This window comes from Hemibagrus wyckioides, linkage group LG04 (assembly GCF_019097595.1).
Source record: "Hemibagrus wyckioides isolate EC202008001 linkage group LG04, SWU_Hwy_1.0, whole genome shotgun sequence".
Taxonomy (NCBI): domain Eukaryota; kingdom Metazoa; phylum Chordata; class Actinopteri; order Siluriformes; family Bagridae; genus Hemibagrus; species Hemibagrus wyckioides.
Genome location: NC_080713.1, coordinates 26113861 through 26238698, shown reverse-complemented (window position 1 = coordinate 26238698; position 124838 = coordinate 26113861). Strand labels below are relative to the sequence as shown.

Here is a 124838-nt window from a genome sequence, read left to right as displayed (position 1 = left end):
TCTCTGTCTGTCTCTCTCCCTGTGTCTGTCTCTCGTGACTCTGTGACCGCTCACAAAGTCCTTCCTGATTTCTGAGTTTATAATCATCGTCTCTGAGAAATAATAGAAAGCCAAGGAGGATGTTTGAGAGTTCTCAGCTGTTTTTTTTTTTAAAATATAAAAGTACAGCAAAAATGGTTAATGGTTTGCACACACACACACACACACACACGCACACTTTGAGGTCTCTGCTCTATTTTTGGCTTTGGTCCGTTTGCAGCAGTCCGCAATTAGAACACTTCCTGTTTCTGTACGTCTGTCAGGAACACACACACAAACTGCTGTTTTTTTTTCCTTCATGTTGTTCCACTCATCCCACAGCTGAGCTTTCTGGAGTTTACCATATTGACCCAAGTGACCCTTGATCTTGATATTTTTGTTGTTGTGTTGCGTGGTCTCCTTGGTTACAGGGTGAGATGTAGGTGGAGCATAGGTTATTAAAGTGCCATATCTACCCCCATCACACTGAACTCACTCGACAATGTGGGTGATGGAAAATCTGCGTCAGCTTCCACGGCCATTCTGACTTTCACTTCCTGTTTGTGGCAGGAAGCCAGAGAGGGACCACTCAACCATGTTCTCATGATGCAGTAGGGTCTGACCACATCTCAGCTTTATTATCTGCTTTTCTGCAATCTCATAATATTGTAGTTCCGGGGCGGACCTCGCTGCGTACGGCCGGGCGATGGGACTAGCGGCTTCGGCATTAATAACGGTATTTAATTGTGATGCAAAATGACATATGACAAGTTACGTCAAATCTAAACGCTGGTTTTTAACGATTACAAAATGACAAAGAAGTTCGTGCTTTTAATTCGCGAAATTCACATTTTTCGCGTTTTTAGTGTTTAATATTTGCGTGATTTTTTTTTATTTGTTCAATAATGTTTTTTTAAAAAACTATATATTATTTTTTAAATTTCAGTAATCATTAAATTATAAAGTATTTTTAATGTATTTTTAATTCTATATTATTGTACGGTTTATGAGCAATATCATCCATTCAGGTGGTGAATACGGAATGATTCGGTTCCTCTGACGCATACGAGACCACCTTTCTGTACCTTTTTCACCGATAATTGTTGTTTTAACTATTAATGATCTATTTATGATTGTTGCTTAGATACGCTTCTGCTACTGCGTATTAAATGGACGCTTCGGATCCGCCGATCATCACGGCTCCACTCATAACCTCCTGCTCACATTTAACTATCAGAGCTCAACACTGGAAGGACAACCAGTAATCCCAGTACACTTCCACGTGTAATAGTCATTTGTAACGGACGTAACGTAGTAAATGACCGCTCATTATAAATACCGTCCAGTCTGTACGGGATATCTGGCAAACTCGAAGCCCTTAAATGAAAGCTGTGGAGAAAGAAATTGTAGTTTTGAGTCTGATTGCTTCTGTTTCTAACTGACCGCTGGACGTCTTGGATGTCTGTATGTAGATACAGTTGTAGATATGTAGATATAGATATATGTAGGTGGTGGTGTGGGTTTTTTTTGTTGCGCATTTTTATTAAGGCTTTGTGACTTTAAAAAAAAAAAATAAAAGTTCAGAAATATAACCCAAAAAATGTTGCATTTTAGAGAGAAAAAATGACACTAATTATCCAAATAATTTTTAGATTCACTTATAACAATTAATCAATTATTAATAATATTATTAATTTATATTAATAATATTTTTTTATATATGCCAAAAATCAGAAATCTAATTTTGAGATTTTGTATTATTTTGTTAATTTTGTAATTATTATTATTATTATTTTTTTTTTTTTCTTTTTTCTTTTTAAAAGACTAAAATGTAATATGATGGTTTAGAAAAGAAAATTATTAGGACGTATTTTGTCACAGTAAAAATATTATATTGTCTTATACATTTTGCTCAAAATGTCTCCTAGGTAAAGAAAACGTGTTTATAAAGCTGTAATATTGTAATGCACACTCCTCATGCTATCAGTGTGTCCTGCTGTTCCAGCTCAGAAATGCTAACTCCATGGAAGACACACACACACTCACAAACACACACACACACACACACTCGAGGCTTAGTAAGTGTTTGGTGAGGGTGAAGGTTGCTGCAGTGAAGCGTAACTCCGCTCGATTGTGGCGACGGCGAGAGCGGACACGTGCCGTTTATTAACTTCTCTTTCAGCTCACACCATAAACCAGCATGAAGTGAAACTCTCCTCAGCTTTACAGAAGGTGTAGACAATGCCCATGTTCCCCATCATTGAGGTTTAATATCTGTGTGTGTTTTGTTTCCTCAGCTCTGATGCTACCTGTTACCCTGTGACACCTGCTTGTGGAGACTGCGACCCCCACCCCCCGACACACACAATGTCTGGGCTACAGGTACACACACACACACACACACACACACACACTCAGCAAGTCCTGATCAGTGACGCATGAGTCCTTCACACATCCTTCAGTAGTGAAAGAGGAATGTGTGCCACGGCTCATCCGGTTCATCTGCTGCATCTCACAGTTTGCTGAAGCGGTTCATCACACTTTCCGGAAACGAGATATTTTTGGTTTCCATTATTTGAAATTCGGTTGTTCATTTCCCCCCCCCCCCCTTTCTTTTTCTTCTTTTTTTTTTTGTGTGTGTTTGACTTTTCTGTTTGGTCATGCGTGTATCTAGTTCCTTTTACCCCTAGACTCGATTAGTTCTTGATTTACCAGAAATTACTCCTGCTCTTTTTAAAGCCGTTTCAGTGAACCAGAGCAACAAACCTCTTCCATACACATATATGAAACTTCTCATATTTATAACCTGCTTATGTAAACAGTTATAACATGCACAAGCATTATGCTTACTTATTTATAACATACTTATAATACAAAATGTTTCCAATGTTTATAAAAATTAAAATATTTGTGTATTTATTGTAACAAATACAGTATAATAGTGATTTATAACACACTTATTAACATATTATTCATTCATAATGGCTTAATTTATTTGTATAACATGCACATACAATATATTGCGTATTTATTGCATACTTATACAACAGATTTTGTTTATAACATGTAGCACCGATTTATAACATACAGATACATCATAAATATGTATAACACATATTACTTATTCATAACACACACGTCTTACATAATTCATGCAAATACAACATATTACATGCTTATAGCATACACATATATATATTACAATATATACATCACGTATATATATTACTAAATGCACATACAACATGTATCCAACAAATTTTACACCGACCAGGCATAACATTATGACCGCCTGCCTAATATTGTGTTGGTCCCCCTTTTGCTACCAAAACAGCCCTGACCCGTCCTGCACTGTGTATTCTGACACCTTTCTATCAGAACCAGCATTAACTTCTTCAGCAATCTGAGCAACAGTAGCTCGTCTGTTGGATCGGATCACACGGGCCAGCCTTCACTCCCTCAGTGAGCCTTGGCCGCCCATGACCCTGTCGCCGGTTCACCACTGTTCCTTCCTTTTGATAGATACTGACCACTGCAGACTGGGAACACCCCACAAGAGCTGCAGTTTTGGAGATACTCTGATCCATCACAATTCGGCCCTTCGTCAAACTCGCTCAAATCCTTACGCTTGTCCATTTTTCCTGCTTCTGACAGATTGGTGTATATCATATTATTTATTTCTAACCTACATATATTTAACATATTAGAATTTTAGAAGTAGTCTGAGTCACGCCGCTGCAGCTACTCCCATGCAGAGACAGTGACTGAATAGCAAAGCTCTGTAATATTTACTGAGATAAACAAGAAGTATTTATACAGAAGAAAGATGTGTGTATGTATGTGTATATATATATATATATATATATATATATATATATAATGCATATGTATATATATGTATATATATATATAATGCATATGTATATATATGTATATGTATGTATGTATGTATGTAGGTATATATATATATATATATGCATTCATACATATATATACATATATATACATATGCATTATATATATATATATATATATATATATATACATATATATATATATATATATGTGTGTGTGTGTTTATATATCTATATATATATATATATATATATTTATATATATATATATATATATTTGTGTGTGTTAGAAATATAGCATTATATACGAATGTAGGTATGCAGAAAATAAATATGTAATAACTATGTAATATGTTTCTACAATAGATTAGTTATTACATGTTTATATTCTGCATTATATTTCATAACATTCATATACAATGCTACATTTCTTACACACACATGCAGCAAACTGAATTCATCATGCATCTTACATATTTGTTACAGCAATGCGTGTTTAATATAACATCACATACATGCAAATCTGAGAAACGAGTGCCTCGTGTGTAAATCTGTCTCTATCTTCCTCTCTTGTGCAGACGCCATGGCCGCCAGGCACTGAGTGTGTGGCTAAGTATAACTTCCAGGGCACCACACAGCAGGATCTGCCCTTCTCTAAAGGAGACGTCCTGAGCATCATCGGCGTCACGAAGGTAGGAATCGGCACAGGGAAGATCCTCAGTCGACGAAGAGGGAATTACAGAGATTATTCAAAATGTGCATCTAGATGTAGATTGTCCTTCAGTCACAAATCCCTTAGCTGTAGCTGTAGCTGTAGCTGTAGCGATTATTGTCCATTATCTCACTGTAAGTTTTGTAGCGCTATTGCTAGTGCTGTTGTTCCAGCTTTCTGTGCATGTTTGATGTTTTTTCTGCATGGGAGCATCATCAGAAGTGCAACTTTATTGTTTAATGGGTCAGTCTTACATCTTTTAAAAGCATTGTTCTGTGGATTTTGCCTTGTTTGGTTTGCTGTATTGTTTTAGTACACATGATTTTTATCTTTATTAGAATGTTAATTTTGGAAAATGGATGTTCGTTAATATTTTTTCTTACTTGGGGTGGAGTTGAACACTTTTTCAGCCAGTTAGCAGTAGTATGCGATGGAAATTTGAATAAAATAAGTTATATTTTTTGTGCTAACTGTTTGTTTTCTACAGGACCCTAACTGGTACATGGCAAAGAACACTGTGGGGAAGGAGGGGACGATCCCAGCCAACTACGTGCAGAAACGAGAAGGAGTGAAATCAGGAGGGAAACTGAGCCTGATGCCGTAAGCTCTCTCTCTCTCTCTTTCACTCTTTCTCTCGCTCAATACTGATAGTGTCTCTCATAATAGGATCATCAGTACAGGAAATGATCTGCTAATGCCAAACTGTGATTCTGCAGTCCAGATGATTCGTTGCTCGTGACTTTCATCAGTCCCAGCTTTTCACAGCGCTCTCATCCGTCTATGTTTTTCTAATTCAGCAAGGTCATCTAATCAGGGAACTCTGGTCCACATCATTAATGATCTCATGAGTAGACAACATGCACAGATCTATTTTATTCCCATTCTTCCCTGGATGCCTCTCTCTCTCTTTCTCTCTCTCGCTGTTACTCTGTCTCTCTCTCTCTCTCTCTCTCTCTCTCTCTCTCTCTGGGTGTCTTTGGGTGTCTTTGAAAAAAATATATGCAAACGCTCCATTCCCTTTAGGCAGAGGAGGAGAGTGAAGGTCAGGCATCACAGCTGTCCAATCTCTTGTCCCATGTTGTCCACAATGCCCTCATGAAGGAAAGATCCCTGTCACTATGCATGGGTTCCGTCATATTGCTCTTCATATGATGGAGATATTTTTATTTAATTTCCAAAATTTTTTTTTAGCAATGTCGGTGGATCTACGAGCATATACACTGATCAGCTGTAGCATTCAAAGCAGTGAGAGGTGAAGTGAATAACACTGATGATCTCCTCATCATGGCACCTGTTAGTGCGTGGGATATATTAGGCAGCAAGTCAACATTTTGTCCTCTACGTTCATGTGTTAGAAGCAGGAAAAATGGACAAACGTAAGGATTTGAGCAAGTTTGTGATGGCTAGATGACTGGATCATAGCATCTCCAAACTGCAGCTCTTGTGGGGTGTTCCCGGTCTGCAGTGGTCAGTATCTATCAAAAATTGGTCCAAGAAAGGAACAGTGATGAACCGGTGACAGGGTCATGGGTGGCCAAAGCTCATTGATGTACATGCGTAGCGAAGGCTGGCCCGTGTGATCCGATCAGATCCAACAGACGAGCTACTGTTGATCAGATTGCTGAAGAAGTTAATGCTGGTTCTGATAGAAAGGTGTCAGAATACACAGTGCATCACAGTTTGGGGCTAGCCGCAGACGAGTCAGCGGGCCCATGCTGACCCCTGTGCACCACTCAGAGCACCAACAATGAGCAACAAAAGCATCAGAACTAGACCATGGAGCAGTAGAAGAAGGTGGCCTGGTCTGATGAATCTGTGGGCTGTGCTGGACAAACAAGTCCGATCCGTGGAGGCCCCACCTCACCGCTTACAGGACTTAAAAGATCTGCTGCTAACATCTTGGTGTCAGAACGCCTTCATGGATCTAGTGGAGTCAGGGGTGTTTTGCCAGCAGAAGGGGGACTAGCACAATATCAGGCAGGTGGTCATAATGTTATGCCTGATCTGTGTACAACACGTAGGATCATTAGGGATTTTAGTGTTTTTGTTTTATATATTTTATATGGATCTTGCAATATGTTTTCCTCCATTTAGCTTATAATACAGTATAGTGATTCCATGTGTGTGTATGAAGGTGTCATGTAGATACGACTCTAGTAGCATGTTGGCGAACAAATCAATCCAAAATATGATGTGAATATAATTGTGTGTGTGTGTGCATGCACACTTCAGTTGTGCATGTTTGTGGATCTATTTGTGTGTGTGTGTGTGTGTTGTGTATCTGCGATGCCACTGGCTCAGAGATGAGCGTGCCTTTTAAAGAATGCAGCCTCACTGATCTAATCAGCTCGAGCCTGCAGTAAGCAGCTTCTCTCTGAGCATCCAGCGTCTGAGCAGCTCCCCGAGGACAAACACACACACACACATGCAGAGTGAATCTCAAACCTTAATTACCTTACACTAAACAACAGCATAGCTGAAAGCCCATCATTCTGAACATCTAATCCGATGCTGCTGATCCTGTTTGTCTGCATGTGAAGCCTCACATTGCTTCATCTGTCACATCGACATCTTTCCCAGCATTCCTTCCCATGGCTTCCAACTTCTCGCTGTTTATCCGAGCTGCTGAGACAGACAAAGCTTCTGTGTTTTCCGAGACGTTTTCACCCCGAGGCTTTCGAGCCTCTTCAGTATTTACATTCTGTCACTGGCGAGGGACGAGTGACGTTGGCGAACTTTCGGACTGAAAATGTTCGGACTGTCGTGCTGTTTGTTTTGACGCGTCGATTCAGTTTCTGAGTGTAAGCGCAGACGAGCATATATTTTTTTATATGAACAGGACAGAAATGCGTGTGCACCATGGCAAAAATGTGTCCTTTAAAAAAAATTCACCCTTTTGTATGTATTTTTTGCTATAGTTTATGTCCGTCCGTTTTACGGAGACCTGGCAACCCTGCTGAGTGAAGACATTCACAGTGCGGATACAGTGACAGATTGATGGGTCATTTCTGAGGATTGCAGCGAGAGATTAAAGCAGTATTGTCGATCCAGTAGCACAGTGTCATGTTCGATACACGGACACGTTTGTAGACGTGTAAATCTTGCCATTGCAGTGACGATGTTGTGATGGTATGACCTCCATCTGACCGTTAAAACACAGCAGGTTGCCATTTCAGCGACGTGTTTTGCTAGCATGGCAGCGAGCTGTGTTGTAGTGATTTTCTGGATCTAACATGTCGTCGTCATGGCAACGCTCTCGACCCGATTAACCCAGTAACTAAACGTATCGTTTTTGACACTCGGCTTCACCCCCTCTGCAGTGTGAGAGCGCTCCCAGCTCCGAGATCAGCTGTGCTCCATTTAAAGCTTGATTAGAGGAGTGTGTGGAGGAGAGAGTGGTGGAGAATGTGGTGTTGGTCGTTGTGGTGACGTCGCTTTCACTCCACTACACAGTTAATTACAGATTACAGTGCAGTCAGATTCTTTTATTAAACTCTCTCTCTCGCCCTCCATGTATCTGTCTTTATTACTCTTCCCATGCCTCTCAGCCTGTCTCTGTCTATTTCTATCCTCTCTCTCTCTCTCTCTCTCTCTCTCCATTTCTGTCTCTCTCCCTTTCTCATATCTGTACATCTCTCTCTCTCTCTCGCTCTCGCTCTCACTCTCTGTCTCCTTCATTTCTCTCTCCCTTTCTCATATCTCTCTCTCTCTCTCTCTCTGTGACTCACATATACATATATATATATATATATATATATTCTGAGTCACAGAATATATACTCTCTCAGTCTCTCTTCATGTATCACTTATGTCTGTCTTTATAACACTTCCTGTGTCTCGCTGCCTGTCTCTGAATTTCTGTCTGTTTCTATTCATCCTCTCTCTCTCTCTCTTTCATTCTTTCACATTGTTCTGTCATTCTCTCAGTCTTTCAACATGCATCTCTGTTTTTCTGTCTGTCCTTATTCATCTTCCTATTTTCCCTGTTCATCTTCTCTCTCTATTTATCTATCTATCTGTGTGTGTGTGTGTGTGTGTGTGTGTGTGTGTGTGTGTGTGTGTATATATATATATATATATATATATATATATATATATATATATATATATATATATATATAATATTTTGCTAGATACTACCTGTCTCTTTTTCTCGGTCTGCTTTTTATATTATTTCCTCTTTTCTTGTCTTCTTTCCATCTCTCTCTCTCTCTCTCTCTCTCTCTCATTAGAATCAGAGCAGTATATAAATGGAGAACACAAATATGTCATGTAAGACTCCAGGGAATCAGGAACAGGAGCTCTAATCTAGGCTTCGCTGCAAACAATATTTTCACTGATGTTCCTGTTAGTGGGGGTGTGGGTGTGTGTGTGTGTGTGTGTTTGCATGTATTAGATTAAGGAATGATTACAGTACACAGTATTACAGTACCCGCTGTTGTTGTGTGGCATCAGCTTTCAGACAAACCTGAAACCCGACTGCTAAAGCTGACAGTCTGCTTCATCTCCACTGACTTTCACAATCAGGACTCTCATTCTTTCTCTTTCTTTATCCAAACTTTTCAACATTTCTATTTATTCTGGACACTTCTAAAACTTCAAGTAGTCTTTGGGCAGTTATGCTGTATTTTAGTTGTCACTTGGCTTTTTACCTGAAAATCGTCTGTCTGTCTGTGTGTCTCTCTCTCTCTCTCTCTCTCTTTTACTTCATTCTCTCATTATTTTCTCATTCTCTCAGTATTTCACCATGTTTCTCCATCTATTTTTTTGCCTGTCTTTATTCCTCTTCCTATTTTCTGTCTCTCTGTCTATTTCTGTTCATCTTCTCTCTCTCTCTCTCTCTCTCTCTCTCTCTCTCTCTCTTATATATATATATATATATATATATATATATATATATATATATAAATATATCACTACTTGTCTATCTTTTTCTCTGTCTACTTTTTATACTATTTCTCCTTTTCTTGTCTGCTTTCCATTTCTTTCTCTCTCTCTCTCTCTCTCTCTCTCTCTCTCTCTCTCTCTCTCTCTCTCTCCCAGTTTAAACACCAGCAGTTTGATCAGCTTGCTTGCAGTGGGGAACAGAGCTGTAGCTCCCCCTCATGATATTTTCACACAGCTCATTGCTTTTATTGTCATCATTAATCATGAACTAATCTCGTTTCACGTCAGCTGAACATTTAGCATGGCAACATGAACGCGTCATTACGTCTCACAGTATCACAACCTGTCAAATATCGGAAGTTAGAATATTCAAATTGATGAAATTACAAGCAGAGGATCCTTCTATTAAACTTCTAGCAGTGTCTTCATTCTGTGATGACTGTATTCACATGTAAAAGGAAGAGGGATTCGGCTGAATCCGTGCTCTGATCAATTCTCTCTCACTCCGTCTCCTCCTTCGCCCCACAGGTGGTTCCACGGGAAGATTACGAGAGACCAGGCCGAGCGGTTGCTCTACCCCCCAGAGACGGGGTTGTTTCTTGTGCGTGAAAGCACCAACTACCCCGGCGATTACACGCTGTGTGTGAGCTGCGAGGGGAAGGTGGAGCACTACCGCATCATCTACCACAATGGCAAGCTCTCCATCGACGAGGAGGAGTACTTCGACAACCTCATGCAGCTGGTGGAGGTGAGGAACCTGCAAACACACATTTCAGTGCTAGCAACGTTTTGAGTAATGAGTGTGAACCCGGGTCGAGTTTGTGGATTTATCTAGATCAAGACTTTGAGATGCTATGTATGTGGAATGTCCGCTGAGATCTTCAAAATTTAGCGTAGTCTAGTGACCCGTGTAAACCGGTTTCTCTAAAATATGCTGTTGAGATAGCTTAGCCAGCTGACCTGCATTACCGGTACAGATTTTAAACAAATGTCTGGCTAACTCTATCAGTGAGCATAAATTGATGTTAAAATCATCAGAAATCCAGGTCAGGTTAGCGCTATGCTAGCCGGCTTATGATGGCAGGGAACCCTTTTTAGCTAGCTGACTAAAATTTGCCATTAAATAACATGAAAATTCATAACATTCATGAATAGAACATAAAAATCCTTTCAGAAATCCTGTGTATGCCAGCTGGCTAACATTAGCAGTATTTAATGTAAATAAAGAGGGTAAGACTTTAGAAATCCTGTCAGAAAGTCTGTGTATGCTAACTGGCTAACGTTAGCGGTATATAATTTAAATAAAGAGGTTATGAATTAAAATGCTGTCAGAAAGTCTGTGTATGCTAGCTGGCTAACATTTAGCAGTATTTAATGTAAATAAAGAGGGTAAGACTTTAGAAATCCTGTCAGAAAAACTGTGTATGCTAACTGGCTAACATTAGCAGTATTTAACTTAAATAAATGAGAGTATGACTTAAAAGAAATCCCTTCAGAAATCCTGTGTATGCTAGGTGGCTAACATTAGCGGTATGTAATGTAAATAAAGAGAGTTTGAATTAAAAGTCCTCTCAGAAATCTTGTGTATGCTAACTGGCTAACATTAGCAGTATTTAACTTAAATGAATGAGAGTATGACTTAGAAATGCTCTCAGAAATCCTGTGTATGCTAGCCGGCTAACATTAGCAGTATTTATTGTAAATAAAGAGGTTATGACTTTATAATTCCTCACAGAAATGCTGTCAGTTTAGCTCATGTCTGCTAGCTGGATAGCATTAACAGTTCAGTCATGTTAGCGGTAGCGCAGTCCTCTCAAAAATCCTGGCAAGTTAGCATACCTCATATAGCTGGCTATCATTAGCAGGTTATTTAGACAGCTGACTAATGTTGTTAGGAAATATTATACACATTTTGTGAAATAAATATTTCGTGTCAGGTTAGCTGGCTGATCTTAACAGCTGTTATAAATGTTTATAAGTAGTGTTTGGATGAAAAATTCCTGTTAGTTAGCACGTGTTAGATAGCTTTTCAGTTTGGAGGACATTTTAACAAATCCTGTCAGGTTAGCATATCTTAGCTAGCTAGTGTACAGTATACTCTTTTGAATTAGTTATTCTTAAATAGCAATTAATGTATTATACAGATGGGGTGTGTGTGTGTGGGGGGGGGGGGGTAACAGGACAAACGGTTTACAAACGGTTTATTAAGCCGTATTTTGTACACTTAAGCCAGTTCCTTTATTAGTTACTCTTAGCTTTCTCAGAGAGTCACCCGGTCTAGTCATCTCCAGTGTGTGTGTGTGTGTGTGTGTGTGTGTGTGTGTGTGTTTTACTTGCCCTTTATGTATTTCAGCTTGCTCCAGGATTCCACACATTCCTCTTTTGTTTTTTTGTCGTTCCTCTCCCCCACCCTCTTCGATGCCTGTTGCATCAGGCTGCATATGACTCTCTCTCACGCTCTCTAATCACCATCATAGTCCAGCCTAAGCAGCTGTGTGTGTGTGTGTGTGTGTGTGTGTGTGTGGGTTCATTGACAGTTTTGTGTACTCTCACTGCACACAGTTCTTGTCCTGATTGCCTGAGGTAGTGTAGCTGGAATGTAGTTGGCATGTGGAAGCCTGCAGCTCTGTCCCACTGAGCGCTGTTCCTCTGCTGACATCTGCTGGAGGAGTCATGAATAAACATCTTCAACAGGAAATGTCCTGCACTTCTTCTTCCAGGAACCGTCTCAGGCTTCAAGTGGGATTAGGTGTAAAAGTGAAACCTGAAAACCCTGTCTGTGTCTCTCTCTCTTTCTCTCTCTCTCTCTCTCTCTCTCTCTCTCTCTCTCTCTCTCTCTCTCTATCTATCTATCTATCTCTTGCTCTCTCTCACAGTCTTGCTCTCTCTGTGCCCCCCCTTTCTTTCTCTCTCTCTCTCCCTGTCTCTTTCTCTCTCCCTCTCTCTCTCTGCAGCCTAGTTTGTTAGGGAAATAAGTCTGTTTATACAAAATAACCTTACTGTTCCTCTACTGTGTGTGTGTGTGTGTGTGTGTGTGTGTGTGTTCTTGCTTGTGTATGTTTGTATGTTCAGCATTACACCAAAGACCCGGATGGTTTGTGTACTCGGTTGATCAAGCCAAAGCTTATGGAGGGAACAGTAGCAGCACAGGATGAGTTCTCCAGGAGTGAGTGTACACACACACACACACACACACACACACACTCACTCACTCACTCTACAACAGCAGTCACTGTTGTGTTTTGTTGAGGTTTCTGAATCCAAAAACCTGTAGTGTCATGGGACGAAGGATGAGGTCACTGTGTCGCCATGACTACAGCTTGAGTTATTTGTATAGCCATTATTAAAATGAGACATTTTTTTAAAACATTATATTATCTATACAGTGGTACCTCAGTGTTCGACCTTAATGCGTTCCAAAAGTCTGGTCGAATACCGGTTTGGTCGAAAAGAGAATTATTTTTCCCCATAGGAAATCATGTAAAACGAATGAATCTGTTTCAGCTCGATAGTTTGATCTCATAATTTTCCTCTTGGCAACACTGATGCCTGATTTTCCCTTTTTCGGAAACATGGCTACTGAAATTATACCACAAAAGATAGCGTGGAGTTATAACACAAGCACTCACAGATGATGATTTCAGAACAGATGACCCACGTAAACTGCTTCATCTCTATTGTCTACGCATTTCTATTCTAAAAATTCTGCGATTCTCCATAAACTCTACACAAATTCGTGTTCGCCTCAGTCCCCTTTAAATTCCATGTGAAAATGGCGGCAGACTTCGGCTCCTCCCCGTCTTTCAGCGCATTCTTCAATCCGCAGACCGGATATGCAAGACAGTGGAAAGTTTACCATCCTACCCTGTTAGTCAAACGTTTATTTTATTTTATTTTATTTATCTTTTATTTTTTACTATTATACCCTTATTGGGGGCTGAGCCCCCCTTAATGAAAATTCGATATTGGTTGCAATCCTGTATGAAACAGGACCCGGCAATCCTGACGGTCGAGTCGTACACCGGAAATATTTTCGTACACTGAGGTCAAATTGACTCGAGAATTCGAATGGAATACCGAAGATTCGAACACGGGGGTGGTCGAGGACCGTGGTACCACTGTATTGTTATCTTTTGGTCGCTTTGGTGACATCCTGCCTCGTAACCTCACATCTCCAGTGTCCCCGGTTTGATCCCAAGCTCCATGACGGTTCGGTTTTTGTTGATCCAACACAACTTTTATTAGACTTTCCCCGAAGTCATTAGAGAGGTCAGAGGTCAGGTTTAGGGTCCGAGTTTCAATATGTCTCTGTGTTCTCGACAGGTGGCTGGGCTCTCAAAAGAAAGGACCTGATTCTCAAACAGACCATCGGCAAAGGAGAGTTTGGAGGTGTGTCTTCTCTTCTCTTCTCATCTTATCTCTTCAGTGTGTGTACAAACTGTGTGTTTACATCGTAGCTGTGTGTGTGTGTGTTTTCTCCTCAGACGTAATGGTGGGAGACTACAGAGGGACCAAGGTGGCAGTGAAGTGTATCAAACACGATGCCACAGCGCAGGCCTTCATCGCCGAGGCTTCGGTCATGACGTGAGTCTCGTCTTGTCCAGCTCATGATGATCTCTCTCCTCTCATAAAACTGATTCTCCACTGCATTTCTGTTACATGATACAAATCACAAGACCAGACATTTGTCTTCTAAGGAAACATAATACAGAAACAGAAAGAAAAATAAACTCAATGTTTAACATTTTACCATATTAAAGATTTTGTACACATTTTTCACATCAACTCAACATTATTTATTTATTTATTTATTTATTTATTTATTTATTTCTCCAAGAAATCATGCAGTGGTTTTGTTGCATCACTGTCTAAAATAAGTGTGTGTGTGTGTGTGTGTAGGCAGCTGAGGCATCCTAACCTAGTACAGTTGCTTGGAGTGATCGTGGAGGAGAGGGGCAGCCTCTTCATCGTCACCGAGTACATGGCCAAGGTGAGCACTGAACACCATCTGCGTCACACACATACACACACACACACAGTCTCTGAGCTGATTTTACCCGAGGATTAATGATCATCAGTGTTTGTGGTTTAACTGGACCTTTCAGACTTCAGGAGGAAGTAGGAGGTAGACGTGTCATGGCAGATGTGTTATAGTGGACACTGGACATTTTAGGTTCAGTTTTGAAAAACATATTGTGACTGTAATGACTGTGATGATGATGATGACTGAGATGTTAATAATCTCTCTCTCTCTCACTCTCTTTCCGCTTTCTCTCCGCTTACTCTCTCCTACTTCTCTTTTCCTCTTTCTGTCTATCCTTCTCTCTCTCTTTTGCTGTCATTCTGTTACTCTCCTACTTTCTCTTTTCCTCTTTCTATCCCTCTCTTTCGCTATCACTGTTACTCTCTCCTGCTTTCTCTTTTCCTCTTTCTATCCCTCTCTTTCACTATCACTGTTACTCTCTCCTGCTTTCTCTTTTCCTCTTTCTTTTTTATCCCTCTCTCTTTCGCTATCACTTTGTTACTCTCTCCTACTTTCTCTCTCTCTCTGTCTGTGTAACAGGGCAGTTTAGTGGACTACCTGCGCTCGCGAGGGCGCACTGTGCTGGGGGTTGAGTGCCTACTCAAATTCTCACTGTAAGTTTTGCTGCATGCATGACAGACTTTTGCAGTTATTAAAACTTCCAAAGCAACCATCTGTTCTCTCTCTCTCTCCCTCCCTCCCTCCCTCTCTCTCTCCCTCTCTCTTTCCCTCAGTGATGTGTGTGAGGCGATGGAGTACCTCGAGGCCAATAACTTTGTGCACAGGGACCTGGCGGCGCGGAACGTTCTAGTATCCGAAGACAACATTGCTAAAGTGAGCGACTTCGGTCTGACCAAGGAAGCATCGTCCACTCAGGACACGGCCAAGCTGCCTGTCAAATGGACGTCACCCGAGGCACTTCGAGAGAAGGTTATATCCAAAACACATCAACACAATAAAAAACAATAAATTAGAAAAGACCAGCGATACACTACAAATAAGTCAGAGACCATCAGCTACTGTAGACATCATTAATTCCAGTATTATAAAGTTTAATAAGATGCTCATGAATCTCTCCACATTTCTGCACTGAGATGGTTTGAGAGATTCAGTAAAAGAGGGAGCTGGTAATGGGAACTCATCAGAAGCACTCGTTCTAGTGATTAGATGTGTTATTTCCAGGAGATGTGATTGGCCTTCATTTTCTACAGATCAGAGAGGCTTTTAAAAAGAGCCCAGAGACTCAGACGTCAACAGAAACCTCTAATCAGTTCAGTCTGATCTTCATTACTGTTCTCTCTGCTTTCTTTTCACAGAGGTTTTCCACCAAGTCTGACGTGTGGAGTTACGGTGTCCTGCTCTGGGAGATTTACTCCTTCGGCCGTGTGCCTTACCCCAGAATTGTAAGAGACTTTATCGTGTTGTTTTTTTTTTTGCCTGACTGACACTGATTCAGTTTTGGAGACGATTTCTTCTGAAATGTGTTGCATTTAAATGGCCACTAGAGGGCAGTGAACACTTTATAAACACAGAGGTTCCTTGAACATGTCAGAGTACGGGACACGGTATACTGCCAAAAGTTTTGGAACACCCGTCAGGGGTTTAAGCATGAGACCTGACCTGTTTTAGCCCACGGTTCTGACATGATCATGAAGTAGAGATGTCACTGTAGAGATTTTAATGCATGAGCCAGAGTTATCAGTTTGAGAGTTACTGCTGAACCAGCAAACAAATGAGCATCTGTTCCTTCAACTGGACAGAATAGTCACAAAATGTGGTTGCTGATTGGTCAGAGAGAGAACATTAATGTTTAATGTAAGATAAAAGTCTTCTTGTGTAACTTGATGAACAGAGCATGGTGTGTGTGTGTTTAGCCTCTGAAGGAGGTGGTGCCGCGGGTGGAGAAGGGCTATAAGATGGACGCTCCGGACGGCTGCCCCGCTGTGGTGTACGACCTCATGAAGCAGTGCTGGACCCTGGACCCGGTGATGCGGCCTTCCTTCCGCATGCTGCGTGACAAGCTGCAGCACATCAGAGCCAAAGGACTCTACCTGTGAAGAGGAGGGGGGGCCACACCCACGCTTTTTTACCCAGGAGGAGGTGGGGAGGCGGGTAGAGACGCAGCGGGCGTCTGCCTCATCAAGCAGCGTCTCAGGCTCCGGCTTGTCCTTTCATTCGTCTTTGGGACTTTTATTATTTTTTTGGACTGTTAATCTGGACACACTCGTGCTGTGTTTCTGTGGGGAGTGGAAGCTTATTAGACACGTGTGTGTGTGTGTGTGTGTGTGTGTGTGTGTGTGTGTGTGCGTGTGTGAAAGCACCTAGTGTCCTAATGGTGCCCTGCCGTCTTTTTTTATTATTATTATTATACCATGTTGATATCCTTTTGCCTAAAAGTATTTGCCCCACTTCTGCCCTCTATATTTTTCTCTCTCTCTCTCTCTCGCTCTCTCTCTCTCTCTTTCTCTCTCCCTCTCTCTCTCTCTCTCTCTCTCTTTCTTTCTGTGACATTAACAGGTGGAAGGCTGGCCTTTTCTCCATTGTTTTGTCAGATGCATTTGTCGCTCTCTCTTTGTTTCTCTCTCTCTCTCTTGCTCTCTATCTCTCTCGCTCTCTATCTCTCTGTTTCTCTGTCTATTGGTCTCTCTTTTTCTTTCTCTTTCTCTCTCTCTCTCTAACGCACTCTGACTCTCATTCTCCAGATCTTCCATCTCTCTCTCTCTCTCCCCCTCCCTCCCTCCTGTGGCACGGGTTCTAGCTGCATGCGTCTCCTCCTTGGTGTATGTGTGTTCACATGTGAGTGTGTGAGGCGTTCGCTCTGTGCCTGAGTGCCTCCAGATGGCAGGACTGATGCCTCTCACGTCCCCCTCCTCTGCCACACGGACTTGTTTTTGTTTTTATTCCCCTTTTTTTTTTTTATCAGACTTTTTTTTTTTTAAGCGATCGTCTTTTTTTTGTTGATTTGTCTGTTGTGTTTATTTCCTGTCTCCCTACGTCAATCAACATCTGACCTGGGACAAGTGCAAAGAGCTGGAACGATGCACAAATTCACAAACGCATAATTATGTACACACACACACACACACACACACACACGCACATTTACACATGCATTTCCCAGTAGAGCTCAAACTGCGCCGGCCAAAACAGGACACACAAAACAGTTTACCCATAAACCCTCGGGACGCGGGGGTGGGTGGATCCGAAAATGGTAGAACTCTTCGTGCGTGAGCTTGTTTTATATTAAAATGTATTTAAAGGACTTTAAAGAAGAAAACCTGAAAAAAGGCAAAGACGACTCAACTGACGGAGAAGTGCGGAGGAGGGTGGGTGAGCAAGCGAGTGAGTGAAAGAGAGAGAGAGGCCTGGGGTTAATCTGTCAGTGCTTTCAATGTTCATTGTTTGATTATGCTGCCATGATTATGAATAAATCATTCCATCAGACCTGTGTGTGTGTGTGTGTGTGTGTGTGTGTGTGTGTGTGTTGTGGCCAAAGGGGAGGAGATAAACTCGGACCTTATGACACTCTAAGCCTTGGTTAATGACACTCTGGTGTGCGCTGCTATTTACGTGTGTTTTGCAAGTATTGATCAAAAATGATGTTTAGGCTATGGAGCGAAATGACCCTTCATTAAGCCCCGCCCCCTTCAGCGGGTTATTAATGTTGCAATACCAATGTATTCGGCAAACTGTCAAGCCCAGAACAACAAGACTTGATGTATTGCTATGTATGGAAGAATACCATCGAAGATTCTAGCACCAGACAAGCAATTACACACAGGCTACAATAACAGGATTTAAAAAAAAAAAAAATCAAACATTTCAGCTGAAATCTGTCAGAAAGTCTGGAGCTTCTTCTGTCAGCAAGCAGCAGTGTAGAGGAGAATGATTCTAGTGTTTTTAAAACAATCCATCTTCAACTGCTGTTGTCATACCAGTGTATGTTAAAGAGAAACACATGAAATTTTTAATCATTTCTGGATCTGGACATTGTTAGAGGTGACCTCACCACGGAGTGGGGCGTGGCTTATAAATAAATGAAGAGTGTGCGTGTGTGTGTGTGAGAGAGAGAGAGAGAGAGAGAGAGAGATAAAGAAGGAGGTAGGGGGAAACAGCAGGCCTTTGGCAAGCTGGTAAGTTTCCTGTCATCACAAAATAAAACATACATCAAATGGATATAAAAACACTAGTGGTGTGTGTGTGTGTGTGTGCACGCACTGAGATGGTTGCCATATGTGATGAATGATGTAGTGAATGAAAGATAAGTTTAAAGCAGCCCATCATTTCATCCAGTTTAGATCTTATATGATGTGACAGTATTTTGAAAAGAGTTTTTCTGTTATAAGGAGGTGGAGGACCCACCTCCTTCACAGTGATTGACCGGTATATAGGCCAGGCTGTGGAGTAGACTATCACAGAGGCCACGCCTCCTTCAGTAAGAATGTAACTGAGACAACGTCTCCTTCAGTGTGGTTGAAACAAAGAGGCCACGCCTCCTTCAGAGTGACTGTAAGACACAGAGCCCACGCCTTCTTCAGTGTGACTGTAACACAGAGGCCACGCCTCCTTCAGTGTGACTGTAACAAAGAGGCCACGCCTCCTTCAGAGTGACTGTAAGACACAGAGCCCACGCCTTCTTCAGTGTGACTGTAACACAGAGGCTACGCCTCCTTCAGTGTGACTGTAACAAAGAGGCCACGCCTCCTTCAGAGTGACTGTAAGACACAGAGACCACGCCTTCTTCAGTGTGACTGTAACACAGAGGCCACGCCTCCTTCAGTGTGACTGTAATACAGAGGCCAGGCCCCTTCAGTGTGATTGTAAGATACAGAGGCCACGCCTTCTTCAGTGTGACTGTAACACAGAGGCCACGCCTCCTTCAGTGTGACTGTAATACAGAGGCCACGCCTTCTTCAGTGTGACTGTAACACAGCATCCACACCTTCTTCAGTGTGATTGTAAGACACAGAGGCCACACCCTCTTCAGAGTGAATTTTAACGGCTTCTTCAGTGTGACTGTAACATCAAGCCCACACCTCCTTCAGTGTGACTGTAACACATAAGCCACGCCTTCTTCAGCAACATGCAGAAGCCACACCTTCTTCAGAGTGTCTAACGCAGAGGCCACACCTCGTTAAGTGTGACTGTAAGACACAGAAGCCACACCTCCTTCAGTTGACTGTAAGATACAGAGGCCACACCTCTTCCAGTTTGACTGTAAGACAAAGACCACCCCTTCTTCAGAGTAAATGTAAGATGCCACGAAGCCACGTCTCCGTAAGTGTGTCTGTAACACTGAGGCCACGCCTCCTTCAGTTTGACTGTAAGACACAGAGGCCACGCCTCCTTCAGTTTGTCTGTAAGACAGAGGTCACAGCTTCTTTAGTGTGACTGTAACACAGAGGCCACGCCTCCTTCAGTTTGTCTGTAAGACAGAGGTCACAACTTCTTCAGTGTGACTGTAAGATACAGAGGCCACATCTCCTTCAGTGTGACTGTAACACAGAGGCCACATCTCCTTCAGTGTGACTGTAAGATACAGAGGCCACATCTCCTTCAGTGTGACTGTAAGATACAGAGGCCACATCTCCTTCAGTGTGACTGTAAGATACAGAGGCCACATCTCCTTCAGTGTGACTGTAACACAGAGGCCACAACTTCTTCAGTGTGACTGTAAGATACAGAGGCCACATCTCCTTCAGTGTGACTGTAACACAGAGGCCACAACTTCTTCAGTGTGACTGTAAGATACAGAGGCCACATCTCCTTCAGTGTGACTGTAAGATACAGAGGCCACATCTCCTTCAGTGTGACTGTAAGATACAGAGGCCACATCTCCTTCAGTGTGACTGTAAGATACAGAGGCCACATCTCCTTCAGTGTGACTGTAACACAGAGGCCACAACTTCTTCAGTGTGACTGTAAGATACAGAGGCCACATCTCCTTCAGTGTGACTGTAAGATACAGAGGCCACAACTTCTTCAGTGTGACTGTAAGATACAGAGGCCACATCTCCTTCAGTGTGACTGTAAGATACAGAGGCCACATCTCCTTCAGTGTGACTGTAACACAGAGGCCACAACTTCTTCAGTGTGACTGTAAGATACAGAGGCCACATCTCCTTCAGTGTGACTGTAAGATACAGAGGCCACATCTCCTTCAGTGTGACTGTAAGATACAGAGGCCACATCTCCTTCAGTGTGACTGTAAGATACAGAGGCCACATCTCCTTCAGTGTGACTGTAAGATACAGAGGCCACAACTTCTTCAGTGTGACTGTAAGATACAGAGGCCACATCTCCTTCAGTGTGACTGTAAGATACAGAGGCCACATCTCCTTCAGTGTGACTGTAACACAGAGGCCACAACTTCTTCAGTGTGACTGTAAGATACAGAGGCCACATCTCCTTCAGTGTGACTGTAAGATACAGAGGCCACATCTCCTTCAGTGTGACTGTAAGATACAGAGGCCACATCTCCTTCAGTGTGACTGTAAGATACAGAGGCCACAACTTCTTCAGTGTGACTGTAAGATACAGAGGCCACATCTCCTTCAGTGTGACTGTAAGATACAGAGGCCACATCTCCTTCAGTGTGACTGTAACACAGAGGCCACAACTTCTTCAGTGTGACTGTAAGATACAGAGGCCACATCTCCTTCAGTGTGACTGTAAGATACAGAGGCCACAACTTCTTCAGTGTGACTGTAAGATACAGAGGCCACATCTCCTTCAGTGTGACTGTAACACAGAGGCCACATCTCCTTCAGTGTGACTGTAAGATACAGAGGCCACATCTCCTTCAGTGTGACTGTAAGATACAGAGGCCACATCTCCTTCAGTTTGACTGTAAGATACAGAGGCCACAACTTCTTCAGTGTGACTGTAAGATACAGAGGCCACAACTTCTTCAGTGTGACTGTAAGATACAGAGGCCACAACTTCTTCAGTGTGACTGTAAGATACAGAGGCCACATCTCCTTCAGTGTGACTGTAACACAGAGGCCACATCTCCTTCAGTGTGACTGTAAGATACAGAGGCCACATCTCCTTCAGTGTGACTGTAAGATACAGAGGCCACATCTCCTTCAGTGTGACTGTAACACAGAGGCCACATCTCCTTCAGTGTGACTGTAACACAGAGGCCACATCTCCTTCAGTGTGACTGTAACACAGAGGCCACATCTCCTTCAGTGTGACTGTAACACAGAGGCCACAACTTCTTCAGTGTGACTGTAAGATACAGAGGCCACATCTCCTTCAGTGTGACTGTAAGATACAGAGGCCACATCTCCTTCAGTGTGACTGTAAGATACAGAGGCCACATCTCCTTCAGTGTGACTGTAACACAGAGGCCACAACTTCTTCAGTGTGACTGTAAGATACAGAGGCCACATCTCCTTCAGTGTGACTATAATGCAGAGGCCACGCCTCCTTTAGTATGACTGTAATGCAGAGTCCACGCCTCCTTTAGTATGACTGCAAGACACAGTGGCCACGCCTCCTTCAGTGTGACTGTAAGATGCAGTGGCCACACCTCCACTCCTTCACTAAGAATGACGTTTTGTGAATATTGAGTGTCTGTGCCCTGATTTAGATTTTCCCCAGGAAAAATAAGTAATCCTACTAATTAAAAATTCTGACACTGATTAATAATAAAGGTTAATTATTATCTTGTCATTGTTGTATGAATTTAATATATGATAGCCAAATTCTTTAAGACTTCCAGCTTGTTATTATCTGTGACCCAAATTCAGGGCGACCCAAACTGGGCCAGTGCGCTGTCTATCAAAAGATCTTTCACAATATTGATGTATACTCTAGTTCTGCAGGATCCATGCCTCTCTGTTCTGACGTGAAGTACTTTCATGGGAATAAGTTTATTGGGGATTCGGTTTCCTCGCTACACCCACACAGCGCTTTAACGCAGACGCACTCTCGCGCCGGGACGCTTTGCGGCTGACAGGTGCAGAAACGTCGTGTTTTGTCTGGCGAGGAGTTATTTCTGGGAGTTCACTCCGAACAAGTGCTCACACTTGATTTTCTCGTGTGAGGTGTGATGAAAGTGTGATACGGTGACAAACAGCCGCTGGGACTCCGGATCAGCTGAGCCGGGATTCTCAGAAACGACCTGCAAAAGTGTCAGGAATAGAAATGGACTGAATTTACTCCGCGGTTTACTAACGTCTAGGAAGTTGTTGTTTATGTGTCGGTCCACTACATCATGTCCGACGTGACAGAACTGGAGCGGTTTTGATCCAACTGCCTTTCGGATGAACCCCTAGATATTTCCAGCCTCGTTTTAAATAAAGTTTCCCCTCATCCCCAGTGTAGTACATCAACCGTGACATGTGAGTGACTTGATGTCTGAAGTTTGCTTCTTTGGAAAATTTGAAGCTTGTAGATTCATCTCTCAGACACTGTGTGTAACTTCTATTTATAAAACAAATAACTGAATAACGTTTTCTCAATTATGTAAACAAATATACATAATTAAATTCAGCTGAACGCGCCGGTCTGTTTGGTGTTGATAAGTTTCCTAAAACATCATCTCTGAAAGTAGTATCCACTATACTGTATATGGTGTTTAGATTCATGACTATCTATGAGCTCCACATAAACAGATGTTAAACCTACATAGCAGACGGGTTTGGGCCAGAACTGGCATTAAGCCGGCACTGCTGGCATGGCAAGTGGTATGTCAACCAGATGCAGACCAGGTCTGGCAGTGATGGCACTGTTTATATGATGGCATGCCAGATGTGGCCCGGGTATGGTTTGGTTTATGTGGCCCAGGTCTGTCCATGCCAAATGTGGCCCGGTTATGGTTTGGTTCGGTATGCGGGCAGAGTGTAAGTGCGTTGTGTGGGCCAGATCTGGGCCAGCAGTATGGCCCAGTGCTGTCCCTGTTCTGGGCCAACAGTGTGGCCCAGTGCTGGCCTTGTGCTGGCCCGTGTGGCCCACGCATTCAGCCGAAACCCTTGTCGATTCATGTTCTTCAAACATGAGTACAGCTCTCATAGAAAGTCATTACATACAGTATGTGTCTTCACTGGTATGAGTTTAAAAGAATCCTGTGCTTGCATTTTCACCCATTTGAGTAGTTTTCAGCAAAAAAAAAGCCACTTTTCGGCCACAACAATCACCTCAAGAGAGAGAAAAATAAAAAATCTTTTGAGGGAAGGATGTTTAGAGCTGCTATAATGTAATTAATAAAACAGAATGTTCCACACCATTAAATGTAACTTTAACAGCTAAATTCTGAGGATCAGGGTTGATCAGAGGATTGAGCTTTAAGCCCCAGCACCGTCAAGTTCCACTGTTGGGCAATTGAGCAAGACCCTTAACCCTCTCTGCTCCAGGGGTGCTGTATCATATCTGCCCCTGCGCTCTGACCCCAACTTACTCAGCTGGATACATGAAGAAAAGAATTCCACTGCGCAATAATAAAGGCGTCTTGCCCTCAGTTCTTCTTCTTCTTCTTCTGTAGTATAAAGAAGAATAAAACACTTCAGGAAGCACTGCTGTGGGAAAATAATCAACTACATGGTGGTTTTTGCAGCTCGGCTCCATGTTGCGCTTCATCACATCACCCAGTCGTGTTTTATTCCTTCCGTATTATCATCCAAATGAATTCTAACACAACGTCTTGCCTCAGAACTGGCAGTCACACCTCCTACCCGAGTCTGACGCTGGTCCACTGACACCACACTGCGTGCTGAAGAAGGACGCGATGGAGCGGCGACTGTTTTTAGCTCTGCGCCGTTCTTTTGTCTAAAGCTTTAGATAGCGTTGTGTGATCTTCAGCTTTATCTGGTGTCAGATTATTCGAGACACTGGACAAGTTGACGAAGGATGCTGTTAGCATGACGGCTTTAGTGCAGAGCTAAAGAAGCAGAATTTGGATAATGGACCATGTGAGTGCATTAACACTAAGGGGAGGAGTGTGTAAATGAATCAACGTGTAGTGTTTTCTCCCCCGTGACTCGGAGCTGATGATTGAATCAGACATGTTAGATCAGCGCGTGACACGTCTAACCTCTGATTTGGCGTGACCCAAGAGTCGTGTGAATATTTAGACCAGAATAAGGTTTAAGCGTTGTGTATGTTTGTTATACAAATCACCGTGTCTGCTTTTTTTCCTCCCACATGTTGTGTGATCTTTTAGCTGCCCGGGCTTTGCAGAGGATTGACACTAAACGCGTGACTCATGGTTCATAAGATGAGCTCCACTCGGCACAACAGGAGAGTATTTGACTCAAAGGATCCGCCCCCTTGATCCTTTAAGCTTATTTGTCGTAATTAGTGCTTTTCTTTTAAACTTTTTTTTCCTCCCCCTCTCTGGAATTTGGCTTTCAGCAGTCTGTCCTCGGTTGTGTTTGGCTCGTGCTCACGAGGACGAGGACGGTGATGAATGTGGAGCGCCACTAACAAAGACACGATTACGTAAGAGAGGCGGCTCAGCCGAGAGGCTTGTACCCTGGTCGGAGTTAGTCATCGAGGCATGGCGAGACATCGGCTTGAGGCTGAAAAAACCCTCCTCACGTCCTCACGAAGGTGACCATCGGATCAGTCCACATATCCTTGTGTCCACACTTGGGTTCTTTGACCTAGATGAGTTGCTTGGCTTTTTTTTTCTGCCTCGGTCTCGCTGTCTGGTTCATGCGCTCAGATCCAGACTGCAATGTCTTGTGGCAACCCTGATGTCCATTCCGATGTTCCTGAGCTGTGTCCTCTGCTGCCCTGCTTAGCATGGACTCACGCTTCACTGGACAAAACATGAGACGTCCTTCCAAATGACACACTGCGCATACTGCTCATGTCGAAACCTCATGTCCTGTTTGAAGGTCCAGTCCTGTCCATTCCGGTGCCAGGGCCTGGTTCGAGAAATCAATTCTGATTGAGTTTAAACATCCTTGTTAGTGGAACAACAACTAATCACCAAACACCATGAGAGATATTACTCCATGATCTCAGTGATAATGAGACAGAAGGTACGAGAGAAGCCAGAAGTCTTTAGATATTTTAGGAGTTGCATTAGAGTTGCTGGACGACCTGAAAAACAGCAATTACCCAGCACCACAATCATCGCTGATCCTCCTTCAAAGCTCCATTCAAAACATTTAGAAATATCAGAAGACAAAAACAAAAATAAAATCCTCTGGCAGAGTATCAAACATTTTTGGAGAGAGATGTTTTGTATCTACTGTGTGAGCTGTATGATGGCACATAACAAGGTTGATGCTTATGACTGCATATTGTTTTTTCTTTCTCTCTCTGTCTTTCTCTACACTTGTTACTCCTGAGATACCAGTCTTCCTGACCCCTTCTCCAGTCTTCCTGACCCCTTCTCCAGTCTTCCTGACCCCTTCTCATCACTTGGAGGTGCTCATTGATGCTCAGGATGATCTCACATGGACAGCCTGGAGGTGCATGGGATAGATAGATAGATAGATAGATAGATAGATAGATAGATAGATAGATAGATAGATAGATAGATAGATAGATAGATAGATAGATAGATAGATAGGGAAATTTACACTTGGAGACCACAGAGATGGATTTGGACTGCAGTGGCCTTGGTCAGTTTTGTTCTCAGGTCTCCATCATTGAATATTTAATGGCTTTGGCAGGGAAGGAAATAAAACTATGATAAATTAGGCTGATGCTCATACTTATAAGATGCTGAAAACCTCCTGGTTACACAGTTCTTTGCACACTGAAGTAAATGCTTTTCATCCCTTCAGTTGATGGACCTGTAAGTCTTCCCGACTTCACTTTGACCCCCAAATAGATAACTTGTGACCCAGATCGTTTAAAAAACTTCCAGATATCAGCAAGTGCAGCTGAGCCCAAGCTGGTCAGCAACTTTCTTCCACTTCTTCACCGAACCCGCAGGATTTCTTCCAGACGTCATAGTTATTTTAGTGACTCAGCTATCACAGGAGACCGGCTGAAGGATTGAGTCCGAGCCAGACCCACTCTCTCAAGGCGTAATCTTCCACAGCTGTGAAGATTAAAGCAACAGCTGCTCGTCTCCGGGAAGCCGAGGCAGTGGAGTAAAGCAGACCTAACACTTTGATTGGCTGGACGTCGAGATGGAAGCGCCCTGTCGCTTAATCCCGGCTTCTGAAAGCTGCCGTGAAGGTTTTAAGAGGAATGAACAGCTTGGAAGCAGACAGCAGTTCTTCTGCCTGATGGGGTTTTATTTTTAGCACCGTCTCATTATGAGCGTCAAAAGAGCTGGTATCGATTTTAACACCATGTGTGGGGCTAAAAAAAAACCCCTTCAGGTTTCTCTTCATAAGTGGGTTTACATTAATCTGTCTTATGAAACTGTCTAATCCTGACAGCCACCTAAATCTTCATTAACTTGAGCAGAAGCTTCTAATCAGCTTTGAGCTGCTTAAACATCTAGCGCATGTGCGTGTGTGTGTGTGTGTGTGTGTCAGACATGAGTCAAGACACTCATTTCACTACACACTGGTATGTTTGTGTTTATCAGGATGCCAAAAAAGAAACTGCTCTCAAACGATCACACGCAGGGTTCGAACGCTTCGGAGGAATTCCTCCTGTGTCGCAGGAGGAGCTGAAATCATACCGCAGTGCTGCTGAGTTCTTCATCCTGATTGGTCAGAAGCTTTTCTATAACGTCAGCTCTGACAGTAGTTCCAGCTACAAAAACAGGGCAATTTTAAGGTGCTCATTCTAAACAAGATTAAAGTCGGAGTCTCCTGACAAGCTAACTTACTTCTTCTTCTATAAGGAAAAAGAGAGCTTGGTCTGGTTTCCAGCTGCTATAATGTAAGAGGTAACATGAACTTGTTTGTATTGCAGATGTTCCACACCACTATGGAAGGATAGAAATCATGTCTTAAATAATAAATGGTCATTTTCTGTCATATAAAAGCAATAAACCAGATAAGAATCTTTTCATATATACGGTTAACATACAGTATGCAGACTTTATGAACAAAACCTGCACTTGAACATGCACTAAATATCAGCATTGTATCTTATTACCTAATAAGAATAAGAAATCCTTAGACTTGTATTATTTTAGACCCTAACAGCTACCTTTCTGGCTGCTTAAAGAAAGCGACGAGTCCCAAAGAACCCTTAAGTGACCCTTTTCTGAGGCGTGTAAGCTAAAATGGAACACTGCAAAGCGAAATCTTTGTCATTCAATCCATAAAATCCAGGAAGTGCTGAGGAACTGACAGCGTCATTGTGAAGTGTTGCTGCCTCAGGTGGACTCGGCATGTTGCTCACATACACACACACACACACACACATCCCACCCTTCTCATCTCCTCAGCAGACAGACGTGCCTCTTCCCTCCCACTCCACACACACACACACACACACACAGAGCTCACACTTCAATAAGAGGCCCTAAAAATAAGCCAGCGTTTCAGCTGATGCCTTCACAATTACCACGTGCGCTCGCAGGCGGCTGAATTTGCATTTCCGACATGGGCGTCAGCCCTGAGCGTCACCGCATAGGAGAACAGGAAACAGTCACGTAATCAGAGTCCTTATTGTTTTATTATATGTTAACGGTTTCCTGATGCAATATAACAGAGTGTGAGAGTGGGGAAGAAAATAAGGAGTGCAGCTGAGAATTCCACTCAGCGGGTGTGTGTATGTGTGTGTGTGTGTGTGTGAGAGAGAGAGAGAGAGAGATAGAGAAGAGATTCGGGTGTGATTATTTTAACTCTCTTTTTGGCTGTGTTTGTGTGTTTAACCACCCAGTGATTTTGGCCAGGATGAGGCCAGTTATTTGGTCTAATCGTGTAGTTTTGTGTCTATTTTCTGCTTGAGTGCTGGGCCAGTTTTCCCCGCTGGCCTCGAGTCTCATTACGGGTTGAGTGGGTGATGTGGCAGTAATTACGCCTGGGGTTGTATTTTCTCTCTTCACTATGCCCTTGAGCTCTCTCTCTCTCTCTCTCTCTCTTTCATCTTCCTCCATGTCCTTCCATCTCTCTTGCACACCCTCTTCCTCTGAATAGCAATCGTGTTAGATCCACTCTGCATTAAGCTAGACATTAGCAGACGCCCCTCATGTTTTCTTCACTCGAGTGTTATTGTTTTACGTAACGCTGTTACGGACTGTCCTTGCTCGTGTGAAGTGCTTCGCTAATTTCCCTCTTATCTTCACATAAAGGGGCTCTCCAAAGCTTAATTCAAAAACCTTTCTACTGTGTTGTGTGCTTGCGTAATGTACTGAGTGCTACCCTGCCCCCCTGCCCCCCCTGCCCCCTGCCCGGTGTGATGGGTAGAGGAACTCTCTCCATGCCTGCTCTGATTTCACATCCATATGTGTTTACGGAGCACTTGACCTTGCAGACAACAGCTCGTCATCCGTCTAGGCGATATATATATATATATATATATATATACACATGTACCACCTCCGAGTCCTTCAGCTGACAGGCTATTCCTCCGTATTGACGTCACTGATAGTCATATATGTCACACGCAGGCCTTATAGATACGCTGATGTCAAGTAAAAAAACATCTTTCATCCTACGTCCTTCATGCACACAGGAGATCTAGATGTACCTGGATGGAGGATTTAAACTGATTTTCCTTACCTAGAGCAATCGTTTGGAAAGGATGAAGCGTGATACACATCTGAGGTCATTAGATGTTTCTTCACAAACTGCTTCTCCAGGCTAAAGATATTCAGAGGAGATGTTTACTAACCTCTTTTCTATATATCAGCTCACAGACTCTGATTTAAAGATGTTATGCACTGGTTCCATCACAATTTCTTTTCATTTATTATTTCATCCATCCATCCATCCATCCATCCATCCATCCATCCACCTATCCAATCATCCATCCATCTATCCAACCATCCACCCATCCATCTATCCAAACTATCCACCCATCAATCTATCCATTCATCCATCCATCTATCCAACCATCCACCCATCCATTTATCCATCTATCCATCCAACCATCCACCCATCCATCCATCTCACCAACCATCCATCCATCCATCCAACCATCCCCCCATCCTTCCATCCATCCATCTATCCAAACTATCCACCCATCCATCTATCCATCTATCCATCTATCTATCCATCCATCCATCCATCCATCCATCCAAAAGAACCGCTTTATAATCCCAGCAATCATCTCAGACCTACCTCTCCCCCTGAACAGAATTTCTTATTATTTCTAGATGACGGTGTAAAAGAAAGATTTTAAAGCACTACATTTCATACACACATAACTTTAGAAGAGGGAAAAAAAAAATCCTCAAAATCCCAAATCTCGAGGGAGTCAGAATAATCCTGTTATGTAACATAAGCAAAGGTTAAAAGTGAACATGCTGCTTCTTAGCAGAGTTTTTGTGCTATATATGTTCAGGAAAGAAGCGCTAGGAGAAGAATCACTGGCTGTGAATTTGTTCATTTGTTTTAAGTAATTAAGTAAAAAATATCAAAATAAATAGCAAGGGTATTGGACATGTACATTATTATGAATAGAAATAGAACTCTAGCATATATCCATACAAACTGGTTTATTTTATTGTTTCTATTATGTTATTATTTCTATTTATTGTTTATCTTTTACACTAATTTCTTGGTTTTCCTGGATGTCACTCTTATTACTTGCATTGCTACAGGGCTATATATAATGATACATATCATCTCTCACCTTATCTCATATCATATCATATCATATCATATCATATCATATCATATCATCTCGTCTCTCATCTCATCTATCATTTCATAACATCTCATCTTTCATCTCATCTATCATTTCATAACATCTCATCTTTCATCTTATATTATCTCATCTCATAACATCTCATCTCTCATATGATCTTATATAATTTCATCTCTTATCTCCTCTCATCTTATATCTTCTCATCTCTCATCTTATCTCATCTCTCCTCTCATTTTGTATCATCTCATTTCTCCTCTCATCTTATATCATCTCATCTTTCCTCTCATCTTATATCATCTCTCCTCTCATCTTATATCATCTCATCTTATATCATCTCTCCTCTCCTCTCATCTTATATCATCTCATCTTATATCATCTCATCTCTCATCTCATCTCTCATATCATCTGTCATCTTATATCTCATCTCATAACATCTCATCTCTCATCTTATATCATCTGTCATCTTATATCTAATCTCATCTCATCTGTCATCTCATCTCTCATCTCATCTTATATCATCACATTTCTCAGTGTGACGGTGGGTCTGGATTTTATCACGCACTGGGAGAACACTGGTTTCGAGACGGAAACACACTCCAGTCCACTCCATGGCACATTCACCCTCACGGGGTCATTTAGCATGGCCAACTGCTATGTTTTTGAAAGGCAGAAGGATACCAAAGAACCTTGAGGAAGCTTCATACAGAGAGATATCCAAGTTCACCAAATTCAGGATCCAACTACAGTCACATTCATTAGAGATTCTTGCACTAACCTTGGACAAATAGTTTCCTTTATCCTGTCTTTCTTAATTCATGAGCAGCTTCAGGTTATTTAATTCAGTGGCTAGACCTTGAACTGACTGAATAGTAATAGTGTCTTCCTCTTCCTGTGCACAAAAGCCAATCAGATTGCAGCTTTCAAGATCCTGAAGCTTGTGGCCAGAAAAGTTTACAAAAGATATCAGACACTCTGAGGCTAAGACAAGTTCACCAAGAACTTCTTCTGCATCTTGGATCTTCTCAGAATCTCAGAGTTAACATATCTCTCTTGGCACAGTGATGGTGTTACTGACTGTCCAGTCTGAAGACATCCAGTTTCATTGCTGACCATCTGATACTACAAAGACTTTTCAATGTATTGCAGAAAAGCACACACTAGAAGATATCTGGAGGATCAGAAAGACAGGTTTGCTGTCTCTCATCACACATGTTATGGAAATTCACATTTGATTTTGAAAATCCGTTGGAATAAATATGCCCTTGTACACGCCTACATTCTGAAGAAGTCCTCCTTCCCCTGTCCAGGATTTTCTGTGACATTGCCCGGACGTGTGTTGCTCAGCCTGTGGTGCCATCGTTCCATCAGATGGCCAATTCTCTGTCCACAGATGGAGGCGGTCAGAGGTGTGTGAACCAGAGGAAGGAGGGAGGCAAGTCGTGTCCATGTCACGAGTCCGTCCATTAACAGCAAGTCGCTGTGTGTTTGTGTGTGTGTTTATTCCATACCTCTTTAAATAACCTAATCAAAACTCACCCTGGGGTGGCGGCTGCCATGTTCTGTTTGACTTTGTGAAATATCAGAGGTCCTGCAGTCAGGGAGAACATGCTTTCTGCACCAGTTGTCAGGGACAATTTGCATTTCCCCTGGAAACATTTCGCTCCTCTGACCCCACTTTTCCCTCCTGCTCAGTGCCAGCCTTGGGGGTCACACTATATGCCAACAGAGATCTCTCTCTGAGCCAACTGAGGGGTCCTGGGGGCTTCTGCAGCAACGTGAGACCTAGCCTTACACACACACACACACACACTTCCGTCAAGGCCCACATTTTTCTGTGTATGAGAGGAAACCCAGGCGTAGAGCCATAATGGTGTCCTGCTGTGTCCAGTTTCTCATCTGAGCTCGGATTCAGTACTGCCATGCTCAAACTCTTGGGTTAATTTGCTTATTTTCAGCCTGGCATTTTGTTATTGCCAGTCATTTAGGCATGCTAATAAACCGCAAGCAACATCCAGTCAGATCTGCCATCATCATTCTGGCACTGGTCTTTTTTTACTGGAGCTAATTAGTCAAAAACTGGAGCTGAAAAATGTTTAAAAGGGGCTTTATAGGAGTAATAGCAGAATGAACTGACAAAATTATCCAGCAGCAGCTCATATTATCTATCTCTATCTCTCTCTCTCTCACACACACACACACACACACACACACAGCCTCCACCCACACACCTAAACTGTGATTTCCTGGACTAGATCTACAGTGAAGTTCTGCTTTCTCCTCATTCTCCCTGGCTGCATTTCCTTGCTTATTTACTCATAATTGGATTATTCAAGTGCTCATATAACAACACGCTACAATATCTTACATCTCAGATTAAAGCCAAGATATCTGGGTTTCAAGATATCTGATAGAGACCTAAATTTAAGCTCAGTAATCAGGTTATATTACACACTGTATTACTTTGATGCTTTGTACATTTTTCTACTTCTTACTTATGCAACACTATCCAGGTAAATAAGAACAAATCAAAAAAATTAGCATTGCTGCCTCACAGCTCCAGAGTCCCGGGTTCGATCCTGAGCTCAGGTTGCTGTCTGTGTGGCTTTTCTCACGTCCCCAACATCACATCAGCGTGAGTTTCCTCTGGGAGCTCCGGTTTCATCCCACCTCCTAAAAGCATGCCAGAAGGTGGATCAGCTGCGATAAATTACACGCAGGTGTGACTGAATGTGTGTGTATGCGTATGGACAGACATCACATTCACAGTGTATTCCCAGTTCATGTCCAGTGTTCCCAGAATAGGCTCCAAATCTGGTAGTGGAAGTGGTTACTGAAGAAGATTAAACAAATATCAATTCCATTTTAAAGTAATTTTAAGTCATTTCTACATCATAAGAATTACATAAAGTAACACAGACATACCACAGTCATACAGTCATAACATTATGACCACCTGCCTAATATTGCGTTGGTCCTCCTTTGGCTGCCAAAACAGCCCTGACCCGTCATGCACTGACACCTTTCTATCAGAACCAGCATTAACTTCTTCAGCAGTTTGAGCAACAGTAGCTCGTTGGATTGGATCACACAGGCCAGCCTTCTCTCCCCACGGGCATCAATGACCCTTGGCCGCCCATGACCCTGTCGCCGGTTCACCACTGTTCCTTCCTTGGACCACTTTTGATAGATACTGACCACTGCAGACCGGGAACACCCCACAAGAGCTGCAGTTTTGGAGATGCTCTGATCCAGTGGTCTAGCCATCACAATTTGGCCCTTGTCAAACTCGCTCAAATCCTTACGCTTGTCCATTTTTCCTGCTTCTAACACATCAAAATGTTCACTTGCTGTGTAATATATTCCACCCTCTAACAGGTGCAATGATGAGGAGATCATCAGTCTTATTCACTTCACCTGTCAGTGGTCATAATGTTATGCCTGATCGGTGTACATCCTCATCAAGCACCAACTCTCACAAGAAATGATGCCATGAAATAATTTCACATAATCAATAACGTCCTTCTTCTTTGATTAGAAGGCTGATTAGGAATGTGACACATCCTAGATGGGATGCCAGAACTTCGCAGAACACTACACACACACACTCATTTATCATTAAAGGAAATCTCCAGTAGCCACTCCACTTACCAGTATGTCTAAGAAGCTGGGAGGAAACCGGAAAACAGGAAACTCTGAACTTTGCAGCCTTTTAGCTATCAGAGGATTGTGTGCATGTTAACATCATTATTTTGCGCTGGAAATAAATGCACCCATGCTTTTAAAAAAGCAAATTCATTCACTCAGTTTCAGCCTGACATTTCGTATTTCCCCTCCATCTCTTAGACATGCTAATAAACCTGGAGCAAAATATGAGCAGATCTGCATCATCAGCCCTTTGTCAGACTCGCTTGTTAGTGATTATGAACAGAACTGCCTCCACAGTGTGAATGCTTGTTCAAGCTTGAAAAGAGTAGTGCCGAATTAAAAAGGTCAGTTTGCTGATGATGTCAACTCACATGTTTGGGTTTTTATGAAAATGTGAAATAACAAGGATCATTCTGACAAAAAATGCCTCTATGTGATGAGAAATACAGTCTGAATTCCAGGCCCAGCATCCACAGCTTTGTTTACAGAGTCGTATTCACTATATTTATTTCTAGTATTCATTTATTAATTAATTAAATGTTCGTGATATATAATATGAGGCCATTTATATAATAATAACAGCTTGTTATAAGCATTTTCCAATTAAAGCCATCATGTGGACCATGTGCACGGTTGTAAATAAGGTTTAAATGTTTAAACGAATGATTATTTCCAAACTAGCGGTTAATGCTAGGTGTAATTACACTATAATTTTTTATTCTTTCATTGCATTTTTTATTTATTTACTGACATATCTGACAGAAATATTGGTATTCCTGACAGTTTTGTCTAGTTTTTTCACTTCTATTCTGCCTTTATGTTGTTTGAATAAAAGCTACCACCTATTAGCAGGGTTGCCAGATTGGACTGAAGATTTCCAGCCCAACTACAGCTTAAAACCCTCCCATTTAAAAAATACCAGCCCAAATTGCATACTGTGATAACTAATCCAATAACAAACAGTTATAACAGTTAATAACTTGTGATATTGGCATAACGAGTACAACAATTACAACAACCTGCTAAGCAAGACTGAAGTCTGATTGAACCGGACTCTCCTGAACCTTATTGGCTAAAATGAACCATATAATTAAAACGTCAACATTACATATTACACTTTATTGTAAAGTTCGTTTGAATGGAAAATTAATAAAATACCATGTTTATGGTCAAAAATTAAAAATCCGCCAGTTGCATCAAAAACCAGCCGAGATTTTATCAACCTGCCCAGTGCATTTTTTCCTGGTGAGACGTGAGCAAAAGAAGCCCAATTGGACGGAAACCCTCCCAATCTGGCATCACTGCCTATTAGCTGTGTGCTAGCTAGGCTAAATCATTTTTAGCCCAACAAAAGAAGCCCAATTGGACGGAAACCCTCCCAATCTGGCAACACTGCCTATTAGCTGTGTTCTAGCTAGGCTAAATCATTTTTAGCCCAACAAAAGAAGCCCAATTGCACAGAAACCCTCCCAATCTGGCAACACTGCGTATTAGCTGTGTGCTAGCTAGGCCAAATTATTTTTAGCTAGCCTATGCTCTGGGTCCATATTTTCTGGTTACCTAGCATGTTTTACTCCTTTAAACGCTTATGCACGTGTTTGACGTGTGTTTAGATGTTTAAAGCAGAAAATTCATATGTTCATGCAATTTCTCATAGTATGTAAACATTATAAATTAAAATAAGTAAATAAATAAATAAAAATTCTTTACCTTTCTTGAGATATATGAAATCCTTGACTCCTTTGACCTTGACATATGAGCCACAGATGCTCGGGGCACGACTCCGTCTCTGCTGGCTCTTGGCACCGTGTCAGTGCCTGTGTGCACCCTGGGTAATTATCTTAATAAAAAATATGTGGCCTCTTCCCAATTCTCACCCTCAAAGTCTTGTGGTACTGAAGTACACTTCCTTCAGGGTCAGCGAGGGCTTAAGGTGTGTCCCATTTCATCTCAAAAGCTTAACCCTAAAATTGAGACTGGATAAACCTGGAGAAGATGCGATGTCTTGCAGCGTGTCCTGGTTCTTTACTTTTAAACCCCGTGCTCCCTCGCAGAGCCGGGTACATTTAGCTTATAGCTTCTTTCAGGAAGAATTTATGAGTTAGAGCAATAAGTGGGACAAGTGTTCTTCACAGCAATCTGGACCGTCTGGACCGTCCACTCACTCGACCACTATAACTACACTTCACCTCAAAATATAATAATCAGGATACTTCAAATCAGATTCATTTGAAAACATCGTTCTTGAGAAATCCGTTTCAACGATATTGTCTAATATAGGTTGTAATATATCTTTCTATCTGAGTTGCTCACTTTTTACTCAACAGTTCACTGTAACTGCATTGAAACAATGAGACGCTATGCTAGCACATAGGCTTAGAAATATTAGCTTGTACATGCGTGCAGTGGATTTTATAAAAGCTTATTTAAAAGCTTAGTCAGAAATGCAGCTTTATTCTTGATCCAGGGTTTAGCTACAAGCTCACAAGTGTTCAGTAGTGACGAGCTAAATGGATATTTGTCTTTGTCTACGTTAATACATGCTAATCCTGTGCTTCTGTATACTGTAACATTCCCGACCAGCTAAATAATAATGATGAATAACAGCTAACTAAAGCGTAATCAATAATACAGCTAGATTTTAAAGAACGTTTGTTTCGTAGTGTTTTTCCACTTATCCTTTTGTGACTCGCTTAGCATGACAGGCTAACTCCTGGGTTTGCTATTCAGACCAGAGAGATTCTCCGTGGAAACTTTCCTCAATCTGATCTAATGTCTCTATTAGTTAGTCTCGAGTCTCTCAGCTATATATTTTTCTCAGCTAAATAATTTTTCCATAAATGCATGTAGTTGGGTGCAATAGAGGATGTGCTACAAAGGCTATAGATGTGTTTATGTTTAGAAAAATTGGAGTCGATAAATTATGGACAGATTTTTTTATCGGCTCTGCTACAGTATTTTTCAGGTACTCCATTGTTTAGATCAGTTCACACCCCCTGTTTTGTAGTAAGGACTGTCTCTTAATGGTGACGATCGAACCTGAGACCATGATCTCTTTGTCTCTAGTCCATTTTAAATCCTATCTCTCCTTCTCTATCTCTTATATCTCTTGTTTTGTTTTGTTTTTCTTTACATATATACATATATACTGTGTCTTACATGTAAACAATGAATCACTTCCCTGCATCTCTTGAGTTGTTGACTGTAAAATACCCGCACTAGTGTTTCTTCAGCTCTTTGGCAGGAGGGGGATGGAGATACACACGAGTAGGAAGTGACACGATCCAGCCTGAAAGCTGTCATTTACATCCGACTCTGACACTGCAGCTGTCAGGATGGTGTTGCAATTGCACCATGGAGTATCAGGCATCAATAAAACATAGCATCACCCACAATTCCACTGTTTCACCCAAGGAAATATTCAACAAAATGCGCACGTTACATGACAGTATGCCGGCTTCAGGTTAGCCGCAGAAAATCCTCACTGATGTTCTCGACGTCGTGTATTCCCTGTAATGTAGCCGTACACGTATGCACACAAAAAATGCACACAAATCATTTCCGCTAAATGACTTCGGGTGTCTCAATAAGCGTGACGCAAAACTGATCATATTTTGTTCTGTCTTAATTCAGTTTCCGTGAATACCCAAAGGCAGTGGAAATAATTTGTGAAAACATGTGCAAACATTTCCAGAAGAAGTGAAGATCAATTTTGCCACAGGAAGATAAATATAATTGGACCCCTGACTCCGTTATGTAGCTATGTAATGCACATTTCTCCCCATTTTCCGATTGGTAACACAAACCCTCATCCATACAGCGATGTTTTCAGATAACTCCACCTAGCTTTCACATTCTCGGCCTGATGTTTGCTTTGTTTTTGTAAAGCTATGAGCTAATGTAGCTAACAAATAAAGGACGTCTAGGTCGCCTTAAATCTTGTCAGAAACACAAAAATCAAAATTGACCTCATATCATTGGTCAGATTGATTCATTTGTACTAATTGTTTCTAAAAACAAAACTGTTCTTTGTCTGTAAACTTTTTTCCAACACAAAGCAGCATTCTCCCAAAAAACTAAAATAATTTTTGTTTCACCTTCACCTTCTCTCACAAACATAGAGCCATAAAACACTGAGAAGCAACACAATTTGTTCTCTTATTAAGTTACGTTGCCTTTATTTGTCACATGTACATTACTGCACAGTGAAATTCTTTCTTCACATATCCCATCCTTAGGGGTCAGCAGGGTCAGCCATGATACAGCTCCCCTGTAGGTGGGTTAAGGGCCTTGCTCAAGGGCCCAACAGTGGTACCTTGTCAGTGCTGGGGCTTGAACCCAACAACCCAGAGCCTTGACCACTTGAGCTACCAGTGCCCCATTTTTGCATATCTCAGCTTATTATCAAGCTGGGGTCAGAGCCATTATATGGCACCCCTGGAGCAGGTGGGGTTAAGGGCCCTGCTCAAGGGCCCAACATTGATAGCTTGGCGGTTTGGAGGCTTGAACCCCGATCTTCTGATCACTGAACCCAGCACCCTTCACCACTAAGCCACCACGTCCCTACAAAAGACAGCATGCTTCACTGACCAGGAATCGAACCCGGGCTGTCACAGTGCCAAATCCTAGCCACTAGACCACCAGGAACCCTGCCAAAAATGCTTGATTTTTGGTCCCTTTTTTGCCAAGAATTACTTGAATTGGTGAAATTGCAAGCACTCAAATCTGTTGAAAAAATCTCCTCAGAATACCGCCGCTTGATTTTACTTTAATTTTCTGTGTCTGATTTATTCACTGTTTTTATTATTTTTTTCTACCAAAGCCATTTCAACCAGCCAAAATCTCAGGAGCGTATCTAAATCTAAATCATACCAAATGACAGCACAAATAATACACCTGGCAGCCAGAGCAAGTATTATGTTGGGTTGTATATATATATTTTTTTATTTCTTTTGGGATTTTGTTGACAAAAATAACTCATTCACACTGACATACTGAATGATTGGTTCACAGGGAAAAACACATCTCTCTCATTCGAAGAACGGAGAAGCAGCGATGAAGACAGAGGTCTTTTCATGATGACAGCAGAAATAAATAAGCACCTAGAACTTGACAATTTTGTCTAACGCCAGTGGATTCCTGAGATGTGTTTTAGGACACTGTGTCCTGTTGTCATCTATAAGTATGAACAAAACTTTACTGTGTAGCCAAAAACCCTTTAACAAATCAGACAGAATTGTTTAGAACCATTCTAGCTGCTAATAATCATACCATTTTATTTTAGCTTAAATTTCTACATCCCTGATTTAATCATCTGAGTCTTTTGAAGCGGCTCACGAAGCTCTCTCCGTCTCATTGCGGCTTCCTCGTGTCTGTCTCTACAGTGTTGTATGTTTTGTGAAGGACAAACACAGGAACTGAGCAGGCGTATGATGCTGCTCACGTGTCTGCACGAGGCACTAGGCCGTGACCTATCATGCTCGACGCTAACACCTTCAGGCAGCCTGTCACATAAATCGGAGTGTACTGTACATCCTGGATGGACTGCCTTCCCCCAGCCTGCAGCTCCATTACTGGCCTTCTTCACTACTGAGGTTGAGCTGATCAACTTTCACACTATTTCAGGGAGCAGTTTACTAAAGAAACCCCCTACTGTGGTCACCTTTACTGTGATCTGCAGACTTGAGTTTTCCTCAGTTTTTCGTCAGCAAGTCCATCAGTCCATCTATGATTTCATGATTTCTGGATCATATAAGAGCAAACAGATGCAATTTTTCCAAAATAATCACAGATTTTCCGCTCATGTGGTCTAAGACATCATGTGATGTCATCACAACACCCATTCAAGTGGAGCTATTCACGTGTGTGGAGCATGAGTACATGACTACAGCTATCATAGAAAGTCATTACACATGTGTCTTTACTAGTAGGAGTTTAAAAGAAGACTCCTGTGCTTGAGATTTCATTAAGACTATTTTTTAATCACAATTTTCAAGCATTTTTGGCTGGAGCAATGACAAAAAACCCTGGAGGGTTTGGAGTGTGTACTGTGTAGCTGACAAAATGTGTAATTTCAGAAGTAGTAGCAAGCAACAAACACCACTCAATTCTCAATTCTAGGTAAAATCGAGTAAGATGCAGCAATGACAAATACAGTGATTTGCTCAGGTCTGTAAAAGTGGGCGTGGCCTAACATGAGCATATGTTTCTAGTATCTAATACAGTTAACCTGCATTCCTAGTCTACTTGACAATCAATATTTAACCTGACTAGCGCATTATTTACTTTATTATTTACTAGTATTTTAAAAGCTGTACACTTTATTAAAAAATAATTAGAAGAAATCCAGAATGAATTGGCTTTCCTTGTACATTGTACCTGGAAGAACCAGGTTTCACTCCAAGCGAGCAAGATCCACTCTCAATACAACTTATTAATGACTTGCAGATGGAGACGGATGGATTAAACAGAGGAATCGGGTGTTGTTTCTCGTGGTTGGAATGAATGAAAATGTTCAGGTTTTACAGATGAGATTAGACACTTCCTCCTCAGGGCTTTTCCCAGTTCTGTCTCACAATTCAAACTAATAAACATCGAGTACACGATGAGACTGAGGAACATTTTATTCCTTCTTAAATATTATTTTGCTAATGAAACCTTGGGCTCAGTGATCACGTTTAATGGAAAAGGTTTCTATATTTTCTCTGTATTAAGTTTCTTTAGTCAAGATTTCCGGTCCAGTACAATCCAGTTAAATGCTTATTGAACAGAAAATGCACAATTTAAAGATGTAGTGCGAAAAACATCATTCGTAACCCACATATTTTAAATATTTTAGAGTAGAATTGAAATTTTATTAATTATTCACTAGAATTTTTTTTCCAGCAGACACACATCTTTAGCACCTGACTTTTTAAACAATAAATTTGTGTTTTATCCATCCATTGTCTATACCCGCTTTATTCCTAATCAGGGTCACGGGGATCTGCTGGAGCCTATCCCAGCACACATTGGGTGAAAGGCAAGGGTACACCCTGGACAGGTCACCAGTCCATCACAGGGCCACACATATAGACAGACAACCACACACACTCACCTATGGGCAATTTAGAATCACCAATCAACCTAATGTACATGTTTTTGGACTGTGGGAGGAAACCGGAGTAAACCCACACAGGCACGGGGAGAACATGCAAACTCCACACAGAAAGGCCCCTGCCTGTTCGAACCCGAGATACGAACCCAGGACCTTCTTGCTGTGAGGCAACAGTGCTGACCACTAAGCCACCATGCTGCCCAATATGTGTTTTAGTGTAATGTAATTAACATTTACATTTCTGGCATCCGGCAGACGCCCTTATCCGGAGCGACGTACAAAAGTGGCTTGAAGTCTCTATCAGTGAATAGATTCACACTGATTCAGTAGGTCACAGGACTTACGATACCATCAGCCTAAAAACCGTGTTGGGAGGAACATATCTGCGTGGAGAGGAAGTTCAAATCCTTCTGATATTGTACAGAAGAAACCGACATGAGCGTGACACATTAGTACCATGAAGGAAAGGACAGCAGATTGTCCATGCTTACTCCAAGGTTGTGAGCAGTAGCCGAAGGGGAGATCATCGAGTTGTGTATGGAGAACACAAGATCCTGACCTTGGGATGACCAGCAGCTCAGTTTTGCTGGGATTGAGTTTCAGCCGATGAGCCGCGATCCGAGCAGAAGCCTTAGTATCTGAGGTTAAAAAAATGGTATCTGAGGAAAAGGAAGGAGAAATTCATACATCACTCTTTGTATTTATGACATTAGATCTTACTAATCTCATCAGCGTTAGATCAAACTGCCTTTAAGATTTCTTTTCCTACAGTCAGGGGTGTCAAAACTTTCGACAGGCGCTGTATATGAGCTCGACTGATGCAGCCTTCATGCAAATTCACATTACTCTGTGGAAATGTCAAACGGATATGATGTGCACAAATCCGAGTTTAAACGCGCCCGGCCATTTCTGGCTGTCTGGCACTGTGTGTGTGTGTGTGTGTGTGTGTGTGACACTGTTTGGGTCAGTGAACTAATGCAGTTTTTTTTAGAAGTGTTAGACAGCCTCTCCACTCCTCTCTTCTCTTAATCCCAGAAATCATGGAACTCCTTCTTCTTTCACACACATCAGTGTTTCACAAAAGTACCAACCAGAGCTCTAACACATTAGCATTCTTATTATTAGCAATGAGACTCATATTACTCATCATGCTAGCTAGCTAACCAGTGAGCTGAGTGCTAGCTGGTAAATATGTTCTGGAGGATCTTTTTTTAGCTATTGCTAACACACAAAAGGAAATTATACAGCATGTGCAGGTTCAAACTGTAGTAATTATTTTCCACAGACCACCATGTGTGTGTGTGTGTGTGTTTTCTTAAAGATAGCTACAGTAGTGATAGGATTAGCAATCATTTTGCTAACACTAATAATGGTCTCTATTTTAGATGTTTAAATATATAAAAGATATTTGAACTGCATATGATTTAGGGCATTGTAGTAGACATTATTATACATCAATATGTACTAGTGTGTGTGTGTGTGTGTGTGTGTGTGTGTGTGTGAATTAGCTATCATCCAAAAGAATGTTCCCCAACATTGGGATACGGCAAATTATTGCCATAAAGTCCAAAACTGTCAGATATTCCGATCCTTATGAGGACATTTGGTCACCACAAAGATACACACACACACACACACACTTGTTCAATGTCTCCTGCGATTGTTTGCAGGAAGTCGCTGGAAAGAAAATTTTCCGGTTTTCGCATCCCATTTAGATGCAACCGCAGTAACCCATTGTGCAGTCTCTCCTTCTCTCGGGCAAAAACTGAGAGAGAAAAATAGAGAGAATATGGAATAAAAGAGAGAAGGATGTGTGTGTGTGTGTGTGTGAGGGAGAGAGGATGAGCTCATCACAGACTCATGCTCAGTCTCGTGCTCGCTTGTGTAATCCACCTTATGGCACTTTCATGATGTAGAAATGCACTCACAGGTAATTAATGTGCGTTACCATGGAGATGAATTTACACCCCCCCCAACCATCCACCCACCCTCCTTCACCAGGCACCAGGAAGGTGTTTGTCCTTCCAGCACGATGGTCTTTTTCTCTCTCGCTTTGCCGTAAATGCATGACGGAATCGATGATGCGTCCACTTTTCAGAACGTATTTCAGTGACATGCTACTTCCTGTTTATCCCACTCAGAGGGTTGAGGCTTCCTGTTTTGCCATCACGTCCGCCTCAGGATCCGCTCGGAGTTCATACGGAGCCGTGAGGACGGTTCAGGGTTCTTCTCAGGTCACAAAAGTCTGAACAAAGTCCTGATTTTTTTCAGATCTAGCTAGGAAGAAATATACGTTCTCATACTTTTTGCTCTAATTGTCATGTTTTTCTTTGTCTGGAATTTGTTTATGAGAGTGAAAGTGTGAAAAAGACTTGGGGCTTGGGGTGTTGAGTCGAGTCGGGAAGCCCCAGCACCGCCAACCTGCCACCTTTGGGCCCTTGAGCAAGGGCCCTGCTCCAGTGGTGCTGCATCATGGCTGACCTTGTACTCTGACCCCAACCCTTGAGGATGGGAGAAAGAATTTCACTGTGCAGTAATGTATATGTGATAAATAAAGACAACTTAAATTAACTTGGGATTAGTAAGGACAAAGTATTGGGAAATCTCTGATTATTCATGTGCAGATCCATTCATAAGACTAAAATTAACCTAATTAGAGAGCAACCAGGGATTTAGGTTTCCTGGGGTATTAAATTAGGACGCTTCAGTGCCTAACTGGTTCATTGGTCCAGTGGTTGGAATGGTTTTGTAAGGAATACCCATGCAGTGAGACCCTGAATCTGAAAAACCTGTGTTCTACTCTTTATTCTCTTTTTCTTTTACGGGTCTCTTTTCTCTGTAGAGAGAAGCATCACAGCAAATCAGTACAAAGTTCTTCAGACTGATCACCTTTCTCCAATGATGAAACATCTCTATCCTGGTGGGCGTGGTCTTTTTTAGAATGACTCCACCCACATCCACAGGGTATGAGGGCTGGCTGAATGGGTTGATGAGGAGAGAAATGAGGAGGATTTTAGACAGTGCTCTTCACCCACCATCAGCTCCAGCGACGTGAAGAATCAATCTCCAAGATGATGTTCAGGTTTTTTCCTTTATTTTGTCAATTTTAAGTCAATAAGTAGCTGATCTTCCTTTAGAGTTATTAATAAATCTGCGTTAAATAAACTACAGAGCTACAGTGATATGGAAGGAATTGGAGCCAAAACTCCATATCTGCTGTAGTATAATGATGGGGATGTGGTAGCTTAGTGGTGAAGACCCTTGAGCAAGGCCCTTAACCCTCGTTTGCTCAGCTGTATGACCTGAGATAAAATGTAAGTTGCTCTGGATAAGGGTGTCTGTCAAAGACCAGAAAAGTAAATGCATAAATGTACATAGCTCTCTTTTAAACTGTTCTACGTCCTACATTATGTCTACACACGTAACCAAGGCCCTGAAGAACATGTGTAGCATCTGTGCATTGCCTTCAGACCTTCTACTGTTATTGTGTCTATATTAGTCACCAAAGTGCCGTCTAGCCGAGCCAGTATAAATATAAAGAGCATACTTCAAACTGTTTCACACCGTAGGCGTTAACTTATGCACTGTACAAATACATTTCCATTCAGTTTTAATCCAAATACATCAGAGACATGGAGAGGTGTTTATGAGAAATGTTTCTGCTATCGATTAATTCCCCTGTGCTGAAGTTAAGTACGAATAAAATCCTCTGTTGTCTGAGCATGTCTGACATTTTTTAAACCTTTTTAAACACTTTTTATCCATTTCTAGTTACACATAATGTTAATAAAATAAATGTTCTCCTGTTTTCACTTATCTTACAGCAGCTATAAACATTCATCATTCCCTCACCGGTCTCTCTTTTTATCAAAGATAGACTAGGTTTTTTTTTTCTCTTTACCTCTCTTGTTTGGTTATTGTGCCTTTATGTTCTGTGCATTAGTCATGAATAGAAATCTAACAGGAATATAAAGACAAACAGTTCCATGCTGCAGGCGTACATTTCTGACACAAAGACATGAAGAGGTGTGAGAAATGGTTCAGAGGAAAGTGATTGTTATCGATTAATTCCCCCGCGCCGAAGATTGACCCCTGTCAGAGTCTGTTAAGTGGACTGGAGCGATATTTTTCCTTTTCAGCACCTTGTGACAAACCGGCTGTCATAGCTTAAACAGCTGTCTGTTCTGCTTAGCTTACGGTCTTCGCTGACGGCCTTACCATCACACACACACACTAACACACACACGCGGTTAATAACCCTGATGATGGGCTGACAATAGTGCATGCATGTGCTGTGTTTATGATTTAGTTTCTCTCTCTCTGGCTGTAGCGCGCTCCCTCGGCTCTTCTGAGCATGATGATGGATTCTTAGCTGTTGTTGTTTGGGTTGTATCAGAATACAAGAGGAGCATGTGACACTGTTACTAAACGCTTGTTTGGCTATCTGTCTGCATCCTGCTAACCTCGTCATCCAGAAACAGAACGAGACATGAGAGCAAACAGAAGCAAAATCCCAGGGAGCCCTGCGATCTGTACACACACACACACTCACAGTGTGTGACATATTCATGAAGCTGGGCAGCAGTAGAAACAGCTGGGGCCTCAGTCAGGCGCTTTGTGTGTGTGTGTGTGTGTGTGTGTGTGTGTGTAGAGACGGTGCATTCATGCATTACTATTATATAAGAGGCTGTTATAAGAAATTTGCATTTATTTCTCCTGCTTTTGGCTCAGTCTGATAACACATATCTGATCCCATTATCTGACTGTCTGACCTAATATCCATAATTAATTGTTTACTTCATTTTGCACCAACACCAAACCATCGTAGCGACAAATAAACCAGCGTCTATCCTTCATTTTCATGCTCTACAGATAATCATAATGAAAAATTCGGAAACTTTTTGTGCTAGTTTAGACTTGAAAATGACTGATATTCGATAGTTAGAGACATGTGTAGTGTGGCAGGAGAGTCAGGGATGCTAAATATGCTTAGTTTCAATTGAATCGAAGTGTAGGTGGGTCAGAGGTCGGATTTGAGGTCATTTTTATGCTACGAGGTGAGGAAAAACAAGGACGGCTCGGTGAAAGTGGAACATAAAGATCATGGACTATCAAGAGAGGTAGATAGATAGATAGATAGATAGATAGATAGATAGATAGATAGATAGATAGATAGATAGATAGATAGACATGCAGACAGACAGAATAGATAGATAGATAGATAGATAGATAGATAGATAGATAGATAGATAGATAGATAGATAGATAGATAGACGGACGGACGGACGGACGGACAGAAAGACAGACAGACAGACAGACAGACGGACGGACAGAAAGACAGACAGACAGACAGATAGATAGATAGACATGCAGACAGACAGAATAGATAGATAGATAGATAGATAGATAGATAGATAGATAGATAGATAGATAGATAGATAGATAGATAGATAGACAGACGGACGGACGGACGGACGGACAGAAAGACAGACAGACAGACAGACAGACAGACAGACAGATAGATAGATAGATAGATAGATAGATAGATAGATAGATAGATAGATAGATAGATAGATGGACGGACGGACAGAAAGACAGACAGACAGACAGACAGATAGATAGATAGATAGATAGATAGATAGATAGATAGATAGATAGATAGATAGATAGATAGATAGATAGACATACAGACAGATAGATAGATAGATAGATAGATAGATAGATAGATAGATAGATAGATAGATAGATAGATAGATAGATAGATAGATAGATAGATAGACATACAGACAGACAGAAAGACAGATAGATAGACATGCAGACAGACAGAATAGATAGATAGATAGATAGATAGATAGATAGATAGATAGATAGATAGATAGATAGATAGATAGATAGATAGATAGATAGATAGATAGATAGACGGACGGACGGACGGACGGACAGAAAGACAGACAGACAGACAGACAGACAGACAGACAGACAGACAGACAGATAGATAGATAGATAGATAGATAGATAGATAGACATACAGACAGACAGTAAGACAGATAGATAGATAGACATGCAGACAGACAGAATAGATAGATAGATAGATAGATAGATAGATAGATAGATAGATAGATAGATAGATAGATAGACAGACACAGATAGATAGATAGATAGATAGATAGATAGATAGATAGATAGATAGATAGATAGATAGATAGATAGATAGATAGATAGTGGTGTATATGGAGTCTTAAAAATTCAGGGTATTGTAGTGAAATGGACAATCGTCTGTTTTAGTTGTGTATCAGTCTGAGAATACGAAATCTTACAAGATGACCGTTGTTTCCTTTTAAGTGTGATGTTGTAAAACTCAGTACTGAGACACAAATGTGTTTCTCTCACAGCGTCAGGATGACCATCAGCACACAGATGAGCCAAATGACATGAATCTCGAGTTCGCATTGACAAAGTGTGTACAAGTGTGTGTGTGTGTGTATTTGGGGGGGGGGTTGGGTGTTTGGGGTGTTAGTCACTTTCACAGTTCTGCATATGCTTGGCTTTCCTTGACATTTTATTTTCTCTGTAAGCACACATCTCCTCCTTTCTCACTTAAGTCCTACACACTGCAGACAGCTTGCTATTTCTCCATAATGAGAGACGTTTAGTTTTGTAGACTCCAGCTATCTCCTCCGGCTTAGCGCTTCATCTCAACACGCCGTGGCTGCAATTTAAGCGTCAGCCTGATGTGGGAGGCACAAAAACAGCTGCGAGACGCTTTCTGACAAGCGCGGTGCGCCCATCACAGCCGAGCCAGGCCCCATTCATTACTGGTTTCAAGCTCGGCCTCGTGGCTGCTTCCCCTCGTGACTCGCAACTGCACATCATCGACGTCATACAAGTGACCACTACTCACAGGGGAGAAGGACTGGACTTTAATAACAGGAGTTATGGAGTCACAATGATTTCCTTGGAGAGTTAAATGCTTCGTTTATTTTAGACTTTTATATATATATACTGTAGAGAATAATATCAGTACAGCCAAGCTGGGAGGAAAAACATTTAGGGGTATAGTGCTAAAGGAAAATAATCAACAACAAGGTGTTGTGATAAAGTAGAGTTAACTTTACTACCACAAAGAGATTCATCTCCAGTAACAGCATGTCCGCTGACTAACACTAGCATTAATTAGCATTTTATTGAAAGATTATGTACAATTATCCATTTATTCTTAAATGAAATGGAAGTTTCACTTTCTTCATTGTTCATGAAGTTAATGAGACAAAAACTCAAAGTAATTTCCTCAAATCCTCAATTCTGAAGACTTTCCTGTGTTGGAAATGTAAACTCTAACTGTTACAAAATACTGGCACTGGAGACTCCTTCCAAAAATACATTCACGTCATTAACAGCTCGTATTGTGTAGATGTGTGTGTGTGTGTGTGTGTGTGTGTGTGTTGGCTCAGAAGAAAGCCTGGTGGTCACTTATTTCAGCCCATTTTAGTCTAACTCTGTAATTAAAGCAGTGGGGCAAAAAACAACAACAAGTAATCAGCTAATTAAAGGAAAAGTCCATTGTTCACAACTTGCATTGTAATCTTAATCATTATCGTGATCTTGTGATCTCCAACGTCTCGTGAACTCGTGATCTCCAGCATCCGAGGTTTACTTTGTAATGAAACCAACTGAATTTCTGACTTCTGACTGGGAATTCCTAATTCCTATATGGAAATCCGGAAAGTTCTCGCTCTTGCTTTAGAACAATCCACATCCAGACAAGTTTGTTAGCTAAATCTATATTTCTTAATATGCACTTCTCCATTTTGAGGAGGTTAATACACATCCCTTAGCTGGATGGAGTTTTGCTAACAAAAGACAAACGTGTTTTGTTGCACTTTGTGGTTGAACGCTGTATGTATGTATTAGCTCCACCTACAGAAAGTGATGCAGCGGCGCTTTAGTCCTTTTATGGACTAACTAATTCACACTGCATGACTTTTCAGTTTCAGTTCAGTTTTACTAGTTTTGCAAAATCAAGGCAAAGCGGAGCGCGTGCACGCAAGTGACAATCGCCCAGTGTGAATGACCAAAAACTCAGTCTGACCGAATCGCCAATGAGTGAAATATTTGGCATGCTAAATATCTGGACCTGTCGGTGACTCAAAGTCATGCAGTGTGATAGTAGTTCTGACTGAAAACTACCTCGGTGATGACCTACAGCCAATCAGAGTGCGAGATACAGGGCAGCGGTCAGTTTGGGGAGGAGTTATAGACCACAATATCAGCAAGCATGGCTTCAGTTGGAGCACGATATTACAGTTTAATAGAATTTATAGGTTTTTATCAGAAAAAAAGGTCTTAAATATAGTTATATCAGAATAGATAAGCTTTACAATAGCATCAAACAGAAATAAAGCAGAAATATTTGCTTGACCTTTGCTCAAACTTGTGTTTAAGTCTTATTGTGGATCGTTAACCAGCCAAGCGGAATCTCTGTCATAACTCAGCTCTTTATGTAGATGCATTGCATTCTGGGACAATGTTTACTTTTAGGCAGGATTTCTTATTAATATCACGTCATACACTGCAGGAAAACGCTTGTGCTTTTGTGTTTGTGACGTCAGAGTGACGTCAGATTGACTGCTCTCATCTGACAAGTAAGGGAGATACACCATTAAACTAAATAAAATCACTCAGTGTGTGTGTGTGTGTGTGTGTGTGTGTGTGTGTGTAAAGCACTATTGTGTAGTAATATGACAAGGGGTTCTTCAGCACCAAGTGACCCCGGGTGAGAAGGGCAGATAGAGAAAATGAAGTACTGCTCTCTCCGGTGAGAGATGTGTGACGTGATCGGACGCGGCTAGCACGCGAGCGTGAATCTGATTGGTTGGAGTGAACAGTGAAAACTCGTGGAATCAGACGCGCGCAGTTATTCCGCTCCGGCTCCAATACACACACACGCACGAAGGCACGCGCGCGCGCGAGCGAGACAGGGCGAGAAAGAGTCGGTATTCGGTATCTCTCCATCATTTCATGTCATTTTCATAGAAAGGAGAGAGAGAGAGAGAGAGAGAGAGAAGAAAAGAAAAGAAGTAATTCCCGGATAGTGATACTGATATTTTTGCACTTTTAAAGGCTGCGTCCTGGGAAGGTGTGTGTTTTTTGGAGAACTTGCCTGGATCCTGTAGAATAATCCGAGATGGCTTTCATGGTGAAGCACATGATCGGTGGTCAGCTGAAGGATCTGACAGGAGGATTAACGGAGGAGAAAGCGGATGGAGAGAAAGGAGACGCGGCGGCTAAAGGCATGACAGAAGAGGAGTATGAGCAATACCAACAGCAGCTCGAGGAGGAGAAGTAAGGGGGGGGAACACACACACACACTTTCTCTACTGATTAGGAGTTATTTATCTTTACTTTAGGAAATTATTAAGGGTTTTAGATGGAAAGTACACTTATATGGTCAAAGGTTTGTGGACAACTGACCATCATCTGACTCATATGTTGAACATCAAGCATTAAAAGAAAAATGAAATCTCTTCATAGTGTATATTTTGTATGACATACCAAACAGAACAAATCTCTCAGTAAGATAATGACAATTGTCTCATCAAATTTAATGAGCTCAAGCATCTATAGTCTACATTTGTGTCCTGCTGGACCGGGAGGTGTTCAGGTCAACCCACAATTCTTCACCTTTTCCATCAGTAAAATTTATTGATGCATACAGAAGGAGTCTATATGGCTAACATCACATTACAGATTTATTCCTCCTTATCTTGGCGTTATAATAACCTCCACTTCACTCATCTCCTGTACTAGATGTTTGCGCTCATCATTCAGGCACAAGGGCATTAGTGATGTGTTGAGGTCAGGGCACTCCAACCTTAAAACCTCACACCAGGTCTTAATGGAGCTCACTTTGTGCACAGGAGCATTGTCATGCAGGAACAGGGATGGTGTGAAGGGAAATTGTAATCCTACAGCATACAGAAAGCATACAGAGCATACAGAGATGTTCGATACAACGTGTTGTGTGCTTATAACTTTGTGGTATCAGTTCGGAGAAGGACCACGAATGCACGTGAAGGTCAAGCGTCCACAGACTTTTGGCTGTACAGTATAAGACGAAATACAAAAATGACAGCAGATACATTTCTGAAGTAAACACTGTAAGCACTCCCAGTGTGATACTCTTTCTTTGGATATAATAATAATAATAATAATAATAATAATAATAATAATAATAATAATAATAATAATAATAAGATGCATAATTACATTTTAGAGTAAAGCTTCTAAGACGCATGTGCGTTTCTGAGGAAAAAATACATTACATAGAAATGTGTATGCTTGATGATACCTCAACATGGAGCGGTGTATTTTAGTGCGCTCTAAATACCCAAAATATAACATGATGATAATAAATAGAGATGTAATAAACATAAACAATGTTCTATCTATCTATCTATCTATCTATCTATCTATCTATCTATCTATCTATCTATCTATCTATCTATCTATCTATCTATCTATCTATCTATCTATCTATCTATCTGTCTGTCTGTCTGTCTGTCTGTCTGTCTATCTATCTATCTGTCTGTCTGTCTGTCTGTCTGTCTGTCCGTCTATCTATCTATCTATCTATCTATCTATCTATCTATCTATCTATCTATCTATCTATCTATCTATCTATCTATCTATTCATCTAAATGATCATGTTTGGAGATTTTCTTCACTTTCCAGGGTTTTCAAGAGACTCGTCTGATATTTGTATAAATAATATTATTTAAAAATAACTATTTTCCTGCATATACATTAGACAAAAAAAAAAAAGATTGCCCTGCCTTTTTGCCACAGAGTAGGAGGAATATGAAGAAGCATTAAAAAAAATGAAATCTATTCATAGTGTATATTTTGTATGACAACAAAAACAGAACATACAGTATGAATCCTTCTCAGTAAGAGAATGACAATTTTCTCATCAAATGTAATGAGCTCAAGCGTCTGTAGTCTACAGTTGTGTCCTGCTGGTCCGGGAGGCGTCCAGGTCAACCCACAATTCTTCACTTTTCACTGAGCTTCTGTCATTCTCCATTTAGTAAAATGTATTTATGCATACAGAAGTCTGAGAGCTTCGGGAAAAAAAACCCTCTGAGTAATTTGTGTAAACGATGCTCGACACGGCTCTCATTACGATTTATCATGGTTCCACTACCAAACACCAGGTGTTAAAGTTATTAATAGACGCCAAAAAATTGCACTCTTTAACATATGCAAAAATTCTACTAATCATAGCTGTCTGCTGTCATTAGTGCACATGGAACGTAAACTCCATCAGAGCCAATTATACCCAGAGACGAGCGAGCCGTGCTGGAGCTGTGGCCATATGGTACTTCATCATTTTCATGCTTTGTTATGCGTGAGCTTATTAGTACTCGCTTAAAGCAAAAGTTGTCCTGGATGACCCACAGGGTGATGAGATAGGGAGTGCACCTCTGTCATCGTACCCAGATTCCTCACCTGGGTCTATCTAGATTGAAATGGCTACCTGTTCTGGATAGGTCTATCCTGTCAAGTATAGCTGAGGTTTTGTCCAAATCTAAGCAGCTACCTCACAGATTACAATAGCTACCTCATCTGGGTCCATATTTAAGCAGCTACCTTTCCTGAGTCTGTCAAAATCCAAGTGGAAGCCTGGTTAAATTTAATAAGCTAATTCATCTGAGAGCAACCAAATCCTAACAGCTACCATATCTGAGTCTGTTCAATTCAAACAGTTACCTCATATGAGTTTGTTTAAGTCCCAACAGCTACCCTATCTGAGTCTGTTGAAATCTAAACAGCTACCATATCTGAGTCTGTTGAAGTCTAAACAGCTACCCTATCTGAGTCTGTTGAAGTCTAAACAGCTACCCTATCTGAGTCTGTTGAAGTCTAAACAGCTACCCTATCTGAGTCTGTTGAAGTCTAAACAGCTACCCTATCTGAGGCTGTTGAAGTCTAAACAGCTACCCTATCTGAATTTGCTGAAATCTGAACAACTACCCTATCTGAGGTTTTAAATCCAAACAGCTACCATATCTGAGTCTGTTCAAATCTAAACAGCTACCCTATTTGAGGCTGTTGAAGTCTAAACAGCTACCCTATCTGAATTTGCTGAAATCTGAACAACTACCCTATCTGAGGTTTTAAATCCAAACAGCTACCATATCTGAGTCTGTTCAAATCTAAACAGCTACCCTATCTGAGTCAGTTCAAATCTAAACAGCTACCCTATCTGAATATATCCAAATCCAAACATCTCCCTCCTCTAATATAAAACAGGTACCTCACTTGAGTCGGTCCAAATCCAAGCATCTACTTCACTCGAATCCACCCAGATCTAAACAGCTACTGTAACTGAGCCTGGTCCACATGCGAGAAGCTACCTCATCAGAGTCTGCTCAAATTCATACAGCTACCTCCTGAGGGTCTGTCCGAATCCAAACAGCTTTTTCATCCTGGTCTGTACCCTAGTTCCAGTGCTGGGTTAGCTCTACAGGGATTTAACCTTCATCATAACTTTCCATTAAAGTCACAGCGAGGCTCGGATTGAGCTGCTGGATACAGATCCGCAGCTTCCACTGAAAGAGAGAAGGCTCTTTGAATCTCCATCCAGGATAACTGTGTAAAGTAAATAGAAAATAAAAGAAAAAACTTGTTTAGGGTGTAATTGTCTTGCGGTTCTGAACGTGTGGTGATTTATCAGATCAGTGGACTAGGCTCATCTGTCAGAAGGTCACATGTATGACAGGATTGTGAGTAAGAGCCACTTCATCCTGCCACAGTTCAGTTCAGCCTCCTGCGTGTATAACACAGGAGATGAGGAAATGAATTATGAACACTAATCATAGATCAGACCGAGCAGGCGTTACATGACCTTCAGTAAACAACACTCGTGTTGTGGGTGCACTGAGGTCACAGGATATTGGTTTGTGTTTGTACATGTGAGGGTCACTGACCGACGTTTATTATTAAACTGTAAGGTACAACGTTTCCCTGGTTTTTCTCTTAGATCACTTTCCACTTTAATTGAACAGGCAGATCTTTGTAAAGGCTTAATATTGTAATCAGACTGGATTTGATGGTTGTGTTCAATGTAAAACTAAGTAAAAGCTATATTTTCTCCTCCTCTTTATAAATGCGGAAAATTTAAAATAAATAAACTTGCTTTATCACGTAGTACTAGATTGCATAAGATGACAAAAATGCACAATGATCCATAATATGTAGTAAGAATAATTATGATCATTAATGTTATTTAGACAACACGTCACATATATTAAAATGTAGCTAAATGTGCTTTACAAAGAAAAAAAGATATGTATAATAAAAATGTTTAATGATATAAATGTATGTATTATAAATATGTAATAGAAATTCTAATATTAAATAATGACTTCAAAAAATAATAATAATAATTTAGCACTTTTGCCAAAAAATACATTTAATATTTATTACAAATATTTATATTTGGAAGAAAATTATTGGGCTTTAAATAACTTTTAAAAATATGTTTTAATCTGCTTTTTAAATATAAACCTGAGTAATTCATTTGGTTCCGTTTCTGTCTCATGTCTGCCCTCTGGAGGTCTCCTGGAGTACTGCATCATCATCATCATCACCATCATCGTTATCATCTCTGGGCTAAATGATTATAAATGTCTAACCCTCAGACCCAGACAGGACGACTACAGATTTAGTCTTAGCTAAGTGGTTAAGGGAAGTGGTAGCTTAATGTTTTAGGTGTTGGACTACTGATAGGAAGGTTGTAAGTTTGAATCCCAGATCCATCAAGCAGCCACTGTTGGGCCCTTGAGCAAGGCCCTTAACCCTCAACCGCTCAGTTGTATAAAAAAATAAGATAAAAATGTAAGTTGCTCTGGATAACGGTGTCCAATGGAAGTACTTTAATAGAGGTGATGTCATCGAGTTTTTATTGGAGGACTAACTGATGTGTCATGTGTTTATCTGCCTGCCGTTTTTTAAGTGTCGGAAATTTTTTCTATTCTTTTGCTGTTTTTACTTCCACTCTTTACTTCCTCGTACCATGTACTTATATCACTGCTCTTTTTGTTTCTTTTTACCGTTTGCTCGATTCTGATTGGTCAGAAGGTTTCTACGCCAGCATCTATAGTAAGAGCGTACCTAGTTTTCTGTGTGGAGATGTTTATTTAGTATTTATTTAGTTAGAAATAAAGCTGCACTTTTTACTGAGAAAAAAATGGAAGAGGGAAAGGAGAGGGGGGTCATTTGTGTCGGTCAATCGATCATTTGCGAATTAATTTCAGGATAGAGAGAGGGAAATAAAAACAGGATGGTGAAAGAATGACTGTTTAGAGCTGCTAGAAGTAAGAACAGGAATCTATCTTGCTTCATTCCATCGTATTTAATGTAACAATAAACGGATAAAACGAACTACGTGTTGTTTGTTGCATTGTTGTTAAACTGCTGTGCATGAGAAAGAATATAACACTACAGGAAATGCTGCTATTAGAAGATAATTAACTTCACCACTGTAACAGTAAAAGACGGCATCACGTTACCCTGACACTGATTATTTTCCTGCACCAGCGCACCCTAACTCTTACAAACACTACTCCTGGTGCTGAAATCACCTCCTAACATGAATAAATCAGTGTCAGACCAGACACTGTGTGTGTGTGTGTGTGTGTGTTTATTTTCGACTCAGACCTGTCACTCTTTGCTTGCAGGCGAGAACGAGATGCCAATTTTGCCCAGAAGAAGGCGGAAAGAGCCACAGTGAGAACTCACTTCAGGGAAAAGTACAAACTCCCAAAGGTACAGCTGCATCACACACACACACACACACAGGTATACAGATCATATCAGAAATCAACAGTGTGTTTATCAGTGCTACACACCTCGTAGTAAATCTACATGGCTTTTGCGTTATAAGACTTTTAAGCCTGTGTGTCTGTACATGATCGCTGTAAATGTCAGCGCAGACAATAAACTTATGAAGTTACATAAGCCTGGTAAATTTATACATCAACATATTTAATTACAAAAATATATATTTTACTAGAGTCTGATTTATTTGACTGATTTTAACTGATTACTAATTAATTATTAAATTATTTATTATTTAATACATGAATAAACGTTTGAGAATCCAGGGGAAGGTGTACAAGACAGTGGTGAGACCGGCCATGCTGTAGGGTTTAGAGGCAGTGTCACTGAGGAAGAGACAGGAGTCAGAGCTGGAAGTAGCAGAGCTGAAGATGTTGAGGTTCTCTTTGGGAGTGACACGGTTGGACAGGATTAGGAACGAGTACATCAGAGGGACAGCTCATGTTGGACGTTTGGGGGACAAAGTTAGGGAGGGCAGATTAAGATGGTTTGGACATGTTCAGAGGAGGGAGAGTGAGTATATCGGTAGGAGAATGTTGGACATGGAGCTGCCAGGCAGGAGGCAAAGAGGAAGGACAAAGAGGATGGAATAAATGAGGATATGAAGCTAGTGGGTGCAAGTGTTGAGGATGCAGAAGATAGGGATAGGTGGAGAGAGATGATTCGCTGTGGAGAAGGGAAAAGCTGAAAGAAGAAGAAGCTCTAATTCATCCCAAAGGTGTTCTATCAGGTTGAGGTCAGGACTCTGTGAAGTTCCTCCACACCAAACTCACTCATCCATGTCTTTATGGACTTTGCTTTGTGCGCTGGTGTGAAGTCATGTTGGAACAGGAAGCGGTCATCCCCAAACTGTTACTACAAAGTTGGGAGCATGGAATTGTCCGAAATGTCCTGGTATGAAGCTGAAGCATTAAGAGTTCCTTTCACTGGAACTAAGGGGCCGAGATCAACCCCTGAAAAACAACACCTGAATTCAATGATTTGTGTCCCAAAACTTTTGGCAATATAGTGTAGGTTCACTTCCGTTAAAGCAGCTACGTTCCATTTTTGGAATTTTGACTGTTATAAAGTTGTGACACTGGAGACTCCTTCCTGACCTTGACGACCTGATCAGTGTTTATGATCATTAACATGATTGTTATGGAATAGTAACAGAAATATCATCAGGTATTATCGTGTGTGTGTGTGTTTCAGAACGAGGTGGATGAGACACAGATCCAGGCTGCGACACAGGATGTGGAGCTGCCCACAGAGCTTGCGAAGATGATTGCGGAGGACAACCAGGAGGAAGAGAACAAGCTCTCGGTGCTGGGGCAGCTGTCCAGCATCCAGAACGTGGACATCGACCACCTGAAGGACAAAGCACAGGCCACGCTGGAGGAGCTGAAGAACTCCGCAGAGAAGTGCTCGCTCATGTGAACTTCTCTTTTTCTTTCCACTCTCACTCTCTCTCTCTCTCTCTGTCTCTTCTCTCGTATAACATTAAAACACCAAGCACACTTTTATCTACATGTCTGTCTCCTTAATGCCATGTTGAAGTAGAGAAGCTCCACTCCACACCTCTCTCCCTCTCTCCCCTTCTTTTCTTTTCTGGTCAATCCCATACATTGCATTAACACACAATAGGAGCAAAACACTGCCAATTGTACCAGCTGCCAGGTTTGATGCCAAGTCCGTGAAGGTTCCTGTACACACACTGAGCAGCACATACGGCCTCTCACACATCCCACATATCCATCTCCTCCATCTGTGTGCCAGAGCCTGTGTTGTAGATTTAACATCACTGCTGTTTGTTCGGGAATATTCTCAGAGCTGGTGACTTCGGTCCAAGCCGACATGGGGAAAGGTATTTCTTTAGCATTTCGTCTAAGTTTCCTCAGTCAGATTATGCAAAACATACCACCAAGGCTTGCGAGAGTTTTCTTGAATAGAAGCAACTGAGACAGGGTTTGTCATGAGAGTCTAGACCAGGATAAGATCTGACTCCAGGCTCCTCTGGTCTGGACCATCAATTGCTTTTAAATCTCAGATAATCAGGGATAAATAAATAGACTGCAGAGGATATGATGATAGACAAAAGAAAAGATGGAGTCATGAATCTAGTACACTGCCAGTATATTGCTGGAGGAACAAATGATTTCATTTCACAATATGGCTTTCACTTGAACTGTTCAGCAGCTTACAAAAATCACACTAGAGCCGACACACACCCTCTAATTCACCATTTTATTACTCACACAGCTCGGCCTGATGTGTGCACAGGATGTAGGATACTTGGATTTATCAGGTTTATAAAATCATGCCCATATTTTTGTTCGTTTTGGGTTTTCTTCTTTAGAGTAATTGAAGGAGCAGCTCTTCTGTTACACTGAGGGCTGGCTTTAAATCATTTCATCTGTAATAATGAGTTAATTCATTACTTTTTCCGTTAGATATTTCATTTTTAAGTGTATTTACTGCCCAAAACGTACATTTCAATACAACATCAGCCTGTCAGACAGTGGTGCTGGACTTAATAATGCTCCATTGGTGAGCTGAAATCATGTCAAGATAAGAATCACACAGAACTTGGACATGCCTCTTCTCCTCTGACTCCACCCTTACTACCCTTTATTCACTGCTTACAGAAGGTCATATGACTAACTATATGTACACTAATCATATCTTAAAAAGGTTATAAAAGGTTAAAGGAGCTGTTTGTAATATTTGAAAGTGTTTTTTTTACATCTATAACAATCTATATCTAGAAACAGGAGTCACGATATCTCAGTGGAGTTGCTCGAGCTGATTTCTTCATACAGGCTTCTGGCCCTGAAATAAGCTCCGCCCCCCACACAGCTTTAACAAAGCGTTTCAGCTCTGCAAATTTTCTTTGAAAGACACTTTTTTTTTATTTCAACTGAGTTTGATTAAAGGAATAGACGAAGCCTGGTGGATGTTTTAAATGCGATTGTAATTCCCCTTGAACGCGGCAGAGTGTGGGAAAAAATGACAAAGTGCTCCTTTAAGAACGAAGATCTGTGACTGAACTGAATTTCATTTGAAAACTGTAAGGATAAAGCAATAATGTAGATAGGATGCGTCTACATTTAGTCAAACTTGAAAAAACACGTCCGGTCTCCGTGTCTTGAGAACAGAGACGGCTTGGGTTTGAGCCATACAGATCTCATACAGACCCCGAACCCTTATCATCGTTTACCTCCCACCCAGTGGTGCTGTCTTGTGCAGGTGATTGTGTGTTGTCTAACAGCTACCAGCGTGTTGTTCTTTCTGACTGTTCCCCATTTTAAGATCACTGTACTCAATATTATACATACATATATATATATATATATATATAAATATATATAAAATAATCAAACTGTCTTTTACTGAACAGTTTGGCTCTCCAAGTTGATGGTTTATGGTTTGCAATAGCACAGATGAAGATCATTTCTGCCAACATTTGTTTTGCGCTGTGTGCTTTGTGTAAGTCGTGCTGTGACAGTTGGTTGCAACAGTTTTGTGTAATTGCTATTTTGATAAGCACCAGTGAAAATACCTAGTGCCATAGAGCATTGCCAAGAGTCTTAAACAGTGTGTCTTTGTGCTTTTGTAATCTGTAAGGGTGCAATATAATCCTGTATATACAGCAATACATATACAGAAAGGTGAGGGAAGCATGTTAATGTTTATTTATTCTTTGTCTTTGTTTATTTATTTATTTATTACTTGTGACATGAGAGCATGACTAAATCCCAAACCTTAAATATTCTTTTGATTTTCTCCTCTGTATAATAATGTGTATTATATAATAATGTATAATAACCCCCCCTGGATTATGTTAATTTTATGATTTTCACTGTGGAAGCTATAATAAACATATTTTTTTTAATTACGTCTTGATTAACTTACAAAACCATGCTTTATTTGACGCAGGAGCTATTCGCCTGGAATTGCAATACCACCTTTGGCCAGCAGGTGGAGACATTAGTGACAAACAGAAACAGTCACTAATATATTCTGCATTGTTTATACATAATTAATATATTCATGCCTAATAACACACACTGAGATATATGTGGACACTATCATGTCCTATATCACCTCTGAAAGCTTATGTAAAGAGAAACTGTAAACTCCTCTCTCAGAAGACTACTCGAACTGAGAGGGGGACATGAAGCCTTTATTATCACCACACATACATTACAGCACAGTTGAATTCTTTTCTTCGCATATCCCAGCTGAGGAAGTTGGGGTCAGAGTGCAGGGGCAGCTATGATACAGCGCCCCTGGAGCAGAGAGGGTTAAGGGCCTTGCTCAATTGCCCAGCAGTGGAGCTTGGTGGTGCTGGGGCTTGATCCTCCAATCAACAACCCAGAGCCTTAACCACTTGAGCCACCACTGCCTACTGTTTATTACAGAATTACTGTAATAATTCTTAAAGCAAGTCACCATATCAACAATTATTGACTCTTAATTCTTCAGAAACTACACATTTTATTTACCAAGAATATGTAGATCCCCTGCTGTACAAGTCCCCTAATATTGTGTTGGTCCTCCTTTTGCAGCCAAAACAGCCCTGACCCATCGAGGCATGGGCACCACTAGATCCCTGAAGGTGTGCTGTGGAATCTGCCACCAAGATGTTAGCAGCAGTTCTTTTAAGTCCTCTAAGTTGTGAGACTTAAAGAATACATTTGATAGATACTGACCACTGCAGACCGGGAACACACCACAAGAGCTGCAGTTTTGGAGATGCTCTGATCCAGTCATCTAGAGATCACAGTTTGGCCCTTCATCAAACTCACTCAAATCCTTACGCTTGTCCATTTTCCCTGCTTCTAACACATCAACTTTGAGGACCAAATGTTGACTTGCTGCCTAATATATCCCACCCACTAACAGGTGCCATGATGAGGAGATCACTTCACCTGTCAGTGCTCATTATAGGTGTATTACAACAAGTGCATTAATATAAACCTATGACTTACAGATGGGTTACAGAGCTAGAGCTACAGTTATAGAAAATTAATCAAAACCTGCTAACCAGTGAGATGCAAAACTTCAACAGTGAGTGTATTACTCTCACTGGGATTTGCATGGATTGGGTCGTTGTGTAAACACACAAAAACAATCATGATGATCAGAGTATCTAATAAAGCTATTACAGATTACAAGCTCCATCATAAGACGCAGTCCAGAGGACATTCAACCCCCATGGCATGCTGAAACCTTCAATTTCATTTAATAGACTTATATACAGCATATGGCCTGTTTCTTCTTCTATTATCCCTTTATACGACATGCTGAATGCTTCATTCTGATTGGTCAGCAGCTCTGACAATAGTTCCAGCTACCAGGTAAATCACAGGTTAATAATCAGATGAAAAAGTTATTGTTTCTATGGTAACAATGTACACAATGCTCTATGATGCATGATTGTTTATATGGTGAAGTTTCCAGTATCAGGAGAAATAGGAAAAAAAAGGGAAAGGTCTTCAGAAGAGAGGAGTTTGCGCTTTATGGTTTTCTCTTTGCGTTTACTTTTTGTCTTAGAGAGAGAGAGAGGGAGAGAGAGAGAGAGATTAAAAAAGACAGACATGTTAGAGATAACAGGAACTATATTTTTTGCATGATATGGAACACTTAATGGAAAAATAAACAGATAAACAATTTGGCAAGCCGTGATTATTTTATTGCTGTGGTATAAGAGGAATAAAACACTTCACTTTCCAGGTGGGAACTCCACTTTATTTCTCTAACAGCACATACCAAGCGTTTTATTCCTCACAGCTGAACTATACATGAGTATGTGATGTTACCCAACTCTATTGTTTGTGTTTTCCACTTGATCTTTTTGCCAGTTTTCATTGCAGACCATGTAAACAACTCCAACACTGTAAACAACACCTACGACTGTGTAGCACAACTTTCCTCAAGCGCTCCATCCCCAAATCCGTCCCAGGCAGTATAGTTTCCATTTCAATAGCAGAGAGGGGTTTTTTTGGGGGGGGGTCTGTGAATGTTTTTTCGAGTGTGTCGTAAAATATATTAATGCTAAAAAAAACTTTTCCCTATTGCTGAGGCCCATTGAGAGAGCCTGCTGTCCGCTGCATGGCCAGTTTAACACAAAGAGGGTGAAACGGGCCAGAAAACGCTATTGTCCTCCATTCATTTCCTCTTCAATACCAGATTAAACCGCTCGATGGGGGAAAGGGGACAGGAGGAGATGGACGAGGACGGCTGCTTGGAATCAGTCTGGTAAAAAAAAAAAAAGAAAAAAAAAAGAAGAAGAAGTGTTGTGGTAGAAGAGAAATATTTGTGGTGGAAAAGCAAACACACAGACCACATGAATTTCATCATGTCTAAACATCACACACTGCTAAATACTGATCCTGCTTTAGAGCATGAACTTACTGGACACACAGTAGTACAATCTCTCTCTCTCTCTCTCTCTCTCTGTTTTGGGAGCATTTTCAAACAACTCTATGGTCACTTTTCTCTCTCTTCTATCTCTCTGACTCTCTCTCTCTCTCTCTTCTATCTCGCTGTCTCTCTCTCTCTCTCTCTCTCTCTGTTTTGGGAGCATTTTCAAACAACTCTATGGTCACTTTTCTCTCCCTTCTATCTCTCTCTCTCTCTCTCTCTCTCTCTCTCTCTCTCTTTCTCTTCTATCTCTCTGACTCTCTCTCTCTCTTTCTCTTCTATCTCGCTGACTCTCTCTCTCTCTCTCTCTCTCTCTCTCTCTCTGTTTTGGGAGCATTTTCAAACAACCCTCCGGTCACTTTTCCTAAACCTAATTACATCTGATCACCATGGTGACCGTGTTCATTTTTGATATTTCAATTGTTTTAAAACTCCAGTGTTCCGCGTGCATGTAAGCTCGAGACTGCCCCCCCCCAAAAAAACAGTGTTGTTATGGAAACGAGTCCCCCTTTGCGACCAATCGTAAAACAGAATGCGTAACGGGGAAAGGGGGAGAGACAGGGGGTTCTTTCTTCTTTCTTTCTTCTCTCTCTCTCTCTCTCTCTCTCTCACTCACTCCCCCCCCCCTCTCTCTCTCCGTCACGAGAGACGCGGTGAAAGTGAAAATTCGAGCGGATCTTCACCACAGACAGAAGTGGATTACGGCGGTTTGCGATGCTCCCCGAAGCGGTAAAGTGGATCTAATCTAACTTCTAAACTTTTAACCTGTTAAAAAGTTTTGTGGACGCTCAGGAAGTCGTTTCTATGGTAACCACTTTTAAGGAACTCTGGGCTAAAAGATTCGCCCTATCCGGCAATGACCTCTTCGCATTTTTTACAAGCCGGTTTATTTTTCCATTATAACTGCGTTCAGTCCTGCGCGTGAAGACGGAAGGAGTTTATAACTTCCACACTCTGAGTGATAAATGTGGACCGGAAGTGAGTGTGTGAAACGCAACCCATAGCGCGGGAGCATGGGGACCTGGCGTGGCCTCGCAGCGTTCCTCTTGTCTTTCGCGGTGGCCCTGAACGCCGAGCCCGCGTGCTGGCAGGCCGTGCTCCGGTGCCACGAGGAGCGCGAGTGTGAGCTCGCCTACACGCAGTACGTGGTCGCGTGCGACGGGAACATACGTGGCGCGCTGCACCGCTGCCCGAGTCACTGCATCAGTGCGCTCGTGAGACTAAACCAGACCGCCCGCGGTCCGGACCTGGAGACGTGCGACTGCGGAGTCGATCCGGAGTGCCGGCGCGCAAAGCGAGCCATTGAACCGTGTCTGCCGCGCACGCACGCTCGCGAAGCCGGTGGTATCGGGTGCACGGAGGCACGGAGGCGGTGCGACGAGGACGCCGTGTGCCGCGCGGCTCTGTCCGCGTACCTGGGGCTCTGCGGGCAGCTGTTCAACGGGAGGAAGTGCCCGGCGCGGTGCAGGGGCACCATCGAGCAGCTGCGCCTGCTGCCAGACGGAGCCCTGCTCGAGCGGTGTGTGTGCGACGGCCTGGAGCGGGCCTTCTGCGAGATGGTCAAGGACAACATGAGCCGCCTGTGCGCGCTCTCGGACCGTGGGCGCGTCCCCGATCAGGATGTCCCGGACGACGCCTACGAGGACGAGGAGTACGAGTTCAAACTGGAGCGCGACATGGACACGGGCGCCGTGGTTTCGCCTTCACGTGCTTGGCGTTCCTCGAGCCATCTGGCCCTGTTCCTGGGGTCACTCGCGGTGACCTTTCTCGGGGTTTGACCCGAGCAAAAGCTCTTCTGCCTCTGCCCAGAGCATACTAACTCAGTGCATGATACAGATACGAACACTGCGATGATATGCATTGCGGTATATCAGTGAACCCTTTAGGTCCATGGTTAGTGATGGGCCTGCATTATTCTTACTGGGATTTGCATGTACATAAAACACTCCTGATGACCACAGTACCAGATAAAGCTATTATGGATGAATTACACAGCATATGTACCACCAAAGGCCAGTAATAATGCAAAATAACAACTCACTATTGATATCGTGAAGGCTTGACTTCCTTGTGGATTTTGTTAACTACTTTCTTGCAGAAATATAAGAAATCCTGGACCACTATCAGAACTGACCCAGAGCCTTCAGTAGCTGATATGACTGGAGAGAGAATAAAAAACACAAGCCACTCTATTCTGTCTTTCTCTTACTTTCTCTCTGTCCTTGTTTGGTCAGTTTACATCCGAGTACTTCCTGAAGTGTGTCTTTTTTTTCTTTCTTTTTTATTTAAGCAAGACTTAGGACAAACAGAGAACTCGTGTGCCGTGTGTTTGCGTACCCCTCTTTACCCTGTTTGCTCATTGTTGGGATGATTATACTTCAAATATTTGCAGTGGACAGCCAGAGAAAAGAGCAGCTTTCAGGATCGAGTTGTTAAATTAAGTGGAGAGGCTCTTCACAGGCTAATAAATATCCCCCTCCACTCACTGTCTATTCTCTCTCTCTTTCTCTCTCTCTGTCTCTCTCTGTGTCTCACTTTCTGTCTGTCTGTCTCGCCTCAGCTCAATGAATCATCCCCCGGGGTGACCCCTTTCCTCTCTCCCTCTTTCCTTTCTCTTTTTACTCCTTCCCTCCCCCCCAAACTTAGAGGAAATACTTGATCTCTCTTTCTCTTTCTTTTGCTCTCTCTCTCTCTCTCTCTCTCTCTCTCTCTCTCTTTCAGTTCTGAGTTGAGCCTTTGTTTCTGGTATAAAGTGGATTTCTGTTGCACAACTGTCATGTAAGAAGCCATTTTCTGTTTTGCTTGTGATGTATAAGAAAATATAGACCCTTGTTATGCTTTTATTTCAAAAGCAGTAGTATCTCGTTTGTTTGTAAAGTTTTTAAGTCTAGGCATGTTTGGAGAAGGCACATGAAAGAATGCTATCTTTACACATCTGCTTGTAGTCTTGAGAAAGACAAAAAGGTTTATTTCTGACCCCAAAAAGCTTTGATTTTAACTCATCAGTCTGTTTCTTTTTATTACTGAAGCTTCCTGTCACGTGCGTTTAAATCTAGAAGTAACCCGCATTAGATGCATTAACTTTGCTAGCTTGGATATTGTTAAAATAACTTTTGGTAAAATTGCCATAAACTTTCTATGTACAGAAAGCAATATATTTATATGATGTAATAAAATGTTATGTCAGATATTCATGTACTTGGCTGGTTTATATACTAAGAATATGAATATTATTACTAAATTATACTAAATTTATTTTTAATATTAAAACTACTAAAATACAGCTAAGATAAAAGCTGGGTTAGATATTCTTCACACCTTAATGCAACTGTAGCTAATATAGACAGGTGACAAATATTGGTAGATGGAATTAAAATGGATTTATGAAATAGAAAAAATGCATTTATGAGTGCATATGTATTCATCCCTTGGCTGTGAACGCCTCGAATAAGATCAATTAACCTCAGAAATCAAATAATTATTAATCGCTTAAGTGTCACATGATCTATCATATGATGTCAGTATGTTCTGAAATGTTCACCTGTACTGGAAGGCCCCTGAGTCTACCACTACACCACTAAGCAAGACCAGAGAGCTGTTGTGGAGAAGGGTTATAAGATCAGGGTTATAAAAAAAATATCCCAAACTTTGAACATCCCATGGAGCGCCATTAATGAAATGAAAAGGATACGGCATCGCTGCAAAACCTGACGAGAAGCTCCTTCACCAAAACTCAGGAGGACATTAACTGGAGACTCAACAAAGACATGAAACAAAAACAAAGATAACACTGAAGGAGCAGCAAAGCTCCATGCCATAGATGGGAATGCTGGTCCAGAGGGAATATTTTTCACCTTCAAGTAGTATAAATCATATTAAATTTAATGTAAACATAACATCAAGGGGGGGGGTACTTTTGGCACGGTATTCATTTTGCTGGCTCCACTTCACTGCAATGTCACTGCAAATCCATTCGAGGTTCTTCAGACTTTGACGAAACATTTCTTGGTCTCTTCCAGTATGACTCCAGCACCATCCACAGGGCATGAAGTCTTCACCGAAGATGAAAATTGATATGAATCATATTTTACAGCCTTCACAGTCACTAGATCTATACACAGTCGGACACCTATGGGAGATTTTTTGGAGTGATGTTCTAGACCATGTTCTCCATCACCAGTGTCAAAACACCAAGGAAAAATGACAGCGCTCTTTCCCTACAGCGAGGAATCCGTTCTGGTGGCTCGTGGTGGTCCGAAACCTTCCCAGCTCACTTTATGTTGTTTTTCCAACCCCACCCGTTTAATTTGTCACCCGTCTGTACGTATGTGCCTCTGTCATGTTTGCAGCGGTCTAAGTGATGAAGCGTGCAATACACACAAGGCAATTTTGCTGTGAAAACAATTCGGCAGAAACATCTCGGTCTCTCTGCCCCTTTGCCCTCCGCCCCTCCGGCCTGCTTCTGGGAACAAAATCAAAACAAACAAAAGCAGGAGAGCTATTCTCACTCAGGACCTGGGCCTCGGTGTCTCATTTATCTGGATGCTGGGACAGACCAATATTTCACTCTTTCCTACACACACACACACACGGCTCTAGAGCCCATGAGAAACGGCCGTTTCAGATTTTAGTGTCTCGTGGGAACAATGTTCTATTCATGACGCCGATGTCAGTGGAAGATGGATACTGTGTGTGTAGTGAGATGAGATTTTTTTTTTTCCCCCTGTTCCAAGGTTTAACCCTTTTAGCCTATAAATTGAATCTGGTTCTGGAATAAATAGAAAAGACTGGAAGGGGATTTGGAAAGTTTTTGGTAGACAAGAGAGAAAGAGAGAGAGAGAGAGAGAGAAAGAGACAAAGAGAGAGACGGAGAGAGAGAGAAACAGAAAGAGACACAGAGAGAGAAAGAGACAAAGAGAGAGAGAGACAGATAGACACAGAAAGAGAGAGAGACACACACAGAAAGAGAGAGACAGACACACAGAGAGAGAAAGAGACAAAGAGAGAGACAGAGAGAGACTGATAGACACAGAAAAAGAGACAGACACAGAGAGACAAAGAGACACAGAAAGACAGAGAGACACAGAAAGAGAGAGACAGAGACAAAGAGACACAGACAGAGAGAAAAAAGACACAGAAAGAGAGAGAGAGACAGACAAAGAGAGAGACTGATAGACACAGAAAAAGAGAGACAGACACAGAGAGAGACTGATAGACACAGAAAGAGAGAGAGAGACACACAGAAAGAGAGAGAGAGAGAGAGAGGATTGTGTAAGTAAAAGAGTTATAGCTTTTTAAGAATGAAAAGGGAGGGAAAAAATTCAATAGTCAGGTTCAATTCAGCCAATTCACACACACACACACACACACACACACACACACAAAACCCATGTGAACAGCATTTGCAGAAAGATTCATTTATTTCTGCTGTAATCAAGCATTCAATAAATTATTACAGCACAAAAATATTATAAAAAGGCCTCAACAAAACCATTCATACATTTCCACTACAACACTCCAGTGCTTCAGGTGATCTTTCTACCAGTTTCAAGGTTTCACTGCGGCAATCACCGATCTGAAGTGTTAACCAGCGGCGTATGAGGAGGGCAGAGAAAACACGAAGGAACTCAATGTGTGGCGGAGTAAAAGTAAATGTCAGAGCAGAAGGAACAGGGAGGAAACCACATGGTTTCGGAGCTACGTACACCACCACACAGCGCACTCATTATGTGGATGGGCTGCGGTGAACCCCACTGCACTGAGGGGAGAGGAGGGGTGTGTGTGTGCGTGTGTGTGTGTGTGTTAAAGCAAAGCAATACAGCGTGAATGGAAAAGTGTACTTTGTTTACTTCAATACAGTAGAGATGCAGATTTGTGGTTTTTCTTTCGGTTTTCAGGATCAGGACATTTAGAATTCCCTATGTTACAAACTAGAGGAAAAATCACATACAGTACAGTATTGTGGAAATAATCCGTATACATTTCACTCTAATCCACTACTACACGTCTACACAGTAACGAGGCAGCAGCCTGGGTTCGAGTCGGTCAGTCAGTCTCGCAGGGATTCAGTCAGATTGTCTCGGATCTGGACTGCACCATCATGGCACCGATCTGGTCATGTGATGTGTCCGATGAGTCTGAATGGTCCCATGGCTACTGCAAGCAACAGGCTGTGTGACACAAAACACCAAAGACTCCATTATTATACTTTATAGAATTTATGCAAATATTTTAGGTCTAATGCAATCGGACATGAGCGCTTATGACACTTTATAACACCACAATTCTCAGCTCTGATCAGGTCACAAGATGTTGATTAATTTTCTAGAACAGCAGCGCTGACCGCAGGTTCAAGTGTAATTCAAATCACAGGTGTACACCAATCAGGCATAACATTATGACCACCGACAGGTGACGTGAATAAGACCTCATCATGGCACCTGTTAGTGGGTGGGATATATTAGGCAGCAAGTCAACATTTTGTCCTCAAAGTTGATGTGTTAGAAGCAGGAGAAAAGGACAAGCGTAAGGATTTGAACGAGTTTGATGAAGGGACAAATTGTGATGGCGGACAGACGACTGGATCAGAGCATCTCCAAAACTGCAGCTCTTGTGGGGTGTTCCCGGTCTGCAGTGGTCAGTATCTATCAAAAGTTCCATGGAGGCTCCACCTCGCAACTTACAGGATTTGCTGCTACCATCTTGGTGCCAGAAACCACAGCACACCTTCAGGGATCTAGTGGAGTCCATGCCTCGACGGGTCAGGGCTGTTTGGGCAGCAAAAAGGGGGACTACCATGATATTAGACAGGTGGTCATAATGTTATAGCTGATCGGCATATATTTGAACCCACTGTTGTTTCTATAGCAACAACTCATTAATAGAAACTTGTATGAATAAGGCACAAAATACCAGACAAATAAAAACTAATGGGAAAAGATGAGTCTCCAGTGCCCGGGCTTTGTAACAATCAGAAGTAAAGCTGTTTATTCAAGTTTTTTGAAACAGGAAAGTCTTTAGGATATTTGTGTAACACCCGACCCACAAAAATGTGTGTACGCTCTGACACTTCTTTGTGTGTGTGTGTGTGTGTGTGTGTGTGTAAGCAGGACAGTGATGTTATATAAACTCTTCAATGTGGCGTACTTACACGTTCGCACAGATTCAGCAACTGGATCTTTATCCAACGAGACATCTGTCTGGGTTTCTCGGATCTACACACACACACACACAAACACACACACACACACACACACAAAGATACCAGCGATTTAACCCCTTAATCTCTTGGTTTATTGTTTACTCAATAAAGTTATATGGATTTTATATGGAACAGAAACCAATGTAGCTCAAACTGGACTTTCTGGAAAGCGTATCTTTACCTTGATCTGTTTTTTAAGGTACTCGGCTCTACTCATCAAATTCTTGATCTGCAATGTAAAACAGCACACGTTTATTTTCACGGGTCACGTGACCATCCCTGATTACATACTGTGGGAAAATCAGTAATAGGATTATGCCTTACTGGAAACACATCATGATCTTCATAACAATTCCAGTTATTCTTCTGTAACGGCATGTCCCAATGTCTTTTCCCCTCCTTCCACCAAATAAATTTATACTTTTATGATGTTACTGTCGGTGCTGAAAATCTTTCACTGACAGAAACATTGCGGATGTAACTTAACGCTGTCAAACCTAAACTTTCAGTAACCATGAATGAATCTTAAGGCTCTTTTAGTTATTTAAAGCTTTTAAAACATGACCATTATGTTAGATCCTGGTGATTTGTAAGGATGTTTGACACAATTACTGTGAGGGTATTACTTTACTTTTACGTTTTGGTGTATAGCGGCAAAGAGAGAGAGAGAGAGAGAGAGAGAGTGGGGTGTGTGTGTGTGCTGTTTTTGGTTAACGTGGCCGCATCTGAATTTATTTAAGGTCTCATAAAAGTTCAGATGGGAACGCTCTAAAAGCCACACTTTCTTTCATCATCCGTCTTTCGCTTTCCTCCTCCATACGCCGCTTCTGTGTTGAACAGAAACATGTTTGTGTTGCATTTTGCAGTCTCTAAACCTAGACACAATCAAACTAATGAAACTTCGCTGCCTCCCGGCTCCAGTCTCAAAACAAATAAAGCGAAGGTAATAACTGGTGCGGTTTCTACAAAAGAAAGGTGGAATTAGAACATCTAAACACATGCTAATATTCTGCGTCAGAGCTGCACGGCGTCTCTGACTCACACCGACGTGGCCTGAAGTGATTCGGGGCTTCTTATACTGACGCTACAAGCCGGAGATTTTAACAGGAACACCCGTAAGAGTGCACGTTTATTCAGTTAGCTGATCACGAGGCAGGGGCGCAATTCATAAAATCGTACAGGTCAGGAGGTTCACTTAATTGAACAGAATGGATGTGATCTCAGTGACTTTGTGGCACTGCTTCTGGTGCCAGATGGGCTGGTTTAAGGATTTCACAAATGACAGATCTCCTGAAATTTTCCCACACAATCTCGAATTTATACAGAATATGGGCAAAAATCTTTTTCCAGTCTGAAAGATTCCTGTTCCTGTGTGTTCTGCTCACCGCCGTTGTAAGGAGCGGTTATGTCGGGTACTGTAGATCTTCTGGTCAGCTCTGTCTATTCTCTTCTAACTGAGACACGAGGTGTTTCAGCTTCAGCGTATAATCTACCGCTCACTGGATGAACTCGAGCGACTGTTGTGTGTGAAAAGTGCTTTCCAAAATACTCGAGCCGACAACTTTGTCACTATCAATGTCAATCTCACTGAGATCATGTTTTCCCACATTCTGCAGTTTAACGTTAACGTTAGACGTGGATCCGCATGATTGTACGTACCGCACTGCTGCCAAATGATCGGCTGATTAGCATGAATACGTACGTGTTCTTATTAAAATGACAAGTGGGTGTATTATGTCATCTGATTGACAGAACAGTACATCGTAACTCACCTCGTTATGGAGCAGCTCCCTCCTGCGGCCTTGAGGCTCGGCTGCGTGGACAAAAAGAGAGAGGATCATCACTGTTACACGATTCTAATCAGATCAGTCCTCCACGTCTACGTCACCGGCATCTTAATAAAATGCAACTCATTGCTTCTTGATTCTCCTCTTGATTGTAAACAGTGTTAACAAGGTTTGGGATCCATCATGGTCTTATTTAAAAGCCACAGTGCTAACTGATACCCAACTCGTTACTGCCAACATTTTTTGCTGGAATTATTCCTTTTTGCGTATGCTGATTCTGTGGGTTTGGGTGGTCTCGGGGTGCTGTGCAGCTCATTTTGTGCTCTGGGCCGTTGGCTCAAGCTCAGTGTACACTCAGAGATAACAGTTTTCATTTGTTTCCAGTATTTAATAACAGTGTGAGTGGAAGAGAGTAGAGCTGAATGGGATCCAGATGGCAGAGCAGCGGTACCACACACACACTGCCCTGGCACCGACACGGCCTGGCTCCCTCCTTACCACTCTCACACACATCTGCTTTTTAACTCTCTCTCTCTCTCTCCTTTTTCCACAATCACTTTCTGAATCTTTTCTATTTAACCTCTGCATCTTTCTCTGCTCTCCGTCTATTCCAGCTCCTTGTCTCACTTTCTCTACATCTCTCTTTTATTCTCTGGTTTCTGTTTTTATCCTCTGTGTTTCTCCTCCTCCTCCTTCTCCATCTGTCGTTACTTTTAGGACCAGCTCCAGCATGAGGTCATCAGGCAGAGTTGAACACTATAATAACAGCCTGCACAGGAAATTAATCAATCTTCCTGACAATGTGTTCATTCAAAAGCTTAAAGTGGAGGGTTACACGACTCGCTCAGGGGTAATTAACCAATCTCAAGCTCCGCTCTATGGTTTAGAGTGTCCAGTCATGGCTTAGCAAACAACTGTACTGTCGCTATGTTGAGCAGGTATCTTAAAGACTGATTTAAAAGCGGAATTTATGGTCAAAAGATTCACCGATCAGGCATAACATTATGACCACCTGTCTAATATTGTGTTGGTCCCCCCTTTTACTGCCAAAACAGTGACTCCTCTAGATCCATGAAGGTGTGCTGTGGTATCTGGCACCAAGATATTAGCAGCAGATTCTTTAAAGGACTTACAGAACTTAAAGGATACCTTTTGATAGATACTGACCACTGCAGACCTGGAACACACCACAAGAGCTGCAGTGTTGGAGATGCTCTGATCCAGTGGTCTAGCCATCACAATTTGGCCCTTGACAAACTCGCTCAAATCCTAACACTTGTCCATTTTTCCTGCTTCTAACACATCAACTTTGAGGACAAAATGTTGACTTGCTGCCTAATATATCCCACCCACTAACAGGTGCCATGATGAGGAGATCATCAGTCTTATTCACGTCACCTCTCAGTGGTCATAATGTTATGGCTGATCTGTGTAAATCTGACCTAAACTGACACCCTGACAGAGTAGAGGGCGTTTTATCAAAGAAATAGTGAGCTTTGGATCAGTCTGTGTGGTTGTGCTAATCTTCCCCATACCTAAACATAACCAGTCACGTCTGTCAGCTAAGAGCTGGTTAATTGCTAATAGAAACAAAATAGAAAAATACAAAAACATATATGCAAACTACGCTACCTTATCTAGTGTTATACCGATTGTTCAGCTAAACCTAATGAAAAAATCGCCTCACAACCTTCAGTCGTAATAACGTCTTTCCATCGGTTACGAGATCTGTGAGGAATTCACTAAGCAAGAAAGGATGATGATCCTTCCAATGGAGAGATCTCTTTACCAGACGTGTTTTTTTTCCCGTCCGTCTGCGTGACTTGGTGTGCGTGTTCAGAAGCAGCGACATTCACTCGATGGCATGTCAGAGCCCAAACATCCCTGACCGTTTGGATTCCAAGTCAGGAACTGTAAAATGTTTAGTGATTTCATGTGCAGTGATGTTAAACAGACTGATGAGCTCTGTTTATATTTACAACGTTCCAGTGTCATCACGACTGTCATAAACTGTGTCTCAAATCCAGAACTCAGTCTTTACTTTTAGTAGTATTTATAATGGAGAAAATTTGGAAAAGGGATGGGTTCTTTAATTCAAACATTTAATATAATAGGAAAACCAGTATTCAATAACAATGTAGAATAGTAGATGAGTATTTCTGAAACACAGAGTTAGCTTGTTCAGTTAGAGATGGTGCTATACTGCCTCCATTGTTTATGATGGCATTACCCCATACAGAAGTGTAGTGTAAATTTGTACGCATGTGCACAAGCAGCCCTTGATACAACTGCAAGATATGCATGAATGTTTAAAGGATGGAACTCTAGCAAATATACATGCTGTGAATCAACCCTATATAAATCAGGCATAACATTATGAGCAGTGACAGGTGAAGTGAATAACACTGAGTACCTCATCATGGCACCTGTATTACAGGCAAGAGATGATGAGAGTCCTCTTTTAGCAGGATAATGCGCCGTGCCACAAAGCAAAAATGGTTCAGGAATGGTTTGATGAGCACAACGAGTTTGAGGTGTTGGCCTCCAAACTCCCCCCATCTCAATCCAATCGAGCATCACTGGACAAACAAGTCCGATCAATGGAGACCCCACCTCACAACTTATATTAATTAAAGGCTCTGCTGCTAACATCTTGGTGCCAAACACCACAGCACACCTTCAGAGATCTGGTGGAGTCCATGTCTCATTGGGTCAGGGCTGTTTTGGCAGCAGAAGGGGGACCGAGACAATATTAGGCAGGTGGTCATAATGTTATGGCTGATCAGTGTATATTTATTATTGTCAGAACTTCAATCTCTGGAATCATGTTAACAGAGACTTAATGCTGTAACATAATCAAGGAGTCAAATTCAATTCCCTAAGTACATGAAGCATCTCCTTTCAGCTTCTACTGGAAATCTTTCTGATCTCCAAAATAACATGGTAATAGCTTGTGGTTGTCGCTTTACTCAAACAGCAACAGTAGCCATGCATAAGCAGGGTTTAGGTTCAGTCAGTTCCCTGGAGAACGTCATTGTAAGCTACAGAAAGTGAGGTTCTTACCAGCCAGAGCCAGCAGCAGCTCTCCCAGACTCTGCTGATACATATCCAGCGTTTCGTAGTCCTCTACCCCACTCGCCTCCTGTACGATGCAGCAGGTTAGACGTACAGTACCCACAATGCACCATGACAGAAACGATTTATAATGCCCAAACACAGAGCTTCACCTTCGCGACAGCAGCAGCAGCTAAATCCAGAGCGGCGAGTAAGCGTGGATGATCCCGAGCCATTTCTGACAGAGAGAATAAAGACAATTAGGCAGAAAGTTAGACCCGTGACCGGGACTAAATGTCAAGAATAAAGCCATTTTCTGTTCATTCTGAGAGAGCTGCCATAACAGCGGAGAATCACTGCTCATATTTTCCACGTCGGATTCAATTCAGTTCAAAAACCCGCTCACTGATTCCAGACTTTTGTGTTTATCGGGAGATCAGTGTGTGTGCTTTTTACTGGAGAGATGAAATATTATTTACCTCTTAATATGTCCCGGGCTGACTGGGTGTTCTCAAAGCTGATCTTGTTGTCTGAAGCCACCAGCACTTTCAGTTCTTCAGCTCGAGACACATACTGATTGACCTGTAAAAATAAAAAATCTTAAATGATCCTTTATCATCCTTGCAACAGCAACGTAAGCATGAAAACAAAAACTGATAGTAAGATTTATCTCTATTTTCTCCAGAAATTTAAACACCAGCCAATTCCCATGCACCAGTCAGCTCTCCTGTGTCATATTAATTGGTCATAGGATGAAGACTAACATGTGCTTCCTGTGAGACCACACCAAGCGTGAATCTACCAGTCTGGAGGGCAGCGTAACACACTGTGAGGAAAGCACAACTACCCTCTTCCGCATACAAGAACTCACAGATGTCGATGATTGGCTAGTGTTGCTGTGATTGACAGGGTTGAGTGAGTTTAGCCCCTCCCACCCAGACAGCATATTCAATTTTATTACATTCTCCTGGACTGCTTTCAGCCAAGGACTGGAATCTCCTTGAGAGCCTAAAGGAATTTTTCTTTACGTTTGTTTTTCACTCAAATGGAAAAAAGTAGTCTCAGGAGTAACGCTGCTGTCAAAACACGGCATTTAGTGTCGGTTACACTGAGCATGGGGGGCATGAGGACATACGTCATGCTTTACTCACCTTTTGTCTCAGAGCCTCTTTCCTCTGTCTGTCTGTTTCATCTGAGGAAAAAAATTAACCTCAATTCGGACCGACCCTCTGAACAATTCCAGAAATATACACTGACCAGGCATAACAGTATGACCACCCGGGCACCCTGACTGCTTTAAGCTATTTCCCAGTGGTGTTCATAAATCTGTCATATTTAGAAAGCTTATTTTGGCTTTTTTTTTTTAAATTCAGTAGATAGAAATGTGCAGCAGATGTTGACACTTTTTTGGCACAGTGTTTTCTTCACAAAGCAAATATGATACACATCCAGTTCTTAGATGACTCGGTGTTTTAGGACCAAGAAAACAAACAAATGTAACTAAAATTCTTTAGATTCAGTAGAAACAGTGCCACAATTTCCCAGTAAAGTCTACACCTGAGAAGCCAAACTGCAGGTGTGTGTGAGAGAGAGAGAGAGTTTTACAGTGAATAGCAGGCACGAAGTGCTCGAGTGCGCTGCAGTAGAGCGACAGAGCGGCAGCCTTCTCCCCCTCCTGATCCTTCTGCACCGCCCGCAGGACCAGTTCCTTCTGAGAGACACACAGAAGAAGAGAGAGAACTAACGGTGTGTTTAGCATGCTGGCACCAGTCGCGTCCAACAAGCGCTCACGCACACTTGAATGGATTTAATTACAGGACTTGTATTTACACTGAGCTGCAAACGCATAAGCAAACAAGACAAACACAGTTCGTAAAAACACCATGATCCTCAGCCAGAGTTTGTCAAGGCTCTCCAGTTGGAGCAGCCGCTGTTTCAAACAAACCCATGAGATCGTGTAAATGACTTACAGCAGACGAGAAGGACTGCTAGTGGAGGAGGCGCTTTAAAAACACACACACACACACACACACACAGCCTTTCTTTGAGATATTAAAACACACATGAACTCAACTGGTAATATCCAAACACAAACACACCCTTACCCTTTTTTTGAGATATTAACACACACATGAACTCAACTGGCAATATCCAAACACACACACACACACACAGCCTTTCTTTGAGATATTAACACACACATGATCTCAACTGGCAATATCCAAGCACGCACACACACACACACACCCTTTCTTTGAGATATTGAAACACACATGACCTCAACTGGCAATATACAAACACACACACACACAGCCTTTCTTTGAGATATTAACACACACATGATCTCAACTGGCAATATCCAAGCACGCACACACACACAAACACACACACCCTTTCTTTGAGATATTAACACACACATGATCTCAACTGGCAATATCCAAGCACGCACACACACACACACACACACACAGCCTTTCTTTGAGATATTAACACACACATGATCTCAACTGGCAATATCCAAGCACGCACACACACACACACACACACACACCCTTTCTTTGAGATATTGAAACACACATGACCTCAACTGGCAATATACAAACACACACACACACACACACACACCCTTTCTTTGAGATATTGAAACACACATGACCTCAACTGGCAATATACAAACACACACACACACACAAATGATTCTTGCTGAACAAAAATCATGCTTAATTCTCACTTTTATATATTTTTTTACATTGTAGAAAATCTAGTAGAGAGTTATGAATTTGCTCTCTCATGGTTTTCACTGCTTAAGGGTTTGTGGTTAGAAACCATTAAACCTTTAAAATGATCATATTCTGAGTAACATATCGATTGCAAAATCGTTTAATTGAAAGAAATGTCTTTTAACGTACACACACACACACACACACACACTCTCACTCTTTCTCACCGCCTTGTCTAGACTCTCAGCACTGGCCATGTGTTCCAGGTCCACAAATGGGTGCAGAAAGAACTCATCAAACGAGATGCGCGAGTCTGGATCTCTGTCCAGGAGTCTGAGCAACAAATCTCGACAGTCTCGGGATACTCTGGCACCGGGGGGCAACTACACACACACACAAAGAGAGAGAGAGACAGAGAGAGAGAGTGTAGGAGAGAGAGAGAGAGAGAGAGAGACAGAGAGAGAGAGTGTGAGAGAGAGAGAGAGAGAGAGAGAGAGAGAGAGAAAAGAAAGAGAAAATTAACTTGTAATTATCTATTTAATTTACTAAAAAAAAGAGTAATAACTGCCAGTTAAAGTTAAAAAATGGTAATAAATAATGAATAAATAAAAAAAATTCATATTTATAATAAAAAAAATTGATAGATAATGTGAACAGTACTGGAAACAAGAAAAACAGTACATACATTTATAATCAGTAAGTACAAAGGGGAGGAAGAAATAATAAAAGTTATAAAATAGTAATAAAAATAGAAATAAATAGTAATAAAAATAATAATAAATAATTTTTAAATAAATACATATTTATAATAAATAAATAGATCGATCATGTGAACAGTACAGGAAACAAGGAAAATATATATATATATATATATAATGAATAAGTATATATGGGAGAGAGAAATAGAGAGATGAATAGATATCAATTTCCCAAAACAAATAAAAAAAAAAACAATCTGCATTGTCTGAGTGATGCACGCTACAATAAATCTGCACCATATTTAACCATCCAGTGCGTCTATCTCAAACTACAATCCATTGTGTCCAGCATCTGTTCTGCTTCACTACAGAGCTTAATGCTTCAATATACTGAACTTCAACTACTAAATAGGCTCCATGCCTTTGTCTGGGTTTCATTAGGGCGAGCACGGCACATTGGTGGACCTCACAGATGATGTTTAATGCTTCTCAGTGCTCTGTATACAGCACTGAAGATCTTTTAATCTCACCTCGATGGGTTTATCGCTGCGGATTTTCTCCTCCAGTTCGGCGTAGGAGCGAGAAGCAAACGGCGCTCGGCCAAATAACGCCTCTGAGGTGGAAAACACACACACACACACACAGGTTAATATACAAGACATCTAGTCAGTTTGCATGTTTATTCAATTTCACACACACACACACACACACACAGATACCAAACACTAAGTATAATAGATTTCATTACTCATGGTTGTACCCTCAGCACTGTTTAATTCTCACTTCTGATTGGTCAGACTGAGTGGGTTTATTTTTCCATAAAAAATAAAAAAGCAGAACAACAGAACTTGGCTACTGGTGGATGATCCAAATAAACAGATTTCAAAAACACGTCGCTGTTGATAACGTGAGGTTTTCTGTGAGCAGACGTTTATTTTACATTTACAGATGGAGTCTCCAGTTCTAATCGGAGGTAAGCTTAAGAGAAAGAGAGAAAAAATAAATAAGAAGGCAAGGAAGTCGAGGAGCTGTAATAACGAAACGGATAACAGGAACTGACTTGTTTTGGATGCTTCACTGTTAAACGGGTAATAAGTATGATAAACAGAATATTGTTGGTGTTGGGAGGTTGCAGTGGTATAATTTTAGAATACGCTGTTATTCAAGAACAATTCAACAAATCATCTACCCTCACTACCCTATTGTTATTTTTTTAGACGTAATTTGCAACAGAGGATAAATATAACAAATTATATTTAAAGACGTATAATCTTTTCTTAACAATGGCATACAAAAACAACCCTGAGATCTTTCCATGAAAAAGGGCATTCAGTCCTTCCGCAGAAAGGTTTTCTGGATTTTTCCTGTTCTGCATGGTTGCTCTTTAGCAGCTCGACTAATCAGATCGGTCTGTATGGTTGATTGTGCTTTTTGTTGATACTTCCCGTAATTCCAGTCTAATTACAGGAAAGTTTGCCGCGGTTTTGTTATCCAGATCTGAAAACATGCCCAAGGCGCTCTCTCACTCTCTCTCTCACCAAAAAGGATGACCCCAACAGACCAGAGATCGACTCTGGCGTCGTACTGCCGCCGGCACACGATCTCCGGAGCCATGTAAAGAGGAGAACCTCTCAGAGAGCTCTGCTCATCCCACGGAGACATGTACTGAGCAAAGCCAAAATCTGCGCACACACACACACACACACACACACACACACACACAGAGTGAGAGATGAGTGAGGACGATAACAGGACGGTGAAAGAGAAAGTGATGAGAAAGGACAAGCTTCGGTCATGGTTGTTCCTTTGAGATTTGCTGATTAACCTTCTGATAAACATTCATGTTATATTAGACCTTCTAGTAGGCTAGAATCCAGGGCTCTGTGTAACACGGTGCCCAGGTGGATCAGTAGTTTAATGTGATTAGTAGCATATGATTCGGGTCACATGACTTCCAGAAAGTTATCTGCGTTTGGATGAATCCCAAATGGCTTCTGAACACACACAGGGCGGAGAAACTGGTGCTTCATATTATAGTATACACTGGTCTGGCATAACATTATGACCACTTGCCTAATATTGTGTTGGTCCACCTTTTGCTGCCAAAACAGCCCTGACCCATCGAGGCATGGACTCCACTAGATCCCTGAAGGTGTGCTGTGGGATCTGGTACCAAGATGTTAGCATCAGATCCTTTAAGTCCTGTAGGATGCGAGATGGCGCCCGACTTGTAGGACTTAAAGGATACTTTTGATAGATACTGACCACAAGAGCTGCAGTTTTGGAGATGCTCTGATCCAGTGGTCTAGCCATCACAATTTGGTCCTTCATCAAACTCGCTCAAATCCTTACGCTTGTCCATTTTTCCTGCTTCTAACACATCAACTTTGAGGACAAAATGTTGACTTACTGCCTAATATATCCCACCCACTAACAGGTGCCAGGATAAGGAGATCATCAGTCTTATTCACTTCACCTCTCACTGGTTATAATTTTATGCCTGATCAGTGTACATACGGCAGTGTAACTTGTAGAAGCTATCCTAAATATTTACTGATTTAATGATGTGTGATCGTTCTCTCTCAGTAGCCGAAGCTGCGTCTTAAACGTATATGAGAACGGCAACATTTCTAATAACAATGTGAACAAACAAAATACATTATACATAAATAAAGCAGTCGTATATACGTGTCATATTTATGCCAGCAATGCCATATACTACGGTAAAGACTAAAGGTGTGTCCCAAATCACATATTTAGGGACTGGTATGTCATTGTGTACTATGAATAGTGTGTTCATACTGAAAATTTCAACAAGACTTTACAGATGACTCACATATTCAACCAAAAAAACACAAGAAGAAACAAACAGACAAGGAATGTTGGAGCTTCATGCACTTAACACTCGCAGCTTTGTGTACGTAGCAGGAGAGGGGCGGGGCTACCAGGAGCTGACACGGGACGAGAAAACATTTTCAACATGGCTGACGACACTCCGGTGTTTAAGACCTATTAGAAATTAAACATTTTAACCATCCATAGTGTTCAGCTTTGGCTAGCGGCATCACATTACGAGACGATCTTAGCCTTCTAACATTTGTGCTTTGTGCACTGGTCTGCAGTCATGTTGGAGCAGGAAGGGGTCATCCCCAAACTGTTCCCACAATGTTGGGAGCATGAAATTGTCCAAAATGTCTTGGTATGAAGCTGAAGCATTAAGAGTTCCTTTCACTGGAACAACAACACCTGAATTCAATGATTTGGAGGTGTGTCCCAAAACTTTTGGCAAGGTAGTGCATCCATCCATCCATCCATCCATCCATCCATCCATCCATCCATCCATCCATCTATCTATCTATCTATCTATCTATCTATCTATCTATCATAATGGGTTTATCCAGTTTCTGTTTCACAGGAGTTAGTGACCTGATTTCACTTCATGTTTGCAGTTTCGTTCCCTGCCCTTGTACCTGCTAGTTTCAGCACATTTCCACTCAGCAGGATGTTCTGGGGCTTCAGGTCCAGATGAGAGATGTTCCTTTCATGGAGAAACTTCAGTGCACAGGCTGGACATGCAAAAACACACACAGACACACAAAAAAAACATATATCTATATTAACCATGAGCTCTCCACAGTGAGAAAAAGTGTCTGGGACAAGAGCGCCATCTGCTGGACGATGGATTTGTCTCTCCACTGAACTTTAACTGAATTACTCCTGTGTGTTACAGCGAGCCTCACCTATCTGCTGCAGGAAGAGACGAGCCACTCGCTCGGGGAGAATCCGCCTGCTCCGGATGAAGCGTGACAGATCTCCACCGGAGCACCACTCCAGAATGAGGTAGATATTCTCATTGTCCCACTGCAACACACACACAAACACACACACCATTTACACACTTTACTGTATATGTGCACGAGTCATTTTAGATTGATAGTGTCCATCAATTTTTTCTAATTCTAATCCAAATGCTACTTTCACAACTATTAGTCCTACAAACCTTGACAATTATTTACATCCCGTCAAAACACAACATCAAATAGCTTCCTGTTCAGTAGAAGGGTATAACATGGCTCCATCGTGCACCACCGGACTGAATAAACATCAGTGTGAGTGAGTAACGCACTCTAAACAGCTCCATTATTTCCAGCGTTTAATCCATTCAGCCCACTGCGCTGAGCTCATACCACAATAATGACAAAAATAAATTCATTACGCAGCTCTAGAACCACGTCTGCTGCATTTCCTGTAGCTGTGATTGACAGCGGAGTGAACAGGAGCAGTGATGTTCACCAGAGCTGGTGTCTCATCAGACATGACGTCTTTGCATCAATCTTCTCTACCTGGAAGTCTTTGAGCTGCACGATATGAGGATGGCGCACGGTTTTCAGGATCTCGATCTCTGTCAGCAGGTTCTCCATCGACGACTTGTTCAGGCTCTTCTTGCTGACCACCTTCACAGCAACGGCTTCCCTGCCATCGGTCTAAACAAACAAACAAAAACAAATCAGACCAGCATGAGGATTATAACTGTGTAATCAGAGGACATGTAAGCTGATGCTGGACTTCACAAAGCGTGAATATATGATCTCTGTGTCTAATAAAGGCTTTTCTAGGCCTGTACTTCTCTTTTCATGAGTCAATGCTATAACACTGGTGTTTAAGCTCTATTATATTCTCACTGAATGGTAACAAGAGAGAGCTTTTACTTCCTAACCATCAATGACTATAGTTAAGAAAGTTCACATCCATTACCTATAGGATTTGTTTTGCACAATTTCTGAATTTGACACGAGGAGAATAAACACATTTTTCTCTGTCCATTCATCTTTAACGTCATTTATTTTCATTCTTGTCTTTTCTTTAATGCAGGTATACTGGCAAAAGAAAAGTAAAGAAAATGAATGCTGTGTGAAATCTCACTTCATTCTGATCTAATATCTCTAGCCATGTAACTTGTCCCTGGTCTGATGAGCTTCCTTCCGATAAATAATATAATTTTCTGCAACAGAAGCTGACACGGGTCAAGTTTATAAAAACTAGAGCCAGTTTTTTAGAAGCAGGAAAAATGGACAAGCGTAAGGATTTGAGCGAGTTTGGACCAAATTGTGATGGCTAGACCACTGGCTCAGAGCATCTCCAAAACTGCAGCTCTTGTGGGGTGTTCCCGGTCTGCAGTGGTCAGTATCTATCAAAAGTGGTCCAAGGAAGGAGCAGTGGTGAACCGGTGACAGGGTCATGGGCGGCCATTTTGGGGCCTGTGTGGTTCAGTCCAACAGACGAGCTACTTCTGCTCAAATTGCTGACGAAGTTAATGCTGGTTCTAATAGAAAGGTGTCAGAATACACAGTGCATGATGGGTCAGGGCAACAAAAGGGGGACCAACACAATGGTCATAATGTTAAGCCTGGTCAGTGTAATCAGCTTATTGATTTGTGTTTCGGTGTGTATGTGGAGCTCCTTTTTAAAACTCATTTTTAGAAATATGAGCTAATGTGTACATTGTGCCACGCCCAAACCGCAAGACGGTGTGATCAGTGTGTCCCTAAAGTCCTAAATGAACCTGAAGAGCAGCAATGAAGGAAGTCTAACAGCAAATGTTGATTAAGGAACAAGCAGCACGCTGTCCGAGCCGGACCGGCGTACGCACGGGTCACGAGAGCCAGGGCAAAGCTTTAAAGACCAGTAGGCTGGACCTGAGGAATCAGCTCAGACACTGATGTTTCTTGTGGATGAATACACACTCCAGCCTACAGAGCCGAGCGAGGTTTGAGAGGTCTGCAGAGTAGAGCAGCGAGAAGAAGAAGGGAAAGGAGATGAGGGAGGCAGTTTCTTGCACCGCCTCAGTACACGATGCAGTGTGAGGGCATTACTGCACAGATATTGTAGAGAATCTAAGATGATCACATTCCCTCTGACCTGAAAGATGTGTTTTTCTGACTCTTACTCTCAAAGTGAGATCAGTGAAATGGTCAGGATCAGCTGTTCTTCTCACCTTCCTGTAGGCTTTATACACCGTGGCGTAGGTTCCACTGCCCAGCCTCTCGGTGAGCAGAAAGTCCGAGAGCTTCGGCGGGGCAAAGCTCGAGGCCATGACTCTCCTGCGCGTGACATCAAACACCACCTGAACGGAAACAGTTAATAACAGGTCTTAATAACGTGATCATTTGTCCACACACAGATGCAGTGACACAGCAGGTTCTCCAGGTGGTATGAGGAACTGGGTTTATTTATTTATTTCAAAGTGAAACATTTATTTATTTATTTATCCTCTTGAAGTTGATCCGCACCTGAAACTCGACCTGTAAAGCCCACTCACTTTTTATACTGAAGGTTTAAATCAAGACTATTTAGAAACCTACACGTTTGTTTACGTTCGTGAATAAACAAGCACCTTAGCGTTCTCCTTACCTCTGGCTAATTTGTGTAGGTCCAGTGGCTCTAGGAGTAACTCGGGTCCAGTGTTTTCTTTCCTGCCATGTTTTGCCTGTCAGTGAAAAATGACGTAAAAAGAGAAACACCACCCCCCACAGTGCCGCCTAGAGGCGAGGGAAAGCATTGCACTGGGAGAAAAAATAAAACACACACAAACAAGCAGCGCATTCTTAAGCAAAGATTATTAAACAATAACAATAAGATTCCAGCATGCAGATATGTAATATTATCATATATCAAATTTGAATATTTCTTGCGCATGGGTTTTTGTTATTGTTAGTAGTTTACACTTACAACGTCCACGGGAGGTCGCCATAGAGACGTGGTGACGTCACACCTCCCAATAATTTATGAATACTATCAAATATTACACGGATTTAGATTTTTGTTGTTGTTGTTGTTGTTTCAGTAGCCAGAACATGATGTATATAACGTGTCAATAATATATGGCGCTAGAAATTTATGTTTGAAAAAAAATAAAAAGGCATAGACGTTTAAGTTTTTGTAGTCCGAGATATTTCCGGTTGAAGCGGATTTATAGAGAGACAAAGTAGTTATTAAAATTAGATTAGATTAAATATTTATTTCGAAATTATACGTATATAAGACAGAGAGTTATGTTTTTAAAGCTGTTAAAATGATTTAAAATAAATGAGAGAGAGACTTCCGGCAAACATCGTGACGTCTTTATTCGTGCATCACCGCAGATGTACACAAGATGTCGCTGTTGCTCCGTGTCTATTTTATCGTTAATAATTAAATGACCCTCGGTTGGGGGGGGGGACCTGCCTCCAGCTGTCACACAGGGGTTTTAAACATGGCGGAGCGCGTGGCCGCACGTTTGGCCGCACAGGAACGGCAAATCGAGGCGCTCAGCGAGGAGATCAGCCGCCTCCGTGATGGAGTGAGTGGCGGCTGCCTCTGCGATGAGATCGCGAGCGGCTCCGAGCTCGAGGACCTGCGGAGCGAGAACGAGAAGCTCCGGTACCGGCTCGTGCACCTCCAGCGCGCTCTCCAGGTCGAACTCGAGCTCGAGACACAGGGCCAGGCCGGCGCGCGCACAGGCCGCGAGAACAAGAACAAGAGCAACGCTTTGCATGAGAAGCGCGAGACGAGCAAGAAAGAAACGCCTAAAGTTAAAGTACCCCAGAAGGTTGGCCCATTGTTACTAATATCATTATTATTATTATTATTAGTAGTAGTAGTAGTAGTAGTAGTAGTAGTAGTATATATTATTAGCAATATGCAAATATGTCTTGATATGCAAATACTATCATTGTTGTAGTAATCTAGCTGTGCACGAGCTCTGTGTCTGATAAAACACAATATAATTGTTCAGCATCAATACAAACATTTAATGTTCCTCATATAGTTTCATATATTTTCGTCCACACCAGCGTACAGAACCCCCAAAGCCTTCAGAGGTCCAGAACACAACGGAGAAGAACAAGAAGAAGGAGAAACCTACAGGACAGGGAGGAGTAGGAGAGGTATTTCTGAATATTTTTTTGTCCTTATCTGATTATTTGTCATTAATATATCTGACAAACTGCTAGCTCATGATGCAGTGCCTGAATACTATTGCACTGATGTTGCATCAGTTACAGCAGGTTCAGTGTATAATGGTCATATTTATAGTGACCTGTGACCAGTTCTGACTGACTGAAGCTTAACTGGGTCTATTATAATATGCCGAGACGCACAGGCCCTGAATCAGAGTGAAAGTTAAACACGCAACAGCCTTAAACTGTATACACTGATCAGGCATAACATTATGACCACCTGCCTAATATTGTGTTGGTCCCCCCTTTTCTTGTTTTGACCCGTCCTGCACTGTGTGTTCTGACACCTTTCTATCAGAACCAGCATTAATAATTTCAGCAATCTGAGCAACAGTAGCCACATGCGCCAGCCTTCGCTCCCCACATGCATCAAAGAGCCTTGGTCATCCATCAGTTCACCACTGTTCCTTCCTTGGACCACTTTTGATAGATACTGACCACTGCAGACCGGGAACACCCCACAAGAGCTGCAGTTTTGGAGATGCTCTGATCCGGTCATCTAGACACAATTTGGTCCTTCGTCAAACTCGCTCAAATCCTTACGCTTGTCCATTTTTCCTGCTTCTAACACATCAACTTTGAAGACAAAATGTTGACTTGCTGCCTAATATATCCCACCCACTAACAGGTGCCATGATGAGGAGATCATCAGTGTTATTCACGGCACCTGTCACTGGTCATAATGTTTTGCCTGATGGTTGTATACAGGAGGTGTAGTGCAGGTTGATTGAGATAAATTAACCATGAATTGCTGGTAGTATTTGACTGTTATGCTTTTTTTCCTGGAACAGCTGAACCCATGGCCCAGCTACGTATCGGAGCGCTTGGAGCTCTATGAAAGACTGAAAAATGAGAGTGATGCCAATCTGGCCAAACAGGCAGCTAACAGCAAGCCCATCTCCGTCCAGCTGCCCGATGGACAAATCGTGGAGGCTCGATCCTGGGTCACTACTCCTTACCAACTCGCCTGCGGGATCAGGTGGGATAAATCTTTCCGCTTATGATGTGGGTGTAATTACTGTTGGAGGCTGTTTTTGGAAATTATTGTGAGTTTGGGGTTACATGATGAACGAGGCACATGAGTCACTCCTGCCCTTATCCAGAGAACACACACACACTATAGCAAGCCTTTTTATTATATAATCATCTGATTGGCTATAATTCAGTTTTGGAGATATACAGACGGATTAAGACTAATAAGAATGAACCTTTCTGATTGTCAACAAAAGATCTTGGCATTTATGGATAATCTTGCTTCTAAGAGCAGCAATTTAAGAGACAAAGAATTGCATTTAGACCAAATAGTTTTAAAGAGAAATCATCATTTGAAGGTTAAGAGTTTTATCCAAGATCCAGAACTGTCTAGTTATGAATATGTACGAGAGAACCAGAACTTCTTAGGACAGATTCTAGATCTATCATCACCCTGACCAGGATAAATACTCTGTCTGGCCAAAAGTATCTGGACAGCTGTCTGTCTGTGCTTGTTAAACCCTTTTACTGATATAATAAACTCCACTCTTCTCTTCTGTGGAGGATTTCCACTAGATGTTGAATCATGGCTGTGGGGATTTGTGTTTATTCAGCTGTGAGAGTATTAGTGACACTAAGAGCAAGGCGGTCTGGGGTTCAGTCGGTGTTCCGGTTCATCCTGAAGGTGTTCAGTGGGGTTGAGTCAGAGTCCGGGCTCTGTGCAGTTCTTCCACTCCAACGTCTTCATGGAGCTCTCGCTTTGTTCACAGAGGCATTGTCATGTTATCTCCAGGCGAGGGTGCTGTCTAACAACATTTATAACTCCAGGATGAATGAAAGTAACAGTGGATCATAAAACACGCTGCTGACATCTCATCAATCAGCAAACGAGGTTATTGCTTGTGCTACCTGGGTATGATGATGTAATGAAATTCCAGAGTTACTGATTTTCTTTTAATGATATTTTGCACCTTTGCCTGAAATGGTAAATTTATGTCTGTTAATAGCTGAAGAAATTACACACGTGGACAAAATTTTTGGCACCCTTGCATTAAAGATAGTAAAACCCACAATGGTCACTGAAATAATGTGAAACTGACAAAAGTAGTGATTAAATAAAAATTTACTGGTAATTGAAAAATGAAAACCAGACATTGTTGCTCAACCTTTTGAGATTGAATCACTGCAATCAAGCCATTTCTGTAACTCTCAATGAGACTTCCTCACCAGTCCACGGTTATTTTGGCCCACTCCTCGTGAGCAGACTGCTCCAGCTGTCTCGGGTTTGAAGCGTGCCTTCTCCAGACTGCATCTTTCAGCTCTTTCCACAAATGTTCAATAGGATTTAGATCAGGTCTCATACAAGGCCACGTCAGAATAGTCCAGTGTTTTGTTCTTAGTCATTCTGAGAGTTACCTAAAGCTTCCCTCAGGAGTTCCTGTCTAGACCATGTGTGCAGTTTAGCACTATGTTGCTGTGATGCTGTTGGAGCACTTCCTGCTTCAGTGCTGAATACTGTGTTGGTGTGTTTGTGCTCCTGCAGTCAGGGTCTGGCTGATAACTGTGTGATCGCCCGGGTGGACGACGAGCTGTGGGATTTGGATCGACCGCTGGAGAAGGACTGCTCTCTGGAACTGCTGCGCTTTGACAATGAAGACGCCCAGGCTGTGAGTATCTGACCTGAGACGTTTCTTACTCATGGAGGCTCAGATCAAGCCTTATAATGATAATAACACATAGTCTGATCATGTATAGGAGGTTTTTTTTGTTTGTCCAGAATGTTTCTTGTCAAAAAGCTCCTTTTGGGCTCTTAAAATCCCCTCGACAGGATTCTACATCGCTTCTAAGACATTTAAGTGGTCTGCTTAAATGGAAAATCTGTACCATTAAAACAAACACTAGGTGACCGAAGATGAACTCTGTTACTTTGCTTGTACATTTCTATCTATATAACAGTCCCTCCCAGGATTTCAGGAGACCAAAGACATTTAAAAAATGACCAAGACTTTGCAATTTTTGCGAAGAATTCAAGCTACAAAGTTTGAGTTTATTTATACTGGAACTGGTGAAATCACAAGCACAGGATTCTTCTTTCTAAACTCCTACCAGTGACGACACACGTAATGATTTTCCTCTGAGAGCTGTGCTGATGTTCCTCATCTTCACGCACAATCGGAGAGAGCTTTGCTGAATCCTGTGTTGTAGTGATCACACAATGGCACGAATTTGCAAAAAACATTGCAAGCTCTGTTGGATATCGCAGAATTTGCTTGATTTTGCAATAATGTCTGCGATGGAGGCTGATGCATGAATCGTAAATAAAAACCTGTGGCTTGATTTTATCTATTGTTTTTGAGAAACCTCTCTTTATCGTCTTACAGAAAAGCCATCCAAGGCATAAAAACATATCCTTACAAACATCAGCTATGGAAATAAAATAAATAAAATCATTTTTATCGTTGCCCTTGTTATTCTCATCATCAGGATTCTCCACCGCTAACAATAGGAGAATGAAATATATATATATATATATATATATATATATATATATATATATTCTCATTCTGGTTTGTGGCTTGATTTTTTTGCTATGATAAGCTACTTCACATCTACTCTCTCTGTCTCCGTGTCCTCAGGTATACTGGCACTCCAGTGCCCACATCCTTGGAGAAGCCATGGAGCGCTTCTATGGAGGCTGCCTGTGTTACGGGCCTCCCATCGAGAACGGCTTCTACTACGACATGTTCCTGGATGGACAGAAGTGAGTGTAGGGGTTATATTCACACCTGATGAACTGATTTATTTTCTATAACAACATCTCTGCAGCTGTCACAGGTTTATTTAGCTTTTATGGAAGGAGTCTCTGGTGTTTATTGCAGCTATAATGTAAGAGATGACGTGTTTCTCAGTGTAGCTAAACCTGGATACAAAAAAAAATTCCTGTGTTATGAAACAAACAGATCTGTTTGCTGTTATAGAAAAATAATCAACCATAGTTGTCTGTTACATGAATAACCTGTCACTTTTTTGTGGCCAGTTTATTAGGCACACCTCAGACTTTCCTACAAATTATATGCAAGAAAAAAAAAAACCGTTTTGGCTCTCCGGTTCTCGAGTTCATATACAGTCACTGTTTTATGTTTCTAAATCCAGTGTCTTTAGATATTATTTTGTTCTCTGTACTTTACACCGATCAGGCATAACATTATGAGCACTGGGAGGTGAAGTGAATAAGACTGATGATCTCCTCATCATGGCACCTGTTAGTGGGTGGGATATATTAGGCAGCAAGTCAACATTTTGTCCTCAAAGTTGATGTGTTAGAAGCAGGAAAAATGGACAAGCGTAAGGATTTGAGCGAGTTTGACGAAGGGCCAATTTGTGATGGATAGACGAACATCTCCAAAACTGCAGCTCATGCAGTCTGCAGTGGTCAGTATCTATCAGAAGTGGTCCAAGGAAGGAACAGTGGTGAACCGGAGACAGGGTCAAGCTCACTGATGCACGTAGGGAGCGAAGACTGGACCGTGTGATCCGATCCAACAGACGATCTACTGTTGATCATATTGCTAAAGAAGTTAATGCTGGTTCTGATAGAAAGGTGTCAGAATACACAGTTCATGACAGGTCAGGGCTGTTTTGGCAGCAAAAGGAAAACCAACACGATATTAGGCAGGTGGTTATAATGTTATGCCTGATCTACGTATGTGAAGGATTAAAGAAACTGTATGGTGTTTTAAATGTTTACTTAAACGCTGTGATGAGTAAAATGACTAAGCTTTTAACACAGTGTGATATTCAGCGATGTCAGCTCGAGCTTTTCACGTAACAGCACTATCGAGGGTTTATTGAAGATGGCGTGAAAAAGAAAACTCTGGCAGAGAGGAGCGAGTGTGTGTGGGGGAAACAGCTTGTAGCTCTGAAGGGTCAAACGAGAATCGTGCAAGCAGACAGATGGGCTACAAACCAGCACATCACGTTACCTCAGAACAAACAGCTTATCAGAAAGGTTTCGGATTTGCTTCAGAAGCCCAGGATCGGGTCGGGTAAATGATTGGCAGGTAAAGTCATGCTGTTCTGAAGGATGAAGTCACTAACGTGTCTAAATACAAAATCAAATGATGGGGGGGGACGGGGACACAAGTGCAAACATTTGGTACAGATTAGCAGGAATTTGATTATATGTTGTTTGTACTGTGATTTCACAATACTGATATAGCTTTTATAATATCTCTGTCTGAGGTTGATTTATTTTCCCTAACAGCAATAAGAGCAGCGGTCAGTAGCATCTAAGAAGCTCTAACACTGGAGACCCCTTCCAAAGAAAAAATAAAAAGAATATATTTTGAATCATTATTAGTGGTAATATTAGTTGGAAAATATTTTTATATTATATTCAAATACAGATTTTTATTTGTAACATACACAACATGTATTGTTTCTATAGTAACCACTATGATGGATGTTCCATGTAATTGGCCATATTGTGAAAGAATTTGAGGAGAAAACAAAGATGTTGTGTTATAAATAAAAATCTGTGTTTAAATATAATATAAAAAATATTTTCCAAAATTTATTATAATTGTTAAATTATTTAATAATAATTATAATATTAATAATGATTAAAAATATATACTTTTTTATTTTTTATTTGGAAGGAGGCTCTAGTGTTAGCTTTATAAGTTTATTATTAACTTTATTATTATAAGCTTTATATATTAGTCTTATTAACGCCAATAGAAAAAGAGAGAAAATCTTGTTTTGTGGTTGTTCCACAGCATCCTCAAGCAGGAAACCAAACCAACACAAGCCCTACAAATTTTTGACACAAACATAGCACAAATTACAGACTTGCATTTATTTAATTTCTTTTATATATCTGATATAAACATTACATACTGTAGGTGTACCTAATAAACTGCCAACTCTATAGTTTCATGTATAAAAAATTCACCTCATGTTGGTGGACACTTTTGTCCTTGTTCTGTAATCTGTGTCCTGTAGATAATGCTAATTTGGTGTTGTCTCTGTTAGAGGAGTGTCCAGCACGGAGTTTGGAGATCTGGAGACGCTCTGTAAGGGCATCATGAAGGACAAGCAGCCGTTCGAGAGACTGGAGATTAGCAAGGAAACGCTGCTGGAGATGTTTAAGGTAAAATCCTTCCTAGATACACTGACAAAAAGGGAGCATGAGGACGTATTACATAAAAATAATTAGTTTTATACCACAACAGATAAAAATAAAAGTACATGCTGGTGTCATAAAGAATTATTTATCCATCCATCCATCCATCCGTTTTCTATACCTGCTTTATTCCTAATCAGAGTCACGCTGGAGCCTATCTCAGCACTCATTGGGTGAAAGGCAGGGGTACACCCTGGTCACCGGTCCATCACACATATAGACAAACAACCACACACACTCACGCTCACTCCTGTAGAATCACCAATCAACCTAATGTACATGTTTTTGGACTGTGGGAGGAAACCGGAGTACCCGGAGTAAATCCACACAGAGACGGGGAGAACATGCAAACTCCACACAGGAAGGCCCCTGCCTGTTCGAACCCAGGATTCAAACCCAGGACCTTCTTACTGTGAGGCAACAGTGCTGACCACTAAGCCACCGTACTGCCCCAAATTATTTATTTACTTTTTATTAATGAAGCTGTTGTAATATAAAAGGAATAAAACACGTCAGCTCATGCTCTAACAGACACATTTCCTCGTAACAAAGCTTTTCTGCTCGCTATTTGGAGATTTATCTTTGTCTTGCTTTCCTTTCCCAGTACAACAAGTTTAAATGTCGCATCCTGAATGAGAAAGTGACCACCCCTACCACTACTGTGTACAGGTAAATGGAAAAAAAACACCAGGTTGTGTTGTAATATTGTGTGGATCGGTTCTGAGCTCTTGTGTACTCTTTACAGATGTGGTCCTCTCATTGACCTGTGCCGAGGTCCACACGTGCGCCATACGGGCAAAATCAAAGCCCTGAAGGTCTACAAGGTGTGTGTCAGGTTGTCCGGTAATTGTTTAATGATTGTAAAATATGTTCATAGCACGGTTACTAACTAAGCGTGACGTTAAATATAAAATGATTTGGAATATTATTGCATGTATAAAGATACACAAGTTTCACGGATCGTCTTGATGTCGTCTAGAACTCCTCCACGTACTGGGAAGGCCGCTCGGACATGGAGACGCTGCAGAGAATTTACGGGATTTCTTTCCCCGACACTAAGATGCTGAAGGAGTGGGAACGCTTTCAGGAAGAGGCCAAGAACCGAGACCACCGGAAAATCGGAAAGGTGAGGCAGGAACGATCGGGTCCTGTTTTAGAGTACATGTTAATAGAACTAGAATAGTACACTGTAGAAAAATGTGTTCACATATATTATATTATATTATATTATATTATATTATATTATATTATATTATATTATATTATATTATATTATATTATATTATATTATATTATATTATATTATATTATATTATATTATATTATATTATAATATAATATAATATAATATAATATAATATAATATAATATAATGAGATCAGATAATTAGAGCATTTTCCTCTAACCGCAGCTCAGGCAGTTGTTCAGGCGTGCACTGCAACTCAAAAATAGCAGCAAGTTCATTCACAGGGATCTGTACAGCAGACCTTCATCTAATGAAAGATATAATATTTCAGAAAAGCATAAAAAGACTTTGCCAGCTTTTCAGGATGACGAGGGATTTGCACTTTGATACCTCCGTACCACATCTTACTTTTATTTATTTAAAGAGAAAGAAAAAAAGGCTGGTGAGCAAATGTGGTGAGGTCTTTATCTCTGCTGTAATGTGTATAAAGTGATGACACAAACTTGTCTCTTGGACATCCCACAACATTTAATGTAACTATAAATGGATGAAAATCATGACTGGACATTAAACAGATTTAATTGAACTTTAATCAGATGTTGTTTTAAAAAAGCCCCATGTCATTAAATACAGTTATAAAGAGATAATGATTCAATATTCCAGCATGATTCAATATTCCACAACATTAAATGTAACTCTAAACGGATAAAAATGCTTGATTGAACGTTCCACAACAATTAAAAGTAATTCTAAATGGATAAAAAATCATGACTGGATGTTCCACAACATTAAATGTAAAAGGGATAAAAATGCATGATTGCACAACATTTAAATGTAACTCTAAACAGATAAAACTGTAATAAATTATTCATAGGTTCATAATCACTGGTAAATTGGTATAAGAGGAATAAAACACTTCAGGACATGCTCTTATAGGAAAATAATTCAGGAAGGGTTTTGTCACTGTTGGTTATTTTCCACTAACTGCACACCCCCAAGTGGCTTATTCTGTACTTATTGGTCACTATAATGATTTGGAATTGTCATGGGGTGTGTTTGTAGAGTTTTTCATCACTGTATCATGGGAATGTTTGGAGGAAATGAGTTCAGACTCTGGTCTGATTCCAATCATAAATTTCCTCGTTGTTGGCCGGTGCAGGGTCCGAGGGAGAAATAAAGCGCACTGTGGTCTGGATGAGCTTCATCAATCTACTGTGGAAGAACTCCATTAGTTTTAAATGAAACGTCTCTATGCGAATGATTAGGTGTCGTTTTTGCTCTTCGTGCCAACATACAGAGCAACGGAAAGTTCCAAAGACCAACCGGCGTTCGTTTCTCCGAGTTGGAATGAGGGTTGAATCCAGTTGAATGACGATCCTTCATTTATAAAAGCGAAATAACGAGCGTGAGCTTGCTTTAATCCACATGCCAACAGTTTGCTGGAGAGAACTGCAGCATTGGATGTAACGGTCTCTATATTGCGTGCTTTTGAAGAAAGCCGATCAAAGCCACAGCGTCTTGGAAATGCACAGAATAAATTTTCACCCGCCCCTATCCGTCTCCGCTTATGTCACATTCTCGATTAGCGTGTGATCGACGCTTCCTACTGATCCCTTCATGACCAGCTGGTTCTTCAAGGGCAGATTTCCTTTTCCTTCCTTTCTCACTCCTTATAGAGTCGCATATTCGTGACTGAGAAACTGTAGCAGGATCGGGTTCGATGTTGACTTTAATCCCCTCAGCGTCGTGTCCTGCCCTGCCGACATACGCTACTGTCTGAAGTTGGAGGAATCGCGGAACAGTTTGTCTTGGGAGTCGAGAGCAGATTTGATGCCATGTGTCACCTCGAGTCCCTGTGGAGATGGAAAACTCTGGCACTGTGTGTCCTCCTACTGAACATAAGTGGCCGTTCATCCTGTCCACCCTAAAAGAGTTTTAGATTAATCTGTATAAAGATGATCTGAACTTCAGTTCCATCTTGGATTTATGTAAAGAAATTCTTAATTTTTATTACAATTCTTGTCTGATTTTGACTTTTTAGAAACCTGTTGCTCTGTTTTTATATCGGTTAATAGTGTCCTATGTTACCCATAATGCTGTTTGACTAACTTGACCAAGTTTTCAACATTGAACAGAAGATAATTTCAACAAAATCAGCTTAAAGTTTAATGAATCTCCAAGTTAAACAGCTGCTCTTTTTTGTACACCGTTATAGAAGGGAAAAGATTTAGGATCACGCTCCGGTGTGATGAGGATGAGGCTCCCTTTAGAGTCTGGTTCCTCTCAAGGTTTCTTCCTCAAATCATCTAAGGAATTTTTTTCCTCACCATCACCTCTGGCTTCCTTATTAGAGATATTAAAATTGATCATTTTTATCCTGAATATATTTATACATTTCTGTAAAGCTGCTTTGTGACCATGTTAAAAGCCCTGTGGGAATTGAACTGATGTAACTGATGCAGCGGAGCTTTAGTCCATTTATCAGTCCAGCTTTTACATTTCCTCAGCTCAAAGCTTTAACTTTAACACGAGTGCCTCCGTCAGTCTCTGCCGTAACTCGGGGTCAGCTAGCTGCATTGCATTCTGGGTCTTTCAACCAAGTTCAAAATTTGCGCCAGCATCTTGGCTACATTGGATTTCTGATAAAAAATGAAAACTGAACAAGAAAAAAAGTTGTAACACAGCAGGAATAACGCAACAACACAACACCAAGCAACACATTAGGACCAGAATTACTGAAGACATCAGAAATATTTCAGTATAAACACATTTTTTTCCATTTGTGACATTTGTGGTTATCGTGACTCTTTATAGTTCAGAAATAAATGTTTCATAATATTTAACCAGAATCCAGCTTTGAAAATGAAATGCAAATACTTTAATCTTTAAAATAATAATTTTGTTGATTTTTTACAGATTACATTTATTTATTTACTTTTCAGTGTTAAATTAAAATTATAATGTAATATTTTTTTTTTTTTAAAAGAAAGAATTTAAGAGAAAAGATTAAGAAAAAAACGTCTGTAGAAATTTAGGATTTAAATAAGATATTATTATTATTATTATTATTATTATTATTTTCTTTAATAAATTAATTAAGGCACAGCATGCCAGAAAAGTCTACTTTTCACAATACAAATTGATCACAATATTGATCTTATATCATTTTACTAGCCAGTCTGAGATGGATGGGAATAATTAAGGAAGAAGTACCGGGAAAGGATCAGTGAGGAAAGATTGAAGAATGAGGTATCGATAGAGATATAGAGATGAAAGAAGGTTTATATTCTCTCTCTCTCTCTCTCTCTCTCTCTCTCTCTCTCTCTCTCTCTCATATTCAGGATCAGGAGCTGTTCTTCTTTCACGATCTGAGTCCAGGCAGCTGTTTCTTCCTCCCTCGAGGAGCCTACATCTACAACACTCTGACTGAGTTCATCAGGGTAAATCTGCTCCACACATTCATACGTTAGCATCTGGATGCGTTACGTAACTCTGTTCCTGCGTATGATCGGCAGATTCCCGTCTGTACGGTATGGAGATCTGTGCATGCTTCTCTTCCTCAGCTCTTCAGCTGTGTATAGGGGACATCTGTAGACACGTGTACACGTCAACGTACACGTCATTTTATAAGAATGCAGTAATGATGGGAAACTGCATGGACATGTTAATGTGTAGAACTGTAAACGTATTGATCTGAGAACGTAAACACACTTTATGGCTGTATATAAGAAGTATTCGGTATATTTTTTAATATTTTGAGCATTTTAATTAAATTAGTAAGCTAATTTAAATTTATATAACCAAGATTAATGAAGTTAATAAGCAAAATGAGGCAATTTATAGAATAAAAAAATGTTTAATTATTTTTTAAAAAGTGTTATTTTGAAAAATGGTTTAGAAATAGGATTATTTTTATTTTTTTCTATTTTTTTTTTTTAAATTATGATCTAATAATTATTAATATTTACTATAAATCTTTATTATATATTTGTTTTTCACTTGCATGATTTTTCTTTAATAAATTAATAAATAAATAAATAAATTAGTTCTAAATAAATAAATAAATAAATAAAATATTGAACATGTTTCATGGTTACATACTTAAAATGTTAAATTTCCTGATTACTTGATCGACTATTAATTGCTTATAGAATTATACGATATTTTTTTTGTCCTTTGTTTTAACAATTTGCTTTATTTTATCTAAGAATTACAAAATCAGCATTTCTGCACTAATATTAATGAATATCTAAATTATACACATCTAATTTTTGGATCTGTTAATAACTGAAGTTCTGCCAGTCAGCGCATTTAAGCCGTGTAAGAGCGATCCTGATTTGTTTACGTGATCTCTCTAAACACAGGAGGAGTACTGGAGAAGAGGTTTTCAGGAAGTGGCATCTCCAAACATCTACAACAGCAAGCTGTGGGAAACGTCAGGCCACTGGCAGCACTACAGTGAGAACATGTTCTCCTTCCCTGTGGAGCAGGACATCTTCGCCCTCAAGCCCATGAACTGCCCCGGACACTGGTAAAGCACACGTGTCCAGCTGTGAGGAGGAAATAGTTGTGGTCTTGTGTCACTGACACAGCACTGGTGTTGGAGTGTTTCAGAAATAGCTCTTAGCTGGAGCAGGATCTCCATGACTATAGCCCAGGACCCAGATTTAAGACTAGTTTTTTTGAAGAGCTGATTACGATGGATGATTCTTATGAATTGTTATGAAGTCAAAACAAAACCTCTCTCTCTCTCTCTCTCTCTCTCTCTCTCTCTCCTTATTTCTTCTGTCGGTTTTTTTTTGCCCCCCTCCCCGTCTAATTGCGCTTTCTCTCTACCTTTCTCTTTCTTTCTGAAATCTCTCTCTCTCTCTCTCTCTCCTTATTTCTGCTGTCTGTTTTTTTTTTGCCCTCCTCTCCGTCTAACTGTGATCTCTCTATACCTTTCTCTTTCTCTCTGAAATCTGTCTCTTTCCCTGTCTCTTGCTACCTCTCTCTCTCTACTTCTGTCTGTACTACTTTCTGTATGCTTCTTTCTATTTCTCTTCATCTTTCTTTCTTTCTTTCTTTCTTTCTTTCTTTCTTTCATATCTCTCTTTTTCTCTTTCTGTCCCCCTTTCTCTCACTTTTTCTCTATTTCTGTCTGTTTATTACTGCCCCTTTCTCTGTCTAATTCCTTTCTTTCTCTCTCTCTCTCTCTTTCTCTCCAATCTGTCTTTTTCTGTCCCCCTCTTTTGCTACCTCCCCAGTCTGATGTTCTGTCACCGGCCCCGCTCTTGGAGAGAGCTTCCACTGAGGCTGGCGGATTTTGGCGTGCTGCACCGTAATGAACTCTCAGGGACACTAACTGGACTCACCCGCGTCCGCCGTTTCCAGCAGGACGATGCCCACATCTTCTGCACCATGGATCAGGTACGATATTCAACCCACCAACCTTCTGGTGTTTTGACACAGAGATGATCTTTATTCCTCTGTTTCAGGACATTTCATACAAAATCTTCCTTTTTTGTTTGTAGACACTCTGTATATAACTTCCTGAGTTTCTAGTCCTCATGTGGCTCCACTCTTCTCCTTCCAGATTGAGTCAGAGATGAAGGGCTGTCTGGACTTCCTGCGCTGTGTCTATGACGTCTTCGGCTTCTCCTTCCAGCTGCATCTGTCCACCCGGCCGGAGAAGTTCCTCGGGGACATCGCCGTGTGGGACCAGGCTGAGAAGGTGCTGCATACGATTATTAATAATGAATTTCACAAAATGAGTCATTTTATTCTATAAACCTTCACAAGCTTCACATCTGAAAAAGCTGAGAAGGATTTTGTTCTTCAAAATATTTTTAATGATTCAGTTTTACGTCTGAATCCTGCAGCAACTTGAGAACAGTCTGAATGAGTTTGGGGAACCATGGAAGCTAAACCCAGGCGATGGAGCTTTTTACGGGCCGAAGGTGAGACCTTGACCTTGATGTCCCGAATCACACAAGGACAGAAATATATATATATATATATATATATTTCTGTCCTTGTGTGATTTATATTTTTGTATTTGTACGTCTTTTGTTTGCCGTTGCAGATTGACATCAAGATCAAGGACGCCATCGGACGTTATCACCAGTGTGCCACCATCCAGCTGGACTTCCAGCTTCCTATTCGCTTCAACTTAACTTACATTGGGTGAGGAATATTCCAGACTTCTCACTTATTAACCCTCCTGGACACGCATCATCACCTCATTATCACATGACCATCAAATCTGCTTCTAGGAAAGACGGAGATGATAAAGCCAGGCCTGTGATTATCCATCGCGCCATCCTGGGCTCGGTCGAGAGGATGATCGCCATTCTCACTGAAAACTACGCTGGAAAATGGTAAGAACTTCTAGAAAAACAAATGTACTATGGATGAAGTATCTGGAACGGCAGTGATTTTGCTGCTGAAGCAGTTTTCTTTTTACTTCATCACTAACAGTGGAACCTCGGCATACGAATGGTTCTCTTTCTCTTAAGAAATTTGCATCAGCATACGTACGATTGCGGGCACAGGAGCCGTTGAAAACTTGTTTGCATCAGTTGAAAGCCAAACAAAGCGAGTTTACAAATCTTTTTCAGTCAGTGAAAGCTGTTTGGAAAGAGTCAACCCATGATACCAACGTTGCCTTCAGCATGCATTCAAAAGCTAGGTGATTTTTCTGGTGTTTTTTTGTTAACAGATTGGTGGCATGGGTGATCTGTTCTATTTTTAGCCCAAGCTTAGCGGCACGACTTCCTGTGAGGAGCCTTGACATGGAAATGCTTGGCTTGGGTCAGTTCTTTGTTAGCAGCTATACAGTTTCCATACGCTTCGTATTGGTCATGTTTTTGGGCAGCTGGAACGGATTATCTGCGTTTACATTATTTCTTAGGGGAAAATTCGTTTCGCAATAAAAATTTTCAACTTAAGAACTCGCCTCAAAAATAAGTTAAATTCATATGCTAGGGTTCCACTGTATTTATTTATTTTTATCATTTTGCATTTATTTTTAAATAAATACTAATTATTCTACTTCTTTTTATTATTATTATTAGAAATATTTCATAATGCTGTTCAGCTCAAGAGACATCACTTTTAAGTCTTTCCAGACCTCATGGCTTTTTAAAAAAACAGTGGTTTACATGCGAGTAGGTGAGTCCAGCTAGTTTTAGGCACGTTTGCAATTTTACAGCCCGGGTCAGCTGAAATGAAGCTGCTAAACCCCGCCCCTTTTCTCTTTTCAACCTCGGATGGTTTGGCAGTCGGTTTTATAAAGAGGAACACTTTAATCCGTACAAACTGCTCTCTGTTCTACAGTATATGAAAGCGAAGTGTGTGTGTGACCACTAGGAACATTCTTCATGTCTAAACATCACTTCTCTTGCGGTCTTAATGTTTTCTCAGGCCGCTCTGGGTATCTCCTCGCCAGGTGATGGTGGTTCCTGTGAATCCGTCCCTGGAAGAATACGCCAGTGAGGTTCGTTACTCCGTCTTTCTTTTAACTTCTATTGTGTCAAGAGATTAAACCTAATCTGGGACCGAACCAAAGGAAATCCTTTCATTCAAAGTATCCAGAATAATCTTCAGTGCTTGTATGATTTCATAGTAAATGAGTTTCCTATCAGAAGACAGGTGTAAAAAATGTTCTAGTCATCTCAGACAAATGTGGAGGTGTGCTGTAACAGGAAAATAATCAGTGATGGGATGCTGTGATGCTGCCTGAGGCACTGCTACAACCAGGGAGTGACTTATTTTTCCTCAAAGCACAGCTCTTTGCCATTGATTATTGATTACAGAATGACTTTTTATCCAGTTATGTTTAATGTTGGGGAACATTCACAAAACAAATAATTGAAACTGGAGACTCCTTTCATGCATATTTAAATGTCTCCTGGAGGAAAAACACACCATATCATCAGTTTTTCTGTGTTATACTAAATACAGCTCAGTGATCTGCTGACTCTAGATCAGTGTTCTGAACTGTAAGATGCTGGATAAATGTGGGTGAAGTGATCTGTTTGGTGAGCGAACTGTAGCTTGAGTCACAGCAGAAGCCTCTGTTCCTCCGTAGGTGTGTAAGCAGTTTGTGGAGGCGGGTTTCATGGCGGATGCAGACCTCGACTCCGGCTGCCTTCTGAACAAGAAAATCCGCAATGCTCAGCTCGCTCAGTACAACTTCATTTTGGGTAAGAGAAGATCTGGGGTGTTTCTGACACATCACACAAATCCAACAGCTTCTGGTTCTGTATCTAGTTTCACACTTGTGTACGTTGATAACTAGCGATATCCTAACCTTACAGGAAGAATGTTAACATAAGACCTCAAGTCTAGAAATTTGCAGTAAAAAGTACAATAGTTACCTCACTCCCAGTCTCACTCCCTCACTCCCAGTCTCACTCCCTCACTCCCAGTCTCACTCCCTCACTCCCAGTCTCACTCACTCACTCCCAGTCTCACTCACTCACTCCCAGTCTCACTCCCTCATTCACTGTCTCACTCCCTCACTCCCAGTCTCACTCCCTCATTCACTGTCTCACTCCCTCACTCCCAGTCTCACTCCCTCATTCACTGTCTCACTCCCTCACTCCCAGTCTCACTCCCTCATTCACTCCCAGTCTCACTCCCTCACTCCCAGTCTCACTCCCTCATTCACTGTCTCACTCACTCACTCCATCTCTCACTCACTCCCTCATTCACTGTCTCACTCCCTCACTCCCTCATTCACTGTCTCACTCCCTCACTCCCAGTCTCACTCCCTCATTCACTGTCTCACTCCCTCACTCCCAGTCTCACTCCCTCATTCACTGTCTCACTCACTCCCTCACTCCCAGTCTCACTCCCTCACTCCCTGTCTCACTCACTCCCTCACTCCGTCTCACTCCCTCACTCCCAGTCTCACTCACTCACTCACTGTCTCACTCCCTCATTCACTGTCTCACTCACTCACTCACTCCCAGTCTCACTCCCTCATTCACTGTCTCACTCCCTCACTCCCAGTCTCACTCCCTCATTCACTGTCTCACTCACTCACTCCCAGTCTCACTCCCTCATTCACTGTCTCACTCACTCACTCCCAGTCTCACTCCCTCATTCACTGTCTCACTCACTCACTCACTCCCAGTCTCACTCCCTCATTCACTGTCTCACTCCCTCACTCCCAGTCTCACTCCCTCACTCCCAGTCTCACTCCCTCATTCACTGTCTCACTCACTCACTCACTCCCAGTCTCACTCCCTCATTCACTGTCTCACTCACTCACTCCCAGTCTCACTCCCTCATTCACTCTCACTCACTCACTCACTCACTCCCAGTCTCACTCCCTCATTCACTGTCTCACTCCCTCACTCCCAGTCTCACTCCCTCATTCACTGTCTCACTCACTCACTCACTCCCAGTCTCACTCCCTCATTCACTGTCTCACTCACTCACTCCCTCACTTATTCCATCCCTCACTCCTTCACTCACTCATTCACTGTCTCACTCCTTCCCTCACTTATTCCATCCCTCACTTGCTCGCTCTCTCTCTCTCGCTCACACTCTCACTCGCTCACTCACTCACTCGCTGCGTGTGATGTTTTTGACACGTGTGTACGTTCTCTGACCGCGAGCGAATCTTCGGCCTGTTTGCAAAAGCAACACGCGATGCTGTTATGCCAACTGTTGCTCTTGCAGGAACAGCTGCGGAAATTAACATGGAAATCATTATGCGTTATTTGTTTTTCTTTTTCCCTCTTTGATGTTGTCCTTGGCAGTGGTCGGTGAGAAGGAGAAGATGACTAACAGCGTCAATGTGCGCACCAGGGACAACAAGGTCCACGGCGAGCTGACGGTGCCCGAGGTTCTGGCTCGGCTTTCGCTGCTCAAACAGTCGCGCTGCAAGAACGCCGAGGAGGTCTTCTGAACAAACACACGGGCCTGATTCCAATTCAGACTTTCAAAAAGCCTCATATATGTATTTTTTTTTTTTCGGTAGCAGCTGTTTGGTTGATGATGATGACTTGAATCGGGGTGTTACGGTGTCATGCTTTCACGGTTAGTCACCTTGTACGATCCGATGCTTACTTCATTTGCTTTCCATTTCTTACTGCCTATGTTTAGTTTTTTTTACCCAGCCTTTTGTTACTCCAGAGGGTTTTGTTCTTTTCAGAGAACACTGCTAGGCTGAAAACATGAAAACCGTTCAGCTGTGTTGAATCCGCCGCTGCTGTGAACATGTTTCTGACTTTTCTGGCTTGTTAGATGTTCAAGGAACAATGTTTTCCTCTTTTCTTCAAAAACCCCTTTCAGTTGATAAATGCTAACATGATAAATGCTAACCAACCTTGCAAATGTCCTTCTTAGAATGAAAAATAATTCCTCAATTAAGGTTTCTTTTTGTTTTCTCTGTTTGTTGTTATTTCTAATGTTGATTAAAACTGTGATTAATACTTTTATTTATTTATCATCATCCTGTGAACCCTGTAACACCCCTAGACTGGATTATTAAACACTACGTTGGGAGGAGGGGGGGAAAAACGGAAGTAAGAGGCTTTATGTTTGGATTGGGATCAGGTCATCAGGTGCAACAGACAAGAAACAGGACAAAGTGGAAAGGGAAATGCAGTGGCAGTTATAGAAAGTGGGACATGATGATGGTCTGAGTTCAACAAAGAGACGTTAACAGCGTTAGAGGGAAGGTGTGAATGAAAGTAAATGAAATCTCTCTTCTGTACCATCGAAGGAAGATGCTTTTTCAGTGCGTCGAATGAAATCCAAACGGTTCTGCAGACACGTGGGAAGCAGTTGGTGGAGGTGACGTTTGGCTTGAACACTCGTGAATGCAGAAAATCATTTTGACAAAATGTCATTTCAATGAGTTGGGGTTTTTTTTTTTTGTCAATTGCACTGAATGCAAGAACACAGACGGTAAATTTCACCCAGACTGTTATGTTGTGAATTGTGTGCTGTTAAAGGGACGGTTTGATGGAGTGATGTGTGATGAGGAGGAAAAACTGAAGTAAAGCTTTGATGACTGCAGGGAATAATGAAGAATAAACCATTTTCTGAGATTGATGTCTTGATTTAATCTTAATTGTGTGTGTGTGTGTGTGAGAGAGAGAGAGAGAGAGTGGGGGGGGTTAGTGAGGATGAGAGTGGGGTGGATTGGGGGGGGGCACTCATATGGCTTTTTTCTTCTTCCATAATCCCAGCTTTGTGGAGCATCCATGCGAAGGTTGTCCAGGGAACAGCTCTCTCTGGTCTGAGCTGTGGATCAGAAGCCCAAGAAGGAACAATCCTGGCATTTGGTCTGACTTGTGGAGAATCCCTCAGGCCTGGCTCAGTTTCCTGTTTAGATCCAGCTCTGAGAACACATCTTGTCCCCCACAGCCTCCATCAGTGTTTCATCACTAGGGAAATTTGTAATCTCTCTAACAGCTTTCTTGTTTGCTTCTCTTACAAAACTCCTCTTACTCATTTCAGTGGAAGGCATCCACTAAGCAGAGTCATGCTTGTGCTGTATTCACTCCATGATTCATTCATAGATTTAAATGTGCTAACTCCTGATTTTGTTGAACTTTGTCCGGGATTTGTTTTGGTAGTTTTTTGCTCTTCAAGATTTTCTGGTTTTTAGATACACTATATTGTCAAAAGTTTTAGGACACCCCTCCAAATCATTGAATTCAGGGGTTGCACTCAACCCCTTAGTTCCAGTGAAAGGAACTCTTAATGCTTCAGCATACTAAGACATTTTGGACAATTTCATGCTCCCAACTTTGTGGGAACAGTTTGGGGATGACCCCTTCCTGTTCCAACATGACTGCACACCAGTGCACAAAGCAAGGTCCATAAAGACATGGATGAGAGTTTGGTGTAGAGGAACTTCATCCCAAAGGTGTTCTATCAGGTTGAGGTCAGGACTCTGTGAAGTTCCTCCACACCAAACTCACTCTCCATGTCTTTATGGACCTTGCTTTGTGCACTGGTGTGCAGTCATGTTGGAACAGGAAGGGGTCATCCCCAAACTGTTCCCACAAAGTTGGGAGCATGAAATTGTCCAAAATGTCTTGATATACTGAAGCATTAAGAGTTCCTTTCACTGGAACTAAGGGGTCGAGTCCAACCCCTGAAAAACAACACCCAAATTCAATGATTTGGAGGAGTGTCCCAAAACGTTTGGCCATATAGTGTATATTCTTGTAGAAGTTATTCTTCTAGATTCTAGGGTTTTTAGATATTCTTGTAGAAGCTCTGAGGCCTTTGGTAAGAGGTTTATTTATATTGAGATCATGTGACGTTAATTGCACATAAGGGAACTCCATTAAACCAATCACGCGACTTCCGGTTGCACCAGTATAGATTCACAGCAACTATTTTTTTTACTATTTTTATAACTATTTTTATTGTTAAATATGTTTGCAATATATTTTGATTTTCCTTTCTACGTCAGTATTACGGGTTATTTTATAAAGATTCATTACAGTTAAGTCCGTTTCTTTTCCAGCTTGTAATGATGCAAAAATCTGGAATATATTTCGAGGAGGCGAATACTTTTGCACACTACTGGAATTAATTATATGTGCAGTAACATTTTTATAATTTATTTAATTTCAAGCACTTAAGATTACACTGTTTATAACGATTTGTGGTACAAGTTTAATAAATAAATAATGCTTGCATAAATTTTGTTATATCATAATGGTTCAAGGAACGACACTTCACATACCGCTCGCTTTAATATCCCCACCCGTATTCTGTTAAATCCCGCCTCCTTGTCAATGACTGGCTAGTGTCTCGTATTGTAAGCCAAATTGTGAGCCAATCACTGCCCGCGTTACTTGTCATTTTAGCCAATTACAGTTTAGGATGGGCGAGTTTCCAGAAAACGGGTGGGGGGAAGAATCCGAATCGGACTGTAGAGATGGTCGTTAACGGCTTAAAGTGGATTTCTCAAAGGGGACGGAACATCATGAGAAAATATGGCGTATTATTCCTGCTACTGGCTGATGTTTTCTTCAAATCTGCAAATGGTAAGAATGAGAGTCGAAACGTTTGTCGTCTTCTATTTTTGTATCATTCCTGACGAGGAAGCTAACAAGCTAAGGTTTGCTTCACCTCGCTAGCGTAATGCAAGGGCTGAATTACAAACCCCGCCTACGTAATATATTAGTGCACTAGATAGTGTACAGCAGCCGTTACTTCTTACTTGACGTAGTGCGCTTATATAGGCAGCAAGGAGTCACTTGGGGTTTGGCCATCAAAGCACCTCTGTAGCTAGTTATAATGCTAGTGAATTTTATTGTATTTGTCATCTTGACTATTTTACTCAAACCGGATGTTGTGTTAAAATAAAACAATTTAAAATAATAGCCGCCCAAAAACATGTGATTTATTCCAGTAAATCGAGCGCACGAGCTGACCGAGTTAGCAACTAATGATGCCTGATTCAATAAATTATTTCTGAGATAAAATTCTATAGTCTGTATATAAAATACTACAGTCTCTCTCTCTCTCTCTCTCTCTCTCTCTCTCTGTTTCACTCTTTTCTGTCTCTCTGTCTGTGGGAACACTGGTGATAAATGACTGGCTGTTGGGAACACTGGTGATAAATGATTGGCTGTTGGGAACACTGGTGATAAATGACTGGCTGTTGGGAACACTGGTGATAAATGATTGGCTGTTGGGAACACTGGTGATATGATTGGCTGCTGGGTAAACTGGTGATAAATGATTGGCTGCTGGGAACACTGGTGATAAATGACTGGCTGTTGGGAACACTGGTGATATGATTGGCTGCTGGGTAAACTGGTGATAAATGATTGGTGATAAATGACTGGCTGTTGGGAACACTGGTGATAAATGATTGGCTGCTGGGAACACTGGTGATAAATGATTGGCTGTTGGGAACACTGGTGATATGATTGGCTGCTGGGTAAACTGGTGATAAATGATTGGCTGCTGGGAACACTGGTGATAAATGACTGGCTGTTGGGAACACTGGTGATATGATTGGCTGCTGGGTAAACTGGTGATAAATGATTGGTGATAAATGACTGGCTGTTGGGAACACTGGTGATAAATGATTGGCTGCTGGGAACACTGGTGATAAATGATTGGCTGTTGGGAACACTGGTGATATGATTGGCTGCTGGGAACACTGGTGATAAATGATTGGCTGCTGGGAACACTGGTGATAAATGATTGGCTGCTGGGAACACTGGTGATAAATGATTGGCTGCTGGGAACACTGGTGATAAATGATTGGCTGCTGGGTAAACTGGTGATAAATGATTGGCTGCTGGGTAAACTGGTGATAAATGATTGGCTGCTGGGAACGTTTATCCGTGTCTGTATTTCCTGACCCTCCTCTGTGATTAACAGGGTACCTGAGCTCCACACACGTGGGTCAAGATCCTGCTTACACACCTCAACACGTTCCGGCAGTACCAGCTCCGGTTGGGTCAGCAGAACCAGCACCCGCAGCAGCAGCAGCAGCCCCCTCATCTTCCTCCTCCTTTTCCTCCTTATCTTCATCATCATTAAGTAAAGGTGGAAGTTCAAGGCTTTTAGTTAAAACACAAACGAGTGACCAGTGATAGTACATCACATTTACACTGTAGAGATGTTTAACAAGGAAGAGCTGCAGAAAAAGTAACAGCTGTGTTAGAAACATTTCATCGTCCAATCAGCTCTCAGTGAATGTGAATCAGAATGCGGTCAGTCCGGTTCTAAATGGACACACCATACATTCTGAAAGGTTACTGTTCATTTAAAGGTCACAAAGTACACAAGATCCTATCATACACGCACACACAGGGCTGGAGAGATGACGTCATGAGAGGGTGTGTGTGTGTGTGTGTGTGTGTGTTTTGCTCTTGATGTAGCGTGTAATTGTAGCTTGTGTGTGTGTGTGTGTGTTTTGCTCTTGATGTAGTGTGTAATTGTAGCTGGTGTGGGTGTGTGTGTTGCTCTTGATGTAGTGTGTAATTGTAGCATGTGTGTGTGTGTGTGTGTTTTGTCTTGAGTGTATTATCTCTCATAGCACACACTGTTCTGAAAGTGACGTTAAAAAAACAATGTTGATTTCTTTCAGAGTCTCTGGCCGAGTGCCCCAGCGGAGGAGTGTGCAGTAAATTACCAGCTGCCTGCTTCACCTGCTCGTACCATCACAACTGCAGCTATGGCAAGCCGCACAATTTCACCTGCAGAACCCGGGAGGGAGTGCACTGTGTGGTGTGTATGCCTGACCCAATCACACTGATCTTTAGTCCATCATATGAGGGAGTGCACTGTGTGGTGTGTATGCCTGACCCTTTGTTGTTGTTGTTCTTGATGTAGTTGGTGTGTGTGTGTGTTTTTGCTTTTGATGTAGTGTGTAGTTGTAGTTGGTGTGTGTGTGTGTTTTGCTCTTGATGTAGTGTGTAGTTGTAGTTGGGGTGTGTGTGTGTTTTGCTTTTGATGTAGTGTGTAATTGTAGTTGGTGTGTGTGTGTTTTGCTTTTGATGTAGTGTGTAATTGTAGTTGGTGTGTGTGTGTGTTTTTGCTTTTGATGTAGTGTGTAGTTGTAGTTGGTGTGTGTGTGGTTGTTGTTCTTGATGTAGTTGGTGTGTGTGTGTGTTTTTGCTTTTGATGTAGTGTGTAGTTGTAGTTGGTGTGTGTGTGTGTTTTGCTCTTGATGTAGTGTGTAGTTGTAGTTGGGGTGTGTGTGGTTGTTGTTCTTGATGTAGTTGGTGTGTGTGTGTGTTTTGCTCTTGATGTAGTGTGTAGTTGTAGTTGGTGTGTGTGTGTGTTTTGCTCTTGATGTAGTGTGTAGTTGTAGTTGGTGTGTGTGTGTGTTTTGCTCTTGATGTAGTGTGTAGTTGTAGTTGGTGTGTGTGTGTGTTTTGCTTTTGATGTAGTGTGTAATTGTAGTTGGTGTGTGTGTGTGTTTTGCTCTTGATGTAGTGTGTAATTGTAGTTGGTGTGTGTGTGTTTTGCTTTTGATGTAGTGTGTAGTTGTAGTTGGTGTGTGTGTGTTTTGCTCTTGATGTAGTGTGTAGTTGTAGTTGGTGTGTGTGTGTTTTGCTCTTGATGTAGTGTGTAGTTGTAGTTGGTGTGTGTGTGTTTTGCTCTTGATGTAGTGTGTAGTTGTAGTTGGTGTGTGTGTGTGTTTTGCTCTTGATGTAGTGTGTAGTTGTAGTTGGTGTGTGTGTGTGTTTTGCTCTTGATGTAGTGTGTAGTTGTAGTTGGTGTGTGTGTGTGTTTTGCTTTTGATGTAGTGTGTAATTGTAGTTGGTGTGTGTGTGTGTTTTGCTCTTGATGTAGTGTGTAGTTGTAGTTGGTGTGTGTGTGTGTTTTGCTCTTGATGTAGTGTGTAGTTGTAGTTGGGGTGTGTGTGGTTGTTGTTCTTGATGTAGTGTGTAATTGTAGTTGGTGTGTGTGTGTTTTTGCTTTTGATGTAGTGTGTAGTTGTAGTTGGTGTGTGTGTGTGTTTTGCTTTTGATGTAGTGTGTAGTTGTAGTTGGTGTGTGTGTGTGTTTTGCTCTTGATGTAGTGTGTAGTTGTAGTTGGGGTGTGTGTGGTTGTTGTTCTTGATGTAGTTGGTGTGTGTGTGTGTTTTGCTCTTGATGTAGTGTGTAGTTGTAGTTGGGGTGTGTGTGGTTGTTGTTCTTGATGTAGTTGGTGTGTGTGTGTGTGTTTTGCTTTTGATGTAGTGTGTAATTGTAGTTGGTGTGTGTGTGTGTTTTGCTTTTGATGTAGTGTGTAGTTGTAGTTGGGGTGTGTGTGGTTGTTGTTCTTGATGTAGTTGGTGTGTGTGTGTGTGTTTTGCTTTTGATGTAGTGTGTAGTTGTAGTTGGTGTGTGTGTGTGTTTTGCTCTTGATGTAGTGTGTAGTTGTAGTTGGGGTGTGTGTGTGTTTTGCTTTTGATGTAGTGTGTAGTTGTAGTTGGTGTGTGTGTGTGTTTTGCTTTTGATGTAGTGTGTAGTTGTAGTTGGGGTGTGTGTGGTTGTTGTTCTTGATGTAGTTGGTGTGTCTGTGTGTGTTTTGCTTTTGATGTAGTGTGTAGTTGTAACTGTTCTGTGCTGTGTGTGGTTGTTGTTCTTGATGTAGTTGGTGTGTCTGTGTGTGTTTTGCTTTTGATGTTGTGTGTAGTTGTAGTTGGGGTGTGTGTGTTTTGCTCTTGATGTAGTGTGTAATTGTAACTGTTCTGTGCTGTGTGTGTTTGTGTGTTTTGCAGTGTGTGTGTCTGTGTGTCTGTGTGTGTTTTGCTCTTGATGTAGTGTGTAATTGTAACTGTTCTGTGCTGTGTGTGTTTGTGTGTTTTGCAGTGTGTGTGTCTGTGTGTGTTTTGCTTTTAATGTAGTGTGTAGTAGTTGGTGTGTGTTTTGCTCTTGATGTAGTGTGTAATTGTAACTGTTCTGTGCTGTGTGTGTTTGTGTGTTTTGCAGTGTGTGTGTCTGTGTGTGTTTTGCTTTTGATGTAGTGTGTAGTTGTAGTTGGGGTGTGTGTGGTTGTTGTTCTTGATGTAGTTGGTGTGTGTGTGTGTTTTGCTCTTGATGTAGTGTGTAATTGTAACTGTTCTGTGCTGTGTGTGTTTGTGTGTTTTGCAGTGTGTGTGTCTGTGTGTGTTTTGCTTTTGATGTAGTGTGTAGTTGTAGTTGGGGTGTGTGTGTGTTTTGCTCTTGATGTAGTGTGTAGTTGTAGTTGGGGTGTGTGTGGTTGTTGTTCTTGATGTAGTTGGTGTGTGTGTGTGTTTTGCTTTTGATGTAGTGTGTAGTTGTAGTTGGGGTGTGTGTGTGTTTTGCTCTTGATGTAGTGTGTAGTTGTAACTGTTCTGTGCTGTGTGTGGTTGTTGTTCTTGATGTAGTTGGTGTGTGTGTGTGTGTTTTGCTCTTGATGTAGTGTGTAATTGTAACTGTTCTGTGCTGTGTGTTTGTGTGTTTTGCAGTGTGTGTGTCTGTGTGTGTTTTGCTCTTGATGTAGTGTGTAATTGTAACTGTTCTGTGCTGTGTGTTTGTGTGTTTTGCAGTGTGTGTGTCTGTGTGTCTGTGTGTGTTTTGCTCTTGATGTAGTGTGTAATTGTAACTGTTCTGTGCTGTGTGTGTTTGTGTGTTTTGCAGTGTGTGTGTCTGTGTGTGTTTTGCTCTTGACGTAGTGTGTAATTGTAACTGTTCTGTGCTGTGTGTGTTTGTGTGTTTTGCAGTGTGTGTCTGTGTGTGTTTTGCTCTTGATGTAGTGTGTAATTGTAACTGTTCTGTGCTGTGTGTTTGTGTGTTTTGCAGTGTGTGTGTCTGTGTGTCTGTGTGTGTTTTGCTCTTGATGTAGTGTGTAGTTGTAGTTGGTGTGTGTGTGTGTTTTGCTTTTGATGTAGTGTGTAGTTGTAGTTGGTGTGTGTGTGTGTTTTGCTTTTGATGTAGTGTGTAGTTGTAGTTGGTGTGTGTGTGTGTTTTGCTTTTGATGTAGTGTGTAGTTGTAGTTGGGGTGTGTGTGGTTGTTGTTCTTGATGTAGTTGGTGTGTGTGTGTGTTTTGCTTTTGATGTAGTGTGTAATTGTAGTTGGTGTGTGTGTGTGTTTTGCTTTTGATGTAGTGTGTAGTTGTAGTTGGTGTGTGTGTGTGTTTTGCTTTTGATGTAGTGTGTAGTTGTAGTTGGTGTGTGTGTTTTGCTTTTGATGTAGTGTGTAATTGTAGTTGGTGTGTGTGTGTGTTTTGCTTTTGATGTAGTGTGTAATTGTAGTTGGTGTGTGTGTGTGTTTTGCTTTTGATGTAGTGTGTAATTGTAGTTGGTGTGTGTGTGTGTTTTGCTTTTGATGTAGTGTGTAGTTGTAGTTGGGGTGTGTGTGGTTGTTGTTCTTGATGTAGTTGGTGTGTGTGTGTGTGTTTTGCTTTTGATGTAGTGTGTAATTGTAACTGTTCTGTGCTGTGTGTGTTTGTGTGTTTTGCAGTGTGTGTGTCTGTGTGTGTTTTGCTTTTAATGTAGTGTGTAGTAGTTGGTGTGTGTTTTGCTCTTGATGTAGTGTGTAATTGTAACTGTTCTGTGCTGTGTGTTTGTGTGTTTTGCAGTGTGTGTGTCTGTGTGTCTGTGTGTGTTTTGCTCTTGATGTAGTGTGTAATTGTAACTGTTCTGTGCTGTGTGTGTTTGTGTGTTTTGCAGTGTGTGTGTCTGTGTGTGTTTTGCTTTTAATGTAGTGTGTAGTAGTTGGTGTGTGTTTTGCTCTTGATGTAGTGTGTAATTGTAACTGTTCTGTGCTGTGTGTGTTTGTGTGTTTTGCAGTGTGTGTGTCTGTGTGTGTTTTGCTTTTAATGTAGTGTGTAGTAGTTGGTGTGTGTTTTGCTTTTGATGTTGTGTGTAGTTGTAGTTGGGGTGTGTGTGGTTGTTGTTCTTGATGTAGTTGGTGTGTCTGTGTGTGTTTTGCTCTTGATGTAGTGTGTAATTGTAACTGTTCTGTGCTGTGTGTGTTTGTGTGTTTTGCAGTGTGTGTCTGTGTGTGTTTTGCTCTTGATGTAGTGTGTAATTGTAACTGTTCTGTGCTGTGTGTGTTTGTGTGTTTTGCAGTGTGTGTCTGTGTGTGTTTTGCTCTTGATGTAGTGTGTAATTGTAACTGTTCTGTGCTGTGTGTGTTTGTGTGTTTTGCAGTGTGTGTGTCTGTGTGTCTGTGTGTGTTTTGCTCTTGATGTAGTGTGTAATTGTAACTGTTCTGTGCTGTGTGTGTTTGTGTGTTTTGCAGTGTGTGTGTCTGTGTGTGTTTTGCTTTTGATGTAGTGTGTAATTGTAGTTGGTGTGTGTGTGTTGCTTTTAATGTAGTGTGTAGTTGGTGTGTGTGTTTGGCGCTTAATGTAGCGTGTAACTGTAACTTAACGTGCAGTTTGTTTGTTTGTTTTCCAATCAAAAATATTGGCACCCCCTATTTTTAATATTTAGTGAGGTCCATTATGGTCACTAATTCTCACTGGTGCCAATACTTTTAAAACACAGTTTAAAATGTGATCAGATACGACTCTGTGATGTCTGAGATAACGGCTGTCTGTGTTCCATGTGCTCATCAGGACGCTTCAGATCGGCAGCAGACCGTCTTTAACCTGACCGTGGATTGTCAGTTTTGCTGGCAGCTCGATCCTGCTCTGTATCGCTGCAACATCTCCACCACCTGCATGACCGTGTCCTGCCCTCGCAAGCGCTACAACGCCACCTGCTCCGTCCTGGACCACGTAAACTGCTTAGGTATGGGTTTACAAATGTACACCGATCAGCCATAACATTCTGACCACTGACCGGTGAAGTGAATAAGACTGATGATCTCCTCATCCTGGCACCTGTTAGTGGGTGGGATATATTAGGCAGCAAGTCAACATTTTGTCCTTAAAGTTGATGTGTTAGAAGCAGGAAAAATGGACAAGAGTAAGGATTTGAGCGAGATTGACCAGAGGTCAAATTGTGATGGCTAGATGACTGGATCAGAGCATCTCCAAAACTGCAGCTCTTGTGGGGTGTTCCCAGTCTGCAGTGGTCAGTATCTATCAAAAGTGGTCCAAGGAAGGAACAGTGGTGAACCGGCGACAGGGTCATGGGCGGCTAAGGTTCATTGATGCACGTGGGGAGTGAAGTCTGGCCCGTGTGATCCGATCCAACAGACAAGCTACTGTTGCTCAAACTGCTGAAGAAGTTAATGTTGGTTCTGGTAGAAAGGTGTCAGAATACACAGTGCATAACGGGTTTTGGCAGCAAGGTGGTCATAATGTTATGCCTGATCAATGTATATGCATGATTATAAGTGAGGAGAGAAACCTAAGATGTGCTGATGTGTCAGATCTTGCTTGGGGAAAGGGCTAATTCTAAAACGTAGTACAAATACATAATGTAGGACTGATATATTTAGCAATTCCGAATATATATTACAGTGTAACGCCAAGGCTTAGTCACTCGTTACTCGTTTTTCCTGCTGTAGTACTAGGCATGAGACCACGTGATTTTTCTGATAGACAGACCTTTATTAATCACCCTGAATCACTATATTTCTCCAGATGCAGACTTTTATAAGGAATTCAAAGGGACCTTTAAAGGGATGTTTTTTTAGCCTATTTTTATACCTAGACTTGATGTCAATACAAAGCCACCATTTCAGTTGGATATTTAGTGCTTTTTGTATCTCTTTGTCAGCACAGATAGGCTGATGACATACACACAAACCTGACTGAATAACAAAACCTGATTGATTTGGTCAAAAGGTCTTGTTTGAGCGCCCCACTGTGTATAGTACAACTCACCTCCAGCTCCAAAATCAAAAACGCAAAATAAACACAAATACAAAAATGTCACCGAGGCCTGGTTTATACTCTCAGAGAAATCTGTTGAACCTTGGAAAGGATTCACAATCAATATTTGTCTCCAATAAAGCCCTAAATCTCTGCAACAAGGCGACTCTATACCAGATAATTCCTTATTCCTCATACAGAGGAGAAGATGCAGACTTCAGCACAGACCTTTAAAGGTTAATATGCAAGTTCTGGACAAAATTATTCACACCATCATTTCACACATTTTCTAAAAGTGCAGTACACCGCTTCATCTCCATCACTCAGGTCCTATAAATGGATTAATAATTAATTTTAAAACATGATTGGCATTATAAACACAGTTTTATTAACTTGTGTTCAGGCTGTGAGAATTAAATCGTCTTGAATTTACATATTCATAGATTTTAGACCATAATGTATTTTACTGAATAAGTGAATTGCTTGATTGATTATTTTATTTTTTAATAGTTTTTTTTATCTATCTGTCTGTCTGTCCGTCTATCCATCCGTCCATCTACCAATCCATCCATCCATCCATCTACCTATCCATTTATTTATCCATCTATCTATCTATCCAACCATCAATCCTCAGATCACTTCAGATCATTTGTCCATCCATCCATCTTTCCATCCATCCATCCATCCATCCATCCATCCATCCATCTTCAGATCATTCATCCTTCCATCCATCCATCTCTAGATAATTTCAGACCATCCATCCATCTTCAGATCATTCATCCTTCCATCCATCCATCTCTAGATAATTTCAGACCATCCATCCATCTTCAGATCATTCATCCTTCCATCCATCCATCCATCTCTAGATAATTTCAGATCATCCATCCATCCATCCTTCCATCCATCCATCCATCCATCCATCTTCAGATCACTTCAGATCATCCATCCATCCATCCATAATATGATTAAATTTGTTTTGTCATCTTACACACACTGCATTAAAGCAAGGCTACTGGTGCGTGTGTGTGTGTGCGTCTGTTTTTCCTATAAGCACACTGATTGCATGATTTCTGAGCCAGGAGTTGTTGAGAATTGTTATTTTCTTCCCGGAGGGCAAACATAAATTGGCAATTTTCCTTCCGCATGTTGTGCTGGAGCTTGATATTTATTTGATGTCTCACCCCTGCTCATTTGGTCTTAGAAGTCTGGAACTGAAAACCTTTGCATTCAAATAAAGGAAAACTGCATTGACGTGTTTGGTACGCCGGGTCAGATCAACCTAGTGCTCAGATCCTCACTCGCTAATAATCAACAGAGACCTTTCTGTAATGTAGACTGTAGTTTTTTACCTGAAAGTTTAATGATATTTCTAGGTCATGTACTAAACCTGGAAAAGAATAGAAAAAAAAAAGATTTTTCAGTAATAATTATAGACATTTTAAGCGATTTTGAAGCTTCTGTTATCAAATCAGCTGACTGCTATAAGAGCATATAATTGTTGATTAAACATTATCGCAGAAAAGTGACCACATTATCGATACCATAATGTCATGTTGCTCTGCTCTAGAAACAACTACAAATGCTACTTAAGCACCAAATGGTCTCGGACCTCGAACACCATCGATGCCGGAAGTGTAAAACCTCAGTACATCTCTCGAATCAATAAGGACAGATGAGCTCGTGTAACAGCGGCCAGCGGTAGGTGCTGTGCAGGTAAACCTCACTCCCCTGATCTCAAGAGGCGAACTAGCGACAGACGCTAGCGGCTGCATTTTTTAGCCTCCTTGTTAGAGCACCAACTTCCCATGCTGGAGACCCGGGTTCGAGACCCGCTTGGAGCGGTTGCAAGTAGGACCCGGGGGGGTTACATAGGTGCCGTGACCTGGATAACAGTGAGGTTTAGGGGAGTGAGCGTAACGGTGGCCAACGGTAGGTGTTGTGCAGGTAAGCCTCACTCCCCTGATCTCAAGAGGCGAACTAGTGCTGCAGTCTTTAGCCTCCTTGTTAGAGCGCCAACCTCCCATGCTGGAGACCCGCTTGGAGCGGTTGCATGTAGGACCCGGGGCAGTTACATTGGTGCCGTGACCCGGATGGGAGTGAGGTTTAGGGTTGTGAGTGTAACGGAGGCCAGCAGTAGGTGCTGTGCAGGTAACCCTCACTCCCCTGATCTCAAGAGGCGAACTAGTGCTGTAGTCTTTAGCCTCCTTGTTAGCGCACCCGCCTTCCATGCCGGAGACCTGGGTTCGAGACCCGCTTGGAGCGGTTGCAAGTAGGACCCGGGGGGGGGGAATTACACTCGCATTGCACAGAATTACAACAAAATCTTCTTCTTCTTCTGCTTTTCCCTTCAGGGGTCTCCACAGCGAATCATCTCTCTCCACCTATCCCCATCTTCTGCATCCTCAACGCTTGCACTTCATATCCTCATTTATTCCATCCACATACCTCCTCTTTGGCCTTCCTCTTTGCCTCCTGCCTGGCAGCTCCATGTCCAACATTCTCCTACCAATATACTCACTCTCCCTCCTCTGAACATGTCCAAACCATCTTAATCTGGCCTCCCTAACTTTGTCCCCCAAACGTCCAACATGAGCCGTCCCTCTGATGTACTCGTTCCTAATCCTGTCCAACCGTGTCACTCCCAAAGAGAACCTCAACATCTTCAGCTCTGCTACCTCCAGCTCTGACTCCTGTCTCTTCCTCAGTGACACTAAACCATACAGCATGGCCGGTCTCACCACTGTCAGAATTACAGCAAAATGTGAACAGCAATTAAGCTTCGAGGAAACAGCTCTCAGACTGCTCCATTAGCCGTCGTTACATCTGTATTAACACAACTAAATCAAAACATTTCTCCTTGTGTTGGGATAAATCCATAACCGGAGCAGCTCTAGACTCACTTGTGTTTGTCTGGTGAGCTTCTCCGATGGCCAGAATGCTTTTATCAGTGGGCACACGCTGCATTACGCTTTTGTAAATAAATGTGCTGCAGAAATGACCTCTTTCATCTTTCTATTCTAGTAGAAAGGGAATTTCGGAAGAGTGTAATAAATAATATTTTATGAGTATGTAGGTTTAGATCACTAATGAGCGAGCCGGAGATGAGGGAGGTGGAGAGGAAAAAAAACAAACATCCCTGAGATGATTTGAGGCAGAAACTCGAGTGGAACATGGGATAGTGGGATTAGAACTATACAAAAGAGACAAGAGGTACTGAGTATGCTGAGAGAGGGTGAATAAGAGTCCTGGGTTGAACACAGGACAGTGTTAATGATTGCAGCAGCAGCTTGTTGGTACAGGAAGTGTGCTACACTACTGAGGTCTAGTCTTTGTGATGTTAGATGTTAATTTTTAAATTATATGGAAATGATTGTCCCAAATCCAGCGATATATTCCTTTAAAAAAAAACAAGAATTGAGCTAACCAATATCTGGAATGATCGATGTTTCAACTCTCTGATGTTAACTGATGCTTCCCGGAAGCCCCGCCTCTAACTCCGCCCACTAACTAGTGTTCAGGTTATCTAACCTATTATATTTTTTATATATACATATATATATATATATATATATATATATATATATATATATATATATATATATATATATATATATATATATATATATTATATATATATATATATATATATATATATATATATATATATATATATATATAATAAAAATACATGTACTTATTTCCCAGGAACAAGAAAAAAGTAAAAATTTGTTAGAAAGTGATCTAATACACTGTTTTCTTTCTATGCAAACTGCACAACTTTTAATATTATTACACCTCCTCTCCTCTCCTTCAACCCGAAACGGTAGAAATGCCGATATTTCCTCTTTTTAAGGCACTTCAGGACGATTCAATTGTTTCTGTGATGTTTTATAACTGAAAAATCACAACAACAGAAAAATCTAGATCGATCCCACAAGGTGGTTAAAGGGTTTTTTGATACGAGAAGAAACGGAAAATCGATGGCTGGGTTAGTTTAGAGATGATGCTTTCTTTCCATCATGAAGCACACACTTCTCTAATAATCCCTCACACCGCTGATATCTCTCCAGCTCGCATCCTCACATTGTAACCCAGTGGCACGTTGCTCAGAATTCATTCAGCCCTTTATCTCCAGGCAGATTCAGGTTACGAGAGTATCGTGGGAGGTATCACAGTCAAACTGATATAATACCACGGTTCGAAAAGGTCCTCGGTCCGTGCAAATAAAAAATGGGCAGGCTTCCTGTACGCGCAGCCGATAATATCATTAGAAGAGCCGCGCAGTGAATACGGACAGGAAGCTTGAAGATGCGCTCGTGATGTCTCTGTTGGTATGCTCAGGCACATGAGTAGCTGATATCAGCAGGTAAATATAGAGCTAAGCGTGGAATATGGAGCTAAATGTCATTTTGTTCTCATGCTCACAACTTTGACATTTAAATGGTTCTGGCATTTGATCGTTTTTTGGAGGATATGACTTGGATATCTTAGATAAATCACAAATAAATACACTTTATCACAGATAAATGTCAAGGAAATGTCTTCGGTTGAAGACTAGAAGGAATCTAACAATGTTTATAACTCAAATCAAAAGTCGCTATGGTGTAAACTGGAAAGTTGTGTGTTTTTTTTTTTAAATAAATGTAAAACGTAAATATTCTGGCTTGGTGTGTGACGTCAGTCTCGGATATACATCACTCGAGCTCGTGATTGGTCTTGTCTAGAGATGTGTGCACAGTACCAGTCTCTAATCACTCTCAAGTGTTTTTTTGTTTCTCCCATAAGCTTCATATCTGACTAGTGGCTCCTACATGAAAGTAAAAACCTTCTACTTTTGCTACTCGAGACCTTTAGTCTCAAATAGATTCCTTAGGAAACTTTTTAGCAAGCTTTCATAACGATCAATCAATCAATAGGGCACCTCCTGTTCATATGTGTTTGTGTTCTGTCTGAAGATTATGCTCCAATTCGTCTACATTACATCATTACACTATTACATACACAGATCAGGCATAACATTATGATCAGTGAGAGGTGAAGTGAATAAGACTGATGATCTCCTCATCATGGCACCTGTTAGTGGGTGGGATATATTAGGCAGCAAGTCAACATTTTGTCCTCAAAGTTGATGTGTTAGAAGCAGGAAAAATGGACAAGCGTAAGGATTTGAGCGAGTTTGACGAAGGACCAAATTGTGATGGTGGATAGACGACTGGATCAGAGCATCTCCAAAACTGCAGCTCTTGTGGGGTGTTCCCGGTCTGCAGTGGTCAGTATCTATCAAAAGTGGTCCAAGGAAGGAACAGTACTGTGGTGAACCAGCGACAGGGTCATGGGCGACCATTTTGGGGAGCGAAGGATCCAACAGACGAGCTTCTGTTGCTCAGATTGCTGAAGAAGTTAATGCTGGTTCTGATAGAAAGGTGTCAGAATACACAGTGCAGGACGGGTCAGGGCTGTTTTGGCAGCAAGAGGGGGACCAACATGATATTAGGCAGGTGGTCATATGCCTGATCTGTGAATGTGCTGCTAGTCGTTCATACACAATTGAACAATTGTAGGCTAGGTATCCAAAAATGTAAAATATCTGACAATATGTTGACATTTTGTCCATCTCTGTGTTGTCTGACCAGGAAAAAGGGAATTTCAGAAGCGTTTGTTCTGCAACTGGACCGGAGGATATAAATGGTCCACAGCTCTGACTCTTAGGTAATTCACATCATCTTTTAATATGAACACTAAAAATATTCTGAGTGAATTCCTTCTTCTTATTAGAAAAGAATCTTTTTACATATAGTTTTATTAATATATTTTAGTACTAGACTTTTATGTATTATACTCGACTTCTTAATATTGTTTGTCTCTACTGTTGTCCACTACAGTATATTTGATATGGATATAATTTTGAAAGATGTAAAGAAGTCATTGTCTCCCGGTCTCACGCAGCATCACTCTGGGCGGCTTCGGAGCCGACCGCTTTTATCTGGGTCAGTGGAGAGAGGGACTGGGCAAGCTCTTCAGCTTTGGCGGACTGGGCATCTGGACCCTCATCGATGTCCTCCTCATCGCCGTGGGTTACGTAGGGCCTGCTGATGGATCGCTCTATATCTGAGATGTAAATTGACATCACACAGGGTTTTTTTTGTTTGTTTTGTTTTGTTTTTTATACCGAAAGGGAATGTCAGACTGGACTGGAAGTGTGATAAGCTTGAGCTGGTTTTCTCACCACAACTAGGCTACAGGAAAACATTATGATTGTGTTCACATAAAAAACAAAAACAAACATGAGGTGTAGCTTAATATCACTACAGGTGAAGGACTCCATAGCCGTCTGCATGATTCCCAGTCCTAGCGCACATACGACAGAGCTGGTCGGTTATGACAGAACGACTCCCGTGCTGAGCTGTATGAAGAGGTGTGTGAGAAAAGACTCGGAAAGATCCTCGACATCATCCTCGACCTCACAGACTAATTGTAATGCCACTTTATATCTTAGAGCTGCGCCTTCGGTCTTCTAGAGACAAGAAAACGAGTTGTAAATAAACACATTTACGCCTGGAAGCGTACCCATGGGTTCTTTTTGCCTTTTGTTGAAAAGAAACAAAAACCTCAAGGTGTGCCGGTGCCATTATGCTGTTACGCAGTAATGCTGTTCAGCTTGTGTGTGTGTGTTGTAATGGTTGTATCTAGGCAGTAATTGCATTTGTACCACTATTTATTTTCTCATTTCTCCTTTTTATTTGACCTCCTGAGAAGAGCAAATGTTTATATGATATGAGTTCTTCCGGTTTCACCAAGCAAATATATAGTCTCTGATGTGTTTTAAAGGATCGAGTGCATCATCCCAGGCATGAATGGGGAGTAATTATAGAAATAAACCATGCAAAAATCAGACCATGAAGAATATCGTGTTCTCTTTTATGATGGGGGGGAAAAAGCACAAAAGGAACTCCTGGGGAATTGGTGCGGTGGTTTGTATAGCGTTAGATTACGATCATTTTTACACGCTGTGTCCATCTTAGAATGAAGGAAATCATCACCCAAGGATGTGTAATTACCTCAGAATGTGAAGGAAAATCATTGAGATTATAATAATAATGGTGAATAGAGAACTTTCTGGAACAAAGTGTGTAAAACTTATATAAGCAGATTTTGCACTGGACTCATGTTTCTCTAGTGCTGACCTGTAAATATCAGCCTCGTGCTGTAATCTTTCTCTTTGTAAGCCGTCAGCGTGCCAGTGCTGCTGTTTGGAAAAGGAAAGCCGGAGGCGGAGGTCCGTGCGTGCCAAGCGAACGCTGCCTCACCTCCTGCATTCCGAACACACTTTCGATCTACTCAGCCAGCGTCTCACGAGACTCTCGAGCTCCAATATTTATTATTCCTCCTATCCGATGCCAGTGGGCCTACGCCACAGGGAGAGGATTCCTCTCTGTCTTCACAGAGATACAAACTGAACCGTTTGGCATGTTTTAGTAAAGAGCATTCACCTAAGGAAAAAGAAAAAAACCTCTCCGTTTCGGGTCTTTTGAATCCTTGAATTCTTCTCAAGATGGCTGGTAAACAAGGAGCAGATGAGTTACTTGGCGCCGAACAACGTAAATATCCAAATATAAAAATTTCTAAAATAAAAGTGTGGCCTGTTCTCTGCAACAAATGGTCAGGTGTGAAAACAGTCTTGGCAGGATAAATGATTAATTTATCTAAATAAGATTTTGGGTTTTTTTTATTTATTTGTTAACTTCAGAAGGTTTTTTGGTCTATTATTCCATGCCATGTGTGGGATAGATTTAGGGTGGTGGTGGATCTGGAGACTATACCACAACACTTGGAGCACCTTAGCTGGGGAATCGCTCCATTATAGAGCAACATGTACACTCCTTCACTTGGCTCTAGGTACAAGTTTAGCCAGTCAGTTTAGCCAGTCATGTTTATGGGAGGGAAGACGAAACCAGACAACCCAGAGAAAACCTCCTCCACTGGGAGAACATCTGAAACCCAAGCTCCGGGGGTCCTGTCCTTTTGGAGATAAGACAATGGCTGTCCTGTTGAATATAATATACACAAATAACACTCCCTAATACATGAAAAATCTCTGAGTCAAGCAGTCTGCACTCCTCAAAAGCAGAATTTTCAGTGTTGACCTTCAGGCTCTTTGGGTCTGGATTCCAAGCACAGGTCAATCTAACAGTGCTTCATCTCAGCCTTCTAAAATGCTCACTCAATGCATACTGATTGGAGAGATAAAACACCAGATAACAGTCTCTAGAGCGTGGTGCGGAAAACAAAACGCACCCAGTGGATGGAAACAACTGGAGCTCAAACGAGAACAGCCAGAGAAAACCGATATAATTCAAGCTGACTGGAAAGCTATGAGCAGGGACGCATGTCTGTGAGCAACCTGTTGAAGATGATGAGCCAGGAACAGGAATCTGAGGCTGATGAATGTACATGGAGAATATTAAACACCTCAGTACAAGATCCAACCCGGGCAAGATGTTCCATTTCCGCGCTTCAGCCCAGGCCTTCAGTGCGGATAATGTCAGCTCGCCTGCTAACAGCATCTTTCACACACTCACTCCCACTCTCTCCTCCGCAAGCCGAGGGTCTGCTGCCGCCTGCGGCTCAGCCTCTGATCCGTGATCAGTTTCTCCCCATGACACCTCCACTCCAGCCTGAGAATAATTAGAGGAGGAGAGCGATGAGTGGGTGCGCTACAAATCTGCAGTCGTGGCTTTGTGAACCGATCGTTAAAGTAGTGCCGAGTTCGGTTCAAGTCACACACACACACATCCCTACATCCACCCATGAGTTCAACATCGTGATTTCATTCAGGGAGGCCCGGCACTGACGCTAGCTTCCTGCCTGATCGATTGAAAAGAAAAATTACAATCCTCTGGCAAGTCATTTTCTTTTGCTATGTGCATCAAATTTTGGCTTTTTGTTCAGGTGTGTTATGATCTTTTTACCTTCTGATACCTTTTACACAGCCCGAGACGAGTAATCGCGCCCAGTCGAAGAAAAAGACTAGATTTCCGCATACATGGCCTCGGTTTTTCAAGCTGGATACGAACGATTTTATTCGGGGAAAAATTGAAAACGTTACAGGAAAAAGAAAATAGACAGTTCACTAAAAAGTGTTCGTTCCCCACAGCTTGCCATAATTATTTTTCACCTCAGGGTTCCTGTATATCTGAATAATATATGATCAAGTGGGATAAAAAATTTGATCACATGAAACGTTTGTGATTTTTCCATGCAGGAGTTAGGTTAGAAAAACGCTTGCGTTGTGTTAAAGACCATGACTGTGTGTACATTTCCTATTTATACATGTGAAAACAATTGATTTGCTTCGAATCCTAAGTGGTGATGAGTTACTGCGAGTCGGAAAAGAATAAAGAGGTTAAGTGTGTGTGTGTTAGCTGATGTTTTGTAATAAACGAACTGCAGTGCTGGAAGATTTAGCGCACAACGTATTAAAGATATACTCTCTACAGTATTTAGTTGTCATTTTTCCCTTTTAAGGGCACTCGGCCGTGTCATGAACTATTACTAGTGATCAGTATTTCTTGCTTCAGGACCAGGTTTTTTGATCAAACTGGAGAAATTGAGAGTTTAGTTTAGTTTTCACAACTTGAGCAAAAAAAAAGAAAAAAAGAAAAAAGAAAAGCCAACATCATTATTGGAACTTGAAGTCAGAGCTCAGCAGAACCACAGAAGCGGTCACTATTCTTGGTCCATTTTTATCCCCCGGCTATAATTAAAGCAACATGGGGCAAACAAACAAGCACCTACGTTAATACCTCATATAGCCTGGGCAATTACGCCCACGAAAAAGTTCCTCTCCTGCATCAACTCCAGTCTGCTTTGCTCAGTTTCCAACAAAAGCCCTTATACAAGGTGCATCAGGAAATGGACTGAGACAGGTACGTCCCTCAAAAAAGATCAAAACGTCAACAGTGCTCTCAGACGAAGACTTTCACAACATTGTGCTATTAGAACATTCTGCTTTCAACAAAAGCAAGCAAGCAAGCTAGTCTAGAGCTGCAGACCAAGGCGGACACCGTGTCCACGATTATTCAGAGTCCCTACGATTTAGTTTGAGAGTAAGATGACCCCTGTGGCTGCTGCAGACTTCATTATCCGAATGCAAGTCATTATCATTATTCGCTAATGATATCTTACATTGTGGGTTATTTTGCTAATTTGACACGGCTAGCAAATTAGGAAAATGAAAACTATTGTGCAACTCTGACTGCGATTTTGTAGAAAAAGAGCCTTCCAGACAAACTCTAACCTTCTTTCAACCTGAAGAAAAGGTTCGTCAGCAAGCTTCTTCCCCCCCGAAGCAGTTGCTAAGGAAATAAAAAAAACCCCTGATAGCTTTTTCACAGTGGGGAATTCATTATAGTCCAGGGTAATGGAGCTGTACAAGTGGTGGTTTGCAGCCTCACACGGCGTTTCTGATTCGGCCCACATTCCACAAATCCTGGTAAGACCTCTGTCCATCTGTGCCGCATTTACGCCCTGCGTGCTCGGCGCTCGAGAGCCACCGAGCCGAGCAGCATTTCTACTGGCAACCTACAGCGTCGATTTTAGA

At 41.5% G+C, this 124838-nt stretch overlaps 6 protein-coding genes across 10 annotated transcripts in view; 5 read left to right on the top strand and 1 right to left on the bottom strand.

The window, feature by feature from the left end:
- Window positions 1-16805, top strand: part of LOC131352154 (tyrosine-protein kinase CSK) — a 34086-nt gene extending 17281 nt beyond the window's left edge. Inside the window, exons 1-13 of one of the 2 annotated variants that reach the window (XM_058388085.1) lie at window positions 733-754; window positions 2316-2400; window positions 4451-4564; window positions 5072-5184; window positions 9999-10218; window positions 12543-12636; window positions 13794-13859; window positions 13955-14054; window positions 14370-14460; window positions 15034-15107; window positions 15228-15423; window positions 15810-15896; window positions 16368-16805. In XM_058388085.1, the coding sequence (XP_058244068.1) occupies window positions 2386-2400; window positions 4451-4564; window positions 5072-5184; window positions 9999-10218; window positions 12543-12636; window positions 13794-13859; window positions 13955-14054; window positions 14370-14460; window positions 15034-15107; window positions 15228-15423; window positions 15810-15896; window positions 16368-16550 (1353 nt within the window). In that variant the 5' untranslated portion in view covers window positions 733-754; window positions 2316-2385 and the 3' untranslated portion in view covers window positions 16551-16805. Of the gene's footprint in view, window positions 1-732; window positions 755-2315; window positions 2401-4450; window positions 4565-5071; window positions 5185-9998; window positions 10219-12542; window positions 12637-13793; window positions 13860-13954; window positions 14055-14369; window positions 14461-15033; window positions 15108-15227; window positions 15424-15809; window positions 15897-16367 lie in introns of those variants that run through there. The other variant, XM_058388084.1, reaches the window with a different exon arrangement.
- A 33029-nt stretch (window positions 16806-49834) lies between these two features.
- cplx3b (complexin 3b) lies at window positions 49835-59696 on the top strand. The gene is made up of 3 exons (XM_058387145.1): window positions 49835-50263; window positions 55663-55750; window positions 57017-59696. Exons 1-3 carry the CDS (start codon window positions 50106-50108, stop codon window positions 57239-57241), a joined length of 471 nt encoding a protein of 156 aa, XP_058243128.1. The 5' UTR covers window positions 49835-50105; the 3' UTR covers window positions 57242-59696.
- A 3143-nt stretch (window positions 59697-62839) lies between these two features.
- si:ch1073-459b3.2 (growth arrest-specific protein 1) lies at window positions 62840-65405 on the top strand. Its single transcript, XM_058387016.1, has one exon. It carries the CDS (start codon window positions 63244-63246, stop codon window positions 64006-64008), a length of 765 nt encoding a protein of 254 aa, XP_058242999.1. The 5' UTR covers window positions 62840-63243; the 3' UTR covers window positions 64009-65405.
- Window positions 65406-67631: 2226 nt separating this feature from the next.
- On the bottom strand, window positions 67632-84218 carry ulk3 (unc-51 like kinase 3). 2 transcript variants are annotated; one of them, XM_058388031.1, is made up of 17 exons: window positions 84102-84218; window positions 83686-83814; window positions 82034-82174; window positions 81431-81551; window positions 81161-81256; window positions 79229-79372; window positions 78221-78303; window positions 77220-77375; window positions 75878-75983; window positions 75424-75464; window positions 74752-74854; window positions 74446-74510; window positions 74282-74360; window positions 71204-71244; window positions 69613-69660; window positions 69381-69444; window positions 67632-68400 (listed from the first exon to the last, which is right to left on the bottom strand). In XM_058388031.1, exons 2-17 carry the CDS (start codon window positions 83782-83784, stop codon window positions 68384-68386), a joined length of 1404 nt encoding a protein of 467 aa, XP_058244014.1. In that variant the 5' UTR covers window positions 83785-83814; window positions 84102-84218; the 3' UTR covers window positions 67632-68383. The 2 variants fall into 2 exon arrangements, with proteins under 2 accessions (XP_058244014.1, XP_058244015.1); XM_058388032.1 differs by lacking the exon at window positions 79229-79372.
- Window positions 84219-84905: 687 nt separating this feature from the next.
- On the top strand, window positions 84906-104078 carry tars3 (threonyl-tRNA synthetase 3). The gene is made up of 19 exons (XM_058388324.1): window positions 84906-85278; window positions 85523-85615; window positions 86479-86666; window positions 88203-88326; window positions 89296-89420; window positions 91694-91811; window positions 92449-92513; window positions 92590-92668; window positions 92824-92970; window positions 96372-96470; window positions 97395-97561; window positions 98277-98439; window positions 98606-98743; window positions 98892-98969; window positions 99095-99195; window positions 99285-99389; window positions 100435-100507; window positions 101102-101216; window positions 102783-104078. Exons 1-19 carry the CDS (start codon window positions 84943-84945, stop codon window positions 102929-102931), a joined length of 2463 nt encoding a protein of 820 aa, XP_058244307.1. The 5' UTR covers window positions 84906-84942; the 3' UTR covers window positions 102932-104078.
- Window positions 104079-105633: 1555 nt separating this feature from the next.
- On the top strand, window positions 105634-121132 carry tm2d3 (TM2 domain containing 3). 3 transcript variants are annotated; one of them, XM_058387507.1, is made up of 6 exons: window positions 105868-106037; window positions 107389-107556; window positions 108101-108303; window positions 113033-113207; window positions 119872-119947; window positions 120185-121132. In XM_058387507.1, the coding sequence occupies exons 1-6, from the start codon at window positions 105929-105931 to the stop codon at window positions 120348-120350; spliced, it is 897 nt and encodes a 298-aa protein (XP_058243490.1). In that variant the 5' UTR covers window positions 105868-105928; the 3' UTR covers window positions 120351-121132. The 3 variants fall into 3 exon arrangements, with proteins under 3 accessions (XP_058243493.1, XP_058243490.1, XP_058243492.1); XM_058387509.1 differs by having other exon boundaries at window positions 105874-106037; window positions 108101-108240; XM_058387510.1 differs by lacking the exon at window positions 107389-107556 and having other exon boundaries at window positions 105634-106037.
- Window positions 121133-124838: the final 3706 nt, after the last annotated feature.

Bases quoted from the DNA above. Each gene is read 5' to 3' on its own strand.
- cplx3b (XM_058387145.1), top strand. From the start codon at position 50,106: ATGGCTTTCATGGTGAAGCACATGATCGGTGGTCAGCTGAAGGATCTG. The intron at 50,264-55,662 runs GTAAGGGGGGGG...CTTTGCTTGCAG, and splicing joins CAGCAGCTCGAGGAGGAGAA to GCGAGAACGAGATGCCAATT. The intron at 55,751-57,016 runs GTACAGCTGCAT...TGTGTGTTTCAG, and splicing joins AAAAGTACAAACTCCCAAAG to AACGAGGTGGATGAGACACA.
- si:ch1073-459b3.2 (XM_058387016.1), top strand. From the start codon at position 63,244: ATGGGGACCTGGCGTGGCCTCGCAGCGTTCCTCTTGTCTTTCGCGGTG.
- ulk3 (XM_058388031.1), bottom strand. From the start codon at position 83,784: ATGGCCTCGAGCTTTGCCCCGCCGAAGCTCTCGGACTTTCTGCTCACC. The intron at 81,257-81,430 runs GTGAGGCTCGCT...TTGCATGTCCAG, and splicing joins TCTCTTCCTGCAGCAGATAG to CCTGTGCACTGAAGTTTCTC. The intron at 74,511-74,751 runs GTAAATAATATT...TCTCTCTGTCAG, and splicing joins AGCCCGGGACATATTAAGAG to AAATGGCTCGGGATCATCCA.
- tars3 (XM_058388324.1), top strand. From the start codon at position 84,943: ATGGCGGAGCGCGTGGCCGCACGTTTGGCCGCACAGGAACGGCAAATC. The intron at 85,616-86,478 runs GTATTTCTGAAT...TTCCTGGAACAG, and splicing joins GACAGGGAGGAGTAGGAGAG to CTGAACCCATGGCCCAGCTA. The intron at 100,508-101,101 runs GTTCGTTACTCC...GTTCCTCCGTAG, and splicing joins TGGAAGAATACGCCAGTGAG to GTGTGTAAGCAGTTTGTGGA.
- tm2d3 (XM_058387507.1), top strand. From the start codon at position 105,929: ATGGTCGTTAACGGCTTAAAGTGGATTTCTCAAAGGGGACGGAACATC. The intron at 108,304-113,032 runs GTGTGTATGCCT...TGTGCTCATCAG, and splicing joins ATGAGGGAGTGCACTGTGTG to GACGCTTCAGATCGGCAGCA. The intron at 113,208-119,871 runs GTATGGGTTTAC...TTGTCTGACCAG, and splicing joins GGACCACGTAAACTGCTTAG to GAAAAAGGGAATTTCAGAAG.